The 138,859-nt window shown below is 41.9% G+C and overlaps 3 protein-coding genes across 5 annotated transcripts; 1 reads left to right on the top strand and 2 right to left on the bottom strand.

The window, feature by feature from the left end:
• Window positions 1–752: 752 nt before the first annotated feature.
• dld (deltaD) lies at window positions 753–19,495 on the bottom strand. Its single transcript, XM_088997655.1, has 14 exons — window positions 19,364–19,495; window positions 17,018–17,093; window positions 16,852–16,931; window positions 16,521–16,589; window positions 15,669–15,738; window positions 10,817–10,917; window positions 10,602–10,745; window positions 6,636–6,737; window positions 6,370–6,560; window positions 5,810–5,980; window positions 3,719–3,908; window positions 3,145–3,282; window positions 1,300–1,389; window positions 753–1,227 (listed from the first exon to the last, which is right to left on the bottom strand). The coding sequence occupies exons 1-14, from the start codon at window positions 19,400–19,402 to the stop codon at window positions 1,162–1,164; spliced, it is 1,527 nt and encodes a 508-aa protein (XP_088853781.1). The 5' UTR covers window positions 19,403–19,495; the 3' UTR covers window positions 753–1,161.
• A 27,231-nt stretch (window positions 19,496–46,726) lies between these two features.
• LOC148898432 (receptor-type tyrosine-protein phosphatase gamma-like) lies at window positions 46,727–120,021 on the top strand. Of its 3 annotated transcripts, XM_088997646.1 has the most exons (31): window positions 46,727–46,932; window positions 67,670–67,732; window positions 71,199–71,378; window positions 75,245–75,396; window positions 75,474–75,569; window positions 79,669–79,738; window positions 79,812–79,969; window positions 81,120–81,270; window positions 84,266–84,450; window positions 84,569–84,695; window positions 89,195–89,235; window positions 91,131–92,400; window positions 93,229–93,666; window positions 95,334–95,472; window positions 95,551–95,630; window positions 95,704–95,789; window positions 96,999–97,019; window positions 97,250–97,346; window positions 100,124–100,209; window positions 100,472–100,606; window positions 101,116–101,250; window positions 101,328–101,485; window positions 101,738–101,873; window positions 102,269–102,415; window positions 102,541–102,634; window positions 102,720–102,793; window positions 104,317–104,442; window positions 112,169–112,327; window positions 112,950–113,092; window positions 113,154–113,289; window positions 116,550–120,021. In XM_088997646.1, exons 1-31 carry the CDS (start codon window positions 46,869–46,871, stop codon window positions 116,736–116,738), a joined length of 5,136 nt encoding a protein of 1,711 aa, XP_088853772.1. In that variant the 5' UTR covers window positions 46,727–46,868; the 3' UTR covers window positions 116,739–120,021. The 3 variants fall into 3 exon arrangements, with proteins under 3 accessions (XP_088853772.1, XP_088853773.1, XP_088853771.1); XM_088997647.1 differs by lacking the exon at window positions 93,229–93,666; XM_088997645.1 differs by having other exon boundaries at window positions 91,131–93,666.
• A 6,701-nt stretch (window positions 120,022–126,722) lies between these two features.
• On the bottom strand, window positions 126,723–131,782 carry myod1 (myogenic differentiation 1). Its single transcript, XM_088997644.1, has 3 exons — window positions 131,080–131,782; window positions 128,718–128,802; window positions 126,723–128,576 (listed from the first exon to the last, which is right to left on the bottom strand). The coding sequence occupies exons 1-3, from the start codon at window positions 131,689–131,691 to the stop codon at window positions 128,371–128,373; spliced, it is 903 nt and encodes a 300-aa protein (XP_088853770.1). The 5' UTR covers window positions 131,692–131,782; the 3' UTR covers window positions 126,723–128,370.
• Between the last annotated feature and the right edge of the window lie 7,077 nt (window positions 131,783–138,859).

The following is a 138,859-nucleotide window of genomic DNA, read 5'->3' as shown; positions in this document are numbered from 1 at the left end:
TAATAATACATTTAATTGATAAGTGCCTTTTAAAACTCTCAAGGTCAATTTACAGTCACAGGATAAGTTTTTCTGTGGGTGAGCAGCGGCAGCCACACGCGTCAGCCACACGCGTCAGCGTTCGCTCAACCAGGAACTATCTCAAACAGATAGGAAGCTAGCTAAGCATTTCATCCTAAAACTCAATACAGTGATACCTCAGGTTAGGAACTTAATTGGTCCCCAGAAAGTGTAAGGCGAAAAGTGTCTTCCAAACATCAATTTCCCAATGGAAACCATTATAAATGAGAATAATCCGTTTCCAGGTGCCCATAAAACATAATTTACTACTAAATAATAAAACTACACATAATATACATTTTATGTATAATAAATGACAGCAAACCACGTATGCTACGTAGGCACTAAGAGAAAGGGGGTGTGGAAAAGTAGTCCAGCGGCCACGGTGGCGCTGTTCGGCCGTGTGGTTTGGTGTCTTCCGCCGAAAACTAGTTCACCAGCCATTGTGGCACGCTGTTTGTTTCCCGAAAAGTAGTTTATATGCCAGGATTATATTCTCGTGAATTTAATGTTCGTAAAGCGAAACGTTCGTTAGCTAAAGCGTTCGTAAACCGAGGTATCACTGTATTATGTGGGTCCTGGAATTTGCAATTACAAAAACCTTGGCACTGCACTGCACACATTTTTCCACGTGTCTGGCAGTGAATGAGTTAAATTCAATTCAATAAAAACAATAAACAATGAAGCAGAAGTACCACATGATGTATTTATTGATTGATTTTCGTTCGGGAATTGGAATCAATGTCCTAAAGGCCAGTAAAGTGCCGCTCGGCTAGAACGACGCGCGCTAAGCCGTCATACAGGAAGTAGTAATAAATAAAAGGCGTCCGCTACGTTTAGGAACGCAGAGAACTTTGTGACGTATATTTCTTCTTCCATCACAAAGGCAACTGTTAACTCGCGATTGTAGATAATGGCCCCCCCGCCAACACCCCTAAATACACCCTTAATACTTCTTTCGAATATGTAAATGCGTACACGGAAAAGGAAGAGTAGAAGAAGAAGCTTGGCGGTATGGAGTACGAAATTGGATGTGGGACTTTGCCCGTGGGCTCCATTTCCTACTGTTGCGTGTGAGCAGAATGACGGCAGCAAAGAAGATCAGAAGTTGATGGCCTTGCCGAAGGAGGCGGCCAGGTTGGCTTCTCTGAACGCCTCTGACACCGTCTGACACACCAAAAAAAGTTGTCATTTTTCGTTCCGTCTAATTCTACTTTAAGATGACGGGCAGTGACGTACCGGGTGGGCGTGGCAGACTCTGGCGACGTCTTCGCACGATGCGCCATACTCCATGGCGAGGGCCGCCTCGTTGATCATCTCTCCCGCCCCCTGCAGGCCACAACCACACATGTCACTTTTTTTTGGTTCTTTTGACTTCAAGATGGCGCCGCGAGGGTGGCTGCTTTTACAGCAGATCTTGTATTTGATTCTGACCTGATTAAGTTATTCTACTAATTCCTTTCTTTCATAATAACAATAACAATAGGAATACCAATAATAAAATAATAATAATAATAATAATAATAATAATACATTTCATTTATAAGCGCCCAAGGTCACTTTACAGTCACATGATGTTTTTTTTCTGTGGGTAAGCAGCGGCAGCCTCACGTGCCAGGGTTCACTCAACCCGGAATAAAACAGCAGGCTAGCTAGCTCGCTAATAAGTATCTAATTAATAGTTAGCTAGCTAGCTAATAGCTAGCTATTAAACAGTTAGCTAGCCAGCTAGATAGCTAATAGATACCGAGCAATCAAGCCAGCCAGCCAGCAAGCTAGCAGGCGAGGAGGGAGCCAGCTTGGTAACTAGCTAGATAGCCAGATAAATAACATACATAAGAGAGTAACACCTGAGTGTCCGTTTGGCTGGAAGAAATATCGAGCTTGCTAATAAATAATTATATTATTAATAACAGTGTTTGAAATAGCGTCTGCCCGGTGGCCCGGGGCGTACAACTTTTACATCGGGCGTACAACTTTCAAAACGTCTCGGCCCGGGTGGTCGACAACAAAAATAAAAATAACTATTTTCAAATCAAACGTTTGTTTTATTCAATAAAGCAAAAGCTACAAGCAAACCGCTACAAGCCACGTGAACTCCTCTTTCTACGCGGCTTTTAAAACTTTCAAGTACACTTTTCAGTCAGGGTGTAGTCCGAAGCACGAAACAGGCTTCTGATTGGCTGCCGGTGCAGAGTATGCAAATTGCCAAACGAATGTTCGTTTGGCAATTAAGATGTTTTTAGTCAGCAAAAATGACAAGGAGTCTCCAAAGAAGCAAAGAAGAGAAGCCACACCAAAGGTTGAGTTACCAACAGTCCTTATGGAAGGTGACTCTCCTTCCATCAGCCATCAATGACCATCACAAAGGTAAATAAAACTTTATTTTATAGTACAGTTTATTTATTTTGGAATGGAATGTGACTCAAACAGCAATTCCCTCTGACCTCAAACGCCATTTCATCAAGCCATCAACGACCATCGCAATGGTAAATAAAACGACTTTATCTTACAGTACAGTTTATTTCTTGAATTACAGTCCTTATGGAATGTGACTCTCTTTCCAAACAGCAATTCCCTCTGACCTCCGACCTCCAACGCCATTTCATCAAGCCATCAATAACCATCACAAATGTAAATAAAGTGACTTTATTACACAGTATCTAACTGGATAGCTATCTGGCTAGCAATCTATTAGCTATGTATTAGCTAGTTGACTGGCTATGTAGCTGGCTAGCTGGCTATCTAGCTAGCTGTTTATTTGGCTAGCAATCTATTAGCTATCTATAAACCGGATAGTTAGCATTCTATCCATTTGAATGATTCCAGGTTGAGTGAACGCTAGCGTGTGTGGCTGCCGCTGCTCACCTACAGAAAAACTTATCCTGTGACTGTAAAGTCACTGAGAGTTTTGAAAGGCGCTTAGAAATGAAATATTATTCTTATTATTTTTTATTTTTTGTGTCAGGAAGGGCATCCGACGTAAAAGCTTGGCCAAAACAACCATGCGGATCAAACCTCTAAAGATTATTATGATTACGGAAAAAAAAAAAAATTGCGGCGGCAGCGTTGCAACTATCTTACGGTTCCGAGGATGTGAGCGCCCAGCATCCTGTCCGTCTCTTTATGGCTGAGGATCTTGACCAGGCCGTCCGTGTCGGCGTTGGTTTTGGCGCGGCTGTTGGCGGCAAACGGGAACTTGCCCACTTTGTACGGAACGCCCTGAGCGGTGACAAGGAGAGAACACATTCTATATTATATTATATGTACTGCTATATATTTGATATTGAACTATTTTTTTTGCCCAATTGTGCGCGCAATGTGTTTCTAAAATCATCAAAATATGTAAATGGTCACGTCGGTGCATTGTATTAAATGGGAACCTTGCCACAACCAACATGGCCGCTAGGTTGACACATCGCTTAGCGTGCTAGCATATCATATGGTGTCTTCTCATTGTATATATGAGTGAGATGCAAACCCCACAAGAGGAGGCCCGGGCATGTCGATATAGACATTTTTCATCGATTTGGGCGGCACAGTGGATAAGCGGTTAGCCCATCAGCATCGATGTACGGCAGTGCAGGGTTAGATTACGGCTGCGGCCTTCTCGAGTGGAGTTTGCGGCTTGAAGGAAGCCATTTGGTGAGGAGCTGACCTCTTCCTTGAGCTGCTCTTCGGTCTTGCCCACCCAGGCAACCTCGGGGTGCGTGTAGATGACGGAGGGGACGCAGTTGTAGTCGATGTGCACGGCGCCGCCCGCCATGCCCTCCACGCAGATGATGCCCTCGTCCTCCGCCTTGTGCGCCAACATGGGCCCCGCCACCACGTCACCGATGGCGTGGATGCTGCCGGAAATGGGGGGGGGGGAGATTTGTGACATCAGCCTACTTAATTCAAACCGATAAACAATTTAAGGCAAACATTTGTGCATCCAAAAGATAGGCTGCCAAATGAAAAACAAAGTAATGAAGTAAAGAGCAGTACATTGGGGAGACTCAACAAATTCTCAAAAAAGACTTTATCAACATCGCAGGGATAATACTAGTGGGCCTCAATCGGCAGTACATATGCACCTAAAAGCTAGCAACCACTCATTTGACGACAATGAGGTGAAAGTCTTAGCGAAAGAACAGATGGTTTGAAAGGGGAGTAAAAGAATTGATTTTCATAAAACAGCTAAATCCTTCATTAAACCGATATGGTGGGGTGAGGTTCAATTTGGATCGTTTATACAATAGCCTGTTTAGGCAACATAGGATTAGTAATACTAATGAGGTGATACCGGTGAAAGTGGGGCAATCAGGCCAGTCGTTAGTCTGAACAATAGGAACAATCAGTGGAGCTGCAGGGAGTAGTCCTCTGCTCCCCCCAACCTGAGAGCAGGGACCTATCATTGCAGAGTCCGGCACCGCCATGTCGAGACAGTAGGGATATATATAGGGCCTACACTACCAGTAAAAATTCTGTTTGCTGACGAAGTTTCTTGGATAAGAAGCGAAACGTCCGACACCTTCAAAGAAGTACAGATGACGGCTGAAGAAACATCGATAAACCATCCTTTGGTAAAAAATAAAATAAAACCAATTAAATTTATCAAAACAGATTTTTTTGTCAGCTGGTCTTGTCTTTTTGTATTTTACGTCAAAATGTCTCTCTCATATGATGTGTCCTCGAAGTTTCGTTATTTGCAACATGCTTTTTCAAGTTTCTCCTTTGACTAAGAAAACAAATATACCCCAGTGTCATTCAAGGAGAGAGAAAAAAACAAGTGATTACAGTCAAATCTGGGTTTTCAACCATAATCCATTTAAGAAACCTGTTCGAAAACCAATTTGGTTGACAAACAAAACAACATTTCCCATTATAATTCAAGTAAAAATTGTTAATCCGTTCTGTCAACTTTTTTTAAAAATTGTGATTTAACAATACTTACACGCATGCTCACAATGGAACGCAACACCACAAAGTGACGTATAAGTCAGCGGGGGGAGTCGATTGGTTCCTTCAGGTACGCTCAGTTTGGTTGAGAATCCATTTTCGCTTATAAACAAAACCCCGAAATTTCTGGTCGAAAACCGATTTGGCTGAAAACCAAAACAACATTTGCCATTATAATCAATGTAAAAATTGTTAATCCGTTCTGTCTGCTTTAAAAAAAAAAAATGTGATTTAACAATAATTACACGCATGCTCACAATGGAACGGGACACCAGGAAGTGACGTATAAGGAAGCGGAGATTGGTTCCTTCAGGTGCGCTCAGATTGCGTGAGAATAAATTTTAGGTTGTAAACAAACCCCCAATGTAAAAATTGTTAATCCGTTCTGTCTGCTTTCTTTTTAAACCATGATTTAACAATACAAACACGCATGCTCATAATGGAACGCAACACGTGGATAATGCATCCATCACAATGAGAGGTGACACCAGTAAGTGACATAGAAGGAAGCGGAAGGGAGTCAAGTGGTGCGTTCAGGTGCGCTCAGTTTGGTCGAGAACCCATTTTTGGCTGGAAATAGAGGCATAAAAAAAATCCCTGAAATTTTTGGTCAAAAAACAAATTGGTCAAAACCCAAACAACATTTTCCATCATAATCTATGTAAACATTGTTAATCCGTTCTGTCTGCTTTTTTTTAATCATGATTTAACAATACAAACACGCATGTCTGCATGCAGTTGAATTGTGGCGTGAAAAATTCCAAAGGGATTGGATATGGAGAGCAATCGAGGAAGGGACGTACGTTACCTAGGGACGCTGGTCTGGAAGCGGCCGTTGACGGGGATGCGGCCGCGGTTGTCCAGCTGGATGCCCACCGCCTCCAGGCCAAGGTCGTGCGTGAACGGTCGCCGGCCAACGCACACCAGCAGCACGTCGCACGTCAGCGTCTCGTTCTTGCCGCCGGCCGCTGCCTCCACGCTGAAAAAGGGAAATGCTGAAAAAGACTTGCAAATTGGCCGCCACCAGATTTGTGTTTTTTTACAAAATGGCCACCGCCGGCAGTTTTTGCTTTGCTTTTTGTTTTTTTACATAAAGGGCGGCGACGACAGATTTTTGTTTTTTTACAAAATGGCCGCCGACAACAGATTTTGGGTATTTTTTTACATAAAGGCCGCCACCGACAGATTTTTGTTTTTTTACAAAATGGCCACCAACGACAGATTTTTATTTTTTTACAAAATGGCCGACGATGACAAATTTTGGATTTTTTTTTTTTTTTACAATATGGCCGCCGGCAGATTTTTTTTTTGCTAAATTCATTCAAAGCCAACAGCATTTTTGGCAGGCATTTTTGGCTCTGTACTCACGCCACGTCCATTTTTCCATCGGGCCTCCGGGTGGCGGCCATCACTTTGGTTCCCAGCTTGAATTTGAGGCCCTGCTTCTGCAAAATGCGCTGAAAGTTCTTGGAGATCTCCATGTCGATACCCATGCCGCCCACGTGGCCAAGAAACTCCACCGCCGTCACCTTGGCGCCCAGACGCTGCCACACGGAGCCCTGCGGCGAGACGAGGAGGACGGCGAGGTGAGTCAGTGGCGACATCCTCCCCCCCCACCACGTGACGACACCCACCAGCTCCACTCCGATGACGCCGGCGCCGATCACAATCAACTCCTCAGGAACTTTCCGCAAGGACAGCGCGCCCGTTGATGACACCACCGTCTCCTCGTCGATCTGCCAGGGAATAAAACATAAAATAATCTTTTCCTTTCAGCTTTTCCCTTCAAGGGGTCACCACAGAAAATCAATGTCCTCCATCTTTAGAGGTTTGATCCGCATGTTTGTTTTGGCCAAGCTTTTACGTTGGATGCCCTTCCTGACACAAAAAACATAATAATAATAATAATAATGATATATTTCATTTCTAAGCGCTTTTCAAAACTCTCAAGGTCACTTTACAGTCAGAGGATCAGTTTTTCTGTGGGTGAGCAGCGGCAGCCACACGCGCTAACGTTCACTCAACCCAGAATAACTCCAATAGACAGAAAGTTAGCTAGCTAGCTAATGGATAACTAATAGCTAGCCAGTTAGATAGCTAATAGATAGCAACATGAGCCAGCGTTCACTCAACTCGGAATAACTCAAATACAGTGAGACCTCAACTTACGAATGCCTTATAATACGAACTTTTCATCATACGAACGTCAAATTTATGAAAATTAAGCCTTATAATAAGCACTATTTTCATAATACACACCCACCACGGCCGGTCCATCAAGCACACGACCTTCGGATCTGACGAAAGTGATTTTCGGCTGTCGCACACGAGCGAACAGTGCTCCAGCCGGCGCTACTTTCCATACCCCTTCTCATTGAATGCACACGTCGATCGCCTACTTGGAGCTTTTTGCTGATAATTTTACTATTATGAGACCGGAAAGTAAACACCTCAGACCGGAAAGTAAATACCTCAGTTCAAATGTGGTGCGTTACTATGAATAAATTGAAGAAAATACCAGCCGTACACGTCTACTCTGCTCTGTTTGTTTGTCATCCAAGACTTGGGGTGCGTTCAGGTTCGAGAATAGCGCACGACTTCTTATGACTCTAGGCTGTTTGGACAGCATTGTCTAACTGAATGAGCGATGACAAACACTTGCCAACGTTTTTGTGTTGCTACACTTGAACGCACCCCCCTCTCAAGATGCGATGGAAGTGATGGTGATTGGTTAAAGGGTAGAGTCATGTGTCATGGGAAGCCAATCAGAGCTAGTGTTTTCACACACACGGAACAGCGTGTCAATAGTCACGCTAAATTGTCACGTGCGAGTTGACAGCTCGGGCGTGGCTGCCGCTCGCGACACTTCAATTTCATTTCATTTCAACGAGTCACTGTCACCTGGTGAGGTGACAGTGTCACTGGTGAGTCACCAGTAACACTGTCACCACATGATTACGACGAAAGTGCATCGCTATGTCCTGTGCTCCAAAAGTTTGCTTTGCACGAGGTGATTGTTAGACGCGAGTGTGCCATTTTATTCGCCCCGCCCGCCTTCTTTTGTCGCGTTTTAGTCCGCGTCCGTGGAATCATCGGACTCGCGCCTTTTGTTGTCATAAAATCTCTGCCAGCACCTACGGGACTCGAAGTGAATGCAGATGACATCGAGGAGCTTGTTGCTGACCATAATGAGGTCATCAACACAGAGAATTTGATTTGCCTTCAAGAGGACAAGCAGAAGCAGGCCATTCAACAGTTGATGTGCAGGCTTTTATTGAACAGTTCCATTCAGAAAAGGCTATAAGAATCATCAACATGATGAATGATAATGTGATGCCTCAGTTTCGTAAGACCTTACAAGTCAGAAAGCAACAGGTGTCAATTAAGAGCCATCAATGACCATCACAAATGTAAATGAAGTGACTTTATTATATAGTGCAGTGTATTTCTTTCATTACAATACAATATCACATTTATTATACATAGGATAAGGTAGGTTGTGTGTAGTTTTAAGGCTTATTTAGTTGAAAAGTATATTTTATGGAACCCCGGGAACGGATTATTCCTATTTTAATGGTTTTCTATGGGAATTTTTTTTTTAGATACACACTTTTCGCCTTACACACTCTGTCTGGGAACCAATTAAGTTCGTAAGTTGAGGTCTCACTGTACAGTGATACCTTGGCTTACGAACTTAATTGGTTCACAGACAGTGTGTACGGTGAAACGTGTATCCCAAAATTTGATTTCCCAAAGGAAACCATTAAAATGAGAATAATCCGTTCCCAGGTCCCCATAAAACAATTTTCTACTTTCTAATTTTCTAAGACTTAAAACTACACCAAATATACCTTATTTTATGCATAATAAATGTGGAAAGGTATTATAATTAAATAAATAAACTACACTGTATAATAAAGTCATTTTATTTACCTTTGTGATGGTCGTTGATGGCTTGATGGAATGGAGTGGCCGGTTTCCTCAGCATTAAACATTTGAGGAACGTAACCTTCTTCTTTCACCATCTTGAGGAATGATCCCTTATAGGTGCTTTTCTGTGATAATTTTATCTAGTTCATCATCAATTGTGTTCTGTTTAGCTGGGTTGATAGCTTTTTGCATCAAGTGTGATGGCTTGTGCGGGTTGTTTGTGGAGCCTGATTGATGGGATATTTTAACCTTGCAGTCTACACTCTGCCTTTGAACTATTAACGTTAAAACCCTCTCATTGTCCTCTGCCTGTCGCTTTAATATTTATACCACCACCCCTCACTGCTGCGTTCTTGACCAATCACGTGGCTTTAACCGAATACTGGGGGCGGGGAATAGAGGACCAAAACAAGCCGGCTGCCATTTTGTTGTTGGAAGAATGGGCTCATTCGCGAACGACACATCACTCATTGAGGCAGCTACGTGTGTATCATCGAAAAACATTTGTATGCCAAGGTAAAATTTACATAAATTTAACGTTCGTAAACCGAAGTTTGTAAGCCAAGGGGTTCGTACAGCAAGGTATCACTGTAGATAGAAAGCTAGCTAGCTAATACATAACCCGTAGCAAGCTAGATAGCTAATAGATAGCAAATAGATAGTTAGCTAACTAGATAATAGATAGCAAATAGATATCTAGCTAGCTAATAGATAACTAATAGCTAGTAAGGTAGATAGCTAATAGATAGCAAATACATAGCTAGCTAGATAGCTAATAGATAGCAACATGAGCCAGCGTTCACTCAACCCGGAATAACTCAAATAGCTAGAAAGCTAGATAGATAGCTAATAGATAACTCATAGCTAGCTATGTGTCTGCGTAAGCTCTTAGTCGTACAGGAGTGGTCCATCGATGAAAAGGTTTCTTCAGCCGTCATCCGTACTTCTTTGAAGGTGTCATACGTTTCGCTTCTTATTCAAGAAACTTTGTCAGCAAACTAAAGTCTTACTGGTAGTTTAGGCCCTATACACATATATCCCTACTGTCCAGACATGGCGGTGCCGGACTCGCAGGTCCCTGCTCTCAGGTTGGGGGGAGCAGAGGACTACTCCCTGCAGCTGCAGATGAGGTGATACCGGTCGAAGTGGGGCAATCAGGCCAGTCGTTAGTCTGAACAATAGGAACAATCAGTGGAGCTGCAGGGAGTAGTCCTCTGCATCCCCCAACCTGAGAGCAGGGACCTATCATATCAGAGTCCGGCACCGCCATGTCTGGACAGCAGGGATATATATATAGGGCCTAAACTACCAGTAAGACTTTAGTTTGCTGACGAAGTTTCTGGAGGAGAAGCGAAACGCCTGACACCTTCAAAGAAGTACAGATGACGGCTGAGGAAACATTTTCATCCATAGCTAGCTAGCTAGCTAGATAGCAAATAGATAGCAATATGAGCCAGCGTTCACTCAACTCGGAATAACTCAGATAGAAAGTTAGCTATGTAGCTAATATATAACTCATTGCTAGCTAGCTAGATAGCTAATAGATAGCAAACCTCTTTTTTTCAACCTCTTCTATTGCCTGAGACCGGTGCTTCGACAACATAGACCCCCCCCCCACGGCCAAAAAAATCATCAGGGCTCCCCCTAATGGACGACAGTGGTGCACATACCTGAATTCCCGGAAAGGGCGTGACCTCGGAGCCGGTGGCGATGAGGATATTCTTGGTGTTGATGATTTGCTGGCCGCCGTCGCTGGTGGTGGCCGTCACTTGGTTTTTTCCCGTCACTTTGCCGAAGCCGTTGACATGGGTCACCTGACAGGAGAGGACGCCGCGTTAGTGTGAGGGGCTATCTTGGGTTAGGGTGTGTGGAGGCGCTCCCTGACTTTGTTCTGTTTGAAGAGATGCGCGATGCCGCCCGTGAGCGCTTTGACCGCCCCGCTTTTTTGCTCCATCATCTTCTCCAGGTTCAGGGAGATGCCAGAAACTGGGAGGAAAAACAACAACAACAAAAACAAAAAACAAAAACAAAGTCACCTCGTCAACACATTTTATTACATTAGCTTTAATTAGTTACAATGTATTTATAATATATACAGGTAACATCCGAGTAACGGTCGTAGGTCGTAAAATGCATTCAAAATGGCTGACGCTAGGTTTATACGACAGGATAGTATACGATGTCAATCTTTTTTTTTTCGTTTTTAAGCAACGTTTTCTCTTGAATGCACCAAAATATTGACAGTTCATTTATAAATCTTAAAACTTTTAGTGACATTTTAATCATTTTATATTTCGTATTATCGATCTTTATTACTGTGTCGGCGCACAGGCTTTCTGCTGGCTAAAATACACACGGCTTCCCACGCACGCATGCGAACTGTCCAAAAATCGCTCTCCTTGCTAACGGAGAAGAGGTCACCTCTCTCAAAGACGTGGCGGCGCCAACCGTGAGCTCGATGCGGCGTTTGCGTCGCGCCTCGGCGTTGGTGGACTCACCCCCCCTGAATGCTGTGCGAGTGAGATGCTGTCATGCTGGAGAAAATTGTCGTTCGCGTTTGTTAACAAACAGTTATTTTCTTTCCTCATGTTGTGCAATTCTGCTCCGGCAAATAAACATCCTACTTGTTTGACATTGTCGCGTTTGGATTGACAGCTGGGCGCGAGGCCACGCCTCCCCGCTTCCAAAGCTGTCAATTCCTTCATCAGGACACTAAAACGGGACGCTGTCAACTTGTATTTGTACTTCGGATTACCCTGGACTCCCCCACACACACACACATACATCTTGTAATCCTTTCGGGATTGTACCTTTTCTGCACCACCGTGTCAGAGTTGCTTTGCGGGTCGGGTTTCCCATTCCCGCTACCCCACTCGTCGTTTTTGGTATTCTTTATTGTTGGTTATTTATCCTCTTTTTGTGTTGTCTCTTAATAAATCATCCTGCACGGACCTGTGTCTCTGTTGCTTACTTGGGGATCCAGACATTCAATTTCGCTCCAACGAGTCGGCTGCTTTCTGCCTCATTCGTAACGTGACAGATCTAAACAAGGACTACCTCGACTCTTTTATTCTACCAAATGCATCGCAAACACGCTGTGGAGTTCAACAGTGTGAATTTAAAACATTAAAATAAAATAAAATAAAAACAAGTCTGGCGGTCATGTTCATAAGTAGGGGTGGTCGTCACCCACGCCGGTCGTAAATCGGATGTTACTTGTATATGAGTAATGTTATATTTAATTTATATAGTGTATCTAATTTATATTTTATCTATCTAGCTTTAATTTATATCTATATCATCTATATCCTTTATATCATTCTATATCCTCTATATCTAGATCAGGGGTCGAGAACCTATGGCTCGTGAGCCATATATGGCTCTTTTGATGATTGCATATGGCTCGCCGATAAAACTAAATACATATTGTCGTTTTTTTCACCGTTCATTTCCTGTTGGGGCTGCAGTTGGCGGAAAGCGCAATTTTGATTGGATGACACTGACCGAGAATGGCCGAAAGCGCCATTTTGATTGGATGATAGTGGCCGTCATGTTGAAACAGGTAAACGCCCCTTTAAATGAGCCCAACTAGTGCACTTCAGCGTGAATGCACCGGAGTATTAGAGGAGAGAAAATGTTCTCATTGTAATTTGCAATGAAACAATACCATCGATGGATGAAACAGTCGAATGTCCGTGACATTTTAACAAGCCCCATGTTAACGTTAGCATCAACATACTTCTGTGAGAAGTAGATTGAAGATAGCAAGTGTGGAAGCTTATGAGCCGTGTGCAGGCTAGCTAGCAGTAACTTCGCCTCTGGACCGGCAAATTGAATTTCATTCCGATCGTTTTCCTGCAATTTTACCAAACACGAGGAACGGAAAACCATTCATGTTAACGGTGAGTACTATCACAAAGTTATTTTAAATAATACATTCTGATATTTTGTTGAAAAGTGCCCGCGCGTGTGTGTGTGTGTGTGCGCGCGCGCGTGCGTGTGGCTCTCACTGATAAACATTTATAAATATTTTACTTTTATGGCTCTTTGTCAAAAAGGTTCCCGACCCCTGATCTAGATTTATCTCTAGCTCTTTCAATCTCATCTATATCGCTCTCATCTATCTAGATCTCTATCTACATCTATATTTATCTACATCTCTATCTCATCTATATATATATATATATATTTATATCTATATCGATCTATCATCTTTATCAATCTCATCTATAACTATGTCTTTCTCATATACAGTAAAGTCTCGTTATATCGATATTCAAGGGAGTCCGAAAAAATATCGATATAACAGGGACTATCGATATATCCGACCCTGTTTGCATGTAATTTTCTCAGTGCGTGCATAGAAATAGTATCGATATAACCGGGACTATCGATATATCCGATATCGATATAACGAGACTTTACTGTATCTATATCATCTAGACCAGGGGTGGGCACTCCTGGTCCTGGAGAGCCACCCTCCTGCATGTTTTCCAAGTCTCCTTGTTGCAACACACCTGATTCAAATGAGCAGGTTCAATGTAAGGCTTCCACGGAGCTTGATGATTATCTGATTATTTGAATCAGGTGTATTGTAACAGGGAGACTTGGAAAATATGCAGGAGGGTGGCTCTCCAGGACCAGGAGTGCCCACCCCTGATCTAGCCAATCTATATCTATTTCATCTATATATCTTTATCATCTATGTGACTACAGTGAGACCTCAACTTACAAACACCTTATCTTACAAACTTTTCGTCTTACAAACGTCAAATTTATGAAAATTAAACCTTATAATACGCACTATTTTCATAATACACACCAACCACGGCTGGCGGAGTGATCTTCGGCGGAAGCACACGACCGAACAGCACCAGAGGTTAAGTTACCAACAGTCCTTATGGAAGGTGACTCTCCTTCCATAAGCCATCAACGACCATCAAAAAGGTAAATAAAACTTTATTTTACAGCACAATTTATTTCTTTAATTACAGTCCTCGTGTAATGCGCCTCTCTTTCCAAACAGCAATTCCCTTTGACCTCCAACGCCATTCCATCAAGCCATAAATGATGTAAATAAAGTGACTTTATGATACAATGCAGTAATTTTCTTTCATTACAATACAATAGCACATTTATTATACATATAATAAGGTATGTTGTGTGTAGTTTTAAGGCTTATTTAGTTGAAAATGTATATTTTATGGAAACCCGGGAACAGACTATTCCCATTTTAATGGTTTCCTATGGGAATTTTTTTTTGAGATACACACTTTTCGCCTTACACACTCTGTCTGGGAACCAATTAAGTTCGTAAGTTGAGGTCTCACTGTATCTACATATATGCAAGCTCTCAGTCGTACAGGAGTGGTCCATCGATGAAAATGTTTCTTCAGCCGTCATCTGTGCTACTTTGAAGGTGTCGGACGTTTCGCTTCTTATCCAAGAGGCTTCGTCAAAGAACTGAAATCTTTTGCTGGTAGTTTCGGTCCTATACATATCCCTACTGTCCAGACGTGGCGGTGCCAGACTCTGCTATGATTGGTCCCTGGTCTCAGGTTGGGGGTAGCAGAGGACCACTCCCTGCGGCTACACTGATTACTTATATTGTCCTGACTGATTACTTCTATTGTCCTGCCTGAGTATGGGGATCTACGACTGGCCTGATTGCCCCATTAGCTCTGGTATCACCTCATAACCATAACTAAGCCTATGTTGCCTAAGAAGTCTATTGTATGAACGGTCCAAATTGAACCTCACCCCACCATGACGATTTAGTGAAGGGTTTTGCTGTTTGATGAAAATAGCTTCTTTTACTCCCGTTTCAAACCATCTATTTTCTTTCGCTAAGATTAACCTCATTGTCGTGAAATCAGAAAACCTTTATTCGTCCCGCAATGGGGAAATGAGTGGTTGCTAGCTTTTAGGTGCATATGTACTGCCGATTGAGGCCCACTAGTATTATCCCTGCGATGTTGATAAAGTCTTTTTTTGAGAATTTGTTTAGTCTCCCTAATGTATTGCTCATTACAATTTTCATTTTTACATTGTATTGAATCAACTACATTACTTTGTTTTTCATTTGGCAGCCTATCTTTTGGATGCACCAATTTTTGCCTTAAAGTGTTTATCGGTTTGAAAGAAGTGTTGCAAAAGGACTCATAGTTTTTCAGAAACCCCTTCAATGCAAGGTACTACTTCTCTCCTTTTAGTTTCTTGTGAATTATTGGTTTCATTCCCTATTTTTTCCTTTTGACATTTGTTAAAAGACCACTGTGGGTAACCACAGTTTATGAGTGACTGACGTTTTGACTCCTTTTCTCTACCTTCGACGCTTGTTGGTATTAGTTTAGCCCTATGCTGGAGGGTACTGATAACTCCTAGTTTGTGTTGTAGAGGGTGGTTAGATTCGAAAAGTAAGTGTTGGTCAGTGTGCGTGGCCTTCCTAAAGACTTGTTTTTTCAGCGCTCTGTCCCGTTTAATAATTACGGTATAATCCAAAAAGGCTAGTTGGTTCGTTCGGGAACGACTCATCACTCATTGTGACAGTTCCGTGTGTATCCCGAAAAGGTTTGTATGCCAAGGTAAAATGTTCATAAATTTAACGTTCGTAAACCGAAAAGTTCGTCAGCCAAGGGGTTCGTAAACAGAAGTATCACTGTATATATCTAGATATAAATATGTAATATATATCGTAGAATGGGATGGGATCCCGCCGGGGTTTCCTCTCATCTTACTTTCAATGCCTCTGCTCTCAAAGTCTTTGCCGTGAGCCAGGTGATACAAGTACGAGTTGTTCAGGAGGGCCTGCGAGCAGACATGTACGCAGACAAACGCTTAGCCACACACCAGTGTCTGAAACTCATGACAAAACGTTAGCGGACACTAGGGCAGGCAACTCTGAAAAGTTGCCTACCCCATTTTTCACAACTTGAAACACATTAGGACGACTAATCGCAAAAAAAAAAAAACATTGTTGCAAAGTATTAAAAGCCGATAATCAGAATATATAACAGAACAACACTTTAAAATGTACCTACACAAATGCTCCCTTGCTTAATTTATGTTAAATATCCCTTGCTGATGATTTTGGACAAACAAACAAGTTGTTGTTTGTCCATAGACTGTTCGGCATGTTGCACAATGCAATTTTTGAACACCTTTTTTTCCACAATGCTTTTAATGTACGTTTAAGTTTTGTAGCGTCATAAATTTTGTTAGCTTCGTTTTGGCTTGATTCCTAACCACTTATCTATTTTCTTTTGTTCTCTGTGCGTCTACTTTGGAAAATGATATGCAAACGCACCCGGAACAATGAAGTTATTCGATGCGGGCTTCTGATTGGCTGCCGAGTATGCAAATTGCCAAACGAACCGAAATTTCGAATTTTCAAAACTGAATGAAGATTTTCGAAATCGGAATAAAGCGTTTGATAAAACGTTTGATTTGAAAGAAAAAAAAAATTTTTCTCTTGAAAAAGTTGCACGCCCCGGGCGTCTGGGCAGACGTTATTTCAGACACTGTCACAAACGCTTGCAAAAGAATATATAATAATAATGGAGGAAAAAATGCAATGGCGGGTGTCCTACTTTGGAGGGGATGCAGCCGACATTCAGGCAGGTCCCGCCCAGTGTGGCGTTCTTCTCCACGCAAACTGTCTGTCAAGACACAAACATCTCATTTGAATGCGAACACACACACAACCACAAATAAACACAAGACTAAAAACTAGAGACGGAGACTGCGGGAGAAAGAAAAATGATTGCAAGCACTTGTGAGCACGCCTGCCTCACAATGCGGAGGTTCGATTCCCGGCACTCCTACATTCTCAAAAATTCACGTTAGGTTGACGGAACACGCTAGTGACCTAAGGTGTGATTGTGTGGCCGCCTGTGGACAAATTCAAAGGCGTCTTTGTACCTTGAAGCCCAGCTGGGCGGCTTTGATGGCGGCAACGTAGCCCCCCGGGCCGGAACCAACCACCGTGACGTCTGCATCGACTGCGACGCAAACAATGACAAGTCGAGGAAATATATCAGAAAATGAAGATGTGTGCACACCAGTGGACGTGACGGCGTTTTCTTACTCGGCGCTTTATCGGCGTACGTCCGGACTGACAGCACGGCCGCTCCGTGCAACTTGGAAGGGAGCTGGTGACTTCGCTGTGTGGCGGCCGTGAACCACACACACACACAAATACAATCACACACACACACATACCAACGACAACTTAAAAACAAGTCACAAATGATATTAAGGAGGCAAAATATGCTGTCAGGTGGGAGAAAACCAACATTTTTACATACGTCCTGCTACTATTGCTTCATTAATTATTATTATTATTATTATTATTATTATTATTATTATTATTATTATTATTATTATTATTATACATTTGATTTATAAGCACCTTCCAAAACTCTCAAGGACACTTTACAGTCACAGGATACGTTTTTTCAGTGGGTGAGCAGCGGCAGCCACATGCACCAGCATTCACTCAACACGGAAGTAAATAGAAAGCTAGCTAGCCAGCGAGTAGATAGCTAATAGATAGCCAACAGATAGCTCGTGAGATATCAAGCCACCTAGATAGCTATATAGCAAGCTAGACAGCAATATATAGAAAGCTAGCTAGCCAGCTAGTAGATAGCTACTATATAGCAAACAGATAGCTATCTAGATAGCTAGCCATTTAGATAGTTATATAACTAAAAGATAGCTACTTAGCTAATACACTAATTAAATTAATAATAATAATAATAATATCTGTTCCAATACTTTTGCTCAGGAAATCAAAGCTATAACGTCAAAGCCAAATCAATTCAATGTCAAACAGATGAAAATGATGCAAGAAGAGTGGCAAATGCTACAAATGAATCATCTTCAAAAATCTCTCATTAGGTCAACCAAATATGATTATTGACACAAAACTGTTGATTAACTGACGCTGTCAATCAAGGAAAAATGAATGGGAAGAATTCCAGACAAGAAAGCTTAAGACACTTGCCTCCTCATTTCACAAACTTTGATTGAATGTTATACATTTTTTGGTAACTTGCTGCAGTCCTAAAATTCTAAATTCGTGATTATTTGCGAAGAAATAAACATGCTAGACTTTGTCTTTGAAGCAATATTATTCGTAAAATGTTGTACAGCTATACCTCAGCTTACGGACACTTTAGCTCACGAACTTTTCGCCTCACTGAACAATACATTTGCGAGGATAGAGCTGACGAACTAGTCTTCGGCGGACGAACCAAACCACATGGCTGGCGGACTAGTTTTCCACACCCCCTTTGTTTGAGTGCAGACGTGGTTTGTTATCGAGTGGAGTACTTTTGCTATTATGGGATCAAAAAAGCCCCCACCACAGCCTAGTGTTAGGCCAAAGAGGACACAAAAGAAAATGATGGTCGAGCAGAAGAAGGAGATCATAGAAAAACACCAACCAGGTGTCCCAGTACCAGTACGCTAAGTCGACCATTGCTACGTGTGGCTAAGGGTGTTTCTGTGTTGTCTTAGCAACAGTCTCTGGCAATAGTAGAAGTTGAAAAACTTCTGTTGATTTGGATTAACGAAAAGAAGCTAGGAGGGGACTGTGTGTGTGAGGGTACGATCGCTTAGAAAGCATGGCAACTTCACGCAGACATCATCATTGTTTTCTATCCTTTCACCGCCCCCACCACATCCCCTTTCAAATTGCTTCTGTGGACTGCAAATTTCCCCATTGTGGGACAATAAAGGATTTCCGATTTATGATTCTGATTCAAGAGGCAACTACATTAACGACGATCACAAAGGTCAATAAAACCACTTTATTATACGGTAGTTTATTTCTTTCATTACAACACAATAGCACATTTATTATACATAAAATGACGGATCTTTTGTGCAATTTTCAGGCTTATTTAGTAGAAAAGTCTGTTTTATAGGGACCTGGGAACGGATGATTCTCATTTTAATGGTTTCTTATGGGAAACAAATGTTCGGCAGATGAACTTTATGGCTTACACAGACTTTCTGGGAACCAATTAAGTTCGTGAGCTGAAGTATCACTGTATTTTGCTTTGGTTTTAAATATCATCGCAACGTCACTGATATTGAGTTACAACACGAGCAAATTGGGTAACTTAAGCTAAGCTATGACAACGAGTTGATTGTTAAACACGTAAATGAACGACCTCAAAAACTTTTGGGCGTGTAAAAAAACGGTTTAGGGAGTGAATCAAACCGTTAAATCTTAATGTAATATCATGTTTGTGCATAATTTGCTGAATTATCAAACCGGTTGGATTGGGTGTTTTGAGTGCGGCGTAAAGAGCCGACTAGCTAGCCAGGCAGCCGGAGAAGGGGGAGAAAAACAAAACAAAACCGAAAACTTCCTAGACCGACAACGAACGTTGTTATTCGGGTTCACTGGCAAAAGTCTTACCGTAGCGACAGTTCGATATAAATGGGTCCAAGTGTGCATTTTGTCGACGTGCTCGCGCGCTGAGCCAAAGTTGCTTCACCTCCAGCTGGCCTAGCAAAGCAGCCAAGGACTCCTGACAGCGCGTCGCGTCAATATTGCGTCATCAAACCCCGACGAAAGAAACACTTCCCTTTCCATTCGTGTATGTTTCCCAATATATTACAGATAACATCCATTTTAAATAAGGTTATATGCTACAAAACTACAAAAAAATGTTTTTAAAAATGTTAATAAATGTATACAGTTAACGTTTGAAAATATTGTGGCGATTTCTGATTCTTTTTCAACTCCAAATAAAAACGTGGGGCTTCTTGTCTTCATTTTTTAAACATACTTAATTTTGGGCATACAGTAAGACCTTGGCTTACGAACTTAATTGATTCCCAGACAGAGTGTGTAAGGCGAAAAGTGTGTATCCCCCCCCCCAAAAAAAAAAAAATCCCATAGGAAACCATTAAAATGAGAATAATCCGTTTCCAGGTCTCCATAAAATACAAATTTCTACTAAATAAGCCTTAAAACTACACACAACATACCTTATTCTATGTATAATAAACGTGCTATTGTATTGTAATGAAAGAAATACACTGCACTTTATAATAAAGTCACTTTATTTACATTTGTGATGGTGGTTGATGGCTCTTGATTGACACCTGTTGCTTTATGACTTGTAAGATCTTATGAAACTGAGGCATCACATTATCAGTCATCATGTTGATGATTCTCATAGCCTTTTTTTGGTTGGAACTGTTCAATAAAAGCCTGCACATCAACTCCTGAATGGCCTGCTTCTGCTTGTCCTCTTGAAGGCAAATCAAATTCTCTGTGTTGAGGACCTCATTATGGTCAGCAACAAGCTCCTCGATGTCATCTGCATCCCCTTCGAGTCCCGTAGGTGCTGGCAGAGATTTTATTACAACAAAAGGCGAGAGTCCGATGATTCTACGGACACAGAATAAAATGCGACAAAAGAAGGCGGACGGGGTGATCCGTCCAGCCTGTCAAGGTAGGCAAAATAAAATGGCACACTCGCGATCCCGGAAACAAACGTACAACGTACATGATCGCGGCTAATAATCACCTTGGGCAAAGCAAACTCTTGGGCTTGCCAGCACAAGACACAGTGAGGCACGAGGCGTCGTATTCATGTCATTGGTGAGGTGACAGCGACTCGTTGAAATGAAATAAAATTGAAGTGTCTTCTTTGGCTGGCGGAGGTCGCGAGCGGCGGCCCCGCCCCAGCTGTCAACTCGCACGTGACAATTTCGGTGTCATTAGTCACGTGAAAGCATCGACTAAATAACACCTTTGTGTAAAGCTTTTAGGCGAAGAATGGTAGCAATGGTGGACGGTACCGGGCTCTTTATTTGTAGAATGGTCGTAGAAAGTTACTCTCAGGGAAGTGACACACAGTGTGAGAGATGTGTCAGGCTGAGATTCACATGACAGCCGCGGTGTGCACATGTGACGCCACAAACGCACACCTCGTTCGTGTTTCTCAATGATCTCCTTCTTCTCCTTGACGGTGCTTTTTTTTGTGTGTCTTCTTCGGCTGAACACGAGACTGTGGTGGGGTTTTTTTCGGTCCCATAACAGTAAAATTATCTGCAAAAAGCTCCTCAGAGGCGATCGACGTGTGAATTCAGAGAGAGGTGGTGCATGTGGAAAGGTGTGCTGGCTGGAGCGCTGTTCGGTTATGTGCTTCCGCCGAAGATCACTCCGCCAGATCCGAAGATCACTCCTCCAGCCGTGGTGGGTGTGTATCGCGAAAAGTAGTGCGTATTCCAAGGTTTAATTTTCATAAATTTGACGTTCGGAAACCGAAAAGTTCGTAAGGTAAGGTGTTCGTAAGCCGAGGTCTCACTGTATTTAGTAAAACAACTACAACGGCCAAGTGAATGATATCACAGAGAACTGAAATTTGTGAATGATTTTGCTGAATTTATAATTAGCAGCACATTTTTTATACATCAAATATTTTTTAAATTTTATTTACTTTATGTTACTTCCGTGTCGAGTGAACGCTGCATCGTGTGCCTGCCGCTGCTCATCCGCAGAAAAAAATTCCTGTGACTGCAACGTGTCATTGAGAGTTTTGAAAGGCACTTATAGACTAAATGTATTATTATTATTATTATTAGTATAAAATATTGTAACGTCCGGCGCTTGATTTGTATATGTTTGAGGGCTGGGCTTGTCGAGGAAGCGTGACGTCACGGAGAGAAGGGAGGACCCGACAACGAGAAGTCCGAGAGAGAGCCTGAGTAGAATGTCTGTGCGTGAGTTGTGGCGAATAGAGCGAATAGAGCCTTTTCAGAGAGCCGGTTCTTTTGGCTTGTCTCACTAAAAAGATCCGGCTCTTTTGGCTCCCAAATGGCTCCTCAGTTTGTTTGTTTTTTTGTTGCTTAAATTAATTATCTACCAAAAATCATGTAAAATTATGTGAAAAACGAATTACTTGTGTAAAAAACACCATATCAGATATTTTTATTCATATGGCTTGATTTATATGTGCACAGAGAGCATCCACTAACTTTCACTTTTCCTGTGGTTACTCTGGTGTGATGATCAGCTGTCACTAATTTGCTTTTCATATTACTAATGCTATCATACCAACTAGTAAAATATATAATACAGTAAAGTCTCGTTATATCATATCGGTTATATTGATAATACTGCTTATTATGATAATACTGCTTATTATGATACTATTTTCATTTCCCGGCAAATTTCTAGTTTTTTCATGTATAATTAGTTCCGTTTAGTACGATACATGGTTATTACGATAATCCGGTTACTACGGTGCTCTTTTCCATCTCCCGCCGGCCATTTTGCTTTGTTTATATTGATACAAAGGCAGTTTAAGGTGAATCAATATTTCCTTAGGGGTTTCTATTCAGTACCACCATGATTGAAATCTGTATCGGACACTCCGTTGGTGTCATGATCTGGTTGGCGACCAACGGATGGCGCTGTCGGCCCCGCCTGCACCTGCACAGGTGCCGGTCGTTTCCAATCAGTCACACATAAAAGGACACCTGGCACGACCATTCGTTGTCGGGTAATTGTTAAATGTCGTTGAATGCTGTTGAACACATTGTATGCTGTTGGATGCAATTGTATGCATTGTGTGCAGTGCATGTATGTGTTTGTTTAATCTTGGCGGACTTTTAATCTTGGTTTTCTTTTGATACTTTGTATTTTTTCCATTGAGATGATTTTGATGCTTTACATTTTGTTCCTGCTGACTTTATTTTAATACAATTTGTCAAACAACCTCCTGCTCCCTCCTGCCTGCTTTTTGGGATCCGCACCCGCCATCACCACCTTGCAAACCGTGACAATCTATTTGCTATCTATTAGCTATCTCGCTGGCTCGTTCGCTATCGAGCCAGCTATTTATTACATATCTTTTATTCCAACATCGTGAAGCAAAGTTTGTGCTGAAAAGGACTTTTTTTTCCAGCGCCGCTTTTTAACGGCCAACTTTTACATTTGCCCATTTGCATCGACCAATGTCATCTGTCGCCCGCCTCCCCAAAGACAAAAGGGGGGGAATAAAAAGTCCGGCTCAACTTTGAAGCGTGGCGTCGCTTCAAAGTCGTCTTTCCCCCTCCCACATGCGTTTTTTTTGGGGGGATGGGGTGCTTTTCAGCACAACCTAGTTGCAAACTGTCACATCTCGTTGCCATCCTGGGCGCGCCCCGCCCCTCCTGTAACCTCCTCCGCCACTCCCGGGAGACGGCCCCTCCAATCATCACTCACCTGGGTTCCCACAGCTGATTGTCATTTACTGATTGTGCCTTCTGTCTATATCTGCCTATCGCTCACTACCGTCTCCGTCGGAGTATTTTTGGATGTTGCCGTTACCACTACCACGCTGTCAGGTCTGCTATTGTTTAGTTATCTGCCTCCACCCTCCCCTGTTTGTTATTTTCGATACATGTCTCAGTAAAGACTCTTGCTCCTTCCAAGCCTGTCACGTCGTGTATTTCGGGTCCTACCCTTTCGCCAAACCCCGTCGCTCGAGTCCTGCCTTGTAACTCGAGCGTCGTCACACAAGCAGGTCCACCACCCTTTTCTCAGGGGTGGGAAGGAATGGAGACGGTGACGGTCGTTAGTGGTGGGAGGGTGGGGGGTGTCCTCACACCATAATGTACTCCCCTCCCCCCTCCAAATGCTCAAATGCTCGTCTTTTTGGGACTATGAGAGCTAAACGAAAGCTTGGTTTTTTTTAAAGCAGATTTTAATTTTCAAAGTTTCATCACTAATATATTGTAATGCCCCTCATCGTGACAAATGATGCACACAGTCGCTGGTATAGCGGGTCGGTCTTTTAATAAACAAAAACGTAGCAGAGTTAACATTTATCCAGGAGTTGTCGTTCGCCACTAGTAATGTGTCGTTTGCGAACGAGCCAGTTCTTAGAGAGGGATCTCTGAAGGGAACCGAGAGAGCCGGTTCCGAACAAGGAGCCGAGGAAATCGGAGCCGACTTTTTTTGCGCTCTATTCCCCGCCCCCAGTCTTCGGTTAAAGCCATTATGCTGTTATTAATATTCAATTACACTAAAGTCTCGTTATATCGATATTCCTGGGATTCAGAAAAGATGTTGATATAACCGTACTATCGATATGTCCGATCCTGTGCCGTACTGCATGAAGCGGCGGCAATAAATGGGGGATATTTGATATGGCATGTAATTTTCTCATTGGGTTCATGGATTGCGTATCTAGCATGCTTTTGTAGTGTAGTGAAGTGAAAAATAAATTTATGCATTAAATAAAAACATCATTTATTATTTTTATAACGCACTCTTGCAATCGTGACTCTGAGTATCACTCGACATTGTTGACATTGTACACACGAGAGAAACCATGAACGCCAGCATGTACAAACATATGAAAAAAAAGTGATTATTGCAAGCGATAAAGATATCTGAATACAACACAATTAAATACATGTATGGAAAACGAAAACTGCGACGTTTACATTACTTACGTTGATGAAGTATTCTGTGGCATGTCGCACTATTTCAGGATGAAGGAGTTGCTTGTTGGATTGTCCCCCACAGCCACGATTGCCTTGTACGTTGTTCGGATATCACAATTCATTTCCCCATGGTTGAAATTGGTGTGAAACAACTATATACTGTATAAGAAGACTATAGTATTGTGACGTTCTCATCCTCTTTGATCCAGGTCCGAAGTCCAACGCTTCGTCTGCCGTCTTTATTTTATCTTTACTCTTCAACCACGTTGATAAAGTATTTTGCGGTACGTCGAATTCTTTTGCAATGGAGAATTTGCTCCTTGTCGGATTCTCCTCAACAGCCACGATTGCCTTGTATTTCATTCCGAGGTCCCAATTCTTTCTTTTCGCCATGGTTGAGCGTCTGCTACACTGCGCAACACACGGAAGCTGGTCACGTGACCAACTGTCGCGTTTTACGAGGTGGTGATGGCGGGTGCGGATCCCAAAAAGCAGGCAGGAGGGAGCAGGAGGTTGTTTGAAAAATTTTATTAAAATAAAGGTCAGCAGGAACAAAATGTAAAACATAAAAATGATCTGAACAGAAAAAAGTATCACAAGAAAACCAAGTGTAAACGTCCGCCAAGGTTAAACAAACACATGCACAGCATACAATGCATGCAATTGCAGACAAAGCATGCAACAAACAATGAACCGACACTGGATGGTCGTGCCGTGAGTCCTTTTTAGTGTCACTGATTAAAACGACCGGCACCTGCGAGGCTGCAGGCAGGGCTGACGTCGCTACCCGTTGGTCGCCAATCCGAACGTGGCAGTCCGCCACTGATCGGGACGACCAGCACCTGTGCAGGTGCAGGCGGGGCCGACAGCGCCACCCGTTGGTTGCCAACCAGATCATGACAATGTCAGCCATTTTTAATGGATTTTCACTCACCACCGTTTGACTTATGATCGTTTACGATCATGACATAGATACCAAATACAGATAACATCTGACTTATGACTGAGTTCCGTTCCGACCAAACGGTCATAAGTCAAAACGGTCGTAAGTCGGAATACATTCAAAATGATGAATAGAGACTCAGAGGCTATATGACTCGCAACCCCCCCACCCCACCCCCTGTGGTGCCATCACACGGTAGATTGCTGTGCGAAAGTGAGATGCTGGCTGGCTGGCAAAAATTGTCATACACGTTATCGGCCTGCTAGCGCGTTGCGGTGCCAGGCGTAGAATATTTTTTTTTAAAATAGGGTCTGGAAGCCGTGGTCGTAAGTACGGGTGGTCGTAAATCGATCTGGTCGTAAGTCGGATGTTACCTGTAAAGTGGTAGCTTGGTAGTCAGCTAAATAGCTAGATAGCTAACTAGATAGCTGCCGCTGCTCACCCACAAAATAACTTATCCTGTGACTGTAAAGAGACCCTGAGTGTTTTGAAAGGCGCTAATAAATGAAATGTATTACAGTAAAGTCTCGTTATTATTATTATCGATATCCCGGTTATATCGATACTATTTCTATGCACGACGGAAATGAATGCGAAAGGGTCGGGGGGGGGGACTCCCTTGTTCATTTGGAATCAGGCACATGGGCCACGTCGTGCCCAATACTCAGGACAAATGTTAAAAAATGTGAATAATCGTTAATGTTGCTTTAGGCACATTCATGAATATAATTTTTTTGGCGAATGAAATCATTATTTTGTATTTCCTAAATAAAAATATATAATTGTTGATTTTTTCAATGCATACACTGTTTTTCAAATAATTAAAATTGTCTTTTGATCATGATGCGTATGTGGAACTGTCGCGGCTTGGAATTGATGTGGATTGATGTGGGGACAAGAAATGTGAGACAGTCTGTTTTGGTCAATGGATGCTACAGCTTCGTGTTTGATTTAAACACTTAGCTTGTAGCAGACGTGCACATTTCACATTGGCGTCCTTGATCCACTGGTGAAAAGGATGATTTGATCCTCTCATCTAGAACTGCTTCAGACAACAAAGAGGGTGCAGAAAATGTTTAAATTTGAATGACTGTGTTTTAGTATTGTCATATTACAGTAAAGTCTCGTTATATCGATATCGGTTATATCAATAGTACCGCTTATTACGATACTATTTTCATTTCCCTTGCACATTTCTAGTCTTTTTATGTATAATTAGTACCGTTTAGTACGATACCCGGTTATTACGATAATCCGGTTATTACGGTGCTCCTTTTCATCCCCCGCCGGCCATTTTGCTGTTTATATCGATTGGTCACGTGACACGCCATCGGTCGCGCCATTGGTCGACTTGGTCACGTGTCTTGGTTACGTGACACGCCATCGGTCGCGCCATTGGTCGACTTGGTCATGTGAGTTTGTTACGTGACCAGCACCCGTGTAGCAGAGCCATTTTCATTTTCAGACGCTAGCTCTGTGTAGCAGACGAGATTGAAGTGTTTGTGTTAAAAGGTAAAAATGGGAAGCAGAAGAAGATTGATGACTTTTTTAAAATTGCATACATAATACAGTAAGATGTAAGCGTTGCAGTTTCCCTGTTGTGTTATGTACATGCCCACTGTACTGTATATGAATGCAATCGTTTTTTGCAACGTTTCTTGTTTTGTCTGCTGAAGCGTGATGATTTTGAAAATTATTAACATTCCATACTGTGTATTAAAGGACAACCGATGTCACTTTTTATTCAAATGCAAAACCCCAATAAAAATGACTTCACGCCAAGACGTCTTGCATTGCTTGTGAATCCAAACAATGGCTTCAGATTCGGATAATATGCTTTCTTGTTACACATCCAGTTATGAATATGTTTCAAATACACTGTAGTTCTGAAGATTAAAGCATACATGTTTACAATCATTAAAGAATTATATGTGCCATTTTGAGGCAACATTGGGGGAACATCTCTCACCCCAAAAAAAAGGGAGCTAATGGCCAGTTCCGTTTCTTATATGGCGCTTGGCTGCCCTCTTTTGGCGGCTTTTGTTTAATGCAGTTCGGCGCAGGATCGGATATATCGATAGTCCCGGTTATATCGATATTTTTTCGGACTCCCTTGAATATCGATATAACGAGACTTTACTGTATATATATATATATGGGAATGGGAAACACCTCCCAAGGTGGTGGAGAATGACCGAGCAAAGATCCTGTGGGACTTCCAGATACAGACTGACAAGATGGCCAACCAACCAGATATTGTGGTCATAGATAAAGGGGAAAGGAAAGCCGTTGTCGTGGATGTAGTGGTCCCGAGTGATGGAAACATCAGAAAGAAGGAACATGAGAAAATCGAGAAATACCAAGGGCTCAGAGAGGAGCTGGAGAGAGCCTGGAAGGTAAAGGTGACAGTTGTGCCTGTGGTGGTCGGAGCACTCGGGGCAGTGACCCCCAAACTCGACGAGTGGTTGCAACAGATCCCGGGAACAACATCGGATATCTCGGTCCAGAAAAGCGCAGTGCGGGGAACAGCATACTGCGCAGAACCCTCAAGCTTCCTGGCCTCTGGTAGAGGACCCGAGCTGAAATGGGGGACAGACACCACCCATGGTGGGTGAGACGAGGATTTATATATATATATATATATATATATATATATATATATATATATATATATATATATATATATATATATAGTAAAGTCTCGTTATATCGATATCGTTTATATTGATAATACTGCTTATTACGACGCTATTTTCATTTCCCGTGCACATTTCCAGTCTTTTTATGTATAACTAGTTCCGTTTAGTACGATTCGTGGTTTTTACGATAATCCAGTTACTACGGTGCTCTTTTTCATCTCCCGCCGGCCATTTTGCTATGTATATATCTATACAAAAGATACTTACTGTGAATCGATATTTGCTTAGGGGTTTCTATAGAGTACAACCATTATCGAAGTTTGTAACGTGACTAGCTCCCTGTGTAGCAGATGACATTTTCTACCGTCTTCAACAATGGCGACAACAATGGCATACATATTTTGCAATCGATTAAAGAATTGATAAAGATGGCCACCTCCGTTTCTTATATGGCGCTTGGCTGCCATCTAATGGCGGCTTTTGGGCACAACACGCTTCTCAGACCAAACATACTTCATCAACGTAAGTAATGTAAACGTTGCAGTTTTGGTTTTTCATGCATGTACTGTATTTAATTGTGTATCATTCAGATGTATCTTTATTGCTTGCAACAATCACTGTTTTTTTCGTGGTTTCGTGTGAATACAACGTGAGGATTTCCTTTTTTGGTGTTCCTGACTGGGTTATTCAACAAGATCTTAGATGGTGAACAGATGCCTGAAGAATGGAGACGAAGTGTACTCGTGCCCATTTTTAAGAACAAAGGAGATGTGCAGAGAGAGCAAAGCGTTACAAGACATGTATCATGACTGTAAGACAGTTGTGAGGTGTGCTGTCGGTATGACTGAGGAAGTCAGGGTGGAGGTAGGACTCCACCAGGGGTCAGCTCTGAGCCCCTTCTTATTTACTATGGTGATGGACAGGCTGACAGACGATGTTAGACAAGAATCTCCTTGGACCATGACGTTTGCAGATAACATTGTGATCTGTAGCGAGAACGGGGAACAGGTGGCGGAGAAACTAGAGCTGTGGAGATATTCCCTGGAAAGGAGAGGAATGAAGATCAGTCGCAGCAAGACGGAATATATGTGTGTGCATGAGAGGGATCCAAGTGCAAGAGTGATGCTACAGAGAGAAGAGATAAAGAAGGTGGAGGATGTTAAGTACTTGGGGTCAACTGTCCAGAGCAATGGAGAGTGTGGAAAAGAGGTGAAGAAGAGTGTCCAGGCAGGCTGGAGCGGCTGGAGAAAAATGTCAGGTGTGATGTGTGATAAAAGGGTTTCAGCTAGGATGAAAGGAAAAGTGTATAAAACCGTGGTGAGACCAGCCATGATGTTTGGACTGGAGACGGTGCCACTGAAGAAAAGACAGGAAGCAGAGCTGGAGGTGGCAGAGCTGAAGATGTTGAGGTTTTCTTTGGGAGTGACCAGGTTGGATAGGATCAGGAATGAGTACATTAGAGGGACAACTCATATTAGAGGCTTTGGAGAGAAAGTCAGAGAGGCCAGACTGAGATGGTTTGGACATGTCCAGAGGAGAGAGAGTGACTATATCGGGAGAAGGATGCTGAGTCCTTGAACTGCCAGGCAGGAGACCGAGAGGAAGACCGAAGAGGAGGTTAATGGATGTGGTCAAAGAGGACATGAAGGAAGCTGGTGTGAGAGAAGAGGATGCACAAAATCGGGATAGATGGTGGACATTGATTCGCTGTGGCGACCCCTGAGGGGAAAAGCCGAAAGGAAAAGAAGAAAGAAGAAGAGAACGTGAGGATTTTGCATTGGTGGCATTTTTGAAAGGAAATAGTCATTAAAAAAAGTGTAAAGACGTTTTTTTTTATGCACAAATTTATTTTTCACTTCACTACTGTACAAAAAGCATGTTAGATACGCAATCCATGTACCCAATGATAAAATGACATGCCATATCAAAGATACCCGTTTACGTGTTGTCCCCCCCCCCCCCCCCTTTAATGCAGTTCGGCGCAGGACGGATATATCGACAGTACGGTTATATCGATATTTTTTCTAACTCCAGAGAATATCGATATAACGAGACTTTACTGTATATATGTGACGGGTGTCACAACAGTGACTGTCTTCATCTCCACGATGCTGCCGTCTTAATAAGACCAGACACGTGAATGTGTCTTTTTATTTCTTTTATTTCTGCAACACAGTATGGCAGAAGGGATGGGTGAAGTCGCATGGGTTTCGTCTTGTGATTAACATGAATCTCGTCCAGATTGTTCTTAATATGCAAAACATTGTGGATAACAAAACAGAATGAACAACGTGTGATCGTATTGTGGTTATTTACACAAAAAGAGAATACAACACAGGTTCATCTATTATTTACATGATGTCCCTGAATGCATCATACGCGGAGACTCGGCAGAACACGCGGTGCGCTTGTAATGGCTGGCGCACAGTTCAACCCGCCACGGACGCTCACGGGCAAATGAAACACGACACAAGAAACTAAATATTGTACAATAAAAACGAAATGAAGCAATTATTACCTGCAACACAGTATAGCAGAAGGGATGGGTGAAGTCGCATGGGTTTCGTCTTGCGATTAACTGCGCAACAGAAAAGCACTATGAAGCACATGTGCTTCAAAATTCCATTCAACAAAACGTGAATTAAATAATGACACAAAAAGAAATCTGAACTCGAAATGAATAAGAGAACTAATTAGATAACACTAGACAGTACAAAAGGGGAAGCAAAATAAGATATTGTCATGAAAATGCGCATTAATCCAGACCATCAGAGAATTGCGACTCACCATGAATCTCGTCCAGATTGTTCTGGAAACTATGGGCGGGACTTTGTGCCACACTGTCCGCCATTGCGTCACTTCCATCATAATTTAACAATCTAGTGCACAACTCCGTTACATATATATGTCACGGTTTGCGAGGTGGTGATGGCGGGTGTGGATCCCAAGAAGCAGGCAGGAGGTTGTTTGAGAAATTGAATTAAAATAAAGGTCAGCAGGAACAAAATGTAAAACATCAAAATCATCTGAATGGAAAAAATACAAAGTAGCAAAAGAATACCAAAAGTAAAAGTCCGCCAAGGTTAAACAAACACATACACAATGCATGCAGCAAACAATGAACCGACACCGGATGTGCCGGGTGTCCTTTTAAGTGACAGTGATTATAACGACCAGCACCTGCGAGGCTGCCGGCAGGGCTGACGTCGCTACCCGTTGGTCGCCAATCTGATCCGGACGACCAGCACCTGTGCAGGTGCAGGCGGGGCCGACAGCGCCCCCCGTTGGTCGCCAACCAGATCATGACAATATATATATGTGTACTGCCGATTGAGGCCCACTGGTATTATCCCTGCGATGTTGATAGTCTTTTTTTGAGAATTTGTTTAGTCTCCCCAACGTACTGCTCTTTACAATTTTCATTCTTACAATGTATTGAATATACTACATTACTTTGTTTTTCATTTGGCAGCCTATCATTTGGATGCACTAATGTTTGCCTTAAAGTGTTTATTGGTTTGAAATATGTAGGAATTTTGTGTTGCCAAAGGACTGTAGTTTTTCAGAAACTCCGACAATGTAAGGTACTGCTACTCCTCTCCTTTTTTGTATCTTCAGAATTTTTGGTTTCATTCCCTATTCTTTCTTTCTCATGTTTGTTAAATGACCATTGACTGTACTCACAGTTTGTGAGTGCTCTCCTGATATGTTTTGACTCCTTTTCTCTACCTTCAACGCTTGTTGGTATTAGTTTAGCCCTATGCTATAGGGTTCTGATAACTCCTAGTTTGTGTTGTAAAGGGTTGTTAGAATCGAAAAGTAAGTATTGGTCAGTGTGTGTAGCCTTCCTAAAGACTTCTGTTTTTCGTGCTCTGTCCTCTTTTATCATGACTTTACAATACAAAAAGGCTAGTTTGTTCTCTTTAATGTTTGTTCTCTTTAATGTTTAATGTTGGCTAGTTTGTTCAAATAAAGTAAATTTAATGTTGTGCAGCGTGTTCTACCGGAAACAAATTCCTTGTGTGTTCTACATACAGTAAAGTCTCGTTATATCGATATTCTAGGGAGTCCGAAAAATATCGATATAACCGGGACTATCGATATATCCGACCCTGCGCGCATGTAATTTTCTCCGTGCGTGCATAGAAATAGTATCGTAATAAGCGGGACTATCGATATAACCGATATCGATATAACGAGACTTTACTGTACTTGGAAATAAAGATGATTCTGATTCTGAATCTGATGTCTACCGAATTGAGGTGATCTGTAAAGGATTGAATTTCTTGTTTTTTAAGGTATCGTCCACATATCTAAACCAGTGTCTAGGTTTTGTCCCCGGGAAGGATATGAGGGCCTGTTTCTCCATCTCTTCCATGTACAGATTAGCCACTATGGGTGAAACTGGTGAGCCCATAGCACAACCATTAATTTGTTTGTAAAATTTCTCTCTAAATTGAAATACTCTGTCTGACAAATTTTTGATCCAATTCTCCCTTGAAATCTGCTCATACCTAATTTTTCCCGTGTTTACAAGTAGCTGTCATTATTTCTGTAAAATGATTTTTTGAAATATACCCTTTTGTTTCTCTTTGGTTTTGCTGTGGTGCCTCATGTATCCGGATTTGGTAAATTCACACACTTCCTGATAGATTTTGTGGGTAAGATTAGTTTGTAATCATTGATAATAAGTTTCTATTTATGACTGTTTGTTTTGTATCTCTATGTTAAATCTCATAATTAGCAAATTTAGTGTTTTCCTTGTATAATTTTTCGATGAGAAGGTTTCTTCAGCCGTCACTCCTGTACGACTGAGGGCTTACACAGACGTATTGCTGCCTAGAATAATTTTGTTGCATTTTATCGGCTAAGTATCCGTGTTCCAGTTGGGTGCTTGCTTCAAGCATTTAGGAATTAACCGGCTCTGTCTACATCTAAGATTGAATCTGAGGTGGTTCTTTAATCAGCTAAAAGTGGCCTTTTCTAAGTTACGTACAAGCAGAAGGAGGTCTCTCCCAAAGTTGGCAGCAATACGTCTGTGTAAGCTCTCAGTCGTACAGGAGAGGTCCAATCTGAGAGCAGGGACCTATCATAGCAGAGTCCGGCACCCATATGTCTAGACCAGGCATGGGCAAACTACGGCCCGCGGGCCACATACGGCCCGTTAGGCTTTTTAATCCGGCCCGCCGAACTTGCCCAAATCATAGTACAAACAGTGTCTAAAACTCATGACAAAAAGTTAGCGAACAACAGGGCAGATAACTGAAAAGTCGCCTGTCCCATTTTTCACAACTTGAAGCACAAAGAGACAACTAATAACATTAAAAAAACATTGTAACAAAGTATAAGGTTTTTTTTGTTAAATCAAGAATGCACCTACTACAAATGCCACCTTGCTTAATTTACGGTAAATGTGCATGGCCGTAGATTTTGCTGCAGTAGTCGATTGTCACTGCGGTGCACAATGCAACGTTTGCATTGCTTCCTACGAGCCACTAAGCCCCTTTCATAAGTCTTACGTACACTTTACAGTCACGGTTTAATGTAAATTTACGTTTTTTTAGCGTCACATATGTTGTTAGCTTCTTTTGAATCTTTCTTCTGGTCTGAGGTTCTGTGCATCTATTTTGGAAAATGACATGCAATTGCACGACTTTATAACGCTTGCGAAAGTCCGGAAGAAAGAAGCAGACTTCTGATTGGCTGCCGTGCCGAGAATGCAAATTTCAACTGCAGGTGGTCTATGTTTGTGTGCTCGGCGACGGTACTCGTGTTTTGTTTGTGCGTGTAGGCGAGGGCGTCAGTGAGGAGTTTGTTGAGCGCGCGGTCAGGACAAACCATCTATGATTTGGCGGAATTTAACACAAGTAGGTATTATTGAGCTTGAATATTTCGTTGTGTAATAATATGTTTTGAATTTTGAAAGTGATTCAATTTTTTCAATAAATGTGGATTTCTTTAACTTTGCCCCTTCGATGGAAACTTATTAAAAACAGACGCAATCTTGATAAATCACAGTGCATGTTCAATTTTTTCAATAAATGTGGATTTCTTTAACTTTGCCCCTTCGATGGAAACTTATTAAAAACAGACGCAATCTTGATAAATCACAGTGCATGTTATTTTAATTTATTTCCATTTCCTCCTCCAAGTATCTGCGAAATAGTATGTAAACGCCATGTTCCTTGAGACAAATTTATTAACTGATCAGGGATATTTTTCACATTTGAAAGACAGTTAATAAATTGGGTTGTAGTGTTCTTACTGTGCTATGAGGTTTGTACATACTACATATAAAGGCACCGGCACCATTTTTTAAAAATGACTTCAAATGAATCCGGAAATGGTCAGTTTCAGAAGGTCCCACCCCCCTGTTCGTGACGTCACGCCAAGACGTCTTGCCTTTGATCGAGAATCAAAACAATGGCTTCAGATTCGGAGAAGATGTTTTCTTGTTACTCATCCAGTTATGAATATGATTCAAATAGTTCTAAAGAGGAAAGCATAAATGTTTGCAATTGATTCAAGGAGTCCTCCCATATCAATTCGATCCGTCAATGACAGCAATGTAGCACCCAGAAAATGCAGAAGATTGCGCCCAAGCTCCGTTGGAAATGGGCTGATTTGTCAGCTGGGAATTTATGTCAGCGAATATCAAATAGTTGTCTTGGTGCAACACACAACGATTCACCATCGCGTTATTTATGTGTTTTCTTTCTAATTTCACCATCAACAGTGATTATAACGACCAGCACCTGCGAGGCTGCCGGCAGGGCTGACGTCGCTACCCGTTGGTCGCCAATCTGATCCGGACGACCAGCACCTGTGCAGGTGCAGGCGGGGCCGACAGCGCCCCCCGTTGGTCGCCAACCAGATCATGACAATATATATATGTGTACTGCCGATTGAGGCCCACTGGTATTATCCCTGCGATGTTGATAGTCTTTTTTTGAGAATTTGTTTAGTCTCCCCAACGTACTGCTCTTTACAATTTTCATTCTTACAATGTATTGAATATACTACATTACTTTGTTTTTCATTTGGCAGCCTATCATTTGGATGCACTAATGTTTGCCTTAAAGTGTTTATTGGTTTGAAATATGTAGGAATTTTGTGTTGCCAAAGGACTGTAGTTTTTCAGAAACTCCGACAATGTAAGGTACTGCTACTCCTCTCCTTTTTTGTATCTTCAGAATTTTTGGTTTCATTCCCTATTCTTTCTTTCTCATGTTTGTTAAATGACCATTGACTGTACTCACAGTTTGTGAGTGCTCTCCTGATATGTTTTGACTCCTTTTCTCTACCTTCAACGCTTGTTGGTATTAGTTTAGCCCTATGCTATAGGGTTCTGATAACTCCTAGTTTGTGTTGTAAAGGGTTGTTAGAATCGAAAAGTAAGTATTGGTCAGTGTGTGTAGCCTTCCTAAAGACTTCTGTTTTTCGTGCTCTGTCCTCTTTTATCATGACTTTACAATACAAAAAGGCTAGTTTGTTCTCTTTAATGTTTGTTCTCTTTAATGTTTAATGTTGGCTAGTTTGTTCAAATAAAGTAAATTTAATGTTGTGCAGCGTGTTCTACCGGAAACAAATTCCTTGTGTGTTCTACATACAGTAAAGTCTCGTTATATCGATATTCTAGGGAGTCCGAAAAATATCGATATAACCGGGACTATCGATATATCCGACCCTGCGCGCATGTAATTTTCTCAGTGCGTGCATAGAAATAGTATCGTAATAAGCGGGACTATCGATATAACCGATATCGATATAACGAGACTTTACTGTACTTGGAAATAAAGATGATTCTGATTCTGAATCTGATGTCTACCGAATTGAGGTGATCTGTAAAGGATTGAATTTCTTGTTTTTTAAGGTATCGTCCACATATCTAAACCAGTGTCTAGGTTTTGTCCCCGGGAAGGATCCCCTGTTTCTCCATCTCTTCCATGTACAGATTAGCCACTATGGGTGAAACTGGTGAGCCCATAGCACAACCATGAATTTGTTTATAAAATTTTTCCCGAAATTGAAAATACGTAGTATTAAGGCAGATTTCCAATAATTGGCAGATGTGGTCCGGTTTACGTTTCGTTCTTTCATGCAGAGAAGAGTCCGCCAGCAGTCTCGTTCTCACCACTGAGACTGCTGCTGGGGTTGAGACAGATGTAAAGAGAGAAGTCACATCGTAAGATGCTAATGTTTCCTCAGGTTCCAATATGAGGTCTTTGATCCTCTTACAGACCCTGTGGTGTTCTCTACGTGATATTCTGTGTTACCAACCAATGGAGCTAAGATTTTAAGTTTTTAAATATTTGGGTACATTGTATGTAGAGGAGTCAATGCTACAAACAATGGGTCTGAGGGGGAACCCTTCTTTATGTATTTTTGGCAGGCCATAAAGATACATGGCGTAGCCTCTCCCGGGTATAATCTAAAATACATCTGTTTGTAATGTTTTCCTTTCTCTAACCTTTGGAGACGTCTATCATTTCTTTCTTTTATCTATTGGAAGGGTTCCTTTTTAGTTGCTCATAAGTGTAAGAATCACTGATTAAGTGGTTTGGCACTTCTAAGAAGGGCTGATATTTTAATGCGCAGATCATCTGCCTCTGCATACGAAAGTTTGTTATTTTTAATAGCCGATTCAGCAGCTGTGATGTAGTCTATTTTAGGTATAGTTTTAGGAGTTACTGCGAAATTTAAACCTTTGGTTAGTACCGCCTTTTCTGTCTCTGAGAGTTCTCTGTCTGACAAATTTTTGATCCAATTCTCCCTTGAAATCTGCTCATACCTAATTTTTCCCGTGTTTACAAGTAGCTGTCATTATTTCTGTAAAATGATTTTTTGAAATATACCCTTTTGTTTCTCTTTGGTTTTGCTGTGGTGCCTCATGTATCCGGATTTGGTAAATTCACACACTTCCTGATCGATTTTGTGGGTAAGATTAGTTTGTAATCATTGATAATAAGTTTCTATTTATGACTGTTTGTTTTGTATCTCTATGTTAAATCTCATAATTTACAAATTTAGTATTTTCCTAGTATAATTTTTCGATGAGAAGGTTTCTTCAGCCGTCACTCCTGTACGACTGAGGGCTTACACAGACGTATTGCTGCCTAGTATAATTTTGTTGCATTTTATCGGCTAAGTATCCGGGTTCCAGTTGGGTGCTTGCTTCAAGCATTTAGGAATTAACCGGCTCTGTCTACATCTAAGATTGAATCTGAGGTGGTTCTTTAATCAGCTAAAAGTGGCCTTTTCTAAGTTACGTACAAGCAGAAGGAGGTCTCTCCCAAAGTTGGCAGCAATACGTCTGTGTAAGCTCTCAGTCGTACAGGAGAGGTCCAATCTGAGAGCAGGGACCTATCATAGCAGAGTCCGGCACCCATATGTCTAGACAAGAGGGATATACTATATCTATAGGGCGTAAACTACCAGTAAGACTTTAGTTTGCTGACGAAGTTTCATTTCCTTTTCATCGATGTACGACTGTGACCTTACACAGACAAAAGTGATTCTGGTTTTCTGAAAAGGTTCTCATATGAATTTAGCAAGGAAAATTTGTCTTTTTTATAATAATAATAATAATAATAATAATAATAATAATAATAATAATAATAATAATAATAATAATAATAATAATAATCCATTTCATTTATAAGTGCCTTTCAAAACTCTCAAGATCACTCTGCAGTCTCAGGATAAATTTCGCAGTGGGTGCCAGCACCACACGCTAGTGTTCACTCAACCCGGAATTAACTCAAATAGTTAGAAAGCTAGATAGCTAACTGCAGGTAAGATCCGAGTTACGACCGGGTTCTGTTTTCCGACAAAACGGTTGTATATCAAACGGTCGTAAATCGAAATGCATTCAAAATGGCTGACGCGAGGTTTATATAACAGGATAGTATACAATGTCAATCTGTTGTTTGTAAGCAACGTTTTCTATTGAATACTATTATATACCAAAATGTTGACAGTTGATTTATAAATCGTATTAAATTTTGTGTCATTTTAATCATTTTTATATTTCATATTATCGATCTTTACTTTACTGTGTCAGCGCACAGGCTTTCTGCTGACCCAAATACGCACAGCTTCCTACGCATTCGAGCCCGATTGGTATGCGAGTGATATGCTGTCATGCTGGAGATAATTGTCAGGTGCGTTTGTTAAGAAACACTTATTTTGCATCCTCATTTTGTGCAATGCTGCTCTGGCAAATAAATATGTTACTTGTTCGATATTGTCACGTTCGGATTGACAGCTGGGGGCGGAGCTGGGTCTCCCCGCTTCCACCACCTCTTTCATCAGGACATGGTATGAAAACAGTACGCTGTCAACTTGTATTTGTACTTTGTATTACCCTGGACTTTCTATATCTTTGGTGCTCGGTCCAAGGCCCCCTCGCATCCCGTAATCCTTTCGGGATTTGTTCCTTCTCTGCACCACCATGTGTGAGTTGCTTTTAGCCATTGGCGTAGAATGCGGGTCGGGTTTCAAATTGCCCGTCCCCCACTCGTCGTTTTTGGTATTCTTTATTTTTTATTATTCCCCTGGTCCTCCTTTTGGCACCAGCGCTTTGTGTTATCTCTTAATAAATCATCCTGCACAGACCTGTGTCTCTGTTGCTTACTTGGGGATCCAGACATTCAATTTCGCTCCGACAAGTTGGCTGCTCTATGTCTTGTTCGGAACATGACAGATCTAAACAATAAGGACTATCTCGAGTCTTTTATTCTACCAAATGCATCGCAAACACGCTGCGTAGTTCAACAGCGTTGCCGGCTGTCGCGGTGGCAGCCGTAGAAAAAAAAAGTCTGGCGGTCGTCGTCGTAAGTACGGGTGGCCGTAACTCGCGCGTGTTGTAAATCGGATGTAGATAGCTAATAGATAGCTAACTTGACAGCTACATCGCTAATAAATAGCGAATACGTTGATAGCTAGATAGCTAATACTGTAGATAGCGAATAGCTAGCTAGCTATATAGCAAATAGCTAGCTAGCCAGCCAGTCAGATAGCTCATAGATAGCAAGTAAATAAACATAGCAAATAAATAATAATAATCTACTGATTAACTTTGACAGCGTGGCTAATGAGCTCTTGCATCTTGAATTTTTTGGTGACCAACTTTTTAGTTTCGAGCATAGCCGCGATTCGAGTGAGGATAAGTGCTACAGATAATAGATGGATGGACGTGTGTGTGTGTGTGTGTGTGTGTGTGTGTGCGCGGTTAATGCGTGTCATATTGTAGCAATACAAGCGTTTGTGGTTGGCGAGCCCTCCAAGAATGTGAAGCGTCCTCCAAGCCGCCTGGAATGCTGAGTGTCGTCGTTAGTAACGCTCAATCTTCAGTCACAGTTTGGTCGGCGACAAAGAAGCCAGTAGGCGGATCACAAACGCCACCCCCCCTCCCCTGCCTAACACGCACACACATGAACACAATGAAGGCCCAGCTTCAAAGCGGCATGTTGCCGCTTCCGGCGGGTTCCCATCGACTCAGATCAACAAGCTGTTGAAAACATTTGTGGGTGACATCGTTGATGACCGACTTCCTCAACACTGTTGAAATATTTGAAAAAGATGGTATATCACAGTTGTCTAAGTCGAGGCCCCGGGGCCAAACCTGGCCCAGCACATCATTTTATTCGGCCCGCAAAAGCAAATCATATTTGCGAAAATATATTTATCGACCTAGCTAGCTAACGAATGACTGAGCTAGTTAGAAAGCGAGATGGCTAATCACTTTAATCACAGGTGTCAAAGTCAAGGCCCAGGGGCCTAATTTGGCCCGCCACATAATTTTATTCGGCTAGCTAGCTAGCTAACGAGAGACCGATGTAGCTAGCAAGCTAGATGGTTAATCACTTAAATCACAGGTGACCAAATCAAGGCCCGGTCGGCCAATGTGGCACGCCACATCATTTTATTCGGCCCGCCAAAGCAAATCAAGCATATCAAGTGCCATGCTCGTCTATTGAGCTAGCTAGCGAACAAACTGGCTAGCAACTGAGTTAGAAAGCTAGCTCTCTTTCAATTTTTGCTAACTAGCTAATAACTTACATTATAGGTGTCAAAGTCAGGACTCAGGGGCCAAATGTGGCCCACCACATCGTTTTATTCAGCCCACCAAAGCAAATCACACTTGTGAAATTCCATGCTCATCCATTGAGCTAGCTAGCGATCGAGCTCGCAAGCTAGCTGGCTTATCACTAGCAACGGTACTGTATTTTCGGGTGTGTGCGGTGCACCCAATAGCCTTGATTTTCTTCCAAAGACGACCCTGTGCCTTATATGTGAAGTCATATTCCTGATTCTGATATTGAGCCACAACAGGTCTCTCAACGCCCCCCCCCCCACCACGTAGAAGTATTGCGTAACCTCAGCCTCTACTGTAAGCACCTTATAATGTGGTTTGCATTACATTTGGTCTTCGTTTTCTTCTTTTCCTTTCGGCTTTTCCCTTCAGGGCTCGCCACAGCGAATCAATGTCCTCCATCTATCCCGGTTTTGTGCATCCTCTTCTCTCACACCTTTCCACAATTTTGTCCTCACTTCAGCCGTTGGTTTCTTCATCTTCCTCACTGCCAGCGTCATCCTACACACCACCAACCTATGCTGTCTGGCTACACTCTCACCAACCACTGAGTTGCAGTCACTGATTTCCTTTAGATGGCGCCGTTGACACAAAATGTAGTCTACTTGTGTACTTCTGCCTCCACTTTTATAGGTCACCCTATGTTCCTGTCTCTTCTGAAACAAAGTATTCACAATAGCCATTTCCATTCTCTTAGCAAAGTCAACCACCATCTGTCCTTCGGCGTTCCTCATCTGGAGTTCAAACCTGCCCGTCACCTCCTCATCATCTTTGTTTCCTGCGGGCGTGCATTACATTTTGTAAAATTTGATATACAGTAAAGTCTCGTTATATCGATATTCAAGGGAGTCCGAAAAAATATCGATATAACCGGGACTATCGATAAATCCGACCTTGTTTGCATGTAATTTTCTCCGTGCGTGCATAGAAATAGTATCGATATAACCGGGACTATCGATATATCCGATATCGATATAACGAGACTTTACTGTATTTATACAGGTAACATTCAAATTACGACCGCCGCAAGTTACGACCACTCGTACTTACGACCACGACCGCCAGCCCCCCCCTTTTTTTTAAGATTCTATGCCTGGCAAGCAGCCGGCAACGCCTACTACAATTTTGGCCGGCGAGCATGTCACACACTCACACAGCAATCTACTGCGTGACTACACTCAATACAGTAGTTATACAGTGCAGATACCATCTTGGTAACATCTCCTGTAGTACTGTACACTGCCTTTTCCTTCGGCGTCTGCCTGATTCCCAGCGTGAGTGTCGGGCAACCTCTGTTGGCCGTTAGCAGGGAGAGCCATTTTTCAACAGTAATAAAAATGGATAATATGAAATATAAAATGATAAAAACGACACTGAAAGGTAAGTATAAAATTTATAAATGAACTGTACAGTAAACAGTTTTGTATACATTACAGTACCGCCCCGGCAGCCTGGTCCGGGCCTCACATCTCCTGAATGTGGAAGGATTTGTGGCTCCAGAATCGGGCTTCATAGTTACCTACAGTGGCATCGCCGCCAGCAAAAATAACCACTGTCCAATACCCCACATAAGAATGATACAAAATATAAAATGATAAAAACGATACAAAAAGGGATCAAATTTATAAATGAACTGTAAACGGTTTGGTATATAATAGTATTCAATAGAAAACATTGCTTAAAAACACCAGATTGACATCATATACTATCCTGTCGTGGAAACGTCACGTCGGCCAATTTGAATGGATTTCAATTTACGACCCTTTGATTTACGACCGCTTTGTCGGAACGGAGCCCGGTCGTAACTCGGATGTTACCTGTACATTATATTTGGAAAACTTTTGCTCCTGATATTTATCTGAAATACTGTGCACTGGCAGAGGGTCTTGAAATTACCTGCCACCTGACCTCTTGACCTCTTTTTGAGTAGGAAGGGACTATCATGGTATAAATGTAGCGGATTATTGGGAGAGGGGTGTTTAATGACACCCCGGCCAGGCTCTGCTATGTGACCTCGTTACCTCAATCCATGATGTTGCCGGGATTATAATCCAGTCCACTACAACACACGCATGCGGTGTCAAGAGGGTATGGTGGCAATCACTTCCTGCCGTCGACGCGGTAACCACGCCAAGTGTGATGCCATGGGCGGGTTTATCTGCCCCCCTCCACCCTCAACCCCCCTTGAGAACACAGATGCTAACAAGTGGAAAGCAGTTTTTGCATACATTACAGCTAATCCATCGTAAATGATGCAAATGTATTCACACTTGTAACTTGGACCCATTTTGGGACACAAAAGAGTAAAAGTGGGAATAAAACACTTTTCGCTACTCTGACCCACAACAAAGACAACCACACACACACACACACACACACGCACACACGCACACGCGCACACACGCACACACACACGCACACAAGTCAATCCACAATTTCATCCAATTGAAATACACAAATAAGTACATACTATTGATTTAAATAAAATAATGAATTAAATAAATCCGGGCATCAACGCATCCCAACACACAAACTGGTATTAATTCAACGCACCAAAAACATATCTGTTCAAATTATGAACTAAAATAAAAAATAACAAACAAATAAATAAATAATAATCTGCCCAAAACAACAACAAAAAAAATAATACATAATAATCGTAAGAAACCGGTGACAATCTTTGAAAACATACATTCAATATACAGTGATACCTTGCCTTACGAACTCAATTGGTTGCCAGACAGAATGTGGAAAGCGAAAAGTGTGTATCCCAAAAATTAATTTCCCATAGGAAACCATTAAAATGAGTATAATCCGTTCCCAGGTCCCCACAAAACATATTTCAAAGTCAAAGTCAGCTCTATTGTCAAATATGCTAATATGCACGACATACAGCACAGATGAAATTACTGTCCTCTCGGACCCAGCATGCAAGGCATTTAACAAACTTAATAAAACATAATATGTTTTACAAACATAATAAACATGAAAACGCCAATTTGCCGGGAGAGGGGAGCCGCTGTGTGTTCACGCGCTGCCATCTTGGGAAAAAAAAAACAAATATGACAACACAAAGACACAGAGTCATTCATTCTTCAGTACTTGCAGTACCCTTTTTGTGATGACATGAAGCAGTTCTAGATGAAAGAGAAGAGGATCAAAGCATCCATGTCAGCAGTGGATCAGGGACGTCATGGTGGAATTTTTACGTTACTACAAGCTAAATGTTGAAAGCAACCACGAAGCTAGAAGAAAAGACATTGTCTCACATCTCCTGTCCCAAATAAATCCGCTTCAATTCCAAGCCGCGACAGTTCCACATACGCATCGGCACTCTGCGCTGATGCTGCTTTCTTCTTATCGAGGGCTCCTCAAGCCATGCATCCATCCAACCGCAGACTGTCCAACAGCACCGACCTTTCCGCTGAACAAAACGGGGCTGTGAAGATGCTGCCCATTACAGGCGCAAAAAAGCACAATGGCCCCAGAGTTGTCCAGCGATGACAGTCAAATGGTTCCAACATTCGTCCCATTCAAAAACAGTACTGGCATATTCATGCTGTCGAAAGGCGCAACCGCTCAGCACAGTCTCCTCCTTGATGATTGTCGTGGCCAAAAATGCTGAAAAACAATCTGTATCCGTTCCACGTGACGCACAACAACATAAAGTGACAAAAGAAAACACAATAACAAGACAAAAACAACAAAAAAGCAAGGCTCATGAGAGCACTTGCTGATGGCTGCCTACTCAGGCTCCATCTTGAAAAAAAATAAATTCTAAGCCTTAAAACTACACAAAATATAGCTTATTTTATGTATAATACATGTGCGATGGTATTATAATTAAATACATAAACTATATAATAAAGTCGTTTTATTTACCTTTGTGATTGTCGTTGATGGCTTGATGGAATGGAGTAGCCGGTTTCATCAGCATTAAACACTCAATGAGGAACGTAACCTTCTTCTTTCACCATCTTAAGGAATGATCCCTTGAAGGTGCATCTCTGCAATAATTTTACCTAGTTCCTCATCAATTGTGTTCTGTTTAGCTGGGTTGATAGCTTTTTGCATCAAGTGTACAGATGGCAAGTGCGGGTTATTTGTGGAGCCTGATTGATGGGAATTTTAACCTTGCAGTCTACACTCTGCCTTTGAACTACCAAAGTTGAAATCAATGTTCTCACTCTCTCTTCGTCGTCTGCCTGTCTCTTTAATGTTTAAACCACCTCCCCTCACTGCTGCGTTCTTGACCAATCACGTGGCTTTAACCCAAGACTGGGGGCGGGGAATAGAGGACAAAAAAATGTCAGCTGCCATTTTCTTTTTTGGAGGATGGCTTCACTCTCTGTCTGTCTGTCTGTAAGCCCCACCCCCTCTGCTGCGTTCTTGACCAATCACGTGGCTTTTACTGACGACTGGGTGCGGGAAAATTGCGCTTTAGCAAGCATCATGGCAGTTGAATGCTTGACTTGCTTTCGCGGGCCAAATAAAATGATGTGGTGGGGCCAGATTTGGCACTCGGACCTTGTCTTTGAAAGCTATGATAAAAGAGATTAGTCAGCTAGCTGAATAGAAAGAGAGCTAGCTAGCTCGATTTCTCGCCAGCTTGATCGCTAGCAAGTTGATGGTGAGCTAGGTTGATTGCTAGCTAGCTTGATCGCTAGCTAACTTGATCGCCAACTAGCTTGAACACTAGCGAGCTAGATAATGAGCTAGCTTGATCGCTAGATAGCTTGATCGTGAGCTACCTTGATTGCTTGCCAGCTTAATTGCAAGCTAGCTTGATCGCTAGCTAGCTTGATTGCTGGGTAGCTTGATCACGAGCTAGCTCGATCGCTAGCTAGCTTGATAAATGAGCATGTAATTTCACAAATTTGATTTGCCATCGCGGACTGAATAAAATCATGTAGCAGACCAGATTTGGCCCCCGGGCCTTGACTTGGACACCTGTGAATAAAATGGATGTAACAGAGGATCCGGTCATTTTTCAAAATAAAATGTCTGAAATACATAAAACGGAGGCCATTTCAGTTACAGTAAAGTCTCGTTATATCGATATCGGATATATCGATAGTCCCGGTTATATCGATACTATTTCTATGCACGCACGGAGAAAATTACATGCAAACAGGGTCGGATATATCGATAGTCCCGGTTATATCGATATTTTTTCGGACTCCCTTGAATATCGATATAACGAGACTTTACTGTATTTATTTTACTGTGTTGCCTAGTATCAAATGAACCGCAGACCGGTGCTGGTCTGCCGTCCGGGGGTCGGGGACCCCTGCTGTAAGGGACAAGATTTACATCCACCAATAAGCAACCAATGCAAGGCGTTCTCAGTTCTTACTAAATGTTCTATGTTAGATTAGGTGAGTGATAAACGACAGCAAGTTCGGATTTACACATAAAATTTGTTTACGTCGCGGATGTGGGACTGGTCTTTTAAACCGATTTCATCGCTATGTGAGCATTAACCTCTGCCGCTAGCTATCTGGCTATCTAGCTGGCTATATATTTGCTATCTATTAGCTAGCTATCTAGCTAGCTATCTATTAGTTATGTATTAGCTAGCTAACTTTCTATTTGAGTTATTCCTGGTTGAGGGAACGCTGGCGCAAGTGGCTGCCGCTGCTCACCCACTAATCACAACTGATCCCGTGACTGTAAAGTGACATTGAAATTTTTGAAAGGCACTTAGAAATGAAATTCATTTGTATTATTATCGGGTCTATCTATCTAGCTAGCTATCTGGCTATCTAGCTAGGAAATTACCTAGCTAGCTATTTTCCTATCTAGCTAGCTACCTAGCTAGCTATTTTCCTATCTAGCTAGCTACCTAGCTATCTATTTGCTATCTGGCTAGCTGGCTATATATTAGCTATCTATCTAGCTGGCTAGCTATTAGCTATATATTAGCTAGCTTTCTATCTATTTGAGTTACTTACGGGTTGAGTGAACGCTGGCGCGTGTGGCTGCCGCTGCTCACCCACTAATCACAACTGATCCCCTGACTGTAAAGTGACATTGAAAGTTTTAAAAGGTACTGAGAAATGAAATTCATTTGTATTATTATCGGGCTATGCAGCTGTCTATCTAGCTAGCTAGCTATCTGGCTATCTAGCTAGCTAACTACCTAGCTAGCTATTTTCCTATCTAGCTAGCTACCTAGCTATCTATTTGCTATCTGGCTAGCTGGCTATATATTAGCTATCTATCTAGCTGGCTAGCTATTAGCTATATATTAGCTAGCTTTCTATCTATTTGAGTTACTTACGGGTTGAGTGAACGCTGGCGCGTGTGGCTGCCGCTGCTCACCCAGAGAAAAAAATGAAAGAATTATTATTATTATTATTATTATTATTATTATTATTATTATTATTATTATTATTATATAAGGTGTTTCAACCAATCAGGGAAGGTTTTGTTGAGAAAGTTGACAATGACATGACCGTGGATGAAATTCCAGTTTTGAAAGTTTTGAAAGGGACGCTGTTGCAGGTGGTTTGGGCGCAGGCGGGGAGGGCAGGGGAGAAGTCGGGGGCGGGGACGGGGACGGGGGCGGGGCCAGGGGGCATGTAGGCGCTCCGACCGCCGCTTCCCGACTCATTGACAGAAAGAGAGACCACGGAAGCTTACTTGCGTCCTCCTGCGAGGAAACAGAGTCCCGAGGAGGAGGTGAAAAGGAGCCGCTAATCGCCAGAGGACGCGCAGCCAGGAGCGTCCGAGCGTCATGGAGGTGCAGTGAGAACCCCCCCGGCAGACCCCAACGAGATCCACCCAGCAGGCCATGGACCCCAAGACCGCCCGCACGCTGCGCGTCGCCCTGCACATCTTCCTGATGCTCCAACAAGGTCAGAATGAATTCAAATCAAGCTGATGGGATTTCACGCTGCCGGTGTTCCACATTTCGGTTGGAAAAACCCACAAAAAAACAATGATAGGGGTCTTTGCACAATACTGGACTATCGGGGTCAGTCCAAGTAGGTCCAAGTGGTTCTGCAGGACTTCCCAGAATTGATCAAATCTCAAATCTGGTTTTGCTGCTTTTCCCGAAATGTTTTTGTGGCTCCTTCGAAAAGAGGTTCTGGTGCTACAAGTGGTTCTGGAGAACGTGGATTTACTTGGACGCTTCCAATCATTCTCTTCCTCCTCAAAGTGGTTTTGGATGAATCTGGGCCCGCCACGTTTGCGTTTGGTTCAACTTGTTCTTGTCAAAACCGACTGACTTTTGACGTTTTTGTTGTGGCATACTTGCCAAATAATTGTGGATTCAACGCAATTGAGCCATTGCCCAAAAAACAAATCGGTATTTGGAGGTTTGGGGGTGTAGGGTTCGGACCGGCCCTCTTTGGAGCAAGATTAGGTGAGAACTTGGCACAGGGTGCGCCTTTGCCTCAAGAAGGCTTTTGTTGGTGCGCCAGCAGCAATTTTTGGCTTTGGTGGTGGATTTGGCAGATGTTTGCCTGGCGGTCTTCTCCCACCCCCGATTTGGCCTTTGAGCTGAAAGAAATTGTTTATTTCCGAACAAGTGATACAGTGATACCTCAGCTTACGAACTTAATTGGTTCCCAGAAAGTGTGTGTAAGGCGAAAAGTTCATCTTCCAAACATTAATTTCCCATAAGAAACCATTAAACTCAGAATAATCCATTCCCAGGTCCCCATAAAACATAATTTTCTACAAAATAAACCTTAAAACTACATAAAATATACATTATTTTATGGATAATAAATGTGCTATGGCTTGTAATGAAAGAAAAAAACTGTATGTAAAATAAAATGGTTTTATTGACCTTTGTGATGTTCGTTGCTGTAGCCTCTTGATGATATCCGAGTGAAGTTGCTATGCTTTCTCAGCGATAATACCCTCACTCACACGGTCCCCTGCGAGCTGCATTCATTAATCCAAATCAACAGAAGTTTTTCTACCTCTACTATTGCCTGAGACCGTTGCTAAGACAACACAGAAACACCCTTAGCCACACGTAGCAATAGTCGAGTTCTAGTGCTAGTCAAGTGCTAGCGATCGAGCTAACAAGCTAGCGATCAAGCGAACAAGTTAGCAAGCTTCGACCCCCGTGATGTACAACTTTGGGTCCAGAAAACAGTCTGAAAAATGGCTGCCGTGTCATTGGTGTGTCGGGTAAACGCTCTCATTACAAAGTTCGCATGTTTTTGTTTCTTTAAATTGTCTCATAGAAACATATCAGGTAACTCTTGTTAAAATGTCAATCTACAGAGTTTATCTACAATGACTATCATATAAATAATATAATAATATAAAAAATGACTATCTAGCTAGCCCGCTGGATAGCTATCTAGCAGACTAGCTATTAGCTATATGGCTATCCATCTAGCTAGCTGGCTAATAGCTAGCGGGCTCGCTTTCTATCTATTTGAGTTATTCCGGGTTGAGTGAATGCTGAACACCTAGCTAGCTATTTGCTATCTATTTGCTATTTATTATCTATTAGCGATCTGTTGTCTGTCTGTCCGGATGTCTATATAGTGAGCTATCTATTAGGTGTCTTAAGTTAGTTGTTAGCTGCTTTATAGCTGACTAGCTATTATCTATATGGCTATCTACCTATCTAGCTACCTTTTAGCTAGCTAGTTAGCTTTCTATCTATTTGAGTTACTTCCGGGTTGAGTGAACGCTGGCGCATGTGGCTGCCGCTGCTCACCCACAGAACAACTTATACTGTGACTGTCAAGTGACCGTGAGAGTTTTGAAAGGCGCTTATAAATCAAATGTATTATTATTATTATTATTATTATTATTATTATTATTATTATTATTATTATTATTATTATTATTATTACCTGGCGATCCAACTGTCTATCTAACTAGCTATCTATATGGCTATCTAGCTAGCTACCTAACTAGCTATTTGCTATCTAGCTAGCTACCTAGCTAGCTATCTAGTTGGCTATATATTATCTATATGGCTATCTACCTATCTAGCTACCTTTTAGCTAGCTAGTTAGCTTTCTATCTATTTGAGTTACTTCTGGGTTGAGTGAACGCCGGCGCATGTGGCTGCCGCTGCTCACTCAAAGAAAAACTTATCCTGTGACTGTCAAGTGACCGTGAGAGTTTCGAAAGGCGCTTATAAATCAAATGTATTATTATTATTATTATTATTATTATTATTATTATTATTATTATTATTATTATTATTATTATTATTATTATTATTATCTGGCGATCCAACTGTCTATCTAACTAGCTATCTATATGGCTATCTAGCTAGCTACCTAACTAGCTATTTGCTATCTAGCTAGCTACCTAGCTAGCTATCTATGCGCTGTCTAGTTGGTGACATATTAGCTATCTATCTAGCTATTAGCTATTTATCCGGCTAGCTATCTAGCTGGCCAGCTATTAGCTATATATTAGCTAGCTAATAGCTAGCAGGCTCGCTTTCTATCTATTTGAGTTAGTTCCGGGTTCTCCCGCAAACTCCCGCAGAGCTTGATGATGATCTGATCATTAGAATCAAGTGTGTCCATTGAGCCTGTTCCCTTGATTCAGGTGCGTTGCAACAGAGAGACTTGGAAAACATGTAGGACAACGGCCCTCGAGGACCGGATTCTGACGCCCCTGCTGTAAAGTGACCACGAGAGTTTTGAAAGGCGCTTATAAATCAAATGGATTATAATAATTATTATTAATCATAACACGTGGCAATGTAATATTTATCGCCCAGCATTCTTTTAATGGATAACGTTGAAATTATGATACGCAGGTGAGGATTTTCACGTCGTGTGAATTTGATCACATCGGAACACCAAAAGTTGTACTTTTAAATGATCCGGCATGGCAAGATTCCACTTTGCGCGGACGGGAAAATATCGCATTGCCCCGCCGCCCCCACCCAAGTTGTCCCGGGAAAGTCATTTGCAGACTTTTGTTCCTCTTCCGGCAACTCCTCTTAAACTCTCATTTTCTTTCCGCCTTTCACGCCGCCTTGGTCTTCTCCTTTCGTCGCGGCGTTGCCCCCCCCCCCCCTTGCTCTCCGCCTTTTGGTTTTGAAACCTCGTTTGTCTCCCGTGTGAGCTTTTTGGGTTGGCCAAGCTTCATCTTGTCTTTGCCGATCTCCTCCTGGCACTCCGCCACCGTCGCCCTCCAAATCCTCACTCGATGTTGTAATTGATGATGGCGGAAGGAGGATGTCTTGAAGGGGGGTGGTAGACTTCAGGGCGGGGGGCAGGTGGTGGGGGGTAAGTAATATAGTGATACCTCAGCTCACGAACTTAATTGGTTCCCAGAAAGTGTGTGTAAGGTGAAAAGTTTGTCTGCCAAACATTTATTTGTCATAACAAACCATTAAAATGAGAATAATCCGTTCCCAGGTTCCCATCAAACATAATTTTCTACTAAATTGGCCTTACAACTACACGCAATATACAGTAAAGTCTCGTTATATCGATATCGGATATATCGATAGTCCCGGTTATATCGATACTATTTCTATGCACGCGCGGAGAAAATTACATGCAAACAGGGTCGGATATATCGATAGTCCCGGTTATATCGATATTTTTTCGGACTCCCTTGAATATCGATATAACGAGACTTTACTGTACCTTATTTTATGTCTAATAAATGTGCTATTGTATTGTAATGAAAGAAACAAACTGTACTGTATATCAAGGGGTTTTATTGACATTTGTGATAGTAGTTGATGTTGTTGCCGTTTGATGATATCCGAGTGAAGTTGATTTCCCGGCGATAATACCCTCACTCACACTGTCCCCTACTAGCTGCTTTTCGTTAAAGTTTTTCAATCTCTTTTATTGCCTGAGACCGTTGCTCAGACAACATAGAAACACCCTTAGCCCCACGTAGCAATGGTCAACTTAGCATCCTGGGACGCTAAGTCACACAAACATACATCTCGGTGTTTTTCGATGATCTCCTTCTTCTGCTCGACCGTCATTTTCTTTTGTGTCCTCTTCGGCTTAACACTAGCCTGTGGTGAGCTTATTTTCGGTCCCATAATAGCAAAAGTACTCCACTCGATAACAAACCACGTCTGCACTCAAAGAAAGAAAGCCACCCTGGAGCTGTTCAACCGTGTGGTTTGGTGTTCATCCGCTGAAAACTAGTCCGCCAGCCACAGTGGCGCTGTGTGGTTTTGTTTGTCTGCCGAAAATTAGTTTGTATGCCAAGATTATATTCTCGCGAATTTAATATTCGTAAGGCGAAAAGTTCAAAAGCTAAAGCGTTCGTAAGCCGTGGTATGACTGTAATTGGTTCCTTTGAAACGCGCATGAGTTCCATGTTGTAGGGACGCTTGCTCTGTCGCGACGAGAGACGCCCGCCCCCCCATTGACGAGGCGGCGCAAACGTGTCAAGGTTAAACAAGGACAAAGCAACAGATCCAGAATTTGCTCCCTGCTGCTCATTTCAATTAGGTCGCGCCTTAAAATAGCGTAGCCGCCCCCGAGGCACCACCGCTAAATGTCGACCGGCGTCTTCGCGAGTGCCGCCGTTGAGGAAAAAGAAGGACAGGACGGAAATCTCTGGGCGGATCCCACTGTGATGTGCCCTCTTTCGTTCTGTTTTTGTCCTTTTTGCAAAGTTTCTAGTTAGAGTGCCCTTGTCGGATGGCTCAGGGTTTGATTGACAAGAGAAACGTGTCAAAGTTTGATTGACAGCAGTTTCAAAATCCTGTACCCCCTTCTGCCGGACCGTGGTTACATCCACATTCCATCTGTCCTCTTCTTCATCCTGGATTGCATCTACCCTTCCTTCCTTCCTTCCTTCCTTCCTGGGAAACTTCCTTCCTTCCGCCAGACCGCCTTGTCCCCACCATGTCTGGAAACTTGCGGCTGTTTTTTTTCCCCCCTGACGTCGGATCCAGGTTGAAAACGTAAACGTCCGGCGTGTAAACACGGTGCAGAGACGATGGAGTGCAAGGGCTCCTTTCGCACCGTTCGGCCACTCCAGCGCAACGTAAACACGCTTGGATTACATCATCGAGTATCCGGAGGTTTGCAAACTGAGGTCATTTGGTGAATATATTTAGACGCTTTTTGGTGTGTTTGTGAGGAAGATGGTCCTGAGTGGCGAGTCTGTAAAATTCGCAACAGTGAAGCATTGCCGTGATGAAAAGGTAACGTCTGGGAGTCACTTTGTGTTTGGTGTCACTCTGTCAATCCATTAAATGGTCCTTCAAAACCCAGAAATTTGGTGGTCATGTCTACCGTGAAGAGACCCACAAAAAAAGTGAAAAAGTAACATCTGACAAAGCAAAGGAAGTCTGAAATTTTGAACCAGCCGTTGCAAGTGAATGACAATTTCAGACTTCAGTCAGTTTCACTTCGCCTGAAATTTGGTAGACATGTCATGTGCAGACCGACAAAAAAGTCTGGAAAAACATTTCATGAAAAGACATTAAAAGTCTGCCGTCTTTTGGGGCAAAGGGAGCATGTTCCGTGGGTTTAGGAACTAATTTGCACAAAAATACAGCCCCTTCAAGTGTTTTTCGTTCAGCAACATGGAATTTGGTGCGCACGTCTACCATGTCATCGAATCCATCCTGTGTTCTTCCATCAGCGTTTGGTTCGGGGCCGCCACAAAAATGGACAAAATCCGACTTCAACGGACAGTTAGGACGGCGGAAAAAATCATTGGCACCGCCCTACCCACTCTCGAGGACTTGCACACTGCAAGAATCCAAACTAGGGCGCGGAAAATCCTACTGGACCCTCCGCACCCTGGCCACCACCTTTTCCAGCTACTCCCCTCAGGCAGGCGCTACCGATCCATGCGCACCAAATCCAGCAGACATTTAAACAGCTTCTTCCCCCAAGCCATTAACTCTTTGAACTCTTTCAACAGTAGCCAAAATGGAACTGCCACTTAGCAGTTTTTTTGACAACGATACTAGTGCAGCGTGTTCTACCGGAAACAAATTCCTTGTGTGTTCTACATACTTGGCAATAAAGATGATTCTGATTCTGATACTGATTCTGATGAAAGGACCCCCCCCAAAAAAAAAATAAAAAGTAACATCTGATAAGACAAATGAAGTCTGACAATTTGACCCAGGTGTTGCAAGTGAATGACAATTTCAGCCTTCACAGTCAGTTTCACTTCGCCTGAAATTTGCTGGTCATGTCTACCATGAAGAGACCCACAAAAAAATTTAAAAAGTAACATTTGAAAAAACAAAGTAAGTCTGAAATTTTGAACCAGGCGTTGCAAGTGAATGACAATTTCAGGCTTCACAGTCAGTTTCACTTCACCAGAAATTTGGTGGACATGTCACATGCAGACCACCAAAAAAAGTCTGGAAAATCATTGATGGAAACGTCTGCCATCTTTTGGTGCAAAGGGTGGTTAGGGAATGAGGTTGCACAAAAAAAATCAGCCCATGAAGTGATTTTCATTCAGCAACCTGGAATTTGGTTGGCAAGTCTCTCAGGAGTAGACCCACAAAAAAAATAAACGGTCTCAAGGCACCAGCACCAAAAACATCAAGAATCGGGCCACGATTTGTCAGAGAGTAGTTGGAGTGATCTTTGCATGGTGGGATTTGTTTTAAAAAACTGAACGGCAAAGACATTCCTGGCCAAATCCTCTTAAGGCCCCCCTTTTCAGGGCAACCGCGGCGCAGGTCTTCATGTCCATTTATAGAGAAGAGATCTGATCGATGGGAGGCAGTTTGATGGCGGCGCCGGACTTCTGAACGCCCGGCAGCGCAACGAGCTAAGCTTTGATTTGTCATCCAAGGTTTCGTTTCGTGTACAAAAGCGGCGGCGGTGAATCACGGGCTGGCACATGTTTGGATGCTGTTTTGAATTTTGCCTCCAGGAGAAGTTGGAAATGATCCGGACGAGATTTGTTTACGGCAGGGGTGCTCTATTTGTCGATCGACCTGTCGATCTCCAAGGTACGATTGGTAGATCACATGACAAGGTAATGTCACATTGTCATGAAGTGACGCTATACAAATAAAGTTGAGTTGTTTTAAAGAAAAAACATGACGTCACCTATGAGCCGTCCCTTCACTTGATTGAATCACCGGACAACCAATCAGATGACATCTCATTATCAGGTACACTGGCGTGCTCAAACAACGCAAAGTTAAAAGGTAGTCATTAGTTACATGCTAATTTTTCACTCGTTTTTTTCCCTCTTAAACGTAAAATATTGGATTGGATTGGATATGCCTTTATTAGTCTCACAGTGGAGAAATTTACATTTCACAGCAGCAAAGTGAAAATATGGTATTAAAAAAAAATAATAATAAAATAATAAAAATATCGTCTGCCAGTTATCAGAGTGAACTCAGGTAATGGCAAAAATGGACATCATTATGTTGTGTTATGCAACATATGCGGTTATACATCAATATATGTACAGTAAAGTCTCGTTATATCGATATCGGATATATCGATAATCCCGGTTATATCGATACTATTTCTATGCACGCACGGAGAAAATTACATGCAAACAGGGTCGGATATATCGATAGTCCCGGTTATATCGATATTTTTTCGGACTCCCTTGAATATCGATATAATGACACTTTACTGTAATTTGCAAGAATCCTAGATATACAGTAAAGTCTCGTTATATCGATATTCAAGGGAGTCCGAAAAAATATCGATATAACCGGGACCATCGATATATCCAACCCTGTTCGCATGTAATTTTCTCCGTGCGTGCATAGAAATAGTATCGATATAACCGGGACTATCGATATATCCGATATCGATATAACAAGACTTTACTGTATTTCTCAATAAATATAATGTGTCGATCATTTTGACTTGGTATTTCAAAAGTAGCTCGCATGATGAAAAAGTGTGAGCACCCCTGGTTTACGGGTTCGGCGTTATTCAGCATCCGGCGTCTGCGGTGCGGTGGGTCCAGTAGGATTTTCTGTGCCCTTTGACTTGGTTCTTGCAGTGTGCAAGTCCTCCAGATTGGGTTGGGTGGAGCCAATGATTTTTGTCCGCTGTCCTAACTGTCCAAACTGTCCAAACTGTTTTCAGAATCAGTATCATCTTTATTGGCCAAGTATGTAGAACACAAAAGGAATTTGTCTCCGTTAGAACACGCTTGCACTAGTATCATCATAAGAAACATGGATCCACTATACAGTTCTACAGTGACACCTCAGTTTATGAATTTAATTGGTTCCAAAAAAGTGTCTGTAAGGCAAAAAGTGTGTCTTCCAAACATTAATTTCCCATAGGAAACAATTAAAAATGAGAACAATCAGTTTCCAGGTCCCCATAAAACATAATTTTCCACGAAACCACACAAAATAGACTTTCTTTTATGTATAATAAATGTGCTATTGTATTGTAATGAAAAAATAAATAAACTGGACAGTGATACCTCAGTTTATGAACTTAATTGGTTCCCAGAAAGTGTGTGTGTGTGGAAGGCGTAAAGTGTGTCTTCCAAACATTAATTTCCCATAGGAAACTATTAAAAATGAGAATAATCTGTTTCCAGGTCCCCACAAAACAAAATTCTATACGAAATAAGCCTTTAAACGACACAAAATATACACTATTTTATGTATAATAAATGTGCTATTGGATTGTAATTAAAGAAATAAACTGTACAGTATAATCAAGTCGTTTTATTGACCTTTGTGATGGTAGTTGTCAATGGATGACGAACTTCCAGGTTGCCTCTTCATGACATCCGAGTGAAGTTGGCGTGCTTTTTCGGGGATAATACCCTCACTCACACTGTCCCCTGCTAGCTGCTTTTCGTTCATCAAAATCAACAGAAGTTTTTCAACCTCTTCTATTGCCTGAGACCGTTGCTTAGACAACACAGAAACACCCTTAGCCACACGTAGCAATGGTCGACTTAGCATTCTGGTACTGGCACGCTAAGTCACACAAACGCACACCTCGTTGGTGTATTTCGATGATCTTCTTCTGCTAGACCGTCATTTTCTTTTGTGTCCTCTTTGGCTGAAAACTAGCCTGTGGTTGGGTCTTTTTCGGTCCCAAAAGCAAAAGTATCCACTCCATATTAAACCACGTCTGCACTGAGTGCACTCAAAGAAAGTGGAAAAGTAGTCCGGCAGACATGGTGGCGCTGTTCGGCCATGTGGTTTGGTGTTCTTCCGCCGAAAACTAGTCCGTCAGCTATTGTGGCGCTCCGTGTATTTCCCGAAATTTTAATTTTATGCCAAGATTAAATTCTCGCGAATTTAATGTTCGTAAAGCGAAAAGTTTGTTAGCTAAAGTGTTCGTAAGACGAGGTATCACTGTATTTGGGTTACTGTTTAGAGAGTTAATGGCGATGGGGGAAGAAGTTGTTTAAATATCTGCTGGATTTGGTACGCATAGATCGGTAGTGCCTGCCTGAGGGGAGTCGCTGGAAAAGGTGGTGGGCAGGGTGCCGAGGGTCCAGTAGGATTTTTCGCGCCCTTATTTGGATTCTTGCAGTGTGCAAGCCCTCGAGAAATTATTTTTTTTTTTCCAGTGGGAGAAAATCTCCAGGACTTTGAGTTACACACAAGTTTCAAGATATGATGGTCCAAAAATAGACAAATAAACAAATGAAGGCTCCCCTAAAAGTTGAGTTTGGTCTGTGATGGTTGACAAGGAGCTCAGAGAAAATTTGACAACTGCCTTGTGAGCGTCTCGTCCTTGCTCGACTAGCAGCTGGCTGGTTCGCTGCCTTCTGCTTATCCCTTGTGTTTTTACATGATAGAACTTGGGGGAGGGGGGTGATGGGCAAGAGGGTAAATCCATCTTCTTTAGACCAGAACCAAGGGTGTGTGGGTCTTTCAGGAGAGAAGGGAGCGGGGGTACGAAAGATGAACGAAAGAGTCCAATGGATTCCACACAGTCTGGCCCTGTGAACTTGACTGTGCGAGTGCAGTCGGGCGGTTGAGGACCCGCCACCCCCCATTCTCGCCGCCGCTCGCTGAATAAGAGGATTAGCCCACTCCCAGGCCATGTCCCCTTTGCAATTGCCCCCCTCCCAACCTACCCCTCTCCCAAATCCTAATGTTGTCATCGTGGCAAGGGGTACGACTAACCCAGCGACAACACAGGCCAAGTCCTGTCGCGTTACGTACCCGTAGTAGGTTTTGTCCCCACTACTCCCCGTTATTATTACTGTTATTATGGTTATTATTATTATTATTATGGTTATTATGCTTATTATGATGGATATTATGATTACTACCTGGCTGGCTATATAGCTAGCTACCTAGCTGGCTATCTATTTGCTATCTATTAGCTACCTGACTGACTCGCTAGCTATCTATCTGGCAATCTATTAGTTATAGGGCTACCGAGCTATCTGACCGAGCTATTTATTAGCTGTCTATTGGCTGTCTATCCTATCTATTCTGACTGACTGAAAAGTGACTGAGAGTTCTGAAAGGCACTTAAAAATGAAATATATTATTATTATTATTATTATTATTATTATTATTATTATTATTATTATTATTATTAAACTTTCCATCCATCCCTCCATTTTCCGTACCGCTTATTCCTCATTAGGGTCGCGAGGGGTGCTGGAGCCTATCTCAGCTGTCTTTGGGCACGAGGCGGGGCACACCGTGATTTGGTTGCCAGCCAATCGCAGTGCACACAAAGACATACAACAGTCACTCTCACACTCACACCTAGGGACGATTTGGAGTGGTCAATCTGCCTGCCATTCATGTTTTTGGAGTGTGGGATGAAACCGGAGAACCCAGAGAAAACCCACGCGGGCCCGGGGAGAACATACAGGCTCCACACAGGGAGGCCGGACCGGGACGCGAGCCGGCGAGCTCTGCACTGTGAAGCCGGTGTGCTAACCACTCGTCCTATTATTAAACTAAATGTCAAAAAAGAAGATTGACACATCACACTTGCGGTTTTTGCCCCCCACTAGTCCCCCTCAAACTAAACATCAAATAAATATGATTGACACACCTCACATAGGTTCCACCACCTGAATGCTAGCATGGGATGGGAATCCCATGCTAGCACACAATTAGCATCGGCCATTTGGGGCAGTGGTGTTACCCTCCAAGTGACAGATACCCAAATGCTCACAGGCATTTGGTTTTGATCCGACTACTACTACTGTAGTATTAGTGCTACACCGATGAGTTAAGAGGATTTGAAGTGTCTCGATGACCAGTATAATCTGGCTGTCTGCGTAATACGGTCTTCAGATTCAGAATTGATCAAATAAATAATTAAAATGTCTTTTGAATGCTATTTTGGTTGCATTTCAGAGTTCAAAGAATATTCAAATTATCAGGGACGTGCAGTCAGGGGAGGCAGATGAGGCCGTGCCTCACCTGTCATCATGGAAATATCGAATGAAAAAATAAATTAAACAGTTAAGTAAAGTCTCGTTATATCGATATTCAAGGGAGTCCGAAAAATATCGATATAACCGGGACTATCGATATATCCGACCCTGTTTGCATGTAATTTTCTCTGTGCGTGCATAGAAATAGTATCGATATAACCGGGACTATCGATATATCCGATATCGATATAACGAGACTTTGTATATTTATTTAGTAATTTGTACTTTAAAGTTCTTTTCCATTTAACTTCACCGTTTTTGGATTTTTTTTTAAAATCGCAGAATTTTCACATTTACCATTCAAATACTAAGTAGAGACGAGCGGTGAGGCAGCAGCCAGCTGAGCCTCACCATGTATTGCGCAATGACTATGCTAACTGTGCTGGCTTGCTCTGCAGTGAGACCACATTGCTCTCCCTCTGCATTTCGCTATTAAAGTGTTCAAACACTTTTAGTATATGAACTAAATTTCTACAGTTTAGCTGGTGTATATAATGTACAGTCACTTTAAATTATAAAAACTGTACTACAGTGTTCATTTTATTGTATTTTTATCAAAACTGTGTGCATGGGTGAGGCACACAGTTCTCCTGCCTCATGACAGGGGGCGCTGGTGATTAAAGATTCTTCTTGCACCTCCTTGGCTGTAGAATAATAGAATTAGTGAGAGCAAGCTACAGTAAACAGTTAGCAAGTTAAGTGCAACCATCCAGTCAGTTTTTCGTGTTGCTTGGCCTTATTTTCAGAACGCAGGATTACATGTCTAAATTGAAAGAAATAGAGAGACTTTTAAAACTGTTACATCAATAACTGAAAGTTATCGATGCCTTTCTTCAGAAGGAGCGGTGCATGGACTTCATTTATAAGTAAAGGTAACACGATAATCACATTTTTTTAAATTATTTTTTTCTATGCTACAGTTTATATAAAGAATGCTGACATGACATTTTAAACAAAACACGTTAATTGTTGCCAATCAAACGGTGAATAAACTACTCTGTAGAGTTCATATGTTTGTAAATCTGACTGTGATGACGTCAGTGCCTCACCAGCCACGAACCTCACCGCACGTCACTGCAAATTATAGCAAAGATTCTCTTGAACTAAGCGTTCTTTGACTAGGTTTTTACGATCGCTGTCTTTTCGCAGTCTTGGCTTTTCTTCATTCTTGATCTTGGCTGGTCCCGGTCTTGGATTAGACTCCCTAAAGTCTTGTTCCCGCCTCGGTCTGCAATAGCGGTCTAGCGCACAACGCTGGCAGTCGCTAACGAGAAAGCTAACACTGAAGCGGCAGAGTTGGAATACGTCTGTGTAAGCTCTCAGTCGTACAAGAGTGGTCCATCGATGAAAAGGGTTCTTCAGCCGTCATCTGTATTTCTTTGAAGGTGTCGGACGTTTCGCTTCTTATCCAAGAAACTTCGTCAGCAAACTAAAGTCTTACTGGTAGTTTAGGCCCTATATATGTATCCCTACTGTCCACACATGGCGGTGCCGGACTCTGCTATGATAGGTCCCTGCTCTCAGGTTGTGGGGAGCAGAGGACTACTCCCTGCAGCTGCTCCACTGATAGTTCCTATCGTACTAACGACTGGCCTGATTGCCCCACTTGGACCGGTATCACATCATCAGTATTATTAATCCTATGTTACTTAAGCAGGCTATTGTATGAACGATCCAAATTGAACCTCACCCCACCAAACCGGTTTAATGGATTAAGTTGTTTTATGACAATCGCTTCCTTTACTCCCCTTTCAAACCATCTATAGTACCTTACATTGCAGGAGTTTCTGAAAAACTACAAAGAGTCCTTTGGCAACACAAATTTCCTACTTATTTCAAACCGATAAACACTTTCAGGCAAAAATTAGTGCATCCAAAAGATAGGCTGCCAAATGAAAAACACAGTAATGTAGTTTATTCAATACATTGTAAGAATGAAAATTGTAAAGAGCAGTACATGGGGACTCAACAAATGACTTTATCAACATCACAGGGATAATATAAGTGGACCTCAATCGGCAGTACATTTGCACCTAAAAGCTAGCAACCACTCATTTCATGACAATAAGGTTAAAATTTTAGTGAAAGAACACAGATGGTTTGAAAGGGGAGTAAAAGAAGCGATTTTGATGAAACAACTAAATACTTCATTATTTAGTTGGTGGGGTGAGGTTCAATTTGGATCGTTCATACAATAGCCTGCTTAGGCAACATCGGATTAGTAATACTGATGAGGTGATACCGGTCGAAGTGGGGCAATCAGGCCAGTCGTTAGTCAATACGATAGGAACTATGCAGGGAGTAGTCCTCTGCTCCCCCCAACCTGCGAGCAGGGTCCTATAATTGCAGAGTCTGGCACCGCCATGTCTGGACAGTAGGGATATAGGGCCTAAACCACCAGTAAGACTTTAGATTGCTGACAAAGTTTCTTGGATAAGAAGCGAAACGTCCGACACCTTCAAAGAAGTACAGATGACGGCTGAAGAAGCCTTTTCATCGGCAGAATTGGAATGTTTCCCAGCTGGCAGTCGGTCAGACAACTCGGGAGTCTGCCGACAGCTTCAGCGGAACAGCGGTCCGCAATCATCGTTAAATAAAAGAGTCTGGAGGCCTGAGTCGTGTCAGAGTGGCCGTGTACGGCGGTTTGGTAAACACGCCTTCCCGAGAGTTTTACAAGTTTTACATTTGCCCTTTCAGTCTGGTAACCATCAGACTCCTGCCTGGATCAGTCGTGCCTGGATCAGACTACGACATTTTTAACACCGGTGCCGTAGAGAGTCTGGAGGTGGGCCAGTACCAAATGCCGAAAAAACTGTCTGACATGGCCACCGAGTGCACATGACAGTCCTGTTGCCATGCAAATCAAAACAAGAGTCGGACATTGAATAAGGCTAGCAAAGTGCGGCGGCTTCCTGGCCGCCGGCATTTGGGTTTCTTTTCTGGGCTTCTTTATGCACGATCGTAATCCTTCCTTTCTTTCATTACCCGTCTGGATGCGAGGCCAGCACATCATGGGAAAGTGGCGGGACTTCAACTTGGTTCCGTCTGCTGCTTGGTCACTCGCGGTGAAAAGGAAACCTCCAAAAAGGGGATTTGCTCGGACCCCCCGATAACTTTAATGACGGCAAGTTTTGCGGTGCCTCATGGGAGCGATCTTCTCTGCCTGCCAAAATAAAACTAAGACTATCACGGTCAAGCCTATTAGGAGCCGCATCTGACTGCGAAAAGAAGCTATTTTCATAAAACAGCAAAACCCTTTTCTTAATCGCCACGGTGTGGTGAGGTTCAATTTGGAACATGCTTATAACAGATTCCTTAAATCGTTACCACATAGGCTTAGTCATGCTGATGAGGGGATACCAGAGTGAATGGGGCAATCAGGGTCAGTCATAGACCATAAACAGTACAAAAGAAGTAGTCAGTGAAGCGTCAGGGAATAGTCCTCTGCTCCCCTCCAACCTTACAGCAGGTACCTATCAAAGCAGAGGTCTGGCACCGACACCTTTGGACATTAGGGATATACAGTGATACCTCAGTTTACGAACGCTTTAACTCACGAACTTTTCCCCTTACGAACATTAAATTCGTGCGAATATATTTCGGCATACGAACTTGTTTTTGGCGGATGAACAAACCGCACGGCACCATGGTGGCTGCCGGACTAGTTTTCGGCGGATGAACACCAAACTACACGGTCAAATTGCGCCACGCTGCCTGGCGGACTCGTTTTCAACACCCGCTTTGAGTGCAGATGTGGTTTGCTATCGAGTGGAGTATTTTTGCTATTATAGGACCTAAAAAGATCCAATCACAGGCTAGTGTTAATCCAAAGAGGACACAAATGAGGTGTCCGTTTGTGTGACTTTGTGTCCCAGTACCAGGACGCTAAGTCGACCATTGTGCTACGTGTGGCTAAGGGTGTTTCAGTGTTGTCTAAGCAACGGTCTCAGGCAATAGAAGAGGTTGAAAAACTTCAGTTGATTTGGAATAACGAAAAACAGCTAGCAGGGGGACATTGTGAGTGAGGGTATTATAGCCGAGAAAGCACGGCAACTTCACTCGGATATCATCAAGAGGCAACGACATCAACGACCATCACAAAGGTCAATAAAACCACTTGATTATACCGTACAGTTTAGTTCTTTAATCACAATCCAATAGTACATTTATTATACATAGAATAAGGTATATTTTATGCAGTTCTAAGGCTTATTTAGTAGAAAATTATGTTTTATGGGGACCTGAGAACGGATTATTCTCATTTTAATGGTTTCTTATGGGAAATAAATGTTTGGAAGATGAACTTTTTGCCTTACACACACTTTCTGGGAACCAATTAAGTTCGTAAGCTGGGGTACCACTATATATAGGGCCAGAGATACCCGCAAAAAAAATAGTTCGCTGACAAAGCCTTTTGGACGAGAAGCGAAACGTCCGACACCTTCAAAGAAGTACAGATGACGGCTGAAGAAACCATTTTATCGATGGACCACTCCTGTACGACTGAGAGCTTACACAGTCGTTTTACTGCGATTGCGTTCGGACTTGATATTGACTGAACAAATCGTTTGATTAGGTCTTGGTGCAAGGTCCCTTTTTCTGGTCTCGGCCAGGCTTTCGTCGAATGGGGTTGTCCAGATCCACTTCCTGTAGCCGGCGCTGCGCCCGTGTGCAGACTGTCAATGGTGTCAACCCGGATTATCACGCTATCATCCCAAAAGTGGACGCAGCGGGACGCCTCATCTCTTCCTTTCCTGCACACTCAGCCTACCCGCAGATTAACAGCAACGAGATCCAAACGAAAAGGCCACATTGGGCCCTGCGTGTGTCATGCGATCCAATTTACGACCCCCATGTGGCGCCAACTAGTGATGGGTCCAGCAAAATCACGCACGGAAGACCCGCTCTTATACTGGAAGTCCATGGAGGCAACGTTCCCTCACCTATTTATTGTCATGATATGGTTGGTGACCAACGGGTGGCGCTGTCGGCCCCGCCTGCACCTGCACGGGTGCTGGTCGTCCCGATCAGTGGCAGTCAACATGACCCCCGGCACGACCATTCGGTGTCGGGTCATTGCATTGTGCAATGCATTCATTGCATTGTGTCGTGTGTATGTGTTTGGATTGGATTGGATTTGCGTTTATTAGTCTTGCAGTAGAGAAATTTACATTTCACAGCCCCAAAGTGATGCAAAAGGAATGCACCCGTCAGGTTTGTTTCATCTTGGCAGATTTTTACTCTTGGTTTTCTTTGATAGATTGTATTTTTCTGTTCAGATGATTTTGATGTTTTGTTTTGTTCCTGCTGACTTTATTTAAATACAATTTGTCAAACGCAACCTGCTGCTCCCTCCTGCCTGCTTTTTTGGGATAAACAACCGCCATCACCACCTTGCAAACCGCGACATTTATATTGGCCACACAGGTGTTGTGCACATCGGCCTCTTCAGTGCCTTGTGAGAGGATCATCTCAAAGGCGGGGGAAATTGCAAAAAAAAAAAGAAATACAGTAAAGTCTCGTTATATCGATATTCAAGGGAGTCCGAAAAAATATCGATATAACCGGGACTATCGATATATCCGACCCTGTTAGCATGTAATTTTCTCCGTGCGTGCATAGAAATAGTATCGATATAACCGGGACTATCAATATATCCGATATCGATATAACGAGACTTTACTGTAGACTGAATAACATAATGCTGGAGAAACTATTTTTTTTAAATACAAATCTTATCTTATCTTAATTACAATGAGTCCATTGTCATTCACAATAATAATAATAATAATAATAATAATAATAATAATAATAATAATAATAATAATAATAATAATAATACATTGTATTTATAAGCGCCTTTCAAAACTCTCAAGGTCACTTTACAGTCACAGGATGAGTCTTTCTGTGGGTGAAAAGCGGCAGCCACACGTGCCAGCGTTCACTCAACCCGGAAGTCACTCAAATAGATAGAAAACTAGCTAGCTAAGAGATAGCTAATCACAACACTTAGGCATTCAGACAGATGTACACTTAATTTATCAACTGCGTCTCGTATATCACATTTCTTTTAAATGAAATTACATATATTTAAAAATAATGTTAATGCAAACGCCTAATCAATGGAATTGGATAAAATTGGTTTGACAGATCAGTGTCAGATGACATTGGCAAATGTTTCCTGCAAGTCCACCCGGTATTCAGCGCCGCAGTGTCAACACAGTGTCAATACAGTGTCAATACAGTGTGTCACTGTGTCGAAACGATATAGGATACCTCATCTACCCATCACTAGCGCCAACTGAGATGGGAAAAGTCATGATATCTCGGACTTGAGTGGAGCATTTTGTTGATCTAAATACTTTCGGTAAAGTCGGTAGACTTTATGAGTATTTCAGTGACTCTCAGGGAGCCACTTGACCATTCAAAATGGCCAACATGACAGGATAGTACACCATGTCAATCTGTTGTTTTAAGCAACATTTTATGTAGAATATTATTCGAACACATTGTTTATAGTTCATTGATAAATTTTACAACTTTTAGTGTCATTTTTATAATTTTCTATTTCGTATTATTGATTTTTATTACCGTATAACTGTTATTATTAATGTAGCATTTTAAAGTACATGTTACATCCGAGTTACGACCAGGTTCCGTTCCGACAAAACGATCGTAAGTCAAACGGTGGTAAGTGAAAATCCATTCAAAATGGCCGACATTGTCATGATCTGGTTGGCGACCAACGGGTGGCGGTGTCGGCCCCGCTCACACCTGCACAGGTGCAGATCGTCCTGATCAGTGGCAGCCTGCCACGTTCGGATTGGTGACCAACGGGTAGCGCTGTCAGCCCTGCCTGCAGCCACGCAGGTGCTGGTCATTTTAATCAGTGGCAGTCAAAAGGACTCCCGGCACGACCATTCATTGTCGGGTCAGTGTTGTATGCTTTGTATGCAATTGTATGCATTGTATACTGTGCATGTGTTTGTTTCACCTTGACAGACTTTTAATTTTGGTTTTGTTTTGATACTTTGTATTTTTTCTGTTCATATCATTTTCATGTTTTAGACTTTGTTCCTGCTGACTTTATTTTAATACAATTTGTCAAACACAACCTCCTGCTCCCTCCTGCCTGCTTTTGGGATCCACAACCGCCATCACCACCTTGCAAAACGTGACAGAATGACCCGACCAACCATCGGTCCCGCAGGTACAACGGACCGTTCTCATTTCCACCCTGTGCCTGGCAGTCAACGTCCATGTCGAGCCGATGCTTCGTCCCATGATTGTGTGTAAAGGATCACACTCACGACTACGACAAGCAATGCCGCTTGCACGTCCACGTCAGATATTGACCTCCTTCCAGGTGGCCGTACAGTGTGACACTGGGTGTCTGGCAGTGCACGCCCACGTCCAGCCATGCTGTCGTCGTGCATGTTGAATTGAGTCGCATCCACGACAGGCCGTGCAACGTCCGCGTCCACGTCAGTCCGAGACCCCACTCACCGCGGGATCCCAGAGCTGCTCTGGACTGGTCTCGTTTCCTCGGTGCCGAGCAGTTTGCGTCCACGTTAGCCCACGCCGCGTGGAGTTTCAATTGAGTCACTCGACGAGCCATAACGTCCACGCCAACGCCCGGTCGAGACCACTCTGCGCCTGGCAGTAAACGTAAACGTTACGCCATGCGTCGTCACGTGATCGTGCGAGAAGGGTCGCACACACGTCCACGACGATCCGTGCCGCGTCTGCGTGCACGCCAGGCTGAGTCCCGTTCCCATCAGGCCGCCGCCCATCATATGCTGGAGAGGCAACGGTTGCCGTCTCCACCATCGTTTCCTGGCGAGTTGGACCTTTTGGGAGACTGTTGGGACTTCTTAAAGCAGTCCCTCGAAGGAGGGGTACTGTCATGATCTGAAAATGATCCCGGAAAGCAACAAACTTAAGCGATCGCGGCTAACAATCACCTCGGGCAAAGCAAACTCTTGTGCTGGCAAGTCCAAGACACTGGCAAGGCGCAAGGCGTCGTAATCATCCGGCACTGATGACAGCAGCTCGTTTAAATGTCCTAGTATCGGTAATTAGGGGATTGATTGCAGCTGGCGGTGGTCGGGAGGGGCGGCCCCGCCCCAGCTGTCAACTCGCACGTGACAAGTCATTAGTCACGTGAAAGCATCTAGTAAATAAAGCCTTTGTGTAAAGCTTCGTTGAGAAGGATGGTAGCAATGGTGGAGCATATCTGTACTGGGCCGCTAAATCAGACAAACGCACACCTCGTTCATGTTTCTCAATGATCGATCTTCTTCTCCTCGACTGTAATTTTGTTTTGTGTCTTCTTCGGCTGAACATGAGCCTGTGGTGTGTTCTTTTTCGGTCCCATAACAGCAAAAGTATCGTTGAAGACGATCAACGTGTGCACTGATAGAAAGGGGGTGTGGAAAGGCAGGCCGGCTGTGGCGCTGTTCGGTCGTGTGCTTTGGTGTTCTTCCGCCGAAGATTACTCTGCCAGCCGTGGTGGGGCGGCCCTCCGTATGTATCCTGGAAAGTAGTGCTGAATCCAAGGTTTAATTTTCATAAATTTAACGTTCGCAAACTTTCGCAAAATTTCGTAAGGCAAGGTATATATATATATATATATATATATATATATATATATATATATATATATATATATATATATATAAAATGTATATATTAATGTGATTTCAACAAAATGTCAGCATGTATTTTTTAAAATAACTTTGTGATAATATTCACCATTAATATGAATGGTTTTATGTTCCTAATGATTGGTAAAAATCCAGCTGTATCGGAATAAAAGTCAACTTGCCGGGCACACGCACAAGGTTACTGCTAGCTGGCCTGCACACTGCTCATTAGCTTGCACGCTTGCTTTCTGCTGCCTCTCACAGAAGTATATTGATGCTAACGCCAGCATGAAGCTTGTCATAGTGCCACTGACATTCGACTGTTTCATCGATGGCATTGTTTTATTGCAAATTAGAATCTTTCAAATTAGAACCTGTTCTCTCCACAAAGGCGAATCCTTGGGTCGATTTAAGCTGATTTCTTTACACATCCGCTTATTCAAAAGGGGGCGTTTACCTGTTTCGACATCAGCACCTAAATCAGGATCATGCAATCAAAATGGCGCTTTCCGCCAACCGGCGTCAGTATCATCCAATCAAAATTGCGCGTTCTGCCAACACAAGCCAAAACAGGAAATGAACAAATCCGATCGGCGGACAATTCTCATCCCTGGTGTTTGTGTCTTTGCAGTCGGAGGCTACACGTACAGGAACCAGCGCAGGTTCACCGAAGACATCGATTGGTCGTACGACGGTAAGTCTGCTAGCTGCCTCTTGATGATATCCGAGTGAAGTTGCCGTGCTTTCTCGGTGACAATACACTCACTAACACTGTCTCCTGCTCGCTGCTTTTCGTTATTCCAAATCAACAGAAGTTTTACAACCTCTTCTATTGCCTGAGACTGTTGCTTAGACAACACAGAAACACTCTTAGCCACATGTAGCAATGGTTGACTTAGCGTACTGATACAGCTAGGTCAAACAAACGCATACCTTGTTAGTGTTTTTCGATGATCTCCTTTTGCTCCACCGTAATTTTCTTTTGTGTCCTCTTGGGCTTAACACGAGCCTGTGGTGGGGTCTTTTTCACTCCCATAATAGCGATGTATGCCATTTGTATGCCAAAATTATATTCTCGCAAATTTAATGTTCGTAAAGCAAAAAGTTCGTGAGCTAAAGCGTTCCTGAGCTGAGGTATCACTGTACTTTATAATGATCTATGTTTTTAATCTATCTACCATATAAACCACAGGTGTCAAAGTCAAGGCCCGTGGGCCAAATGCGGCCCACCACATCATTTTTTTCAGCCCGCGAAAGCAAATCAAACTTGTTAAAATCCATAAAATCTGAGCCAAAATTTCATATTTTTGGATGTCAACCACAATAAAAGTCATTATTCTTGACTTCAGATTTGAAAACGAGTTATTCATGAATTTGCGGTGTGCTCTATATGTAATATTTGAAAGGATTTCAACATTCCAATGGGTTCCCCAAATTCATAACGGCCCTCGAGAGGAAATCATAACTACAATGTGGCCCGTGACAAAAAATGACTTTGACACCCCTGATATAAACCGTGATCCATGTAGTTGAGGGGCTTCCGATTGTTGCGACTGTCATTATAGGTCGTTGGCAGATATAGAAATCAAATCTATTTTAAAAACGCCACTGAGCCAAAGTATTGGAGATTTTACGCAGCTGCGCTAGTGCCTTGAATTTGGCAGCAAACGCGGAAAACAAAAACAAGGCTGAGGATTTCTCGAAGATCAAAGATGTTTGGGAATTCAGGATTGATTAGCTATTCTCGATTAGCATCTATGTCGGGAGTCTAACTCATCAAGACCAGAAAAAACAATAAGTTGTGGAACTGTCACACTATAAAAATAAACTATTACATATTAATTAATTATGAATTAATAAACTATTACACTTATAAACTATATACAGTCTAACAGTCTAGCAACCTAACTATTTATTTGTTATCTATTAGCTGTGTAGCTGGATCGCGAGCTGTCTAGCTGGCTAGCTATCTATTAGCCACTGTATCATGTGACAGTAAAGCAGTGTTTGAAATAACGTCTGCGCGGAGGCCCGGGGCGTACAACATCTCGGCAGACATCTTCAAGAAAAAAAAAATATATATATACAGTAAAGTCTCGTTATATCGATATTCAAGGGAGTCCGAAAAAATATCGATATAACCGGGACTATCGATATATCCGACCCTGTTTGCATGTAATTTTCTCCATGCGTGCATAGAAATAGTATCGATATAACCGGGACTATCGATATATCCGATATCGATATAACGAGACTTTACTGTATATATATATATATATATATATATATATATATATATATATATATATATATATATATATATATATATATATTCAATGAAGCAAGAGCTACAAGCAAATTGCTATAAGCCATGTAGACTCCTCATTCTCAGCGCCTTCCTTAATTAAAAAAAAATCCTTTATACTTCGCAACATTTTTTTTTTTTTTTTGCGATTTGTCGTCTTATTGTGTTTGAAGTTGTGAAAAATGGAGCAGGCAACTTTATGGCCGGGCAGGCATCTTCTCAGAGTTGTCTGCCTTGGTGTCCGCTAACTGTTTTCATGAGTTTCAGACACTGTGTAAAGTGACCTTAAGAGGTTTGAAAGGTGCTTATAAATGAAATGTATTATTATTATTCCTGTATCTATTAGCTAGCTACCTAAATATCTAGTTGCTTTCTATTAGCTATCTATTAGCTGTCTAGCTGGCTCGTTAGCTATCTAGCTAGCTATCGTTTAGCAATCTAGCTATCTAGCTGGCTACGCGGCTATCTATTAGGGACTGTATCCTGTGACTGTAAAGTGATCTTGAGAGTTTGAAAGGTGCTTATAAATGAAATGTATTATTATTATGACTGTATCTATTAGCTAGCTAGCTAGTTTTCTATCTATTTGAGTTACTTCCGGGTTGAGTGAACGCTGGTGTGCGTGGCTGTCGCGACTCACCCACAGAAAAGCTTATCCTGTGACTGTAAAGTGATCTTGAGAGTTTTGAAAGGCGCTTAGAAATGAAATTATTATTATTATTATTATTATTATTATTATTATTATTATTATTATTATTATTATTATTATTATTATTATTATTATAAATACGTTCTAATGATGATTTCATAACCCGGTCGACCAAGAGCAGATGTTGAAAGAAACACATGCTGCTAATTTGTTCAAGCTGGATCTAGTCCAAGCCACTAATGACTGCGCGGAGGCACCCCGCGGTGCGGGGTGTGATGCACGTGCGGCATTGACCCGCTAACCCACTCGCACCCCGACCCAGAAGCCACGCTGACCTGCCGGCGATCCCGAAGATGGAACCGCCACAACCAATGGGGTCACGTGAATGCCGGCGCACCGGCTCTTCAGGAGAATCGAAATCGCGTCTGCCGACAGGCTCACGTGGAGAACATCTGGCCAGTCTGCTGGTCCAATGATTTCATGAGCTAAAAAAAATGCACTCACTCGTCTCGTAATAATAATAATAATAATAATAATAATAATAATAATAAGTAGAATAATAATAATAATACATTTCATTATAAGCGCCTTTTAAAACTCTCACGGTCACTTTACATCAGGGGTGTCAAAGTCATTTTTAGCCGCGGGCCACATTGTAGTTATGGTTTCCTCTCGAGGGCCGTTATGAATTTGGGGAACCCATTAGAATGTTTAAATCGCTTTAAATATTACATATAGAGCACACAGCAAATTAATGAAGTCAAGAATAATGACTTTTATTGTGGTTGACATCCAAAAATATGAAATTTTGGCTCAGATTTTAGCAATCATCATGGAATTTAACAAGTTTGATTTGCTTTCGCGGGCCGAAAAAAATGATGTGGCGGGCCGGATTTGGCCCGCGGGCCTTGACTTTGACACCTGTGCTTTACAGTAACAGGATAAGTTTTTCTGTGGGTGAGCAGCGGCAGCCACGCGCGCCAGCGTTCACTCAACCCGGAAGTAACTCAAATAGATAGAAAGCTAGCTAGCTAGCTAGCTAAGAGTTAGCGAATAGTCATGCAACCCAGAAGCAACTCAAATAGATAGAAAGCTAGCTAACTAGCTCAGAGTTAGCTAAAAATCACTCAACCCGGAAGTAACTCAAATAGATAGAATAACCAATCGCATTACAGGCACTGATGACTGTACTCCCCTACGCCCCAGGAACGCTGAACCAGAACAACTGGGCCAAGAAGTTTCCATCGTGCAGCAACGCCAAGCAGTCGCCCATCGACGTGGAGGAAAATCTTGCCCAGGTCAAGCTACGATACCAGAAACTACAACTGGAGGGCTGGGAGAACTTGACGGGCCAGCGAACCACCATCAAGAATGACGGCAAGACCGGTAACTGCCATCTTATTTTATGCCACTAAAACAAAAAAAAAGAACAACTGATTTATCGGACTGAGTCCACCAGTGCCGGAGACCACCTTCAGAGTCCGCAGCAATCAGCAATAAGGGTCTAGTTAGCCTCCCCTTCAATTCCGCCACTGAATCCGAAGACCTTATTACGCAGACGGCCAGTGCAGGTTCCTTTTGACAAGTACATTGTTACCTCAGTTTACGAAGTTAATTGGTTCCCAGAACATGTAAGGTGAAAAGTTCGTCTTCCAAACATTTATTTCCCATAAGAAACCATTAAAATGAGAATAATCCGTTCCCAGGTCCCCATAAAACATCATTTTCTACTAAATAAGGCTCAAGACTACACAAAATATACCTTATTTTATGTATAATAAATGTGCTACTGTATTGCAATTAAAGAAATAAAGTGTACTATATAATAAAGTAATTTTATTCACCTTTGTGATGGTTGTTAATAGCTTGATAGAATTGATAGTTTTTTTGTGTCTCAAGGAGCTCTGGGTTATACATCTTAGAGGTTGTGATATTGCAACAGCAACAGATGCAGGCAGACACACTAGAAACATCATTAATAGCTGGTTCCCTTGCTTGTATGTTGTCTTCAAATTGGACAGATGGCTAGTGCTGGTTATTTGTGGAACCTCAGCTTGCGAACGCTTTAGCTCACAAACTTTTCGCCTTATGAACATTAAATTCGCGAGCATATACTCTTGGCTGATGAACTTGTTTTCGGCGGACAAACCAAACCCCGCAGTGCCACGGTGTCTGCCGGAATAGTTTTCGGCGGATGAACACCAAACCCCACGGTCGAACAGCGCCACGGTAGCTGGCCGACTAGTTTTCCACAACCCCTTCCTTTGAGCGCAGACGTGGTTTGTTATCGAGTGGAGTACTTTTGCTATTATGGGATCAAAAAAGACTGCACCACAGTCTAGTGTTAAACCGAAGAGGACACAAAAGAAAATGACGGTCGAGCAGAAGAAGGTGATCATCGAAAAACACCAACGAGGTGTGCGACTTAACGTCCCAGTACCAGTACGCTAAGTCGACCATTGCGCTACGTGTGGCTAAGGGTGTTTTTGTGTTGTCTCAGCAACGGTCCCAGGCAATGGAAGAGGTTGAAAAACTTCTGTTGATTTGGATGAATGAAAAGCAGCTAGCAGGGGACAGTGCGAGTGAGGGTACTTTGTTACTTCCGGGTTGAGTGAACGCTGGCGCGTGTGGCTGCCGCTGCACACCCGCAGAAAAAATATTCGGACTGTAAAGTGTCCTTGAGAGTTTTGAAAGGCGCTTATAAATGAAATGTATTATTATTATTATTATTATTATTATTATTATTATTATTATTATTATTATTATTATTATTATTATCGCCCAGAAAGCACGGCAACTTCACTCGGATATCATCAAGAGCCAACGACATCAACGACCATAACAACGGCCAATAAAACCACTTGATTATATACAATACAATAGCACATTTATTATACATAAAATAAGGTCTATTTTGTGTAGTTTTAAGGCTTATTTAGTAGAAAATTATGTTTTATAGGGACCTGGGAACAATTGATTCTCATTTTTAATGGTTTCTCATGGGAAATAAATGTTCAGCAAACGAACTTTTCATCTTACACACACTTTCTGGGAACTAATTAAGTTCGTAAGTTGAGGTATCACTGTACTTGAAAAACGCCGCCAACGTGTCGGTTTTATCTCCAGAACGCAACTGAAGGGAGGCTACAGGGCACCTCCAATGTAGCGATCGCGAACATTTTCATGGTTTCATGCTGTATTTCCGTAAAAGGTAACATGTCAAGAATCGGCCTTCCTCCGACCTGGTGTCATGTTTCTCTTGAAACGCTGTTTTGATGTCATCTTTTGTACGAGGATCCAGTTTCGAGTCCGTTGAATGATCTGAGCAGCTTTTGTGGACGGTTTCTCTTAAAGTGGCATGAAACACGAGAGCGCCGATTGTTTGGAAAAAAGCGGACAGGCGGCCCGGCCCGTCTCGTCTTTACTGGACATCACGTGTTCCTGATGGAGGAGGAGGACGACGGTGCTTTTGATGTTTAGTTTTATTTTTATAGCATTGCTTGCTCATTCTCGGCCCCAATATGGCAATTCGGAAATGAGGCACAATGTTGGCATCTTTTGATAGCGGACAAAGAAAGTTGTCAACGCCACACAATTAGCTTTGCGTTGGGTCAATATTTGCTTTGTATACGCAAACCACCGAGCTCATGGTGGACAAACTTGAAGATCAACTGATGTCCAATCATTGACAGAGAGAATTGAGGAATGGGCAACCGACAGTTTAACGTTTACCTTCCCACCCAATAAATAAATACATAAATAAATAAATAAATAAATAAACAAAGAAATAAATTGACAGACTGTCATATCGATAGATAGATGGGTTCAATAGCTAGCTCGATATATTCGATAACTAGCAAGCTGATAGATATAGATTTGACAGCTAGCTAGCTGATAGATATAGATTTGACAGCTAGCCGATAGATATAGATTTGACAGCTAGCTAGCTAGCATATAGGATAGATAGATAGATAGATAGATAGATAGATAGATAGATAGATAGATAGATAGATAGATAGATAGATAGATAGATAGATAGATAGATAGATAGATAGATAGATAGATAGATAGATAGATAGATATAGATTTGACAGCTATCTAGCTGGCCATCTAGCTGATGGATTGATAGCTATTTCGATATGGATTGCGAGATGGATGGATGATGGATACATGGATACATGGATAGATGGATGGATGGATGGATGGATGGATACATAGGTTCGATAGCTAGCTAAATAGATTCGATAGCTAGCTAGATAGATTCGATAGTGAGCTAGATATATTCGAAAGCTAGCTAGCTGATAGATATAGATTTGACAGCTAGCCGATAGATATAGATTTGACAGCTAGCTAGCTAGCATATGGATGGATAGATAGATAGATAGATAGATAGATAGATAGATAGATAGATAGATAGATAGATAGATAGATAGATAGATAGATAGATAGATAGATAGATAGATAGATATAGATTTGACAGCTATCTAGCTGGCCATCTAGCTGATGGATTGATAGCTATTTCGAGAGCTAGCTTGCGAGATGGATGGATGATGGATACATGGATAGATGGATGGATGGATGGATGGATGGATACATAGGTTCGATAGCTAGCTAAATAGATTCGATAGCTAGCTAGATAGATTCGATAGTGAGCTAGATATATTCGAAAGCTAGCTAGCTGATAGATATAGATTTGACAGCTAGCCGATAGATATAGATTTGACAGCTAGCTAGCTAGCATATGGATGGATAGATAGATAGATAGATAGATAGATAGATAGATAGATAGATAGATAGATAGATAGATAGATAGATAGATAGATAGATAGATAGATAGATAGATAGATAGATAGATAGATAGATAGATAGATAGATAGATAGATAGATAGATAGATATAGATTTGACAGCTATCTAGCTGGCCATCTAGCTGATGGATTGATAGCTATTTCGATAGCTAGCTTGCGAGATGGATGGATGATGGATACATGGATACATGGATACATGGATAGATGGATGGATGGATGGATGGATGGATGGATGGATGGATGGATGGATGGATGGATATACATAGGTTCGATAGCTAGCTAAATCGATTCGATAGCTAGCTAGATAGATTCGATAGTGAGCTAGATATATTCGAAAGCTAGCGAGCTGATAGAAATAGATTTGACAGCTAGCTAGCGCGCTGGCTGATAAATGGCTAACTTGATAGCTAGCTAGATTATCTCTTATCTTTACATGATGTATTCAGTGGCATTGGAGTTGGACGGCGATTTCCACGTCAGCGGCGGCGGTCTGCGTTCTCAATTCAAGGCGGGACGCATCACCTTCCACTGGGGTCCCTGCAACGCTTCGTCGGAGGGCTCAGAGCACAGCCTGGATGGCGTTAAATACCCCCTCGAGGTGAGACTCGGGCGACGAGGGGCGACGACGGGGTATGACAGTCACGAGCGGCTTTTGTTTGGGTTTCTGATTCGCAGATGCAGATTTATGGTTTCGAGCCGCAGCGCTTCGACAATTTCCACCAAAGCGTGGAGGCTGGGGGGCAGATCACGGCCCTGGCTGTGCTTGTCCAGGTGGGTGCCATTTTGGGAGCTTCAACTGTCGTTAAAAGGACAACCGATGCCCCCGGACAAGTTCTGTCCATAATTTGTAAAATCAATAAAAATGACTTCTACTGAGCGTATTTTACAAAGATTCCACCGCATATAGCTATATTTTACGTTTTAAGACTCGCACAGAATATTCAGGAAGTCTTGTTTTTGAGTTGGTGACGAGTCCTCACCCTATGTCACTGAAGGAACGCCCCTGACCGAGAAAGCGACACACAATGCATTTTGGGTACTTTGTTTGGTCTGAAAACTTCGTGTTGATCAGTGTTGATGCCAAAATTAGAAGGAAAACACATAAATAGCGCGATGGTGAATCGTGTGTTGCACCAAGATTACAATTTGATACGAGTTGACACAAATTCCCAGCAGACAAATCAGCCCATTTCCAACGGAGCTTAGGCGCCATCTTGTGCATTTTCTGGGACGCTACATTGGATTCCTGACGGCTCAATTGATACGGTATTTAATCGATTGCAAACATTTATGCTTCCCTCTTCAGAACGATTTGAATCATATTCATAACTGGATGAGTAACAAGAAAGCATTCTCTCCGAATCTGAAGCCATTGTTTTGATTTTGGAGCAAGGCAAGACGTCTTGGCGTGACGTCACGAACACGGGGGCGGGACCTTCTGAAACGGAAACTTTCTGAGGTCATTTTGAAGTAGTTTTGGGACACTTTAGGTCATTTTTATTGGTGTTTTGCATTTGACTAAAAATATCACTTTTGGGTATTTGAGATGCTATAAAACGTTTTTCTGATGTCAGTTAGGAAACACAAAAATGGTGTCGGTTGTTGGACAACCGACACAATTTTTGTTTATTAAAGTAATCTTGATAGACCATAAAAAAGAATACAGGTAACATTCGAGTTACGACCGATTTCCGTTCCAACAAAACGGTCGTAAGTCAAACGGTGGTAAGTCGAAATCCATTCAAAACGTAACGTTTACACGACAGGGTAGTATACGATGTCAATCTGTTGTTTTTAAGCAACGTTTTCTATTGAATACTGTTATACACCAAACTGTTTCCAGATCATTTATAGATTTGATCACTTCGAGTGTCATTTTTATCATCTTATATTTCGTATTATCAATTTTTATGACTGTATAACTGTAATGTAATGGATACAAAACTGTTTACTGTACAGTTCATTTATACATCAGAATCAGAATCATTTATTGCCAAGTATGTAGAACACACAAGGAATTTGTTTCCGGTTGAACACGCTGCACTAGTATCATCATCAAAAAATTGCAAAGAGGCACTATATAGTTCATGTTATGCTTACCTTTTAGTGTTGTTTTTATCATTTTATATTTCATAATATCGATTTATATTTAGATTTTATAGAGTGGGTTAAAGAAAACACGTAAAAAATACACCATTATTACAGTATTAATATATCATATACTGTAGGTACAAATACAACATCTGTATACGATAGGTACAAATACAAAATCGCCCTCCATGCTAACGGCCAGAAGAGGTCGCCCGACACACAAAAAAAGCAGTGTACAGTACTACAGTAGATGTTGCCGAGATGATGATCTGTAACTGTATTGAGTGTAGTCACGCGGTAGATTGCTGTGCGAGTGTATGACATGCTGGCTGACCCAAATTGTAGTACGCGTTACCAGCTGCTTGCGTGTTGCGGTGCCAGGCGTAGAATAAAAAAAGGGGGGTCTGGTGGTCGTAACTCTGGTGTTACCTGTATTTTGTATTTTCTGGAATATAAAGCACACCTTCAATGAATGACATATTGTAAAACAGTTTCAATTCATAATGCGGACCAGATTATGAGCCGCATGGTCATCTTTTGAACAAAATCTTTTCTTTTAGGTACACCGTATCGAGCCGAAAATATGGTACTTAAAATGTATCCAAACGCTGACGTATGAAATTTACAAAAACACTTTCAGTTCAATTGAAGTTCATTTCATCATCATAAGAAAGTGTTTTGGTTCATTTTCGTATTTTTAATCTTTTATTCATGTTTTTTTTATCAATTGTAAAAAAAAAAAGAGTGAGAGCAAGTGAGAGATCACTTTCCCCATTTGTGTTTTGAGCACAATGGCCGCCTTTGACATGCAAATGAGCATCTGCACAAGCTTGCCCCAAGAAGGCTGGCACAGGGCTTGCGTGAACCGGGCGGCTGCTAGCGCATAACTTTTTGTTCGTCGTGACTGTCGGTCACGAAAATCCTTAACCTTCCAGACTCAAATGGAAGCTGAATGAACCAAAACTTGAATGAACCAAAACCACGAGATAATTTCATCCAAATTTTATTCCAGATTTTTTTAGGCTTTATTTTTTTTTAACACTAGCAGCAAATGAGTTTTTTTCTGACCAAAAAAAACATAGATTTATATAATGAAATATTTTGTTTCTGCAGGTTCGGTTTACATTAGCTAGCTGGCTATCCATTAGCTATCTAGCTATATATTAGCTATCTATCTGGCTAGCTATCTTTCTAGTTAGCTGGCTATCTATTAGCTATCTGTTAGCTATGTAGCTAGCTAACTGGCTATCTATTAGCCATCTATCCAGCTAGCTAGATATCTAGCTATTGGCAAGCTAGCTAGTTAGCTGGCTATCCATTATCTATCTACTAGCTAGCTAGGGAGCTTGCTGGTTATCTATTAGCTATCTATTAGTTAGCTATCTAGCTTTTTATTTATTTGAGTTATTCCAGGTTGGGTGAACGCTGGCGCGTGTGTCTGCCGCTGCTCACCCACTGAAAAACTTATCCAGTGACTGCAAAGTGACATTGAGAGTTTTGAAAGACACTTAGATATTAAATGTACAGGTAACATCCGACTTACGACCGGGTTCCGTTCCGACAAAACGGTCGTAAGTCAAACAGCCGTAAATCAAAATGCATTCAAAATGGCTGACGCGAGGTTTATACAACAGGATAGTATACGATGTCAATCGACTGTTTTTAAGAAACATTTTCTTTTTACACTATTATATACCAAAATACTGACAGTTCATTTATAAATCTTATCACTTTTAGTGTCATTTTAATCATTTTATAATTTGTATTATCGATCTTTATTACTGTGTCGGCGCACACGCTTTCTGCTGACCCAAATAAGCACGGCTTCCTACGCATGCGAGCTGTCCAAAAATCGCTCTCCCTGCTAACAGAGAAGTCACCCATCACACATGCGCGGACTCAGGCAGACACCGAAGCGAAAAAGTACTACCGGTTGCCCTCTCCCCGGCCGTCAACTTGTAATTGTACTTTGCATTACCCTGGACTTTCTATATCTTCGGTGCTCGTTACGAACTGCCGCGGCTTGGAATTGATGCGGATTGATGTCGAACAGGAGATGTGAGACAGTCTCTGTTCATCAAGGGATGCTACAGCTTCGGGTTTGCTTTCAACATTTAGCTCGTAGCAGACAACAAAGAGGGTGCAGGAAGTGCTTAAGATTGAATGACTGTGTCTTTGCGATGTCACATTATTTTTTTTTTTTCTTTTAACATGCACATTTCTCCATTATGTCCCTGATTCACTAGTGAAAAGGACGCTTTGATCACCTAGAACCCAAAGAGGGTGCAGGAAGTGCTTAAGATTGAATGACTGTGTCTTTGTGATGTCATATTATTATATTGTCTTTTTTTGTTCTTTGGACGTGACACATTTCTCCATTATGTCCCTGATCCACTGGTGAAAAGGACACTTTGATCGTCTAGAACTGCTTCGTATAACAAAGTGCTTAAGATTGTATCTTTGCGATTATTATTTTTTTTGTTCTTTTGACTTCAAGATGGCGCCACGAGACTGGCTGCCTTTCCAGCAGCTCCTGTATTTTGTTTTTCTACTTCTTCCTTTCCTCTTGTTTTCATCACTTTATTGCTGTGAAATGTGAAATATCAATTTCTCCAATGCGAGACTATCAAAGGCTAATCCAAACCAAAGAGAACCACCACGAGTGGAAACAGAACCTCAACGTCTCGTAAAAAGTCAACCGTGGTCAATTCCAGGGTAGCTGCGGCGAGATCCTTGCTAGTTAGCATCGACGCTAACATTTTTGATCGTTTCTCGCTAGGCGAACTCAAGGGAGGACAACGCCAACTTTGCCGCCATCATCGACGCCATCAACGGTGTTAGCCGATACGGTACAGGTAGCGCCGGTACTCGCTCTGGATGCTAATCATCTCATCCGCGGCTAATAATCCAAATATGGTCCAGGTAAGAGCGCCCGGGTGTCGCCCTTCAGGCTGCGGGCGCTCCTGCCCAAGTCGACAGACAAGTACTTCATCTACAACGGCTCGCTGACCACGCCGCCCTGCAGCGAGACGGTGGAGTGGATCGTCTTCAAGAACACCGTTTCCATCTCGGCCGAGCAGGTGAGAGCCGCCGCGTTTACGCTAAGGAGCCAGATACGCCTCCATAGCTTAGCGACGGTGGGGGTGTGCGCATCGTGACTCGGGTGCCCGGAGGCTACGCCGCGTGTCGACACGCGCCTTTCGCGGCTCGCCGACATGTTTCGAAATGTCTGTAAATAACATTTGAACGCCACTCAAAAGGAGGAAAAATGAACGTCTTGTAACATTCCTCGCATGCACGTGCATGTTTTTTCAAAATAAAAGGCGGCGGTCCTCAAATTGTTTTGTGCCAAAAGCTATTTTCATGTGCAGACTTCTATTCAAAGAATGACGCAGAGACAAATGATTTGATTTTTTTTTCCCCCGTTTGAAAAGCTCGGCAGCCGGCATGTCTCGGCTGGTCGGCATTCCGACTCGGGGCGGACTGTCCCCAGAACGATTTTTGATTTGTCAAAATAACAAATATGGAGGGGAAAACAAAACAAAAAGACCATGATTCTTCTTGTGTCAAGGTGATGAGTGACCTAGCCACTCTCAAGGACTTGCATACTGCAAGAATCTAAACAAGGGCATGGAAAATGCTACTGGACCCTCCACACCTTGCCCACCACCTTTTCCAGCGACTCCCTTCACGCAGGCGCCATGCGCACCAAATCCAGCAGACATTTAAACAGTTTCTATACCCCGTCTATAGAACTGTCTCGTGCCTCCATTTGTCTTATGATGATACCAGTGCAGCATGTTCTACCGGAGACAAATTCCTTGTGTGTTCTACATACTTGGCAATAAAGACGATTCTGATTCTGATGACAGTTAGGACAGCTGAAAAAAATCATTGGTGGCGCCCTATCCAATCTGGAGGACTTCATCAACCAAGTGAAAGGGCACATAAAATCCTACTGGACCCTCCGCACCACCTTTTCCAGTGACATTTCAACAGCTTTTTCCCCTGTCACCTGAATTCAATTAGATTAGATTAGTCTTTGTGTGACATCCATACTTATTTGTTATGTCTTTGTTTATGATGATACTAGTGGAGCATGTTCTACTGGAGACAAATTCCTTGTCTGAATCTAGACACTTGGCCAATAAAGATGATTCTGATTCTGAATCCGGTGAATGTGACGTCCACTGATGTCCATCGTACGTTTGTTGTGTTGCTACCGTCTAGCTAGAAACGTTCTGCGAGGTGATGACCATGCAGCAGGCGGGTTACGCGATGCTGTCGGACTACCTGCAGAACAACTACAGAGAGCAGCAGCGCAACTTCATGGGTCAAGTTTTCTCCTCCTACACGGGAACAGAGGAGCTCCTCACGCCAGGTATGCGACTTAGCCATCTTGTGTCACACTTTTGCTACAAGGTGGCAGACTGAACAACTATACGATGATACCTCAGCTTACGAACGCTTTAGCTCACGAACTTTATGCCTTACGAGCATTAAATTCGCGAGAATTTTGGCATACAAACTAGTTTTCGGCGGATAAACCAAACCACACAGCGCCACGGTGGCTGGCGGACTAGTTTTCAGCAGATGAAGACCAAACAACACAGTCGAACAGCGCCACGGTGGCTGGCGGACTAGTTTTCAGCAGATGAAGACCAAACAACACAGTCGAACAGCGCCATGGTGGCTGGCGAACTAGTTTTCGCCGGATGAACACCAAACCATACGGTCAAGCAGTTGGCAAACTAGTTTTCCACACCCCCTTCTTTAACTGCAGAGATGGCTTGTTATCGAGTACAGTACTTTTGCTATTATGGGAGCGAAAAAGACCCCACCACAGGCTAGTATTAAGCCTAAGAGGTCACCAAAGAAAATTAAGGTTGAGCAGAAGAAGGAGATCATCAAAAAACACCAACGAGGTGTGCGTTTGTGACTTAGTGACCCAGTCCCAGTACGCTAAGTCGACCATTGCTACATGTGGCTAAGGGTGTTTCCGTGTTGTCTAAGCAACGGTCTCGGTAAATAGAAGAGGTTTCAAAAACTTATGTTAATTTGGATTAATGAAAAGCGCCTAGCAGGGGACATTGTGAGTGAGGGTATTATTTCAGAGAGAGCACGGCAACTTCACTCAGATATCATCAAGAGACAACGACATCAATGACCATCACAAAGGTCAATAAAACGACTTGATTGCAATTTCCCCATTGTGGCACCATTAAAGGTTTTCTGATTCAGATTTTTCTGATTCTGATTATACAGTACAGTTATTTTTTTTCATTGCAATATAACAGCACATTTATTATATATTTATAAATAAGGTATATTTTGTGTAGTTTTAAGGCTTATTTCATAGAAAATTATGTTTTATGGGGACCTTGGAACGGATTATTCTCATTTTAATGGTTTCCTATGGGAAATAAATGTTTGGCAGGCGATTTTTGGCTTAATACACACTTTCTAGGAACCAATTAAATTTGTAAACTGAGCTACAGGAAAGGGAAATCACCCAACAAACTATCCAGCCATCGATTAAAAAAAAAAATGTCATTGAAACATTCACAAAGTCAATAGAACACAGACGAAACCAGACAAAAACACCAATGAAGCAAATCAGAACCGGCCACGACCCAAATTGTGCGGCAGAGTCAGCGTTAGGAAGGAGCGAGTTGCGTGATACAACCGTGACCTTTTCCTGCCGGTTTTGTTCGATAATTCATCATGAACCAAATTGATCCGCGTGACACACAAACAAACGCATGATCAATGTCATTAGTGGACTAGGGTGGAAAGTGGTGGGAAGCAATCGCGCGTGAGTATTTAGTTAGTACTTTTGTCTGTAGGTACTTGAGTATTTTGTTTTTCTGGGAACTTTTCACTTTTAACACCTACCTTTAACACCTTTAACACATAAACCCTTTCGTCATTTCTCCATGTCATTTTATCCGTGCTTGCTATGACAGTCAAACCTGAGTTTTCGAACATCTCTGTTCTCAATCAATTCGGTTTTCAACCAAAAATTTCGCTTTTTTTATGCCTCGGTTTACAACACTTGAACGCACCACTCAACTGGACCAAACTTATACGTCGCTTATTCGTGTCACGCACCATTCATTTATAAGCGCCTTTCAAAACTCTCAAGGTCACTTTTATGTCACACGATAAGTTTTTTCTGTGGGTGAGCAGCGGCAGCCACGCGCGCTAGCGTCCACTCAACGCGGAAGTCACTCAAATAGATAGAAAGCTAGTGCATTTGTATTGTTTCAATAAAGTTTTGTTTTCAGACATGTTTGGCTGAGAACTACGCAAATCGGACGTTCTCCTGTTCCACAATGACGTGTTTGTATTGTTCAATCACAAATTAAAAAAGAAGCACACGGAACGGATTAACAATTTTTATATTGATTGTAATGGGAAATGCTGTTTTAGTTTTTGACCAAATTGGTGGAAAACCCAGGATTGACTGTATTTCCATTTTTTATTAGATAAAACTGACGAAAATCTATCGATTGAACACAAAATAACACTTTTTTTATTTATTCAGCTAGCTAGCATGCTCTTCCTCAAGTTGCATCTCATTTTCACCGTCACGCATTACCCTCGTGTAGCATTCCATTGTGAGCAGGCGTGTTTGTATTGTTCAATCACAATTGAAAAAAAAAAACGCATGGAACGGATTAACAATTTTTGTATTGATTATAATGGAAAATGTTGATTTGGTTATTGACCAAATTGGTTTTCGAACAGGTTTCTGGAACGGATTATGGTGGAAAACCCAGGATTGACTGTATTTCCTTTTTTTTTGTTTTTTTTTAGATAAAACTGACGAAAATCTACAGATTGAACACAACATCTTTATTCAGCTAGCTAGCATGCTCTTTCTCATGTCCCAGCTCATTGTCACCGACACGCATTACCCTCATTCAGCGTTCCATTGTGAGCAGGCGTGTTTATTGTTCATTCCTGATTTTAAAAAAAACATTGATCACATTGATTATAATGGGAAAATGTTTCGGTTTTTGACCAAATCAGTTTTTGAACATTCACTCAACCCTTCCTTCCTTCCTTTCATCACTTTGCTGCTGTGAAATGTAAATTTCTCCACTGTGAGACTAATAAAGGCATATCCAATCCAATCCAATCCAATCCAATCCAAACCCGGAAGCAAATAAATAGACAGTTAAATAAATAAACATATGACAGAATAAATAAACAAATGCAGAAATAAATAAACTACTGACTAATTAACTATAGAAATACCTTAGACAAGAATAAATATAGATAAAGACTAAAACATGCTGTTACATAAATCTTCAGGGTCATGAATAATCCCACCTGTGCAAAATGGGTTGATGCGTGGACGTTTCCATCAGTGTGCAGCTCGGAGCCGGAGAACACGGAGGTGAGCGCTTACAACGCCAGCAGCGTGCTGGTGACGTGGGAGCGGCCGCGGGCCGTCTATGACTCAGCCATCCAGAGGTACTTGGTCAGCTACAAAAAGGCCGACGCCGAGGACGCCACACACTCAGAGTATCTGACCGATGGAGACCAGGATGTGGTGAGGTCAAAAACTAGATTAAAAAAGAAATCAATAAAATAAAGCTCCAATCGCCAGTTTCAATTTGAATAAGTTTTACAGAGCATATCTGCCACCACAAAAAAATTGTCGCCACCAGGGGGCCATCCTGGATCAGCTGGTGGCTAACGTCAGCTACGTGGTGCAGGTGGCGGCGGTGTGCGTCAACGGCCTTTACGGACGCATCAGCAACCCCCTAACCTTCACCGCGCTCGTCGACGGCACCGGTAAGCGTTAAGCCGTTGTAGTGCTCACCCCTTTTGACGTAAACACGAATCTTTGACGAAACGGACAATCAAATGACTGCTGGTGTAAAGTTCAAGTTCATCCGTTTATGATGTAACACGGTGCTACCTTGACTTACCGGTTGAACTTTTTCCGTGACGGAGCTCGTGGCTCAATTTTATTGAAATAAAGTTTTCTCTTTCAAATGAATTGAAATTCCAAATTGAAAATCCATTGACCAACCCTAAAAAAATACCTAAACTGCTTTCAGAAGTTCTAAGTCATAGCTGTCCAAAGTGTAGCTGTCCACATTATTTTTTTTCTCGGCCCGCGAAAGCAATTCAAACTTGTGAAAGTCCATGCTCATCTGTTAGGCTACCTAGCAAGTGAGCTAGCTAGCGATTGAGCTTGCTAGCGATCGCACTTGCTAGCAATTAAGCTAGCTAGCCAACTTGATTGCTAGCAATCGAGCCCGCTAGTGATCAAGCTAGCTAGCGTTCTTTCTACAGTATTCAGCTAGCTGGCTCATCCCTTACATCAAAGGTGTCCAAGTCAAGGCCCGGGGGCCAAATCTGGCCCACCACATGATTTGTTTCAGCCCGCGACAGAAAATCAAACTTGTGAAATTCCATGCCTATCTATCGAGCTAGCTAGCATTAGAGGTAGCTATCTAGAAGCAAGCGAGCCAGCACGTGTGCTAGCTAACGCTCTTTCTACAGTATTCAGCTAGCTGGCTAATTTCTTACATCACAGGTGTCCAATTCAAGGCCCGGGGGCCAAATCTTGCACAGCACATCATTTTATTCATCCCGCAAAAGCAAATCAAACTTGTGAAATTTCATGCTCATCTGTTAGGCTAGCTAGCAAGCGAACTACCTAGCAAGTGAGCTAGCTAGCTAGCAATCAAGCTAGCAGGCGAGCTAGCTAGTGATTGAGCTCGATAGCGCTGCTAGCCCAGCGCTGATAGCCCAGCACCTCATTTTATTCGGTCCGCGAAAGCAAATCAAACCTGTGAAATTCCATGCTCATCAGTTAGGCTAGCTAGCAAGTGAGCTAGCTAGCGATAGAGCTAGCTCGCTACCGAGCTAACTAGCTATCAATCAAGCTGACTGGCGCTATGACAATGTGACAATGTGGCAAAAATGCGGCAAAAAATGACTTGGACACACTTTGTCCTAAGTCAAGGTAGCCATTTTGTGCTTCATCGCTCCTTGTCACTCAACATACGTGATTGTTTTTCTTGTTCTTCATCCCTCTGCTCCCTATTTGCATTCTCACTTATTTGTCAACTTTTTGTTCTGACACGCTCTCATTATTCATCGCTTGTTGCAGTGTCTGAAACTCATGACAAAAAGTTAGCGGACACCCGGGCAGACAACTCTGAAAAGTTGCCTGCACCATTATTCACAACTCTAAACACAATAAGATGAATAATCGCAAAAAAATTGTTTCAAAGTATCAAGAATTTTTTAAATTAAGGAAGTACCTACCACAAATGCTCCCTTGCTTAATTTATGGTAAATATCCCTTGTTGCAGATTTTGCCCCAGTTGTCGTTTGTTTTCATGGTGCACAATGCAATGTTTGCGTTGTCTGCTCAAAACTACATGGCCCCCTTTTTCTAAGCGGCTTTCAAACCTCTCAAATACACTTTTCAGTCACGGTGTGGTCTGAAGCATGAAACAGGCTTCTCATTGGCTGCCGTGCAGAGTATGCAAATTTGCATACTCTCCACGGCAGCCAATGAGAAGCCTGTTTCGTGCTTCGGACTACACTTTGACTGAAAAGTGTATTTGAGAGTTTTCAAAGTTTAGAAAGAGGAGTCCACCAGGCTAGTAGCGGTTTGCTTGTAGCTTTTGCTTTGTTGAATAAACACTGTGCATCTGCCCTTCTCTGCAGGTAAAATAGTACTATTTTTGTCTTTTTGTAGAGTAGTTAACGCCTTTCTCTCTTCTAATGTTATGTTGGATGGAGGAAGTTCGGCACGACTGAGAAGGGCTGATATTTTAATGCGCAGATCATCTGCCTCTGCATATGAAAGTTTGTTATTTTTAATAGCCGATTCAGTAGCTGTGATATAATCTATTGTAGGTATAGTTTTAGGAGTAACTGAGAAATTTAAACCTTTGGTCAGTACCGCCTTTTCCGTCTCTGAGAGATCTCTGTCTGACAAATTTTTGATCCAATTCTCCCTTGAAATCTGTTCATAATTTTTTTGAGTGTTTACCAGTAGCTGAGATTGTTTCAGTAAAAGTAATTTTTGAAATTTACCCTTTTGTCTCTCTTTGGTTTTGCTGTGATGCCTCATATAACTGGATTTAGTAAATTCACACACTTCCTGATAGATATCTTTCTTGGAAATCTGCCTTAATACTACGTATTTTCAATTTCGGGAGAAATTTTATAAACAAATTCATGGTTATGCTATGGGCTCACCAGTTTCACCCATAGTGGCTAATCTTTACATGGAAGAGATGGAGAAACAGGCCCTCACATCCTTCCCTGGGACAAAACCTAGATACTGGTTTAGATATGTGGACGATACTTTTGTCATAATTAAAAAACAAGAAATCAATCCTTCACACATCACCTCAACTCTGTAGACTTCAACATTAAATTTACTCATGAGGACATTAAAGAGAACCAACTCGCCTTCTTGGATTGTAAAGTAATTATAAAAGAGGACAAAACGCTAAAAACAGAAGTTTTTAGGAAGGCTACGCACACTGACCAATACTTACTTTTTGACTCTAACCACCCTTTACAACACAAACTATTAGCTATCTATTAGCTAGCTTGCTATTTATTTGTGTTACTTCCGGGTTGATTGAACCCTGGCGTGTGTGGCTGCTGCTGCTCACCCACAGAAAAACTTTTACTGTGACTGTAAATTGACCTTGAGAGTTTTGAAAGGCGCTTAGAAATGAAATGTATTATTATTATTATTATTATTATTATTATTATTATTATTATAATTATTATAATAATTAATAATAATAATAATAATAATAATAATAATAATAATAATTTAATCTGGAAAAAAAAAACCTAAATGTCCGACTTTTGTTATACGGGGGTCTTCATTTGATGCTTTTTGTGAAAAATAATAATATGCAAATATTTATGTCATTCATGACAATCACACGTCTGTTTTGAACTTGAAGAGTATTTTTGGGGGGGGGTTATTGTGTGTTTTATGAATACCTTATGATGATTGACACCCAGTTCCAATGAAGCCCATTTGAAAACGATACAACATTGCTACCCGTTTATTGCCCACTATTTTGTAGCGCTTCAAGCTAACCACCCAAAAATGTATTTCGTTGTTCTGTAATCCAAATCCCCCCCGCCACCGCATCCATAAACTTTCAAGTGTGACACATAAACAGGTAAGAAGCAAACTCGGCAGCCTTCCGCGCACCGTGCACCTGCGCCGCATTTGCAGAAAATGCATTTTTTTGCCTTTTTTTTAATGTATTTTTTTGACTCCATGATGGCGGATGGGCGGAGTTGTGGCGGTGGGAGTGGCCTGTCACAAAAAACGATTTACTGCAAATGCGCGTTTGTTTTCTATCCTGAAAATCCCGGCATGATGATTTTCTTTGAGCTTTTTTTACATAGCATGGAAATGTCGAAACCTTCCTTCTTTACTTTCCTGCTGTCACTTGATTCATTTGCAGAAATTAAAGTCGAAAATGATTCCCAGTCAATTCTACGGAAGAGCATTAGGGCCAGGTGGAAATATTTTTGCTATATTTCAAGTCACGAATTTGCTAGGTTCAAACTTGCAAATTTGCTCGATTCAAACTCGCGAATTAGCAAGATTTAAAGTTACAAATTTGCTTGATTTGAAGTCACAAATTTGCTAGATTCAAACTCGAAAATTTGCTAGCATTAAAGTCACAAATTTGCTAGATTTAAAGTCCGAAATTTGCTAGATTTAAAGTCTCAAATTTGCTACATTTAAAGTCCCAAATTTGCTAGATTTAAAGTCACAGATTTGCTAGATTTAAAATAAATAATTTGCTAGATTCAAACCCGCAAATTTGCGACATTTAAAGTCACAAATTTGCTCTCAAGGCTGCTAATGCTAACCCACCGCACGACCGAATGATGTATCTCAAACTCTGAAAGGTTTTTTTTTCACGTTTAAATCTAGCAAATTTGCGAGTTTGAATCTAGCAAATTTGTGACTTTAAATCTTGCAAATTTGCGAGTTTCACACTCTCTAAATCTCATAATTATACCCCATCTCTGCAAAAATATATATTTCAACCTGGCCCGACTGCTCTTCTGTACAATTCTGCTGACCGAAATGCAATTTTTGTCGATGATTTTTTTTTAAGCGCTGCCCCTTACTTTTCCCAAACGTTTTCATCACTTTGTCTTTTCCATCTGAATCACTCATGGGAGAAACACAAAAAAACACACAAACAAAAAACAGAAATCATGCGAACGTAGTTGTATTCTTTCCACTCAGTTCCAATGTGTGTGTCTTGCAGGAAATAGCCTGATCCCCGATTCCATTGCATTTGATTACGAGGTCAGTCACATTTGCTTCCTATGGATTGCATCTCACATTTCACTCTCATGTGAATTAAAACAATGACACCTTAAAGGACAACCGACGTCACTTTTTTGTTTTTTAACGGACACCAGAAAAACGTTTTATATCATTTAAATACCCAAAACATGCAGTATGATATTTTTAGTCAAATGCAAAACACCAATAAAAATGACTTAAAGTGTCCAAAATCTGCAAAAAATTGAGCTGCGAATTGGGCATTTTCAGAAAGTCCCGCCCCCCTTTCGTGATGTCACGCCAAGACGTCTTGCATTGCTTGTGAATCAAAACAATGGCTTCAGATTCAGAGAATATGCTTTCTTGTTACACATCCAGTTATGAATATGATTCAAATAGTTCCGAAGAGGAAAGCATACATGTTTGCAATCGATTAAAGAATTTATTTGGGCCATTTTGAGGCAAACGGGCGGGGGGTAATGTCTCACCCAATTAGAGGCAGAAAAATGGCGACCAGCTCCGGTGAGGAATGAATCAGCTCGTTTCCACGGGCTGATACTATCTTTCCATGGAGTTTGCCTCCCTCTGCTGGCGGCTTTTGGGTGTAATACATGGTTTAAAAAAAACAGTACAGCAAAATACATTGACGTGATGGAAAGACGCTACAATGCGTCTTTTTTACGGTGAGGAGGCGGTCCTTTTCTGACGTCACGTACGGACTCGTCACCAACTCAAAAACAAGACTTCCTGAATGTTCATCGCGAGCCTTAAAACGTAAAATATAGCTATTTGCGGTGGAATGTTATTAAAATACGACCAGTAGAAGTCATTTGAAGTCATTTTATAAATTATGGACATAACTTGTCCGGAGACGTCGGTTGTCCTTTAACTCTTTGACTGCCAGACATGTGCTAAAAATGTGTCCATTCCAGTGCCAGGGTTTTTGTCATTGTAACTCGAACTCCAGGACCAACAGAATATTGAGTTTAAGGACTTCATAAACATTCAATACAGCGTTAGAAACCTTCGACTCTCTTCTTTTAACAGAAAAAAAGTTAATTCCTAAATAATATGGGTCTGGAGTTATCTGAGTTTGAAATGAGGGCAGCTGTCCAAAATGCAATACGGTATGCGCCCTGCCCATCTCAGCACAATGGGTGACAGAGCCTTCAGCTGCTCTGCCCCCAAACTTTGGAACTCACTTCCACCAAACATTCATAACATCGATTCTCTTCCCACCTTCAAGTCCCATCTCAAAACCCACCTATTTAAAATTGCATTATCTGTGTAGCTCTCTCTCTTGTTTCTATTTGTGATTGTATTTTATTTATTGCATTGTATTTGTGATTATATTTTATTTATTATAGTACCCTATACTTGACTGTGACTGTAAAGTGTCCTTGAGAGCTTTGAAAGACGCTTAAAATGTAATGTATTATTATTATCATTATTATTATTATTATTATTATTATTATTATTATTATTATTAAAAGAAAAACCATTTCCAGAGGCCATGGCCAACGCTTTATCATCACCCAAGCATGAAAAAAAAAATAAAACCCGAAGAAATTCGGTTATCGCGCTCAATTCAGACACATATAATTTAGGAATTAACACTTTTTTTCTGATGAAATAAGAGAGTCTTGGGTTTCTCACGCTGCATTGAATGTTTATGTCGTCCTAAAAGTCAATATTTTGTGGGTCCTGCAATTCCAGTGACAATGACAAAAACCCTGGCACTAGAGCAGACACATTTTTTGCACATGTCTGGCAGTGAATGAGTTAATTATCCTGATTATAATCACTCACACCAGCTAAATCCATCATATCTAAGTGAATTAAGAACACTCTGTACCAATAAAAAAAATGCTCATTACGTTCCCAGCTATTCAGTTTTATTTTTTATTTTTTAATAGGAGGAGAACGACCCACCGGACCCGTGGTCAAATGAATCTGTGCAAACAGAAGACCACGTTCAGGCTTGGATTCCGACCAAACCGCCTGCAACCTCAACTTCAGGACCATATCGCCGCCAGATGCAACAGATGGAGTCGACTACGGTTGCCACAACCTTTCCCCAGCGTACGACCTCCGGCACGGAGGTCTCCAACAGGTCCTCATCGATGACTCCTCTATACGGAAACACAAGAGACGACCAGGACGGGGTCAAGTCCTGGGAAAACAGTAAAGCTGCCCTGAATTCAACAGCGGCGACAGTCAGCAGTTCTTGGATGAACGGGGGTCAGCGTGTCTCCTCAAAGGGCAGCACCACTCCTTGGATCTCAGACAACGCCACGACAAGTCCAACGACGGCAACCATGAAAAAGACCTTGGTGAGTAACGTCACAGTGGCCATGAACAGGACTACAGCGCTGACGATAAAAAGGACCAAAATGGAGATGACAACCACGAGCCGGCCACTGTACAAAACTACACTGAAGACCACTACCATGAATACGACAATGGAAACCGCCAACAAGACTGTGACTACAAACCAGACAACCGCAGGGATGACAAACACAACCACAACCACAACCCCGTCAATGAACAACACCACTGGCAGGAACAGGTCAATGACCAAAACCAAGAACAAGATCACAACCGTAAATACGACGACAGAAATGACAGCAAATCCAACCGCAAACAGGACCAGGACCAGATCAATGAACAAAACCACAAACATGACGGTGGCCAAGACCGCAAGCACGACTACGACATTGCAAATGACCACCAATCCAACTGCAAACGAGGCCACGACCGCCCCAACAAACAAAACCACAACCATGAGCGCGCCATTCCCTGAGACCGTGAATGAGACCACAACCGCCACGATGACGGCGGCAGTGACGACTAACGCAACCGCTAACAAAACCACTACCTCAAACAAGCCAATGAACAAAAGCACCACCACGACCGTGAACCTGATCTCGAAGCTGACCACTTTGACTGACCTTATCGTCACGCCAACGTCCGTCCAAACGGACCCTCGCAAAGGTCTGATCGGACCCAAACCAGACGATGCAAATAGACTCCTTGATGATGACGTGGTGCAGGCCGGCGGCAAATCCCCTGGGCAATCTCCTCCGCGAGGGCCCACAGTTCCCAGCGTACCTTATTTTTCAAGCACAAAGACGTCGGTGCGGCAGGGGGTTGTACTATTCCCGACCTTGCCGTCGCTCTCCAAGGGTGAGCGCCACTCTGTCATCACCCCTTCTTCCAGCCTGATCAATGTCATGAGCCTCCATCCCAGCCTCTGGCCCGTTCCCTCAGCCCGCTTGCATGAGCTCTCCCCTTCCTACACCGTGGACACTGCCCCGCTGCCTCACCGCACCCCCGCTTCTCCCAACCCTCCCCCTGCTCCCTCTTTCACAGACGACTTGCCATCTTTCTCATCGAGTGACCACTCGATGGTGCCGGAATTGGCGCCGTCCCTCCGAGAGGTCTCCCTCATCTCCACGGCGGGTACCGGTACCCTGCCGCTGCCTCCCCAAGACCCTTCCACTCTTCCCGCGCTCCTTTTCACCAATGAGTTGGCATATTTCCCTTCGCGTGGCCTCGCCGACGTGTTCGAACCAGAGTCGTCCGTCTCGGATGTGTCGCTTTACCTGAGCCCCACCTTGCAGCCGCCGGTTCTCCTCTCTAGCGTCGACCAGCTTTCTGCTGCCGCTCCTAGTCTGGTGCCATCGTTGGCTAATGAAATGGAGCTCTTGGGATACGGGACGGGAAGTACGCCCGACTCCTTTCTACTGGAGGGTGGTGATGCCGCGTTCTCCGATGCCATATGTGGTTGCTCCCTAGAGTCGTCTGTGTCCTGGCCCCAGGCATCGTCCCACGTACCACTCGGGGCCGCAACCTCGGGTGTTGGTGTGGATCTTCTCTTGAGTTCTTTGGGTGTCCTTGTGAGTTCTTTTACTGGGGCAGCTTCTGGTGGCCTGGTGGTTCCGATCTCACCTTCTTTGCCGGCAGCTGACTTCCCAATGGCCACTCCCAGTGCGGTCCCCGTCTCTGTTGCAGCTACTACACCGGAGCAGGCGTTGTCGCCATCGCTGCCTTTCGTCCCCACGACACCCACTTCCTCGGACCACGCTGGTAGTGTATCAGGGTCTGACGTGGATCAGGAGTGGGATGGTATCGAGGTGTCAGCCTCGGGTGAGAGCACGCATCCTCATTCCACGGACACCCCATACTTCACTTTGGAGTCTGGGCAGACACCCGGGGATTTAGACGACCGCTCCTCGACATTCTATTTTGACGGCGAGAGTGGGAGCTCTGCCGATTATGGGCGAGTGGTCGTCGCCTCGCCGAGCGCGCCTGCTCTCCCCTCGCCCATCCCTCCCGAGGAAAGCGGTTCGGGTCAGGCCGAGAACCCGTACGACAACGACACCTCCTCGGACTCCAGCATTCCCGAGCAAACTCGGCGGGAGTCAGAAAGGGAGGAGGAACCCGTGGCAGGTAACCACGCCCACGCCGGCTGGAGTAAGCGCCCACTCGATCGGTCATACCCGACACGAGTGAGGTCACGACGACAATCACCAATCAAAGTCTTCATGCATGCGAAAGCCAGTCCATTCTTGACCTTGTTCTACATTCCATCAGTCGTTTCCAGCATGCCACTCGAATAGAACACAAGTGGCCCGCATTGCCGATGCCACAGAGCGAGCTGATATGCAGACATTTTAAGAGGCCGCAGATATACAAAAACCAAAAGGATACTAATTATTTCAAACCAGTCGCAAGCCCTGTATTTGATACCAAGGCCTACAGTAGTGTGACGCCTGAATCAATGCAATCCTTAGTAACTACAGTGATACCTCGTCTTACGAACACTTTAGCTCACGAACTTTTCGCCTCACGAACATTAAATTCGCGAGCATATAGTCATGGCCAACGAACTCGTTTTCGGCGGACGAACCAAAGCACACAGCGTCACGGTGGCTGGCGGACTAGTTTTCCACATCCCCTTTCTTGCAGATGTGGTTTGTTATCGAGTGGCGTACTTTTGCTATTATAGGGAGCAAAAAAGACCCCACCACAGGCCAGTGTTAAGCCGAAGAGGACACAAACGAAAATGATGGTCGAGCAGAAGAAGGAGATACAGTAAAGTCTCGTTATATCGATATTCAAGGGAGTCCGAAAAAATATCGATATAACCGGGACTATCGATATATCCGACCCTGTTTGCATGTAATTTTCTCCATGCGTGCATAGAAATAGTATCGATATAACCGGGACTATCGATATAACCGATATCGATATAACGAGACTTTACTGTAATTGAAAAACACCAACGAGGTGTGCGTTTGTGTAACTTAGCGTCCCAGTACCAGTATGCTAAGTCGACCATTGCTACGTGTGGCTAAGGGCGTTTCCGTGTTGTCTAAGCAATGGTCTCAGGCAATAGAAGAGGTTAAAAACTTCTGTTGATTTGGATTACCGAAAAGCAGCAAGCAGGGCACAGTGTGAGTATGGGTATTATTGCCGATAAAGCACGGCAACGTGCTGGGACGCTAAGTCACATAAACGCACACATCGTTGGTGTTTTTCGATGATCTCCTTCTTCTGCTCGACCGTAATTTTCTTTTGTGTCTTCTTCGGCTAAACACTAGCCTGTGGTGGGGTCTTTTTTGCTCCCATAAGAGCAAAAGTACTCCATTCGATAACAAACCACATCTGCACTCATAAAAGGGGGTGACAAAAACTAATCCGCCAGCCAACGTGGGGCCGTGTGGGTTGGTTGGACCGCCGAAAACTAGTTCGTATGCCAAGATTATATTCTCGCAATTTTAATGTTCGTAAGGAGAACGTTTCGTGAGCTAAAGCGTTCGGAAACTGAGGTATCACTATGCTTAAAATCGGAAACACATCACCAAAAGTCACAACCTCAAAGTCACTCTGACTTCTCCGAATGTTGTGAAAAATCCGCCGGTCATCCGCATCTACATCATCTCGTCTTTTAGTCCATCTTGGATTTCTTGATCTTCTCATTGTAGCTTCTTCTGGCGGGGTCATTGTCTTTCTTCATTCTTTTTGGAAGGCCAACAGCGGACGTTTTAGCATCTTCTGGCGTACGCGAGTATCTTTGCAGGTTTTGAGCGTAACCACGCCGCATTTGTGTGCAGACGTGAGCAACAGCAGCCACGAATCTCGCGTGGGTTCCGTTAGGGCCGGCGAGAGGAAAGTGGTGGTCCCCCTGGCCGTCATCTCCACGCTGACGGCCCTCGGACTCGCCGTCCTCCTCGGTATTTTTGTCTACTGGAGGTGAGTTTGTGGTCTACGGTTCTTTATTCTATTGGGTCCAAGAGTTGGCACTAGCCTGTTTGCAACTTTGGTCTCCAGGATGTGTTTCCAGACGGCGCATTTCTACGTGGATGAAGGCCCCGGCCCCCACATCAGCGAGGAGTCCGCTTTCACATCTGGTAACCTCGGAGGCAATTAGCCGGATTTAAAGCGGATCCCCAAAAGATGTTTGACGTCCAGTTTGCCTCCTAGACCCAAAATCCGCACTTCCTGCACAAGACTTTGTCCGACACGTGGCAGAGCTTCACAGAATGGGCGGATTTCAGCGAAAGTTTGAGGTACCCCCAAACATCTTTTGGTTGCGTCTTTTGCATGTAAAAAAGGCTCATGTGAGCGCGTGCGTGAACACACATGACGCCTGCTTGTGTCATGCCTTTGTCCTCGCTTGAAAACATCTCTCTTAAAAGGTTTTGGATGCTTCTGAAAAAAGTTATGTTCCAGAAACTGTGTGTATTTTCAGAATAAAGGTGTGTATTTTAGGGAAATGAGTCGTACAGTCCATCCTGGGTGTTCGAATGTCTCGGTTCTTGTCCAATTCGGTTTCCACCAAAAAATTTTGGGGTTTTTATGCCCCGGTAAACAACCGAAATCCGTCTCTCAATGAAAGTGAGCGCATCTAAATGCACCACTCGACACTTCCTCGTGTCGCGTTTCATTGTGACCGGCGCATTAGTATTTTTAAATAAAGTTTTGTTTTTACGAAGAAGCAGACGTGTTTGGCTGAGATGCTCTAAAATGGTTAAAAGTGATTTAAAAAAAGTGGATTTCCAGACTTGGAATGGATTAAAAATATTGTCATTGATAATTATGGGAATTGCCGTTTTGGTTTATGACCAAGTCGGTTTTTAAACGGGTTTCTGAAACGGATTATGGTTGAAAACCTAGGTTTGACTTATATATAATATTATAATGATTTTAGTAAGCAATTTTTTGTTTTAAATCTTAGAACAGATTACAAATATTTACATTGATTATAATGGGAAGTGATGTTTTGGTTTATGACCAAATCGGTTTTCAGATTTCTAGAACGGATTATGGTCAAAAACTGATGTTTGACTGTATTATTTTCGTAAAAGTCACTTTTTTTGTTTGAAATTTGTATTTCCGTGAGTCATATGTCAGGAAAAACATTTATTGTATTTATGCATTTCATTTTTTTAAAAGTTTGACATTCAGGAAAAAGTTGTCGAAATAAGCTTCATCGTAAAAATCTAACAAGTCGTCAAAACGCCGATCAAAACAACTGCCGTGAATCGATTGAGTCTGGTCAAGTTCCATCTATCCATTTTCCGTACCGTTTATTCCTCATTAGTCTGGTCTGGTCAAGTTTATTTGTATTTTTTGCTTTGGTCCAACTGTGCCTTGTTGTCACTGGTCCTCATGTCAATTGGGCTTGTCGGTTTTTGTGTTGTCATGGTAACGCCCTGCTGCCCCGCTACCTTTCCTGCCCCGCCATCCGTCCCCCCCTTATTCTTGGTTCTGGCTAGCTGCTCAAGGAAAGTTATGAGGTAAGACTGCCCCCTCCTGGTGACTGTCTGCATGTGCGTTTGTTTGTTTGTTTGTTTGTTTGTAATCCAAAGTTACAGGGAACTCAATTTCATGGTTTTGGATCAGTAGCATTGACCGATACTACAGAGAGCGTCCGGCGCCGATCCATTTGTTCTCGCAAAGAAACAAAGAAAACGAGATGCTTCATTTGGTGGATTGATTCGTTTTTTTCATTCGCGTTTCCATTAAGGAGGCGCAAGCTCGCAAGACGGACGTGACGATGACCTCGGAGACGTCCAACCATCCCGACAACAAGAGCAGGAACCGATACAGTAACGTTCTCGCGTGTAAGTCAGGGTGTCCCGTATATTCTTCTTCTTTGTTTCCGAATTTGAAAACCTTCATGGAAAATATAATACATTTAGCATCCGAGTTACGACCGGCGCAGTTTACGACCTCCCGTACTTACGACCGGCAGACCCCTTTTTTTATTTTTATTTTTAATTCTACACCTGGCAATGTAATTAATGCGCAGGAGGCAATGTGTACTACAATTTTGGCCAGCCAGCATGTCACACACTCGCACACGCTACTGCGTGACTACACTCAATACAATAGTTATACAGTGCAGATACCGTCTGGGCAACATCACCTGTAGTACTGTGTGCTGTTTTTTTCCCTCTGGCGTCCGCCTGAGTCCGAGCGTGTGTGTTGGGCGACCTCTTCTAGCCGTTATCAGGAAGAGCGATTTTGTATTTGCACCTACAGTATACAGATTTTGTATTTTTACCTACAGTATCTGTTGCCTTAATACTGTAATAATACTGTATTCTTCAAAGTCAAAGTCAGCTTTATTGTCAAATACAGTGGGACCTTGGCTTACGAACTTAATTGGTTCCCAGACACAGTATGTAAGGCGAAAAGTGTGTATCCCAAAAATTAATTTCCCATAGGAAACCATTAAAATGAGAATAATGTGTTCCCAGGTCCACATAAAACATATGTAATTTTCTACTTTCTAATTTTCTAAGCCTTAAAACTACACAAAATATAAAATGAGATTAAAATGACAATAATGCGTTTCCAGGTCCACATAAAACATACGTAATGTTCTCCTTTCTAATTTTCCAAGCCTTAAAACTACGCAAAATATACCTTATTTTATGGATAATAAATGTGCTATAGTATTATGATCAAAGAAATAAACTGTACTCTACAATAAAGTCATTTTATTTACCTTTGTGATGGTCGTTAATGGCTTGATGGAATGGAGTGTCCGGTTTCCTCAGCATTAAACACTCGATGAGGAACGTAACCTTCTTCTTTCACCATCTTGAGGAATGATCCCTTGTAGGTGCTTTCTCTGCCATAATTTTATCTTGTTCCTCATCAATTGTGATCTGTTTAGCTGGGTTGATAGCTTTTTGCATCAAGTGTACAGATGACTTGTGCGGTTTATTTGTGGAGCCTGATTGATGGGATATTTTAACCTTCCAGTCTACACTCTGCTTTTGAAAGTTGAAACAAGTCTAAATTTCACTGTTTTCTATCCATTTTCTAATTTTTTTTTTGTTTTTTCTTTTATTTTTCATTTTTGTTTTTTGGTTTAAAACTCAGTCATCTCCCGTCTGTGTAATGTCACAGTTGTACAGGATTGGTCCATCGATGAAAAGGTTTCTTCAGTCGTACAGATGACGACTGAAGAAACCTTTTCATCTGTCATTTCCCTTTCGTGTGTGTGTGTTTTCTCTCACTCTCTCTGTCTGCCTGTCTCCTTAATGTTTAATACCTCCACGGCTGTGTTCTTGACCAATCACGTGGCTTTAACCGAAGACGCCATTTTGTTTTTGGGAGAACGGCCTCACTGTCTCTCTCTCTGTAACCCCGTCCCCCACTGCTGCGTTCTTTACCAATCACGTGGCTTTAACCGAAGCCTGTGGGCGGGTAATAGAGAAATAAATGCAGTCAGCTGCCATTTTGTTGTTAGAAGAACGGGCTCGTTTACGAACGACACATCACTCAATGTGGCAGCTACGTGTGTATCCCGAAAAATAGTTCGTATGCCAAGGTAAAATTTTCATAAATGTAACGTTCGTAAACCGAAAATTTTGTAAGCCAAGGGGTTCGTAAACCGAGTTCTCACTGTATGCTAATACATTACAGCACAGATTAAATTACTGTCATCTCGGACTCACTTATAATGTGGCTAAAAAAGACAGACAATTGACAATACATGTAAAGTGAGTTAGTGTCGTTTGTAAAGTGACGTAGTGTAGTCATGCAAAAACAAAAAAAGGTTGAAGTGAGGTCTTGCAGAAAAAAAGAGAAATAGAGTTCAGGATGATAGTACATCATGTAGCATGTACTCAGAGTTCGGTGAGTGTGGCAGTGCGAAGGAGCAGGGGGGGCAGGGCTGGGACGGACTTGAGTCTCCTGACTGCCTGGTGGCAGAAATTCTTGCCGTGTTTTCTTCAACCCACGATATGAAACCTAAATATAAAATATAAATCGATAATATAAAATAGAAAATGACACTAAAAGTGATCAAATTTATAAATGAACTGTAAACAGTTGTGTATATAACAGTATTCAATCAAAAACGTTGCTTAAAAACAACAGATTGACATCGTATACTTTCCAGTCGTGTAAACGTCACATCGGCCATTTTGAATGGATTTCGATTTACGACCATTTCACTTACGACTGTTTTGTCGGAACGGAACCCGGTCGTTACTCGGATGTTACCTGTATATTGTTGTAAACGTCACGTCGGCCATTTCGAATGGATTTTGATTTATGACCGTTTGACTTACGACCGTTTTGTCGGAACGGAACCCGGTCGGAACTCGGATGTTACCGGTATATGAAAAGTGATATTCCAGCTCCATGCGAGAGTCCGACAGTGTCACAACTGCCGGTTTTTGTCCATTGTATGGGAGACGGCCTCTAACGAATAAGCTGCTTAGATTTGGAGTTTTATAGTCCACGATGATTTTTGTGGTGTCTGCAAATCCAAAGTTTTTTTTTTCGTTAAGACGCCGTCGGCCCGTGAGGGTTTCGCCCACTCTGTCAACGAAATCCAACCTTTATCTTGAAGTGTTTTTTCCTTTTGTCTTCATTTCAGTCGATCACAGTCGAGTGCGGCTGTTGTCGGCCGCAGCCGACAAGGACGGACGCTGTCGAGATTACATCAACGCCAACTTTGTGGACGTACGTAAGACGCTCGCCTTTGATCCTCTGCTGTCCCGTTTTCACACTCTTTTCCGAATCCGTCTTTCAAATCCACAAGGCCCACCTACCTCCGACTTTGGTCAGTCAGTCGGGAATGTCTAACTAGCTAACAATTGGTTTGTAATCTAGTTCTGTTACACAGTTAGTAAGGCAGAGGTTCGGTTTATTGGTAAGTTTACTGGACTGTCGGTTAGCTGTGCCATGACAAAAAAAAAATCCCTACCAAATGTCGGCATTCCAGGGCTTCAAGATGCGGCACGCGTACATCGCGGCTCAGGGTCCTCTACAGTCCAGCACGAACGACTTTTGGCGGATGATCTGGGAGCAGAACGTTGGCGTCATTGTGATGATCACCAACCTCCTGGAAAAGGGACGCGTGAGTGGTCCGAAACGCTGACTCGGTCTGTTAGAAACTAGCAAACATTGACGTTTGGACAACGGGACTAGACAATAACAAGCAGACTTAGAGATATAGAGTTGAGATTCACTTGAGACTTTAGACTTTACCTTGTACGCTGGTCGATGGTTCAGACGAGACACTTGAGACTTGACTCGGTCTGTTAGCAACTTGCAAACATTGAAGTTTGGACCACGGGACTGGAAAATAACCAATAGACTTACAGATTTAGAGTTGAGATTCACTTGAGACTTAACCTTGGAGCCTAGTCGATGGTTCCATAGACTTGAGACTTGACTCGGTCCATTAGCAACTTGCAAACGTTAAAGTTCGGACAACGGGACAGGACAATAACAAGCAAACTTAGATATTAAGAGTTAGGATTCACTTGAGACTGGAGAGTAGGCTAGTCGATGGTTCTGACGAGACATTTGAGACTTGACTTGGACCTTCGACCCCGTTTGAGTGTGTTTTGTGTCTGCCCTCAGAGGAAGTGCGATCAGTATTGGCCCAGCGACGCAGCCGAGGAGTACGGTGGCTTGACGGTAGCGCTTAAGAGCGTCCGAGAGCTGGCCCACTACACTCGACGAACCTTTGGCGTCACCAACACACATGCGAAAAAGGTCCAGCTCGCTGCCACGCGTAGTGGGCCGCTGGTTTTTGACCTGCTGTTTATACCTCGCCCACTGTCCACTTGCAGGGTTCGAAGCTAGGCCAGGAGAGAGTTGTCACGCAGTACCACTACACGCAGTGGCCGGACATGGGCGTGCCTGACCATGCCCTCCCGCTTCTTAACTTCATTCGCGAGTCATCGAGAGCCACAACAGCAAATATGGGCCCCGTGGCGGTCCACTGCAGGTACGGGACTCCAGGGGCTTCTGGTCTCTCAAGTTCCCAAAGGGTTCCTCGAAATCGGAACTTTTGTTGGAGTGAGTGGTGTCGCGCGGCTATGAAATCACATGCCAGATGAAGAGGCTCAAGTTTTTGAGCGCTTCAGATTTAGGTTTAGAATCCAACCAAAGCCCGGGCGGCATTAGCGGAACAGTTCAACATTTGAAGCAGGTGGCAAGGTCACAAAGTCTATTTCCCACTTCCTGCGCGTGCATTTAGCGCCGGCGTGGGCCGAACGGGCACCTACTTGGTGTTGGACAGCATGCTGAGGCAAATGAAGCAAGAGGACGCCGTGGACGTGGACGGATTCCTCCGACACATCCGCACCCAGAGGAACTACCTGGTCCAGACGCAGGTTACATCCTTTCACCTGGTAGACCTTTCATGCACCCATCTTACCATTTTCTCTACATAACTTTTCATCGTCTCCGTTTCGGGTCCTCTTGTTTGTCCATCTCGTCCTCCCGTTTTCTCACCTTATGGTTTTTCCATGTTGTTCATGTCTTCTGGCTAGGCGTATCATGAAATGTGACAAATCTGGATCACGTTCCAGAAGATTTTGTCGACAAGCCCATTCCAAAATCAATTTAAAGTAGCGGACATACATTTTTTTCCATCTTCGGCAGTCGCACCGCTTTGCCTCATGCATCAGGACGCCAAAGCCGTATCCGTGTCAAATTCATGGCTCAAAACTTTGGTACCAAGCGGGACATCCGATAACCCAGCCGGTCTTTCGTCTTCTCCCCTTAGGAGCAGTACGTGTTCATCCACGACGCCTTGGTTGAGGCCATTTTGTGCGGGGATACGGAAGTGGCGGCGTCACGGCTTCACACCTATGTGGAGTGCCTGCTGACTCCGCTGCATGACCGCAACGCGCCGCTGGACCAACAGTTCGAGGTGACGCAAACGGACGCTTTTAGTGTCGTTTTTCAAGATTCTGTTTCCCGAACTCGAGCCAAAACGCCTCCGTCGTTGGCAAAAGGTCAATGTTTTACCGACCCAGTTTCATTCCACATTTGCAGCTGCTGAGCATGGAGGCGACAAACGTTGACGACTCGGCGACCGCACTCCACGACGGCAACCGTCAAAAGAACCGAAGCGACTCGCTACTGCCGGGTGAGCTTGCCGCAGTTAGCATAGCGCAAGTGCTAACATTTCCATTTCCTATCCGCCGTGATGATCTTTTGTACCTTTTTTGCAGTCGAAAGGTCAAGAGTGCGTTTGTCGTCATCCGCAGGCGACACATCCGATTACATCAACGCGTCCTATGTGACGGTAAGGCCACGCAAACATTTTTTTAGGCTTGTGGCTAGGTCAGTTTTCATCCATATGCTTGTAAGTCGTTGTCTATTTCGCTCGGACAGTTTAAGACAACATTGTCGGCTAACTAGCTAACTAGCTAACTAGCTTGGAGTCTAGAGGTCACCCAAGAGGAGCCCACGGGCTCCTCTTGGGTGTAAAACAGGTGACAGTAAAATAGTAATTCTGTATAAAAATATTTTTGTCACATCTCGGCTCGATGACTGTAATTGACTTTACTTTGGAGTCAGCCAATCCTCCATGAAGCGTCTCCAGCTGGTCCAGAATGCTGCTGCTGGCCTCTTGACTGGTACTCATAAGAGGGAGCATATACTGTATCTCCTACTCTGGCATCCCTTCCGACTCCCTATATATTTTCGAGTTGGACTTTTCAAGATCCTATTACAGTGATACCTCAGCTTACAAATGCTTTCGCTCATGAACTTTTTGCCTCACGAACATTAAATTCACGCGCATATAGTCTCGACTAATAAACTAGTTTTCGGCGGATGAACAGAAATACACAGCGCCAAGGTGGCTGGTGGACTAGTTTTCGGCGGATGAACACCAAACCACATGATCGAACAGCGCCACTGTGGCTGACGAACTAGTTTTCCACACCCCCCTTCCTTCAGTGCTGATGTGGTTTGTTATCGAGTGGAGTACTTTTGCTCTGATGGGAGCGAAAAAGACCCCACCGCAGGCTAGTGTTAAGCCCAAGAAAATGACGGTCCAGCAGAAGAAGGAGATCATCAAAAAACACCAACGAGGTGTGCGTTTGTGTGATTTAGCGTCCCAATACCAGGATGCTAATTCGACAACTGCTACATGTGGCAAAGGGTGTTTCTGTGTCGTCTAAGCAACGGTCTCAGGCAACAAAGAGGTTGAAAAACTTCCTTTGATTTAGATGACCGAAAAGCAGCTTGCAGGGGACAGTATGAGTGAGGGTATTATCGCCGAGAAAGCACGGCAACTTCACTCGGATAACATCAAGAGGAAACTACATCAACGACCTTCACAAAGGTCAATAAAACGACTTTATTATAGAGTACAATTTATTTATTTCATTACAATCCAATAGCACGTTTATTATACATAAAATAAGGTCTATTTTGTGTAGTTTTAAGGCTTATTTAGTAGAAAATTATGTTTAATGGGGACCTGAGAACGGATTATTCTCACTTTTAATGGTTTCTTATGGGAAATAAATGTTTAGCAGAAGAACTTTTTGCCTTACACACACTTTTTGGGTACCAATTATGTTCGTGAGCTGAGGTAGCACAGTATTTCTTTTCAAATGTTTCACTGACCTCGCACCACCTGACCTCTCTAACCTGACCGAAGGTGACAGAAGTGATAAACACCATCTTGTAGTCAACAAAGACCGCTTAAGATATGCCCATTAAATAACAAACGAGAGATTTTCACTTCCCTGATTTGAAGAATCATGTCCCCATTTCGTTGTCGTTTGCGTTTTGTCCATGTCGTTGTGCTTGCAGGGCTACAGGAAGAGCAAGGAGTTCATTATTACCCAGAATCCTTTGCCCGGCACCGTCAAGGACTTCTGGAGGATGATTTGGGAGAACAACGTACGCGACATCGTGTCGCTACCGGGACTCATTCAAGTAGGTTCTTTATACCTTTTGTATAAGGCAGTGGTGGTCCGCAACCCTTTTTTCCCCGACGGGCCGGTTTCATGCCTGACAACATTTTGAAGGACTGGCCTATAAAGTATGACGGATAAATACAGGTAACATCCGAGTTACGACCGGGTTCCGTTCCGACAAAACGGTTGTAAGTCAAACGGTCTTAAGTTGAAATCCATTCAAAATGGCCGACGTGACGTTTACATGACATGATAGTTAGTATACAATGTCAATCTGTTGTTTTAAGCAACATTTTCTATTGAATGCTATTATATACCAAACTGTTTACAGTTCATATATACATTTTATAACTTTTAGTGTCATTTTTATCATTTTATTTTTCGTATCATTGATGATTATGACTGTATAACTGTACCTGTAATGTATACAAAACTGTTGACTGTAAAGTTCATTTATACATTTTATACTGACCTTTTAGTGTCGTTTTTATCATTTTATGTTGAAAAATGGCTCTCCCTGCTAACGGCCAGAAGAGGTCGCCTGACACACACGCTCGGAAAAAAGCAGTGTACAGTACTACAGGAGATATTGCCTAGACGGTATCTGCTCTGTATTACTACTGTATTGAGTGTAGTCATGCATTACTGTGCAAATGTGTGACATGCTGGCTGGCCAAAATTGTAGTACGCATTACCGGCTGCTTGCGCATAGGCGTAGAATTAAAAAAATAAAATAAGAGCCTGGCGGTCATGGTCGTAAGTACAGGTGGTCGTAACTCACGCCAGTCGTAACTCGCATGTTACCTGTTCAGTCAAACCTGGTTTTCCAACATCTGAGTTCTTGATCAATTCGGTTTTTGACCAAAAATGTTTTTTATGCCTCGGTTCACAACCAAAAATGGGTTCTACGTCAGTTCCTCGTGTTGCATCTCATTGTGAGTCGGCGTGTTTGTATTGTGAATCACGATCAAAATTATTTTTGAAAAAAGCAGACATTGATGACATTGATTATAATGGGAAATGTTTCGGTTTTCGAACCAATTGGTTTTCGAACAGGTTTCTTGAACAGATTATGGTCGAAAACCCAGGTTTGACTATACAATATATAAATAGATCAAATTTTTCCAAATACAGTGTTACCTCAATGTACGAACACTTTAGCTTATGAACCTTTCACCTTACGAACATTAAATTCGCAAGCATATAATCCTGGCTGGCGGACTATGTTGGGTTAAATGTTGTTCTTCCTGGTTCAGCTCTCCATTTGTATAGTCTCAATATTAAATCAGCAGGAAGCAAGGTGATATACAAAAAAATGAATATTTATTATCAGGCAGCTAGAGGGTGTTCTCCAAGGGAGAAGATAGGCCAAGGGACAGACAGGCAAGAGCGCGCTCATGCGCGCGTCTCAAACATTGATAAACAACAGTCAGACTGAAACTTGATAGCTAGATTTCTATACTAAATACAAGTTGAGTACATGTATACTCATTCACATATACAGAAAACTAAACTACATACATATATGGACTTACTAATTGATAAGTATAAGTAGAAATGAAATAACATAGGGTGTTTGTAGCATGTGTATATAACCAATTCTAACATTCCCTCCTGTTTACACATTAAAAACATCAGTACATGCATCTCCAAAACGGTTTTCAGCATGAACGTCATAAGTAACAGCACAGGGAACCATTCTTTACCATGGAGAAGGCAAAAACCTCTGTTGTAACTTTACTGCTGTGAGATTTAATTACTCCATTGCGAGAGTAATAAAGGCAAATCCAATCCAATTAAAATAATGACGAGGAAGTTAGTATACAATGTCAATCTGTTGTTTTAAGCAACATTTTCTATTGAATGCTATTATATACCAAACTGTTTACAGTTCATATATACATTTTATAACTTTTAGTGTCATTTTTATCATTTTATTTTTCGTATCATTGATGATTATGACTGTATAACTGTACCTGTAATGTATACAAAACTGTTGACTGTAAAGTTCATTTATACATTTTATACTGATCTTTTAGTGTCGTTTTTATCATTTTATGTTGAAAAATGGCTCTCCCTGCTAACGGCCAGAAGAGGTCGCCTGACACACACGCTCGGAAAAAAGCAGTGTACAGTACTACAGGAGATATTGCCTAGACCAGGGGTGGGCAAACTTTTTGACTCGCGGGCCGCATTGGGTTCTAAAATTTGACAGAGGGGCCGGGCCAGGAGCATTTGGAGGGAGTGTTTGGGCCGGAAATACTCCGAACAAGTTATGTCCATAATTTATAAAATCACTTCAAATGACTTCGACTGAGCGTATTTTACAAAGATTCCACAGCATATAGCTATAGTTTACGTTTTAAGACTTGCGCTGAATATATGAAGTCTTGTTTTCGAGTTGATGACGATCCCCATGTGACGTCACGTTTGGACCGCCCTGACCGAGAAAGCGACATACAATGCATTTTGGGTACTTTGTTTAGTCTGAAAACTTCGTGTTAATCCGTGTTGATGGCGAAATTAGAAGGAAAACACATAAATAACGCCATGGTGAATCGTTGTGTGTTGCACCAAGACAACTATTTGATATTCGCTGACACAAATTCCCAGCTGACAAATCAGCCCATTTCCAACGGAGCTTGGGCGCAATCTTCTGCTTTTTCTGGGTGCTACATTGCTGTCATTGACGGCTCGAATTGATATGGGAGGACTCCTAGAATCAATTGCAAACATTTATGCTTTCCTCTTCAGAAGAACAAGAACAAGAAAACATCTTCTCCGAATCTGAAGCCATTGTTTTGATTCTCGAGCGCCTAGACGGTATCTGCTCTGTATTACTACTGTATTGAGTGTAGTCATGCATTACTGTGCAAATGTGTGACATGCTGGCTGGCCAAAATTGTAGTACGCATTACCGGCTGCTTGCGCGTAGGCGTAGAATTAAATAAATAAAATAAGAGCCTGGCGGTCATGGTCGTAAGTACAGGTGGTCGTAACTCACGCCAGTCGTAACTCGCATGTTACCTGTTCAGTCAAACCTGGTTTTCCAACATCTGAGTTCTTGATCAATTCGGTTTTTGACCAAAAATGTTTTTTTATGCCTCGGTTCACAACCAAAAATGGGTTCTACGTCAGTTCCTCGTGTTGCATCTCATTGTGAGTCGGCGTGTTTGTATTGTGAATCACGATCAAAATTATTTTTGAAAAAAGCAGACATTGATGACATTGATTATAATGGGAAATGTTTCGGTTTTCGGACCAATTGGTTTTCGAACAGGTTTCTTGAACAGATTATGGTCGAAAACCCAGGTTTGACTATACAATATATAAATAGATCAAATTTTTCCAAATACAGTGTTACCTCAATGTACGAACACTTTAGCTTATGAACCTTTCGCCTTACGAACATTAAATTCGCAAGCATATAATCCTGGCTGGCGGACAATGTTGGGTTAAATGTTGTTCTTCCTGGTTCAGCTCTCCATTTGTATAGTCTAAATATTAAATCAGCAGGGAGCAAGGTGATATACAAAAAAAGGAATATTTATTATCAGGCAGCTAGAGGGTGTTCTCCAAGGGAGAAGATAGGCCAAGGGACAGACAGGCAAGAGCGCGCTCATGCGCGCGTCTCAAACATTGATAAACAACAGTCAGACTGAAACTTGATAGCTAGATTTCTATACTAAATACAAGTTGAGTACATGTATACTCATTCACATATACAGAAAACTAAACTACATACATATATGGACTTACTAATTGATAAGTATAAGTAGAAATGAAATAACATAGGGTGTTTGTAGCATGTGTATATAACCAATTCTAACATTCCCTCCTGTTTACACATTAAAAACATCAGTACATGCATCTCCAAAACGGTTTTCAGCATGAACGTCATAAGTAACAGCACAGGGAACCATTCTTTACCATGGAGAAGGCAAAAACCTCTGTTGTAACTTTACTGCTGTGAGATTTAATTACTCCATTGCGAGAGTAATAAAGGCAAATCCAATCCAATTAAAATAATGACGAGGAAAAATTCCTTCTCGGCTCTCCGTGTTGGCGGGAGCAACCACACTCTGGCTATGGTGTACAATCACGATCGCGACAGGCATAAACAGTCTAAGCAAATTCATACACCAAGGGCCCTCGAAAAGCATGGCAAAGCTCCACGAGTGATCAGGCCGCCAATCCTTGGCCATAGCATCTCTGAGATCCCTGATAACAGACAAAGCATTAGTCATGTTTATGGAATTTGCTTCTTCAGGTATATACGTACAAGTGTCACCCACCATAGCACAGACGCCCCCTTGTGGGGCTGTCAAAAGGTCTAAAACCATTCTATTTTGCAACACCATTTGCCTAATTGCTGCAATTTCGGTGTTCTGCATTTCATCCACTTTCAAGCTGGCATTTACAAACACTTGAAATCTGTAATCAATTGTTTCAATTCGTAGCATGTTTTTTTTACCACTTCAATTTACGGAAAAAGAGCTAACAATGTCTTACTACTTGTGCTATGATGTTTGAATTGTTCTGGAACATCAGTTCCCCAAATCGAATCATGGGGCTTAAACGATACTCTTCTCTTCACATGATGGTGCACTGGACGACTGGTAATGATGAAAGTATTGTCAGTTACAGTAACAGGTGCACACAAACCGTAGGCTCGCGGAGGAATAAAAGAATATACTTTTCAACCGCATAACCACCAAAGATGTGAAGATACGGGCAAAACAATGACATTAGTGTTTAGCGGTAGCACATATAAACATCTATCCTCGTCTATAAAACCCAAATTTTGACTCGTACTGTACATTGTAATGCATAACGGTAATCGCAACTCGCTCTCGGTCATAACTTGGTTTTCAGGTTCCAAAATGGTATCTAAACCTGGAACAATCTCTCCTCTCGAAGCATTATGAAGAACCAGAAAATGTTGATCAGGTCTATGCAAAGATATTAACAAATATGCAGCTCTCGCCATTGATGAGAAGGTTTCTTCAGCCGTCATATGTACTTCTTGAAGGTGTCAGACGTTTCGCCTCCTATCCAAGAGGCTTCGTCAGCGAACTAAAGTGTGACTGGTCGTATCGGCCCTATTTATATATCCCTAATGTCCAGACATGGCGGTGCCGGACACAGCTATGATAGGTCCCTACTCTCAGGTTGGGGGGAGCAGAGGACCACTCCCTGTGGCCACACTGATTGTTCCTACATTCCTGACTAACGACTGGCCTATTTGCCCCACTCCCACCGGTATCACCTCATCAGCATTGCAAATGTTGCCTAACCTGTGTTGCTTAAACAGGCTATTGTATGAACGATCCAAATTGAACCTCACCCCACCAGACCGGTTTAATGAAGGATTTAGTTGTGTTATGAGAATCGCTTCTTTTACCCCCCTTTCAAGCCATCTATGTTCTTTCGCTAAGATTTTAACCTCATTGTCATCAAATTGGATTGGATTTGCCTTTTGGATTTGCCGGACAATTACAACTCAGTTCCTCCTTGAACCTGAGGTGTTTTTTTTTTTTTTTTGTAAAAGCACAGGTATTCCTCAGGATTGTCAAACAGTTGGACAAATCAAAAATTTAATTCATCTTTTGTATGCTTATATCCATCTATTATATATATATATATATATATATATATATATATATATATATATATATATATATATATATATATATATATATATATCACACTTACTTCACAAATGGACAGCGGCTGGTCTGGTAGCAGTGTTTCACAGCAGGACCAGGAGTTCTTTGTCTTCAAAAATAGGCGGGGAAAAAAAATCCCACCCCCCTCCTTTTTCCAGCCATCTGACCTAGATGCAGAGCCGTCAACATACAGGTGGATGCTGTCAGGTAAAGGTGTGTCTTTTAAGTCAGGTCGTAGAAATGTCATCATCTTTTTTTTTTTTTTAATTTCCGAGAAATTCAGCTTCTTTTTGGCAAAACTGTGCCATAGTCAAAGAAGCTTTGTTACCTGTACTTTCTAGATTTTGGAACAAAGCGATTGATACACCCCTGTTTTCTCCTTCAGTCAGTGAGGCAAGTAAGATGTCGTCAAGGTACAAAAGAATTTGAGAAGTCAGGATTTTTAAAGTCAGGATTTTTAAAAGCACAGTTTTTCTGCTAATTAATCCATATTAATTAGCAGCAGAATGCAATGCAATGCACCCCACTCCGGAACTTTAGCTTCCAGATTCAGACAAAAAATCAGAAGCCCCCCACAATAATGTGTTCTCCGTGACAATTACAACTCTAGTTCCTCCTTGAACCTGAGGTTTTTTTTTTGTAAAAGCACAGGTATTCCTCAGGATTGTCAAACAGTTGGACAAATCAAAAATTTAATTCATCTTTTGTATGCTTATATCCATCTATTATATATATCACACTTACTTCACAAATGTACAGCGGCTGGTCTGGTAGCAGTGTTTCACAGCAGGACCAGGAGTTCTTTGTCTTCAAAAATAGGCAGGAAAAAAAAATCCCACCCCCCTCCTTTTTCCAGCCACTGCGTCTGCCAGCCGAGGTTTCGGCACCAAATGGTGGGTTAAATGTTGTTCTTCCTGGTTCAGCTCTCCATTTGTATAGTCTAAATATTAAATCAGCAGGAAGCAAGGTGATATACAAAAAAATGAATATTTATTATCAGGCAGCTAGAGGATGTTCTCCATGGGAGAAACTAGGCCAAGGGACAGAGATGCAAGAGCGCGCTCAAGCGAGCGTCTCAAGCATTTATAAACAACAGGAGTGATGTCACTTTGGAAAAGACCTATCATCTGCTAGATACAATCATGAATATTTATTATAAAACTGAAACTTGATAGCTAGATTTCTATACTAAGTACAAGCTGAGTACATGTATACTCATTCACATATACAGAAAACTAAACTACATACATATATGGACTTACTAATTGATAAGTATAAGTAGAAATGAAATAACATAGGATGTTATTAGCATGTGTATATAACCAATTCTAACAGACTACTTTTCGGTGGATGAACACCAAACCACACGGTCGAACGGCGCCACGGTGGTAGGCGGACTAGTTTTCCACACCCACTTTCTTTGAGTGTGTGGTTTGTTATCGAGTGGATTACTTTTGAATTGGATTTGGATTTGCCTTTATTAGTCTCGCAGTGGAGAAATTTACATTTCACATTGCTATTATGGGTCCGAAAAAGACCCCACCACAGGCTAGTGTTAAGCCCAAGAGGACACAAAACAAAAATTTCTGCTGATTTGGATTAATGAAAAGCAGCTAGCAGGGGACAGTGTGAGTGAGGGTATTATTGCCGAGAAAGAACACAACTTCACTCGGATTTCATCAAGAGGCAACCTGGAAGTTCGTCATCCATTGACAACTACATTCATAAAGGTCCATAAAACTACTATATAATACAGTACACTTTGTTTCTTTAATTACAATACAATGACACATTTATTCAACATAAAAAAGTATATTTTGTGTATTTTTAAGTCTTATTTAGTCGAAAATTATGTTTTATGGGTACCTGGGAACAGATTATTATCATTTTAATCGTTTCTTATGGGAAAGAAATGTTTGGAAGACAAACTTTTCGCCTTACACACACTTTCTGGGAACCAATTAAGTTCGTAAGCTGAGGTATCACTGTAGAAGGCACATTAGGCGCTACAGTAGAGCCTGGGGTTACGAACGATTAAACCGTTTTTTTGTTTTTGTTGTTGTTGTTTTTGCTCAGGATGAAGAGGAGGAGCCAGACTGGTGCGCGTTCTGGCCGGGGAAAGGCGAGTCACTCCGATGGGAGACCATGACAGTCTCTCACACGTGCGAGAATGTCATCTGCTTGGCTAACGAGGACGTGTTGCTCGTTCACCAATTGGCCGTGCAGGTCGCGCAGGTACCTCGCTACAAATGGCGTCCAAATGACAACTGGCTATCTATTGGTTACATAACCAGCTGGCTGGCTATCTATTATATATATATATATATATATATATATATATATATATACAGTAAAGTCTCGTTATATCGGATATATCGATAGTCCCGGTTATATCGATATTTTTTCGGACTCCCTTGAATATCGATATAACGAGACTTTACTGTAAATATATATTTATATATATATATATATATATATATATATATATATATATATATATATATATATATATATACGCTTACGCTTAGAAATGAAATTTATTATTATTATTATTATTATTATTATTATTATTATTATTATTATTATTATTATTATTATTATTATTATTATTATTATTGTAACAAAGCTTTCAACAAAGCACAGGTGTTTTCATCACAACGAAAGAAAACTAAATCAGGTCAAAAGTTTTGAAAATTGAGTTTGCAATACAACTGACCAGTTGAGCGCTAATAGTAGGACAAGCTAACGTTAAACAAATGGAAGAGAGAAAATCAAAATGTCGTCAATCATCCAAAGCTTGATCGTCTGAAAATGAAGCTGAGAGGAGAAAGAAAAATGCAATCTTACTTGCGTTCAGGACGACTTTGTGGCCGAGGTCCGCCTGTACCGCGCCCCGCGCTGGCCCGACCCCGACGCCGCCATCAGCGACGCCTTCCTCCTGGTCCGACTGATCCGGGATGAGAACTGCGCCAAGGATGGGATGACCGTGCTGGTCGACTGGTACGCCACCCGTTTGTTCGCCGCCTGGCCGAGAAAAAGTTTGCTGACTTTTTTGCCGCAGGCTGGGCGGAGTCACCGCCGGAACCTTCAGCGCGCTGTGGTCTCTGATGGACCAGCTTAGCGACCGGCAGCGCGTCGACATCTTCGGGGCTGCCAGGATGATCAACCTCGCCAGGCCCGGAACCTTCCACACACGTGTGAGCAATAAACGCAAAATTCACTCACAGTTTTTTTTAGATTTACAATCTACAGTGATGTCTCAGCTTACGAATGTTAAATTCACCAGAATTTAATCATGGCATACAAACTATTTTTCCGGATACACACGGAGTGCCACAATGAGTGATGTGTCGTTCGCGAACGAGCCCGTTCTCCTAACAAGGAAATGGTAGACGGCTTTTTTTTGTCCTCTATTCCCTGCTCCCAGTCTTCGGTTAAATCCGCAGGTGATTGGTCGAGAACGCAGCAGTGAGGTGGGGGGGGTACAGAAACACAGAGCTGCAAATAAAAATAGATAGGCAGACGGCAGAGAGAGTGTGTGACAAAATGGATGAAAAACACAGTGAAATTTGGACTGGTTTCAACTTTATTGATTGTTCAAACACAGAGTGTAGACTACCAGGTTAAAATATCCCATCAATCAGGCTCCACAAATAACCCGCACAACTTATCTGTACACTTGATGCAAAAAACCATCAACCCAGCTAAACAGAACACAATTGATGAGGAACTAGGTAAAATTATCGCAGAGCATGGCAACGTCACTCGGATATCATCAAGAGGCAACCTGGAAGTTCATCATCCATTGATGATTTCAAAGCCAGCCACGGATGGTTCGAGAACTTTAAGCGTTGTACAGGGATTCATAGTGTTATTCGTCATGGTGAGGCAACCATAAAGCTGCCAAAAATTACAAGGAATCATTCCTCAAGATGGCAACTCCATTCCATCAAGCCATCAACGACCATCGCAAAGGTAAATAAAACGACTTTATTATACGGTACAGTTTATTTCCTTAATTACAACACCATAGCGCATTTACTATACATAAAATCAGGTATATTTTGTGTAGTTTTAAGGCTTAGAAAATTAGAAAGATGAAAAATATCTTTTTGGGTGAGCTGGGAATGGATTATTCTCATTTTAATGGTTTCCTATGGAAAATTAATGTTTGGGATACACACTTTTCACCTTACACACTCTGTCTGGGAACTAATTAAGTTCGTAAGCCAAGGTATCACTGTATTAGCCTTTTGGCTCATTTTGCTAACAGCGGTCAAACCTTGCTTCTCGACCAATTTGGTTTTCAACCAATTTTTTTTTTTTTAATGCCTCGAGTAAAACCCGAAATAGGTTCTGGACAAAACTGAGCGCAGCTGAATGCAACACTCGACTCACCCTGTGCTTCCTCATACGTCACTCACATTGTGAGTCTACGTGTTAGTATTGTTCATGTGCTTGCATTGGAAACATGCGAGGACTGCAAGGTTCTTTGCACAGATGGTTAATTCTTTAATGTGATTTCACTTGCATCATGAATCACCCACACCAGCGTACAACTACAAACAAGCATGAAAATATAGCTACTAATTACACATAAACACTTGAATTTTACATCAATGAAATAAAACGTATGCAATAAAATCGTACAAACCATTTTGTCCGCTTGCCACTCCGAAATGGAAGGTTTGATCTTCGAGTTATTTTTTTAATCTTTTCATTGCTAAACAGTACAGCGATAAAGCATGTCCATTCTCACCGTCCTCTCAGTAAAAGGAAACAAAGTAAAGAAGCGGGAAAGTACAACCTGTACTGGAAATGACAACAAACCAACATAATGAATGTCAAAGAAATGAAGTACGTCTCAACACGATGGGGGACAGAGCTTTCAGCCGCTCTGCCCCCAAACTCTGGAACTCACTTCCTCCCAACATGTGTAACATTGATTCTCTTCCCACCTTCAAATCCCATCTCAAAATACCTATTTAAAATTGCATTTTCGGTGTAGCTCTCTCAGGACTGAAGTTCTGTTTGTGATGTAATGTAAGGAAAGAGATGCCAATTTCCCGGTAAGATCAGAGCATTGCCATCAAATGGTGAGTATAGCTTTTGCTTTTTTGAATGTTGCTGTGCCGATTACCATTTTGCGTTTGGGAGCCTTTTACTGAGCGAGTTGCTTGTTCTGTAGCCACAAAGGGACATATGTCTTCTTGTGCCGGTCCCAAGCCCGGATAAATACAGATTGTGTCAGGAAGGGCATCCGACGTAAAAGCTTGTCCAAAACAAACATGCAGATCAAACTTCTCAAGATGGAGGACAATGATTTGCTGTGGCGACCCCCTTGAAGGGAAAAGCCAAAAGGAAAAGAAGAAAAAAAATAAAGTACAGCCATCTGCTGGTCAACCATGGGATAGCAGCTTTAGACAAGTCTATATAAACGGCATTTACAGTTCAATCACGATTAAAAAAAGCAGACATTCATTACATTGATTAGAATCTGTTTTTGAACAGGTTTCTGTAACGAATTGTGGTCGAAAACAACGTTTTCCTGTATGTGTGAAAAGAACTAGTAAACATATTTTACCTAGAAATACATATGTTAGATTTTTTTCCCCACTAAAATTGAACGAATTTATGAAAAATTGATCTGGGGGCTGTTCTCTGTCTATTTCGAAAAGCATTCAAAATGGCCGACGCGAGGTTTAAACGACAGAATAGTATACTATGTCAATGAGTTATTTTTAAAGAACGTTTTCGATTGAATACTATTATATACCAAACTGCTTACAGTTCAATTATAAATCTTATAACTCTTAGTGTCATTTTTTCATTTTATATTTCATATTATCAATTTTTATTACTGTGTCGTTCTGCTGACCCAATACGCACGGCTTACTAATAACTAATAATAATAAAAATAAAAATAATACTAATAATAATAATTACGGATAACTAATAGCTCGCTAGCTAACTAGTTAGCTAGCGAGCTATTAGTTATCTATTAGCTAGCTAGCTAACTTTCTATCTAATTGAGTTATTCCGGTTTGAGTCAACGCTGGCGCGTATGGCTGCCGCTGTACACCCGCAGAAAAACTGATCCTCTGACTGTAAAGTGACCTTGAGAGTTTTGAAAGGCTCTTAGAAATTAAATGTAATATTATTAGATATACATACGTTTCTGACTTTTTTTCCCCCAGTAATATTATATACCTTGTTTTTCCAATTGACGTGCTCGCAAATCAGTTTTAAGTTTTACCGACAGCCGACCATTTACCAACACACTTCCTGGTTTTAATAAGGCTGAATGTCATTTGCTGCTACGTGGCTTTGCTTGAACGCGATTGGCTGTTAGTTGATGAAAATCTGTACTTCTTTCAAAGAAGAAACCTTTTCATCAATGGACTGCTCCTGTACGACTGAGCGCTTACATGTATTGGCTGTTTGTATTTTCCGGCAGGACCACTTGGAGTTCTTATACAAGGCCCTGTTGAGCATCCTGGACCAGCCCGGAAAAGAAGACCAACTCGTCCACCAAGAGGACGAAAGCCAAGAAGAGAGCCGACCAATGAGGAGCGCCGTAATTCGTGAGCGTAATGGCACACCCGGAAGCAAAAGAGTGCTCAACGGACTCGACTCGCAGGTGTGATCAACCAAGAGCGAGTTTAGCGTCAACGTGGTCTCTTTTTGTAATGTGCCTTTAAAAAAACAAACTGCGGTCACGCTATAACGCCATCACAGCAAGAAAACTAACATTTGTGTTTTTTGCATATTTATTGGCAGGAAATAATCGGTATCAACAAGTCTTCTATTCATGTCGCTAATATTTGGCCCCAAAGGACCAAATTGTATTTCTACTTCACTACAATTTTGTATTTAGTGCTTCCGTTAAAGCCTTTTCATTTTAACTTTAACTTTAGATGACATCAAGGATCACGTTTATAACAGATTTTTTTTTGTTCCTCATTGCTGCTTTCGTTTACTATTCAACTACAGTAATCCCCCGTTTACAGCGGTCAATGCGGCCCGGGACCGCCCGCGATAGATGAAAAACCGCAATGTAGTGAAACCTAAATAGATTGGTAAAGTTACATGTGTATGAATACAAAAAAATATATTTATAATGGCAAATTTTGCGGAACACCAGTACAGGACATGCATAAAGAAGCACAGTAAATGTTTCTAGTACAGTAAAAAACTCTAATGCAATAAAGTAAACAGTCCACTATCAACACACACTATCTGCAGTATAATATTTACAGGTACTACGCTACTGTATAAATTAAGTTTCAGAAGGCGTCAAGGGTCCTGCAGAAGGCTCAGATGACAATGTACAACGGGTGAGGAACTTTGTAATATGTCATTTTTGCCGATGTGTTTTCTTTTGAGCAAAGATCCTCCGATGTCAGACTGTGCCGGCTACATAGTTTTTTTCAACCCTCTGTTGTGTTACAGTACAGTGATAACTTGGCTTACGAACTTAATTGCTTTCCAGACTGTGTATGGAGAAAATAGTGTATCCCAAACATTAATTTCCCATAGGAAACCATTAAAATGAGAATAATCCGTTCCCAGGTCCCCGTAAGATATTTTTCATCTTTGTAATTTTCTCGGCCTTAAAACTACATAAAATGTAATTTATTTTATGTATAATAAATGTGCTATGGTATTGTATTTAAAGTAATAAACTCTACTGTATAATAAAGTCGTTTTATTTAGCTTTGTGATGGTTGTTGATGGCTAGATGGGATGGAGTGGCCCTGTTGACGAATGATTCCTTGTAAGCTTTTGCAGCTTTATCGTCAGAACTGGCTGCCTCACCATGACGAATGACACTATGAATACCTGTACGAGGTAAACTTCCAGGTCGCCTCTTGACGATATCCGAGTGAAGTTGCCGTGCTTTCTCTGCGATAATTTTACCTAGTTCCTCATCAATTGTGTTCTGTTTAGCTGGTTTGATAGCTTTTTGCATCAAGTGTACAGATGGCTTGTGTGGGTTATTTGTGGAGCCTGATTCATGGGATATTTTAACCTTGCAGTCTACATTTTGCCTTTGAACTATCAATAAAGTTGAAAAGAGTCCAAAATTCACTGTTTTTGATCCATTTTCTCACTCTCTCTCTGTCGTCTGCCTATCCATTTTCATTTGCAGCTCTGTGTTTCTTTAACCCTTCATCACTGATGCGTTCTTGACCAATCACATACGGCTTTAACCGAAGACTTGGGGTGGGGAATAGAGGACAAAAAAAAGTCAGCTGCCATTTCCTTGTTAGAACGGGCTCGTTCGTAAGCCAAGGTATCACTGTACTGTACTCGAGTGACTTTCGCTGCCATTTGTGGCCTTTTTTTTAGGTACAAAAAAATATGCGCCGGGGCCTTGCGGCTTGAGTAATCACGACTACTATAGATATCTTCAACTAAGACACTACTTAGAGAGAAACTTACATAAAGGATGCGTCCAACAAAGTGGTTTCGGTTTAATTAAGATATTCCTATTAACATATATGTCAAAACCCGGAAGAGGAATTATATCAAAGATATGCAAAGAGTTGCAGGAATTGGAAGGAGGATAAATAACATATATATATACAGTAAAGTCTCGTTATATCGATATCGGATATATCGATAGTCCTGGTTATATCGATACTATTTCTATGCACGCACGGAGAAAATTACATGCAAACAGGGTCGGATATATCGGTAGTCCCGGTTATATCGATATTTTTTCGGACTCCCTTGAATATCGATATAACGAGACTTTACTGTATATAAAGCACAAGTGGTCGGCGGAGGGAGGCATTACAATCCAACAGGAAGCAAGGGAAAGAACAACAGCACGGCAATGGAATTGTAAATTTGCCCACTCTTGGAAAGAATTTGGGTGGAAGAACATCGTCAGATTTTTTTAGAGGGCATGCGCAAGGATTAAGTACAGTTTGCTGGAGATCCTGTGGCAACAACAAAGCGTCACATTATCATGTTTTTTGGGAATGCCCGGTCATCTCCAAATACTGGAAAGAAACAAGAATGACAGTGGGTAGGATTGTGGGAAAAGTGGTTCCTCCAACCTTTGAAGCCCTGTATCTGAGACTGGAATCTGATTTAATTCTTAATTCTGCCCAGAAATACATATACAACATCGTTCTGTTAGCAAGCAAGAAAGCACTCACGAGGAGATGGCTAACAAAAGAACCCCCAACAGTCAAAGACTGGATTAAGGTGGTGGGTGAAATTTATGAAATGGAAAAGATGACTTTCATTGTCCGAGGCGAGCGAGAGAAATTTGAGAGACTATGGGATACCTGGGAAAATTTTACAGCAACCTAAGTACTTATAAAGATATTTAAGTTAACCCAATCCACTCAAGACCAAAATTGTTAATGATTGCTATTATAATTACTATTATTCATTATTTTCATTTGTATTACTATAATCTGTTTCTTTTTTTTCTTGTCATTGTTTGTTTGCATCAGCAGAATTGCAAGAAATGTAAAATGTCTTATTGAGATGGTTATGTGATCGATGTTTTGTTTTGATGTCTTGACCAGATGATGCTCAATGTGACCATGTTCTCCCTTTTCTAACTGTTCTAAAAAAAAAAGCAATGCATCAAGGCCACGATAATCGAACCACAAAGGAGCAAGGGATTACTGTACCACCAAAATCCCATTTTTTTTCTCCACACAAAAAGATGTGGGATTTGCCCAAAATAATTCTGTCACGATTTTTCAGTGAACACACTGTTCTGTTTTAAGTAAAAAAAAGTGACATTGGTTAAAAATATTCTACCCGTTGTCTGTTGTTATTATGTCATTGTAAAAACAAACAAAAAAATTACTATGAAAATGATGCCTGTAAAAAAACATGACATTTACTAAGTAGTCTTTTTAATAAAATAAATCAGTTCTGAAACAACAAACTCAAAATATTTTTTCACAAAAAAAAACATTATTTTCCTTTTGAAAAATATTTTAAAAAGCAAACAATTAACCTCGATTGGCTGGCAACCAATTCGGGGTGTCCCCCGCCTCGTGCCCGAAGACAGCTGAGATAGCCTCCAGCACCCCCCCGCGACCCTAATGAGGAATAAGCGGTATGGAAAATGAGATGAGATGAGACAATTAACCTCACGCTACCAATTGATTGTTAGAGAGAGGAGATTTTAAATTTAATTTGAAAAACGAATTGTTACTTTAAACAAAAAGCCAAGTTTCTTTTTGAGAAGAAAAAAAAAGATTTTATAAAGTCAGATCTTTACGGAAGAGCATAAGGGCTAGGTTGAAATATAGATTTTTTTAGAGATGAGATATTATTCCCATTGATAAAAAGTTGCACATTTGCGAGATTTAAAGTCACAAATTTGCTAGATTTAAAATCACAAATTTGCTAGATTTAAAGTCACACATTTGCTATATTTAAAGTCGCAAATGTGCTCGATTTAAAGTCACAAATTTGCGAGATTCAAAGTGGCAAATTTGCTCAATTTAAACTCACAAATTTGCGAGATTCAAAGTGGCAAATTTGCTCGATTTAAAGTCACAAATTTGCTAGATACAAACTTGCAATTTTGCTAGATTTAAAGCCACATTTGCTAGCTTTAAAGTCACACATTTGCTAGATTTAAAGTCACAAATTTGCTCGATTTAAAGTCACACATTTGCTAGATTTAAAGTCACAAAATTGCTAGATTTAAAGTCACACATTTTTATTAGATTTAAAGTCAGAAATTTGTTAGATTCAGACTCGCAAATTTGATAAATTTAAGGTCGCAAATATGCGAGATTTAAAGTCGCAAATGTGCTAGATTAAAAGTCACAAATCTGCTAGACTCAAACTCGCAAATTTGCTCGATTCAAAGCCACAAATTTGCTAGATTCAAACTCGCAAATTTGCTAAATTTCAAGTCGCAAATTTGCTACATTTCAAGTCGCAAATTTGCTCGATTCAAATTCGCAAATTTGCTAGATTTAAAGTCTCAAATTTGCTAAATTTCAAGTTGCGAATTTGCTAAATTTCAAGTCGCGAATTTGCTAAATTTCAAGTCGCAAATTTGATACATTTCAAGTCGCAAATTTGATACATTCAAAGTCACACATTTGCTAGATTTAAAGACACAAATTTGCTAGATTTAAAGTCGCATATTTTCTAGATTCAAACTCGCGAATTTGCTAGATTTAAACGCGCAAATTTGCTAGATTCAAACTCGCAAATTTGCTATATTAAAACTAGAAAATTTGTTAGATTGAAAGTCACAAATTTGCTAGATTCAAACTCGCAAATTTGCTAGATTCAAAGTCACAAATTTGCTAGATTTAAACGTTTAAATGAAATCTTTCACAGTTTGAGATACATCATTTGGTCGTGGGGTGGGTTAGCAGCCTCATGCTCTTCAGTAGTTGACGGATACGGTCTAACTAAAATGGACAAGTTAATCAGTTGTTACTTTGAGATCGGGTTTAGTAACAAAGAGACATCTTGCACGTAGTTAGGCCATGAAAACCTTATAAAATAAACCTTCAAAGAAGTATCGATGAGAAGGTTTCTTCAGCCGTCATCTGTACAATTTTGAAGGTTTCGGACGTTTCGCCTCCTATCCAAGAGGCTTCGTCAGCGAACTAAAGTCTGACTGGTCGTATCGGCCCTATTTATATATCCCTAATGTCCAGCCATGGCGGCGCCGGACACAGCTATGATAGGTCCCTACTCTCAGGTTGGGGGGAGCAGAGGACCGCTCCCTGTGGCCCCACTGATTGTTCCTACATTCCTGACTAACGACTGGCCTATTTCCCCCACTCCCACCGGCATCACCTCATCAGCATAACGAATGTTGCCTAACTCGTTTTGCCTAAGCAGGCTATTGTATGAACGATCCAAATTGAACCTCACCCCACCAGACCGGTTTAAAGAAGGATTTTGTTGTTTTATAAGAATCGCTTCTTTTACCCCCCTTTCAAACCATCTATGTTCTTTCGCTAAGATTTTAACCTCATTGTCGTCAAATGAGTGGTTGCTAGCTTTTAGGTGCAAATGTACTGCCGATTGAGGCCCACTTGTATTATCCCTGCGATGTTGATAAAGTCTTTTTTTGAGAATTTGTGGAGTCTCCCCAATGTACTGCTCTTTACAATTTTCATTCTTACAATGTATGGAATAAACTACATTACTTTGTTTTTCATTTGGTAGCCTATCTTTTGGATGCACTAATTTTTGCCTTAACGTGTTTATCGGTTTGAAATAAGTTGGAATTTTGTGTTGCCAAAGGACTCTTTGTAATTTTTCCGAAACTCCTGCAATGTAAGGTACTGCTACTCCTCTCCTTTTTGTATCTTGAGAATTATTGGTTTCATTCCCTATTCTTTCTTTCTGACATTTGTTGAATGACCACTGAGGGTACCCACAGTTAGTGAGTGCTCGCCTGATATGTTTTGACTCCGATATAAATAGGGCCGATACGACCAGTCAGACTTTAGTTCGCTGACGAAGCCTCTTGGATAGGAGGCGAAACGTCCGAAACCTTCAAATTTGTACAGATGACGGCTGAAGAAACCTTCTCATCGATGAATAATGGTGCAGGCAACTTTATGGCCGGGCAGGCAACTTTTCAGAGTTGTCTGCCCGGGTGTCCGCTAACTTTTTGTCATGAGTTTCAGACACTGCAACAAGCGATGAATAATGAGAGCGTGTCAGAACAAAAAGTTGACAGTGACAATGCAAATAGGGAGCAGAGGTATGAAGAACAAGAAAAACAATCACGTATGTTGAGTGACAAGGAGCGATGAAGCACAAAATGGCTACCTTGACTTAGGACAAAGTGTGTCCAAGTCATTTTTTGCCGCGTTTTTGCCACATTGTCACATTGTCATAGCGCCAGTCAGCTTGATTGCTAGCTAGTTAGCTCTGTAGCGAGCTAGCTCGATCGCTAGCTAGCTCACTTGCTAGCTAGCTTACTTGCTAGCTAGCCTAACTGGCTAGCATGGAATTTCACAGGTTTGATTTGCTCTCGCGGGCCGAATAATATGATGTGCTGGGCCAGATTTTGCCCCCGGGCCCTGACTTGGACACCTGTGATGTAAAGGATTAGCCAGCTAGCTGAATACTGTCAAAAGAGCTCAATCACTAGCTAGCTTGTCTGCTAGCTTGCTTGCTAGCTAGCAGCCCGGCGGCTGAAATGTAAGACCGGGGCAATTCCCGGGGGTGATTCTTCAGAAGGGTTGAACTCCTGGAATTTTTCGTGCGAGGGCTGGTGAAAAATTGATTTATTGATTTTGAACCGGACGATTATGTGTTGTTTTTTGTTTAATTGGAGCTGCAATAGATCGTGGATTTGCCGTAACGTTGATGCATTTATCAACACTAGCGCGTTATCAGCATTGCTAGCCGTTGCTATGGGGCTTCCCAGAGAGTTTCATTGTCCAGGGGACAGTTCGTGGGCAGGGGGGTCGGCTGCTGTTTTTCTTGAAGAAGTTGTCGGCCACCCGGGCCGAGATGTTTTGAAAGTTGTAAGCCCGGCGTAAAAGTTGTACGCCTCGGGCCTCCGGGCAGACGTTGTTTCAAAAACTGCTTGTTGTTGTTTCCTGTGTCACCATCTTTTTTTTGTCTTATGCGTCTCACAGCAAGATCAGTTTTTAGTGCAGTGATACCTTGGCTTACGAACTTAATTGGTTCCCAGAAAGTGTGTGTAAGGCGAAAAGTGTGTATTTAAAACATTAATTTCCAATAGGAAACCTGCTGCATGTGTCCTGCTGCGTGTCACTCCTCTACCACAGATCTTGACCAATCACGTGCGGCTTTAAACAAAGACTATGGGGAGGAATAGAGGGGGAAAAAGACGGCTGCAATTTTCAGCTCCCTGTTAGGAGCTCCAAGAACCGGCTCGTTCACGAATGACACATCACTCATTTTGGCACTCTGAGTGTTTCCCGAAAAATAGTTTGTATACCAGGATTATATTCTCGCAAGATTATATTTTCGCAAATGTAATGTTTGTAAGGCGAAAAGTGTTCGTAAACCGAGGTATCACTGTATTTCGTTTCATTTGTGTCACCACACAAAGTGCATTATATGTTGAATGACGTTCATTTTTAATTTCCCACCCCAGACCAATAGTGGGCGATATGTGATATTCCCGACAAAATAAAAGTATACTTTATTCCATTGTATTTATTAGCCTCAAGTCAACGACATCTCAGATTAAATTTGAAAACTGCAACCACAACAAAAACTTTTTCTCAAGAGTCAATTCAACATTTATTTTAGTCAGTAAAACCTTTTGAATTCATCTCCTGCCTCCATCGAGTACTTCGGATCAAGCTCCTTCTTTGTCTGATGAGGTCGTTTTGTTTTTGCCTCGTGCGGACGTGACACTAGCTAGCTATCTTGTTATCTATTAGCTATCTCACTGGCTATATATAAGCTATATAGCTAGCTAGCCAATAGCTAGCTATCTATTAGCTATCTATCAGCTATTTAACAGCTATCTTGCTGACTATATAGCAGCTATCTAACAAGCTAGCTAATAGCTAGCTATCTATTATCTATCTATTAGCTATCTAGCTACAGTAAAGTCTCGTTATATCGATATCTGTTATATCGATAGTACCGCTTATTACGATACTATTTCTATGAACGCAAGGAGAAAATTACATGCGCGCAGGGTCGGATATATCGATAGTCCCGGTTATATCGATATTTTTTCGGACTCCCGAGAATATCGATATAACGAGACTTTACTGTATTTATTTGTGCTACTTCTGGGTTGAGTGAACGCTGGCGTGTGTAGCTGCTGCTGCTCACCCACAGAAAAACTTGAACTGTCACTGTAAATTGACCTTGAGAGTGAAATGTATTATTATTATTATTGATAATATTCTAATCTGAAAAAAAAAACCCAAATGTCTGACTTTTGCTATATGTGGGTCTTCATTTGATGCTTTTTGTGAAAAATAATATGCAAAATATTTATGTCATTCATGACAATCACACGTCTGTTTTGAACTTGAAGAGTATTTTTGGGGGGGGTTATTGTGTGTTTTATGAATACCTTATGATGATTGACACCCAGTTCCAATAAAGCCCATTTGAAAACGATACATTTACTAAACTGTTTATTGCCCACTATTTTGTAGCGCTTCAAGCTAACTACCCAAAAATTTTGTTGTTCTGTAATCCAAATCCATCCGCACCCATAAAGTTTCAAGTGTGACACATAAACGGGTAAGAAGCAAACTCTGCAGCCTTCCGCCCACTGTGCACCTGCGCAGCATTTGCAAAAAAAACTTTTTTTTTTTTTTTTGCCTTTTCTTAATCTATTTTTTTGACTCCTTGATGGCGGATGGGCGGAGTTGTGGCGGTGGGAGTGGCCTGTCGCAGAAAACAATTTACTGCAAATGCGCGTTTGTTTTCTATCCCGAAAATCCCGGCATGATGATTTTCTTTGAGCTTTTTTTACATAGCATGGAAATGTCGAAACTTTCCTTCTTTACTTTCCTGCTGTCACTTCATTCATTTGCAGAAATTAAAGTCGAAAATGATTGCCAGTCAATTCTACGGAAGAGCATTAGGGCCAGGTGGAAATATTTTTGATATATTTCAAGTCACGAATTTGCTAGATTGAAACTCGCAAATTTGCGAAATATAAAGTCACACATTTGCTAGAATTAAACGTTAAAAAAAAAACATTTCAGAGTTTGCGATACATCATTCCATCGTGCAGTGGGTTAGCGTTAGCCTTGTGAGCCAAGATAATTTGCAGAACAAAAGTGGGTACCTGTGGAGTTGCAGTTATGGCTGCACAAGGTATTGTAATTCATTTATTTTATAAGGTTTTCATGGCCCAATTACGTACAAAATGTATTTGTTACTAAACGTTTTTATACTTCTTTCTTTCCTTTCCTCTTCCTTTCATAACTTTGCTGCTGTGTTACTTCTGGGCAGAGTGAACGCTGGCGCAAATGGCTGCCGCGAATGGCTGCCGCTGCTCACCCGCACAAAAATAATTCTTATCCTGTGACTGTAACGTTTCCTTGAGAGTTTTGAAAGGCGCTTAGAAATTAAATGCATTATTAATTATTATTATTATTATTATTATTATTATTATTATTATTATTATTATTATTATTATTAAACCCAATCTCAAAGAAACAACTGATTAACGTGTCCATTTTAGCCAGACCGTATCCGTCAGCTACGGAAGAGCATTAGGCTGCTAACACACCGCACGACCGAATAACGTATCTCAAATTCTGAAAGGTTTTTTTAACTTCTAATTCTAGCAAAATTGTGACTTTAAATCTGGCAAATTTGCGACTTTGAATCAAGCAAATTTGTGACTTTTTTTTTTTCTCAGAATAATACCCCATCTCAAAAAATATATACTTTATTATTAGTTATATTTAGTATTTCAACCTGGCCCGAATGCTCTCCCGTAGATCTGAAATGTTTTCCTCACCGCCTAAAAAAAATATTCTATGGTGCATTGGTGCAGTGCTACATTAAGGCCACACGGTGGCGCTGTTTATCCACGACACTACTGCAAGTTCAACGTTGACACATTTTTTTTTTTTTTTGGGGGGGGGGGGTCTTTGGGGCACGGTGGGGTATTCTGTAATCAAATAAAAGAGATCAATTAGAATTCAGTATAAATAATGAATATTTATTTTATATTGGAGTGTCACTCAGTTTGTATAAATATAAAGTTGAACATTTGGTGTCACAACAAACAAAAAAAAAGCATTAAATACATTTGGACAATCGCTCTTATTTACATCAGCTCATATGTACAAAAAAATGGTCCTCTGCTGCAGTGAAGCAAGCAAGCAGTCAATCATTTTTTGTGATTGACAAGGAAACAGAACCTGTTATTTTTATTTATTTGTTTGTTGTAGTTGAAGTCCAAGTGGAAGACGTGAAGGAAACTCAAAGCGAAGGAATGTAAGCAACAATAATTCGCCTTCATTTTTGGCTTGATGGTTTAGCCACATTCAATAAATACGGCGACCTTTGGGGGGTGACAAACTGCAAAAAAGAAACAGTTTGTGGAGCTGCTTTAAAGGACAACCGATGTCTCCGGACAAGTTGTCTCCATAATTTGTAAAATGACTTCTACTGAGCGTATTTTACAAAGATTCCACCGCATATAGCTATATTTTACGTTTTAAGACTTGCGCTGAATATTCAGGAAGTCTTGTTTTTGAGTTGGTGACGAGTCCGTATAAATTATTTAATCGATTGCAAACGTGTATGCTTTCCTCTTCAGAACTATTTGAATCATATTCATAACTGGATGTGTAACAAGAAAGCATATTCTCCGAATCTGAAGCAATTGTTTTGATTCACTAGCAATGCTGGACGTCTTGGCGTGACGTCACGAACTGGGGGCGGGACTTTCTGAAAATGCCCAATTCGCAGCTCAATTTTTTGCAGATTTTGGACACTTTAAGTCATTTTTATTGGTGTTTTGCATTTGACTAAAAATATCATACTGCATGATTTGGGTATTTTAGATGCTATAAATAGTTTTTCTGATGTCAGTTAAAAAACAAAAAAAGTGACGTCGGTTGTCCTTTAAGGTCACAAAGCAACGACCCCAAATTTGTTTACAAAATGGGACGGTTCGTGGTGGTGTTTCAATGCACGTGCACTTTTAGCCAGCCATCTAGCCAGCCAGCCATCTTGATATTTTTGCTTGTAAATTCCATTCAATATCAGTTACAGTATCAAGCTATCTATTTGCTATCCATTGGCTGTCTCGGTGGCTGGCTAGCTATCTACCTAGCTGGCTATCTATTAGCTATAGCCAGCTAGGTTTCTATCTATTTGAGTTACTTCCGGGTTGAGTGAACGCTGGCACATGTGGCTGCCGCTGCTCACCCACATAAAAACTTATCCTGTGACTGTAAAGTGACCTTGAGTTTTGAAAGGCGCTTATAAATGTCATGTATTATTATTAATAGCCATCTAGCTAGCTAGCCAACTATTTAGCTAGCCAGCCATCTAGCTATATAAACATATAGATTTATATTTATAAATATGTATATATTTATCTATATACCTTTGTTTCTTTTCCTCTTCCTTTCATAACTTTGCTGCTGTATTACTTCCGGGTAGAGTGAACGCTGGCACGAATCGCTGCCGCTAATGCATGCGTGTTGTCTTTATTGTCAGACTAGGCGGAAAAATACGGAAGCATTTTAAAAACATTTCAAACGTGTGCCTGTGCGCTGCAAGCAGTTCAAATCAAAATGTCAACTTGTGGCAGATTGAGGGTGGGGGAAGACAACCTATAGGACTTGGTAGATGAGGTTGGCGTCCCGATGGTGGTCAGTGCTGTCTGCTGGGGGGGCCGACGGCGGGTCGCCGGTGGAGACGTCGCCGGCGGAGGCGTCCACATTGCCACTAGCGACGTTGGCGTCGGTGGAAATTCGCTCCACGATGCTGGATAAACAATCTAGGCTGGAGACCACCGACCCACGCTCGCACTTGACACCTGCGCGTGCGCACAATGTGATCGCGGTTGTTCAATCGGTGGATTATAGTCGCCATCATTAGCAACGATAACAAAATGGACACCGCGTTTACTGTCGAAAACAAAAGCGGGTCGCCGGTTAGTGACGTCACGGTGTCTTACTGTTGCTGTTGTCTTCGTTGAAAAAATTGCCGGCGTCATAAGTGCCTCGTTTGGACGAAGGGAAGCTTGGCCCGTTGAAGTCCGCCTGCACACATCATCGCCATTTCAGTCTATTTCTCATTTCGGCGCAGCAGATTCGCGTCGAAAAAAAAACCCGAACATTCTTCAAAAGGAGTCGGACTTTCGAAAAACCATCACGAAAGACTTACTTATAATATTCACATGTCACATGATAAGTTTTTAGCGGGAGAGCAGTGGCAGCTCAACCCGGAAGTAACTCAAATTTTAAAAAATCGGCACAATAACATAAAAATAAAATAAACATAAAAAAATAAATTAGTTATTCAGTTTTTTTTTTTGTTCTTTTGACTTCAAGAGGGCGCCGCGAGAGTGGCTGCCTTTCCAGCAGCTCATGTATTTTGTTTTTCTACTTTCGTTCCTTTCATCACTTTGTTGGTGTATGACGCAACAACTTTGCTGCTGTGAAATGTAAATTTCTCCACTGTGAGACTAATAAAGGCAAATCCAATCATCTATCTATCTATCTTATTTTTCCTCAGGGTTGCGGGGTGCTGGAGCCTATCTCAACTGTCTTCGGGCCCGAGGCAGGGGACACCCTGAATTTGTTATAGTATTTCTCGTTAATATCCACGCGACGTTAATATCCACGCGAGTTATAAATTCAACTGTCAGGTCCTGAAATTGTTTTTTCTGGAAAATTGAAAAAAAAAATGACATTCATTTCGATGAAAACTTCCATTTGGACTCGTGCATGCAACGAGCTCATTTCCAAATGGCGAAGCTTCGTCGACGTGGATTGTGGTCGAATAAAACGCCATTCAGTCGTTTGTTTTCTGTCCTTTTAAAAATTATTTGAGCTAAACATATTCAGAAAGAATATGAAGATGAAGTGTGTTTGTCATGTCCGTTTTATTTCTGACATGAAGTAATTGTTCCCCTTAAAACGGAACAATGCCCGCAATTGAAGTCAATGTAGATTTTTTATTTGGTTGTGCATAGCAGCCACTTCAAAGTCACGTGTTTTAAATGCGTTCCACTTTTCAGAAAATCAATCCGCAAAAAAACGCCAGTAATAAAAATTTAGCCCACCGAAAGCAAACTAGTTGAACAATAGAAACGAGTCAGCAGTCTGATCGACACTATCGATTTAAAAAATGAGAAAATACAATGATCGGTGGAGTGGTCCAAAGCAACGTTTTTCACTTGATGGTAATTTCAGAATTTGACGATGCTTACAATCAAAATCGAATACAATACATATTGATTTATATCGATCGAATCGATATCGGTGGCGTCTCGTGTCACTAAAAAAACGATATTTTTTTTGAAATTGGGATGATTCGGCAAAATCGCGAAGCTTCGTCGACGTGGATTGTGGTCGAATAAAAAGCCATTCAGTCGTTTGTTTTCTGTCCTTTTAAAAATATTTGAGCTAAACATATTCAGAAAGAATATGAAGATGAAGTGTGTTTGTCATATCCGTTTTATTTCTGACATGAAGTAATTGTTCCCCTTAAAACGGAACAATGCCCGCAATTGAAGTCAATGTATATTTTTGTGGTTGTGCATAGCAGCCACTTCAAAATCACGTGTTTTAAATGCTTTCTACTTTTCAGAAAATCAATCCGCAAAAAAAAAAAAAAAAAACGCCAGTAATAAAAATTAAGTCCACCGAAAGCAAACTAGTTGAACAATAGAAACGAGTCAGCAGTCTGATCGACACTATCGATTTAAAAAATGAGAAAATACAATGATCGGTGGAGTGGTCCAAAGCAACGTTTTTCACTTGATGGTAATTTCAGAATTTGACGATGCTTACAATCAAAATCGAATACAATACATATTGATTTATATCGATGGATATCGGTGGCGTCTCGTGTCACTAAAAAAACGATATTTTTTTTTTGAAATTGGGAGGATTCTGCAAAATCGCCCGACCCCTAAAAACAGACGTGTATTAATTTATCCAGTTGTATTGACTTTATATTTCAAATTTTTCATTGTGGGAAAATTAAATGCTTTCCTTATATTTGGGGAAACGGGTGTGATTGTAAGTAAAGTGTACATGAGTGTTTAAAATGCACTTCTAAATATAATACATCTATTGGTCGATTTATAATTGATGTGTTTTTATTTTACAGAAGCATTGGATTTTGTATATTTACCTGTATCTTAATATGAAGATTCATAACAATATATTTCCCCAGGAAAAAAATATTATATATATATATATATATATATATATATTATTTTTTTCCCCTGGGGAAATGGACTTCCGCCACTCCCCGACCAATTTCATGGTTTAATGTCAATTTATCTCCCCCCACGCACGGCTCCTCACCATGCCGTCGGAACAGTTGGAGCGTGGGCTGGAGGCGTCCGAGTCGGCAGCGTAGCGCTCGGCCAGCGGGTAGCAGGCGTCGCCCGGCGAAGGTCCGGCGGCGGCCCCGGCCCGCAGCAGGGCCTGCAGCGCCTCGATGTATCCGATGGCGTTGCGCAGGATCTCGACCTTGGGCAGCCGCTGGTTTGGGTTGGCCGACGTGCAGCGCTTGAGCGTCTCGAAGGCGTCGTTGACTTTGCCCAGGCGACGGCGTTCGCGCAGCGTGGCGGCCTTGCGCCGGTCGGCGTTGGTAGTTTTGCGCTTGCACGCCTTGCACGCCCACAGCAGGCAACGGCCCGCCGCGTGGTGGCCGCTGGGGGCGCGCACGTGCTCGTCGTCCTCGCCCGCGCGCTTCCCGTGGGGATGCACGCGCTGGGGCGACGACCCGGACGACGAGGACGACGACGAGTCGTCCGGCTTGCAGGCCTGCAGCAGGCCCGCCGCGTGCGACAGACGGGGGTCCAGGTCCTCGAAGAAGCGCATGTCGCTGGTGTCGAAGCACGGGTCGTCGTAGAAATCGTCGCCCGGACAGCCCGCGCCCGCCAGATTGAACGACATGTCCGAAAGCTCCATGCTCCCCGCCGGAAGTTGCCCTGCAGCCAAGCCAGCCGCCTTAACTGGCGCTCATGTTGCGGGTGGGGTCGCGGTTCAGTGTCGTGTCCGCTCGCCGTCACTTGATATGGACCCCCCGAACCCGCTCCGAACCTCTTATCCCTGCCGGGTCACTCGTGGGCGTGCCGGGGAGGGCGATGTGCACCTGGCGGCGGCCAATCGGAGAAGGGCGGCCGAACACTTACCGCTTCACGCCACTTAGGATCCAATTACGACCTTCCAAGAGCGCCTCCGCCCCCACCCCCTTTCCCCGATGCGAAAGTTCTTTCGTCATCTAGTTTCGTCTCCAGAATACTTGAAAGTGATAAAAAACGCACAATTCGCATTTAGAAAGCATGCGCGTCCATGACGGGCGGGGCTTTCCACAAACAAAATCAGTGAAACATAGCCAAAAATAAACCCCAACAAGTGTTTGTTGAAACCAATATGCGCGTGCGAAATTATTGGATAAATCAAAAGCCATCCGCCAAATTCTCACTGTATCTACCCCGGTCAAGGCCGCCAGTTACAGTCACTATATTCACGCTCATTATCATTACATCGATCGATTATATGATTGGATTCTTAAACACGGTCGCGAAACCACCCAAAAGCGTTTTCCAACAAAACGGAGATTGGCTCCAAAAAGAACAAAAACAATTGTATAAATGAAAAAAAAACACAATCCAGTCTTCTATAACATACAGTTCAGCTAAAAAAAATTACCGGTGACATTTAAAGGACAACCGACGTCTCCGGACAAGTTGTGTCCATAATTTGTAAAATTGCTTCAAATGACTTCTACTGAGCGTATTTTACAAAGATTCCACCACATATAGCTATATTTTACGTTTTAAGACTTGCGCTGAATATTCCGGAAGTCTTGTTTTTGAGTTGGTGACTCACCCTACGTCACTGAAGGAACACCCCTTACCGAGAAAGGACATTCCTTGCATCACCTCAATGCATTTTGGGGTACTTTGCTTGGTCTGAAAACTTCGTGTTGATCCGTGTTGATGGCGAAATTAAACAGAAGGAAAACACATGAATAACGATGGTGAATCATTGTGTTTTGCGCCAAGACTTCAGTGTATTTAATGTTCGCTCACAAAAACGTCCCAGGAGACAATTTCCACGGAGCTTTGTCGCCATCTTCTGCCTTTTTTTGGGTACTGTGAGTACTAAAGAGTTTGTCACTACATTTCTCTCCAGATGCATCAAAATGACCAGAAGTACTTCTTTAATAGATTGCAAACATGTATGCTTTCCTCTTCAGAACTATTTGAATCATATCCATAACTGGATGAGTAACAAGAAAGCATCTTTTCCGAATCTGAAGCCATTGTTTTAATTCTCGAGCAAGGCAAGACGTCTTGGCGTTACACCACGAACAAGGGGGCGGGACCTTCTGAAACTGGCCACTTCCGCGTTCAATTTGAAGTAGTTTTTGGACACTTTAAGTCATTTTTCTTGGTGTTTTCCATTTGACTAAAAATATCATGCTGCGTGTTTTGGGTATTTTAGATGCTATGAAACGTTTTTCTGATGTAAGTTAGGAAACAAAAAAGTGCTGTCGGTTGTCCTTTAAAGTTTGTTGTCAGTCAAATATGACGAGTGTATAAGTTAGCTTTGGCTTCCAAGACTGCACTTTCGACACTTTATTTTTCCTTTGCGAGTTACATCCAAGTGAGAACAATTAGATAGAGTTCGATACCATGATCACGTAGGATCAACTAAAAAATAATTTTAGTAGAATACAAAGTGGAAAAATACAGATTTGAGCTCAAAATCCATCTGTGTGATGACTACACGAAACACTACGTGTATTGTATTCTATTCTACCTATGATCACCTCACCTGATGATGTTATCCGAGACCGAACTTTCGTCATTCTTTATTTTTCATTTATTTACACCAACGTGAGAACAATTAGATAGCGTTTGATACCACAAGATCACGTGGGATCAATTAATCATCCATTTTAGTAGAACACAAAGTGGAAAAATAAAGATTTGAGCTCAAAATCCAACTGTGGATGACGACACGAAACACGACGTGTATCATATTCAATTTGTGATTACCTGAAGATTTCTGAGAACCGCACTTTCGTCACGCTTAATTTTTCGTTTGAAATGTAGGCCAAAGTACATACATGAAAAGTAGATCCTGTTTGTTAAACCAAAATCGTGTGCGATTCATTAAAAATCAATTTAACCGAATACAAATTGGAGAAATCAAAATTTGAGCTGAAAATAGAAAGGTGTGATGACGTAACACAATGTTGATCGTATTCAATTCAACTTGTGATCACTTGAAGATGTGACGAAAGTTTCACCGTGTTCCGACGAATTAATTCACTTACAGGGCCCAGAATGATGATCATGAATAAAAAAATCCTCATATCATTTTTTTTTTCAATGAGGAGAAGTTCGGGTTTCCGGATTCGACGACAACGGCCCGTCATTCGGACTAAATGTGGACGGTGACACGCCGTGTGACGTCACCTTCAACATGCCGGGCGGATAGCTTGCGTGTAGTTGCCACTCGGGGGCTCTGCAGAGAACTCATGCATGTCAAAATAGGACATTAAATTTTGGACGTTTTTATTTTGCTCAGATTAACTCAAGGCAAATCATTACTCAATGTAATTTATACACAATAATTCATAACTTCACCAAGAATAGATAAATACAGTAAAGTCTCGTTATATCGATATCGGATATATCGATAGTCCCGGTTATATCGATACTATTTCTATGCACGCGCGGAGAAAATTACATGCAAACAGGGTCGGATATATCGATAGTCCCAGTTATATCGATATTTTTGCGGACTCCCTTGAATATCGATATAACGAGACTTTACTGTAATAATAATAATATAGGCTTCGTCAGCGAACTAAAGACTGACTGGTCGTATCGGCCCTATTTATATATCCCTAATGTTCAGACATGGTGGCGCCGGACACAGCTATGATAGGTCCCTACTCTCAGGTTGGGGGGCAGAGGACCCCTCCCTGTGGCCCCACTGATTGTACCTACATTCCTGACTAACGACTGACCTATTACCCCCACTCCCACCGGTATCACCTCATCAGCATAACGACCCTCATCAGCATTACGAAAGTTGACTAACCTGTTTTGCCTGAGCAGGCTATTGTATGAACGATCCAAATTGAACCTCACCCCACCAGACCGGTTTAATTGAAGGATTTTGTTGTTTTATAAGAATCGCTTCTTTTACCTTTTTTTCGCTAAGATTTTAACCTCATTGTCGTCAAATGAGTGGTTGCTAGCTTTTAGGTGCAAATGTACTGCCGATTGAGGCCCACTAGTATTATCCCTGCGATGTTGATAAAGTCTTTTTTTGAGAATTTGTTGAGTCTCCCCAATCTCCTGCTCTTTACAATTTTCATTCTTACAATGTATGGAATAAACTACCTTACTTTGTTTTTCATTTGGTAGACTATCTTTTTGATGCACTAATTTAGCTATGCAACTAATTAGCTATCTAGCTTTCTAGCTTGAGAGAGAGAGAGCAAGAGATAGATAGCTAAATAGCCAGAGATAGAGAGCTAGATAGCTAGAGAAAGATAGCTAGATAGCGAGATAGCTAGATATAGCTCATTTGACGACAATGAGGTTAAAATCTTAGCGAAAGAACATAGATGGTTTGAAAGAGGGGGGTAAAAGAAGCGATTCTTATAAAACAACAAAATTCTTCATTAAACCGGTCTGGTGGGGTGAGGTTCAATTTGGATCGTTCATACTTCTCCACTGTGAGACTAATAAAGGCATATCCAATCCAATCCAATCCAATCCATACAATAGCCTGCTTAGGCAAAACAGGTTAGGCAACTTTCGCAATGCTGATGAGGGTCGTTATGCTGATGAGGTGATACCGGTGGGAGTGGGGCAAATAGGCAAATAGGCCAGTCGTTAGTCAGGAATGTAGGAACAATCAGTGGGGCCACAGGGAGCGGTCCTCTGCTCCCCCCAACCTGAGAGTAGGGACCTATCATAGCTGTGTCCGGCGCCGCCATGGCTGGACATTAGGGATATATAAATAGGGCCGATACGACCAGTCAGACTTTAGTTCGCTGACAAAGCATCTTGGATAGGAGGCGAAACGTCCGAAACCTTCAAATTTCTACAGATGACGGCTGAAGAAACCTTCTCATCGATGGACCACTCCTGTACGCCTGAGAGCTTACACAGACGAAATAATAATAATAATAATAATAATAATAATAATAATAATAATAATAATAATAATAATAATAATAATAATAATAATAATACATTAAATTTCTAAGCGCCTTTCAAAACTCTCAAGGTCACTTTACAGTCACAGGATCAGTTTTTCTCTGGGTGAGCAGTGGCAGCAACACATGCCAGCGTTCAATCTCAATTAACTCGGAAGTAACTCAAATAGATAGCAAGCCAGCGAATAGATACCTAATAGCTAGCGAATAGATAGCTAATAGCTAGCGAATAGATAGCTAATAGCTAGCGAACAGATAGCTTATAGCCAACAAATAGATAGCTATTAGCTAGCAAATAGATAGCTATTAGTACACGAAACCTGTCTGGCTGGTTAGCTATCTAGCTACCTAGCTAATAGCAATATATTATCCATTTATTAGCTAGCTAGCTTTCTATCTATTTGAGTTACTTCCGGGTTGAGTGGCGTGTGTGGCTGCCGCTGCTCACCCACAGAAAAACTGATCCTGTGACTGTAAATTGACCTTGAGAGTTTTGAAAGGCGCTTAGAAATGAAATGTATTATTATTCTTATTATTATTGTTATTATTATTATTATTATTATTATTATTATTATTATTATTATTAAGTATGACGAAATGAGAATGTGACAGTTGCCCAGCTGCGTGCCATGCTAATATATTATGCTAACATGATCTTTAGATGACATTGGTCCTTATTGGTGAGCACGTCTGCTAACCAACGGATGGATGGATAGACGGGTCATGGGTTTGGGTGGGTATGGGTTTTGGATTGATGGATGAATGGATGAATGATGGTTGGGTTTATGATGGATGGATGGTAATGGGTTGGATTTGGGTTTTGGATTTGGGTTCCGGAACGTTCTCTCCGAATGGACGCTATGCGATGATCACCGATGTCCGTGGAGCCTTTTCCATTTGCAGCGAAGCAACTGGCGGGAGGACCACCAGGGTGACGATGTCGTTAGAAGCCCCTGAAACGTAGACTCCCCCCCCCACCCCCCTGGAGCTCAGCTGGGGGTGGTGAGGCCCGCTGGGACTCAAATGGTCTTCCACCCAAGCTAAACGTTGCGCTTGTGTGATCTGGGTTGAGGTCTGCTTGGACCACACCCGGACTACGACCCGCCACCTCAGACGCTGCCGGAAACTGGCTGGACGTCGTTGCGGGTGTGAAGGGAGACGTTTCGGACTCCCATTTCACGATGAGACCGCACAGGTATCTTCTTGAAATGGGTTAACGTGTGGAGTTTAATTGTGTCCTGCAGTGAACTCTAAAATATATAATTAAATGTCATTATTAAGGATGAAGAAACCTTCTCATCGATGGACCACTCCTGTACGACTGAGAGCTTACACAGACGCATTATTAAGGATGGAAATATGCTCCTCAATTCTGTGTATTTATTTAATTAGTCACATTCAGTGTATTATCTATCTATCTAGCTATTAGCTATACAGTGAGACCTCAACTTACGAACTTAATTGGTTCCCAGACAGGGTGTGTAAGGCGAAAAGTGTGTATCTCCAAAAAAAAAAATACCCATAGGAAACCATTAAAATGGGAATAATCCGTTCCCGGGTTTTCATAAAATATATTTTTCAACTAAATAAGCCTTAAAACTACACACAACATACCTTATTCTATGTATAATAAATGTGCTATTGTATTGTAATGAAAGAAATACACTGCATTGTATCATAAAGTCACTTTATTTACATTTGGCATGGTCATTTATGGCTTGATGGAATGGCGTTGGAGGTCGAAGGTCAAAGGGAATTGCTGAAGGAGAGGCGCATTACATGACGAGTGTAATTAAAGAAATAAACTGTGTTGTAAAATAAAGTTTTATTTACCTTTTTGATGGTCGTTGATGGCTTATGGAAGGAGAGTCACCTTCCATAAGGACTGTTGGTAACTTAACCTCTGGTGCTGTTCGGTCGTGTGCTTCCGCCGAAGATCACTCCGCCAGCCGTGGTGGGTGTGTATTATGAAAATAGTGCTTATTATAAGGATTAATTTTCATAAATTTGACGTTTGTAAGACAAAAAGTTTGTAAGTTGAGGTGTTTGTAAGTTGAGGTCTCACTGTATAACTATTTAGGTGTCTAGCGTGACGAGCAGTCAGGGGAGTCAGGAGAGGCCATGTCTCACCTGTCATAATGGAAATATCAAATGAAAAAATAAATTAATCAGTTATGTTTATGTCGTGATTTGTACTTTAAAGTTGTTTTCCATTTAACTTCACCATTTCTGATTTTCACAGTGAGGCAGCAGCCGACTGAGCCTCACATTGAATGGCGCAATGACTATGCTAACGGTGCTGGCTTGCTCTGCAGTGAGACTGCATTGTTGTCCCTCTGCATATCGCTATTAAAGTGTTGAAACACTTTTAGTAAATGAACAAAATTTCTACAGTTTAACTGGTGTATATAATGTATAGCAGTTGTCTCAAACTCGCGGCTCCCGGGCCAAACATGGGCCCCGAAAGAATATTTTGCGGCCCGCCTTGATATAAAAGATTAACGTTAGTGCGGCCCGCATGATTGATATGAATGAAACTTGTGTGTGAAGCTGAACAAGTAGGCAAGATAAGCAATGTTTAGGACAGTTAATGTTCAATATTTTCTTTGTTACGAAAGTTAAAGGTTAAAGAACTGTGAATACAGACATTTGAAACTTTATTAAAATAATTAGTTTTCCTGTGTTTTTTTTTCAGTCATCTGTAACTGCCTTATGATCATTCAATTATTTTATTTATTACTGGTTCACTTATTTTTTTATTAATTTTTCCATTTATTCGTTTAATTCATTTTTTTGTGTGTTGAAAATAAAGATTTTGAGAACATCGGAATGTTTTATCTGTGATTTTCTTGTGGAAAAACGGATGCGGCCCAGCCTCACCCAAAC

The sequence above is a fragment of the Hippocampus bargibanti genome, linkage group LG05 (genome assembly GCF_051943395.1).
Source record: "Hippocampus bargibanti isolate YZ-2025 linkage group LG05, ASM5194339v1, whole genome shotgun sequence".
Taxonomy (NCBI): domain Eukaryota; kingdom Metazoa; phylum Chordata; class Actinopteri; order Syngnathiformes; family Syngnathidae; genus Hippocampus; species Hippocampus bargibanti.
This window is presented reverse-complemented; position numbering and strand designations above follow the sequence as displayed.

What these genes read in the sequence shown, in the direction of transcription:
- dld (XM_088997655.1), bottom strand. Translation starts at nt 19,402, where the DNA reads ATGCACACTTGGACCCATTTATATCGAACTGTCGCTACG. An exon ending in TATATCGAACTGTCGCTACG is followed by an intron (nt 17,094 to 19,363) that starts GTAAGACTTTTG and finishes GCCGCCACACAG; the next exon opens with CGAAGTCACCAGCTCCCTTC. An exon ending in TTCCAGACCAGCGTCCCTAG is followed by an intron (nt 3,909 to 5,809) that starts GTAACGTACGTC and finishes CATTTCCGGCAG; the next exon opens with CATCCACGCCATCGGTGACG.
- LOC148898432 (XM_088997645.1), top strand. Translation starts at nt 46,869, where the DNA reads ATGGACCCCAAGACCGCCCGCACGCTGCGCGTCGCCCTGCACATCTTC. An exon ending in CCATTGCATTTGATTACGAG is followed by an intron (nt 89,236 to 91,130) that starts GTCAGTCACATT and finishes ATTTTTTAATAG; the next exon opens with GAGGAGAACGACCCACCGGA. An exon ending in TGCTCAAGGAAAGTTATGAG is followed by an intron (nt 97,020 to 97,249) that starts GTAAGACTGCCC and finishes GTTTCCATTAAG; the next exon opens with GAGGCGCAAGCTCGCAAGAC.
- myod1 (XM_088997644.1), bottom strand. Translation starts at nt 131,691, where the DNA reads ATGGAGCTTTCGGACATGTCGTTCAATCTGGCGGGCGCGGGCTGTCCG. An exon ending in CCAACTGTTCCGACGGCATG is followed by an intron (nt 128,803 to 131,079) that starts GTGAGGAGCCGT and finishes TGATGTGTGCAG; the next exon opens with GCGGACTTCAACGGGCCAAG. An exon ending in CAACGAAGACAACAGCAACA is followed by an intron (nt 128,577 to 128,717) that starts GTAAGACACCGT and finishes GCGCACGCGCAG; the next exon opens with GTGTCAAGTGCGAGCGTGGG.